At 41.7% G+C, this 125,022-nt stretch overlaps 8 protein-coding genes across 13 annotated transcripts in view; 4 read left to right on the top strand and 4 right to left on the bottom strand.

The window, feature by feature from the left end:
• Window positions 1–3,440: 3,440 nt before the first annotated feature.
• Window positions 3,441–55,341, bottom strand: nt5dc1 (5'-nucleotidase domain containing 1). The gene is made up of 12 exons (XM_076084541.1): window positions 54,986–55,341; window positions 53,642–53,733; window positions 52,145–52,216; window positions 51,920–52,029; window positions 51,701–51,780; window positions 51,532–51,613; window positions 27,629–27,803; window positions 24,339–24,436; window positions 18,250–18,371; window positions 11,219–11,392; window positions 9,880–10,048; window positions 3,441–6,104 (listed from the first exon to the last, which is right to left on the bottom strand). Exons 1-12 carry the CDS (start codon window positions 55,076–55,078, stop codon window positions 5,992–5,994), a joined length of 1,380 nt encoding a protein of 459 aa, XP_075940656.1. The 5' UTR covers window positions 55,079–55,341; the 3' UTR covers window positions 3,441–5,991.
• On the top strand, window positions 45,475–50,935 carry col10a1b (collagen, type X, alpha 1b). The gene is made up of 2 exons (XM_076084540.1): window positions 45,475–45,680; window positions 49,020–50,935. The coding sequence occupies exons 1-2, from the start codon at window positions 45,551–45,553 to the stop codon at window positions 50,873–50,875; spliced, it is 1,986 nt and encodes a 661-aa protein (XP_075940655.1). The 5' UTR covers window positions 45,475–45,550; the 3' UTR covers window positions 50,876–50,935.
• Window positions 55,342–57,153: 1,812 nt separating the features above from the next.
• On the top strand, window positions 57,154–63,045 carry LOC142941939 (poly(A) polymerase type 3-like). The gene is made up of 18 exons (XM_076084066.1): window positions 57,154–57,161; window positions 57,385–57,555; window positions 57,739–57,805; window positions 57,919–58,000; window positions 58,134–58,243; window positions 58,352–58,405; window positions 58,511–58,622; window positions 58,729–58,818; window positions 58,979–59,117; window positions 59,258–59,330; window positions 59,455–59,575; window positions 59,742–59,826; window positions 61,178–61,231; window positions 61,385–61,504; window positions 61,703–61,809; window positions 61,897–62,009; window positions 62,494–62,778; window positions 62,875–63,045. Exons 1-18 carry the CDS (start codon window positions 57,154–57,156, stop codon window positions 63,043–63,045), a joined length of 1,962 nt encoding a protein of 653 aa, XP_075940181.1.
• Window positions 63,046–64,218: 1,173 nt separating this feature from the next.
• Window positions 64,219–80,444, top strand: mpv17 (mitochondrial inner membrane protein MPV17). 6 transcript variants are annotated; one of them, XM_076084225.1, is made up of 10 exons: window positions 64,219–64,294; window positions 64,910–64,990; window positions 66,666–66,781; window positions 67,611–67,703; window positions 68,844–68,939; window positions 72,949–72,981; window positions 73,106–73,158; window positions 73,437–73,502; window positions 76,314–76,405; window positions 76,932–77,069. In XM_076084225.1, the coding sequence occupies exons 2-9, from the start codon at window positions 64,918–64,920 to the stop codon at window positions 76,402–76,404; spliced, it is 621 nt and encodes a 206-aa protein (XP_075940340.1). In that variant the 5' UTR covers window positions 64,219–64,294; window positions 64,910–64,917; the 3' UTR covers window position 76,405; window positions 76,932–77,069. The 6 variants fall into 6 exon arrangements, with proteins under 6 accessions (XP_075940340.1, XP_075940339.1, XP_075940341.1 ...); XM_076084224.1 differs by having other exon boundaries at window positions 76,230–76,405; XM_076084226.1 differs by lacking the exons at window positions 76,314–76,405; window positions 76,932–77,069 and adding an exon at window positions 79,141–80,444.
• Window positions 76,417–78,599, top strand: uts1 (urotensin 1). Its single transcript, XM_076084230.1, has one exon. The coding sequence runs from the start codon at window positions 76,779–76,781 to the stop codon at window positions 77,352–77,354; it is 576 nt and encodes a 191-aa protein (XP_075940345.1). The 5' UTR covers window positions 76,417–76,778; the 3' UTR covers window positions 77,355–78,599.
• Window positions 80,445–81,115: 671 nt separating the features above from the next.
• Window positions 81,116–90,638, bottom strand: trim54 (tripartite motif containing 54). The gene is made up of 8 exons (XM_076084276.1): window positions 90,453–90,638; window positions 89,291–89,469; window positions 87,327–87,519; window positions 85,940–86,035; window positions 85,249–85,482; window positions 83,945–83,967; window positions 81,887–82,011; window positions 81,116–81,192 (listed from the first exon to the last, which is right to left on the bottom strand). The coding sequence occupies exons 1-8, from the start codon at window positions 90,636–90,638 to the stop codon at window positions 81,116–81,118; spliced, it is 1,113 nt and encodes a 370-aa protein (XP_075940391.1).
• A 4,201-nt stretch (window positions 90,639–94,839) lies between these two features.
• Window positions 94,840–108,815, bottom strand: dnajc5ga (DnaJ (Hsp40) homolog, subfamily C, member 5 gamma a). The gene is made up of 7 exons (XM_076084422.1): window positions 108,676–108,815; window positions 101,442–101,569; window positions 100,975–101,188; window positions 99,955–100,111; window positions 98,076–98,278; window positions 97,408–97,447; window positions 94,840–97,245 (listed from the first exon to the last, which is right to left on the bottom strand). The coding sequence occupies exons 2-5, from the start codon at window positions 101,558–101,560 to the stop codon at window positions 98,079–98,081; spliced, it is 690 nt and encodes a 229-aa protein (XP_075940537.1). The 5' UTR covers window positions 101,561–101,569; window positions 108,676–108,815; the 3' UTR covers window positions 94,840–97,245; window positions 97,408–97,447; window positions 98,076–98,078.
• Window positions 108,816–109,786: 971 nt separating this feature from the next.
• Window positions 109,787–125,022, bottom strand: part of cad (carbamoyl-phosphate synthetase 2, aspartate transcarbamylase, and dihydroorotase) — a 25,764-nt gene continuing 10,528 nt past the window's right edge. The window contains exons 19-44 of the mRNA XM_076084055.1: window positions 124,934–125,022; window positions 124,744–124,842; window positions 124,069–124,293; window positions 123,721–123,903; window positions 123,388–123,606; window positions 123,072–123,239; window positions 122,745–122,927; window positions 122,269–122,373; window positions 121,284–121,526; window positions 121,107–121,188; window positions 120,536–120,702; window positions 120,210–120,374; window positions 118,210–118,341; window positions 117,614–117,815; window positions 117,323–117,513; window positions 117,013–117,153; window positions 114,812–114,901; window positions 114,483–114,624; window positions 114,146–114,342; window positions 113,924–113,998; window positions 112,814–113,026; window positions 112,073–112,198; window positions 111,751–111,906; window positions 111,541–111,642; window positions 111,226–111,320; window positions 109,787–110,627 (exon numbers count right to left, since the gene is read on the bottom strand). The exon at window positions 124,934–125,022 is cut by the window's right edge and continues 158 nt beyond it. Of these exons, the coding sequence (XP_075940170.1) occupies window positions 110,528–110,627; window positions 111,226–111,320; window positions 111,541–111,642; window positions 111,751–111,906; window positions 112,073–112,198; window positions 112,814–113,026; window positions 113,924–113,998; window positions 114,146–114,342; window positions 114,483–114,624; window positions 114,812–114,901; window positions 117,013–117,153; window positions 117,323–117,513; window positions 117,614–117,815; window positions 118,210–118,341; window positions 120,210–120,374; window positions 120,536–120,702; window positions 121,107–121,188; window positions 121,284–121,526; window positions 122,269–122,373; window positions 122,745–122,927; window positions 123,072–123,239; window positions 123,388–123,606; window positions 123,721–123,903; window positions 124,069–124,293; window positions 124,744–124,842; window positions 124,934–125,022 (3,890 nt within the window). The 3' untranslated portion in view covers window positions 109,787–110,527. The remainder of the gene's footprint in view (window positions 110,628–111,225; window positions 111,321–111,540; window positions 111,643–111,750; window positions 111,907–112,072; window positions 112,199–112,813; window positions 113,027–113,923; window positions 113,999–114,145; window positions 114,343–114,482; window positions 114,625–114,811; window positions 114,902–117,012; window positions 117,154–117,322; window positions 117,514–117,613; window positions 117,816–118,209; window positions 118,342–120,209; window positions 120,375–120,535; window positions 120,703–121,106; window positions 121,189–121,283; window positions 121,527–122,268; window positions 122,374–122,744; window positions 122,928–123,071; window positions 123,240–123,387; window positions 123,607–123,720; window positions 123,904–124,068; window positions 124,294–124,743; window positions 124,843–124,933) is intronic.

Below are 125,022 nucleotides of genomic sequence, written 5' to 3'. Positions count from 1 at the left end.
CATGTGTCTGAGTATCCAAACGTGTCAAGTATCAAAAGGGAGGATGAGGATTGATATTATCCCAAAGTTCATAATTAATCTATCTTTTCTTTGCCTAAAAGTAATCAAAATTGAAGTATATATATAATACATCTATTACCCAACCAGAATGAGCCAGGAAAATACATGCCTCATATGTTTTTAATTGTAAAAAATTAACTCTCAATAACCCCCCAACATATATACAGTACATGACCTCAGGGTAAGTTTCCGCTGCTCAGTTAGGAACATTACTCATTACACTTGAGTCATTTTTTATGATTAGATAAGTAGCAAAAAGACAATGGAATGCAATTGTGTTGTGTGTTGTCACTGTAAACTTAAAATGAAGATTTGCACCGCGCCTCAGGCCTTCAGATTACTTCAGCCTATCTTAACTTAAAGAAATTAAGTGCTATTCAAATGCAGTGTGTAGTTATGACTGATTAATATCTGTCGCCCACCATTGTTCCACAGTTTGTAGAAGGTAAAGCACAGGTCTCATTGTCAACCATTAGAAGTTGTTATAGGCTATACACATACATATCATTCCTCCCTTCACAGACCTCACATTTACTTTGTCAATCTTTAAGCTAACTTCTCCTTCATTAAGTCTTTCCGTTTTATTAAAGTGTATCATGTGACTGCGGGTGAGTTATCCTGTACTACTCTACTGCTAGAAGTGCTCCCTCCATCAAACCGTGAAGTGATTTGTAAGCCTACAGTAGCACCAATATCATTTATCGATAATCCAAAAACCCCACGCACAAAAGTAGCCTTGTTCACATCGACCACGAAAGGACTTGTAGCGGTGAAGTAGAAAGAAAAAAAAAGAAAAAAGAGAAGCCGTTTACGTTACCTGTCAGAAGCGGTGCTCGCTAATCCGTTTCCCCCTCGTCTCAACAGTCATTTCTTCTTCGTCACAGCGGGGATTTGACGACAAGTTATCAATACGGTTGAAAAGTTAGTTTTTAGGGACGAAACGAAGTTAGAGAGGGGAGGGGAGGGAACGAGTGTGCGAGTGAGTGAGGAGGGAGCGTCATGCTCGCGAGTGAGGAGGGGCGGCAGGGGAGAGGGAGACTTAAAGGCAGGGGTGTCCAAACTTTTTTCAAAGAGGGCCAGATTTGATAATGTGAAAATGCCCAAGGGCCAACAGTCCCTGCTGACATTATTTTAAACAATACAAGTAGCCTATACATACATTGTTATTTAATCATTTTATTTTCAATGACAGCAAATAGCAATGTAACCAAATGTAAGCATTCATGTGTGAACAAATCTCAACAACTATTCTGCCTTTCTTTCACATCTTGAAAGTCAGATAACACAAAGAACAAGCCATCTAAAAGCTAATTACATAGAAACCGATCAATATTCTCACCTCAAGACAATCTTAAATATGACTTAGTGAGGGTAATGAAAAGTTGTCTCACATTTAAGTTCAACACACATGAAACAGGCTAACGAAAAAAATCAAAGTTGTCTCTTAGTATCTGATGATAGCTCTTCAGTGTTACGAGCCAGGCAAACATTAGCAAACTCGGTAGCTTGGTAGCTTACTTTGATGATGTTTTCATGTGAAAAGGACCGCTGCTGTGTGGCCAAGTTATCTTGGAGTTGCTTCACTTTTCTAGCTCGGTCGCTCTGATAGCTTGTTGTAGCATTAGCATGTTTGGTCTCGTAGTGTCTCTTTACATTATATTCCTTAAACAAGGCAACAGTCTCATGACTAATTAGGCAGACACAGTTGTTTCGGTTTTCGGTGAAAAAAATATTGCGATCTCCACCTCTCCTGGGAGCGGCGGCCCTTTTTTTACTTGCCGTAACATGACAGGTCAAGGGTCAGAGCCAATTTCAAACAGCCAGACAGTTACAGAGTGGTGCTGCCACCATGAGGTAAAAAAGAGGAATTGCATGTTGAATTTGTATGATTTATTCATTCCGTTTTGACTGTGCTGGCGGGCCATAAATAATGCATTTTAAGACAGAAGGTGCGGGCCATATAAAATCTGACCTCGGGCCGTGATTGGCCCGCGGGCCGGACTTTGGACATGCCTGCTTAAAGGGGACCTAATGAAACCACTTAGCTGGGTTAACAGGTAGTGAACACAAAGCTGCTAACGCTGACCGGAGATAGTTTAATCTAATCTAATTTAGTTTAAAAAGTACTGCTTTTTACACGACCCCCTGACTTGTGTTTGATAGACTTTGAGACTGCGTCATAAATCCCCCGGTGTTAATATTGGACATTTTGATGTACAGCTAGCTTGAATATTAGCTCTTTGCTAGCTCCAGTTTGAAAGTCATTATAGTTCACATTTCAAGTTTCGTGAGTGTTGTAAGCCGCTCTTTTCCTCAGAAATAAATAGAAATGACACTTTCTAAAATAAGCACTTCACTTCTGTTTTTGAGTTGCACCACAAGAAAAAAAACTAATGCAACATGCGAAATGAAGACTAAATTAGATCCTCATTCTGTTAGGGGTCCTTTTGGATATAAATGCAGTTGCCAGTTTATTAGCTACACCTAGCTAAAGTTAATGCAGTCTTATACAACAGTCTTGCAGTAAATCCTCCATTCATGAAGATGATGTTTGTTTCCCGCTTAAACAGTTTCAGAGTGGTGTCGATTCAACCTTATGGTCATTCTGTAGTGTCTATTAGGCTGTATTATTTTTTAGCTATGTGTAGCTATGGCTAAAATGGCGATGGGATGTACTTCAGGGGGAAAAAATCCTTCTTGAAAGAGCCTCTGAGACACATGACATGATAGCTCTAGTGTGCTGTCCACCTTGTAGCACATCATTGGGAATCTCAAGTAGAGCCATAATCATAAAGAAGGGAGTAAAAATAAATCAGGATGGCCAATTCCAATGTGCTTATCTGAGCGCTGAATCCTTAAAAAACAAGCAAACAAACCTCGTAAATGGAACTTCACTCCACTTTTATGATTAAATAATCCTAAAGGGGGAAATCTGTAGTTTTTGCTTGTTTTTTTTAGCAAATTACAACAACAAAGAAAAGTTATTAATGCTGTTGTCTGACAGGTGTGAAATGTCAATGGGAAAACATGCATGCATATTCATATTCAGAGGGGGAATATGTTTTGCTATGTTATCACAACAGCTGGTAACTACAGCTGAACTCTGGTAGGGGACAGAAGGGAGACATGTTGCTTTTCCTTGAAGAAGTACTGCAGAGGAGTTCAATGTCCTATTTTGCAGAGCTGCTTGAAAAAAAATAAAATAAAAAATACATTGTTACTTTGCATCCCATTTAAACAAATTAGCTGTTGTTGTTAATTGGGTCATGTCTCAAACTTGGCTCTATGTGTTCTGTTCCCATTTAAACCTGTGCAACTGTATGCACGTACAGAACAAGGTCTTTGGTCGCAAACCAAACTCGAAAAGAGAAAACCCTGTGTAAGAAAATTGTAGAACATTTTATTTCTTTGACAGTACACTTCAACACAGAACTGAACTTTCCCTGTGTTTTCAAGAACTTAAGACCACAAATGAATCCAACATAAGGCAAATGTGCACGTCAAATTTTCAAAGTCAGATGAGAAAAGAAGAGTACAATCACCACAGCTGTATGCATAAAACACACACGGCACAAGTAAGAATTCACTTTGGATGACCGACATGACAGCTATATGCTGCTTATTGTCAAAATATTCTCTCCGCCTCCGTGAGATGATGGCCATCTAAAAGGACATTTTTGAAATCCTCTTGTTTGATGAGACGAGAAGATTGAAACCAGTATCGTCTCCATGTGGTTAACATAGAGATTGGTCCGGGATGTTTAGCCCAGCTTAGCACAAAGGCTAAAAAACAAGCCAAGAAGCTAGTCAGGCTCCATCAAAAGTACTTCTAAAAAAACACCAAACTAGTTACATAGACACCGTGTCTTGTTTATGTAGCTGCAATGTGGTCTCATCCCTACTCGTCATATTTTGCCACTTGGGTAGGCCTTTTTGCGTAGTATCTTGATGCAGGTGGTTAGCGCGTGGTTAATATCGTGACCCGGTGGCAGTTAGGTTTAGGCAACAAAACTACTTGGTTAAGGTTAGAAAAACCATCATGGTTTGGCTTAAAATAACTTCACTTCTTATGTAACCTAAGCTACGGGTGTGATGTGACTCAGTGGCTTGGCGTCAAAAAAAGGGTGCCTTGTGCGCCGGTGTCAAGACACAAAGGGCCACTGCCCAAGCGTCGTCTTTGACGCCTTTTTTTATTAATTTAAAATGAGCTCATTTGAGACCAACAACAGCTAGGTGCAGTGATCGTAGGCAGTAGGGCTGAGGCTTTTTATTAAAAAAAGAGAAGGAATAAAAGAGAATTCACAGCGCTGAAGCGCAACAGACCTAACTTTCACTCGAGTGGCGGGTGTTGGTAGAATGCATGGTCACTCTGTTCTATTGCCTGCCCCGTTAGCAAACTAGGCTATTGCTGTTTCCTTTGCTAACGCAGAATTGAGTAAACTAGCTGTGTGCTAAACAGATGACAACAAGTTAAAGCAGTTTGCTGATTTGTTCAGATTATTCAAAAATAATTACTTGTTCGTCATCATTCGTTCAAATTTTGACTTTTAGAAAAAGTGACAGCGCTAGCATGTAGCACCTCAAATGTCCTGTTGCCAGGTTTAAACCAGAATCGTAATGGATCATTTTGGGGCCCAATACAGAACAGAACCATAGCAAACCTGCCCAAACTTGATGTGTAGGAATTAATTTTCACAATAAGAGACCAGACGTGACCGGCGTACGTTCATACTTGATCAGAATAGACCCAATGATGCGACCGCACACAACGAGTTTTGGAGTTGTTGCACGTTGTATTTTCCCACATTGGACTGAGGCTAAAAGCGGTCCAGTCTTAATGCTAAGCTAGGCTAAACACTTCCCGGATGCACAGAGATAAAAAATAAAATCAATCTTGGGTGACACGAGAGAGAAACGAGCAAACTTCCACAGAGTGTTTCTTAAATATTATGGCACAACTTGTCTACGCACACCGACAAAATAACCATTCAGAAGTCGGTAAAGCATATCTCAGTCTGGTACTGCAGATGAATGAAGCACAAAGTAGTCCACGTTTTTTACACAATCACTCAAAGACCACATGTCACCGTTGCACCAAAGAATAATACAGAGAACATCTAGCATAGTCTTCATCATCCACTATTATTGTAATTATTAGTAAGTGTTTCCCAAAGTTGTGTTTTTTGAGACAGCCAACACAAAGGACAGCATTGTGCCAGTTCTTTGGCAACAATGACCTGATTAAGATTAACACCTTCTACGAAACTGACACAGGGGAAACAGTACACCTTAAACCTAATGTTAAGGTTACTAAAATGCATTACAGTAAAACAATGTAAAAAAAGAAAAAGAAAAAGGAAGACCTCACAATAACTACTGACACAATGACTCCAAAGGATTTTCAGGGACAAACACACTGTGACCATCTGGGTCCTGCTTACAGTAGAGAACGCTCTTGAGGTAATCCCTTCAGGGATAAACAGACAGTAAAATGTTCACTTTATTTTGGAAAAATTCAAAGAATTCAGATTTTTAAAACAATCTATCATAGAAAATAATAAGGGCCTCACGCATGAAACAATTAAAAAAGCACTACATTTCCTGTTATTACTGTATGCAGACACACACACACATACACGCACACAGTTACTTTGTCATATTTCCACGTGTACGGTACACTAAACCACGAAACAACGTTGAAATGTAGGCGTTATTACAGAGAGATACTGTGGCTTACATTCACATGGTTTCTCTGAATGGGTGAGGAGTGTATGCTTCCTGTGCTCCACAGATGGCGGCGGGGTCAGGTGGGAAACTACAGGCAAAAAATGGAGGCACATTCCTCTCCTGAGGCAAAGGGGTAAAGGGGGGACTTTTTCTTTTCTTTTTTGACTTTTTCCCTTTTTTTTTCTCTTTCTTTTTTCTCCTTTTTTATGACAGACTCTCACACCTCTTCAGCAAAGAATCCGGGGGCCTGGGGTAGTAGCCGGTGGTGCAGGGCTTGTCGGGAGAAAACCTGGGGAACTTGTAATCCAGAGGGAGATCTAGAAAGAGTCAAATCAAATAAGGGAAAGTCAAAATGCAGACCGCCTGAACGTTTAATGCACATCTGCTGCTGAGAAGCATCAGCAAACGATGGAAAAGCACACTTTGTCCTAAACAGCAGGTAGTAATCACCCAGGCCAGAGAATGTTGGACTCATTCGTGTTTGATGTGTTCTCTCCGAAAAGAGACAACTCTGGCATTAAAACCATCATAAATACCAGGCCTGCAAACTCGGGAGATGATAAAGTCAGAGTAAAAACAATCTGTGGGGGTAATATTTCTAATTTGAACATGTAAATAAAGCAGTCTGGTCACTCCGAGATTAAAAATTAAAAATATGTCGGTAAGTTACTACAACGAACTTTTATTTTGTGTTGATTTTGGCGGTACCTGTGGACAAAAGCGGTAGAGTTTCAGAGCACCATGTATCCCTTTAGAAAACCTCACATTTGTATCTACACATCTACTTCTTTCGCTTTTCTTATGTCCAAACTAGTCAACTTATCCTTGTACCACTGTTTACATCATATCTTACAAAAGATTGTGGTCTGAGTTCAAATAAGTATGTTTGAAATACTTGCTTAGTTAAGGCAAAAAAGCTCTTGGTTAGGTTCGGGAAAAGATTGTGGTTTGGGTTTAAGAGTACCTGATATTGGCATATTGACTTGATAGTACTTAACAAACAATTGTGCATATGTTACATTTCTGTTGACCTTTTTTTTTTAAATCCTACCATCATTTTCATATTGGCAGGCTTGTCGGCCCTTTACTGAGTGTCACTATTCAGAAGAAGATCAGGCTTCTTGTCACTGTCACCAAAGAAATTCAAGATATCAAAATGAGGGTTTCCTGGCAACCGTTGTAAACACCTGCACTTTGCAAGCCGATTGCAACAACAGCACAAAAAGGTGAACCACAGCAGACCAACAGGGTTGTTTTTTTATTTTATTTTCCAAGTTCAGACTCAAACAAATGACCCCAGTGTGAAAAACAGCCCAAAGGTCATCGTTAAATGGGAGACCGGTTTCCCAGAATTGCTCTGCAGATGAGGTGGTTAATTCTAACTTTGGCTCCACATCTGCGTCTGTTAAGCGCTCGTTTTGATTCTTGTGAGTGTGTCTGTGTTGAAATGATGGGGAGAATGTTTGATGTGGGAATAGAGATTTTTAACTGCTGTCTAACAGCAGATTGTTTTTCCCCCCTGATTTCTACACCACAAGTTTAGTTCTCAGTCATGTTTCTGTGCCCCATATGGGTCCATTTACAGGAATACACTGACAAACAAATTCACATTGCTTGGTTGAAGAAAATAAAACATGAGTTTTGATTTCTGTCCAGATGTTTAGGGGCTGAGGAACATCAGTGTGCAGTAAATCCTCCTTTATTCACTGAATGTGATTAAAGATCACAGGATTATGTGAGAGCAACATCTTTATTCCCGATTTGCCGCATTTTATAATAATAAGACACCTTTATGTTTTTATGATCTGGCAAATTATTTTCTTAATTTAAACTCAGACAGATAATCTGATTATTGACCCTGGGCCGTTTCTGAACAGGTACCACCTCCTCCAGGGTTGTTATTTGGCAACATTAAAACATTAGATCGCAACTTTTCTTCACTTTCGAGGCATTTCATGAGCGGACACGGCTACACTGCTGAACTGTTGAGTCCATCTGAGCCTTCACACAATTTGTAGATCCTCAAGCAGTGGCCTCTTTGCCACCCAGGAGTCAAGCTAAGGACCAGGAGGCCGAACCTTTTCTCTCAGGGCCCTGAAACTCAGGAACGACGATCTGAGAAGATATACTTAGCTAAGTCAGTGTCCACTTCTATTATATAGTTTACCTTGATTTAAGTTGATTCTACCGTCTTATATTTTAATTTACAGTTGTGTGAAAAAGTGTTTGCCCCCTTCCTGATTTCTTATTTTTTTGCATGTTTGTCACACTTAAATGTTTCAGATCATCAAACAAATTTAAATATTAGACAAAGATAACACAAGTAAACACAAAATGCAGTTTTTAAATGAAGGTTTTTATTATTAAGGGGGCAAAAAAATCCAAACCTACATGGCCCTGTGTGAAAAAGTGAAATAACCTAATAACTGGTTGGGCCACCCTTAGCAGCAACAACTGCAATCAAGCGTTTGTGATAACTGGCAATGAGTCTTTTACAGCGCTGTAGAGGAATTTTGGCCCACTCATCTTTGCAGAATTGTTGTAATTCAGCCACATTGGAGGGTTTTCGAGCATGAACCGCCTTTTTAAGGTCATGCCACAGCATCTCAATCGGATTCAGGTCGGGACTTTGACTAGGCCACTCCAAAGTCTTCATTTTGTTTTTCTTAAGCCATTCAGAGGTGGACTTGCTGGTGTGTTTTGGGTCATTGTCCTGCTGCAGAACCCAAGTGCGCTTCAGCTTGAGGTCACGAACAGATGGCCGGACATTCTCCTTCAGGATTTTTTGGTAGACAGCAGAATTCATGGTTCCATTTACCACAGCAAGTCTTCCAGGTCCTGAAGCAGCAAAACAGCCCCAGACCATCACACTACCACCACCATATTTTACTGTTGGTATGATGTTCCTTTTCTGAAATGCCGTGTTACTTTTACGCCAGATGTAATGGGACATACACCTTCCAAAAAGTTCAACTTTTGTCTCGTCAGTCCACAGAGTATTTTCCCAAAAGTCTTGGGGATCATCAAGATGTTTTCTGGCAAAACTGAGACGAGCCTTTATGTTCTTTTTGCTCAGCAGTGGTTTTCGTCTTGGAACTCTTGGCCATGCAGGCCATTTTTGCCCAGTCTCTTTCTTATGGTGGAGTCATGAACACTGACCTTAATTGAGGCAAGTGAGGCCTGCAGTTCTTTGGATGTTGTTCTGGGGTCTTTTGTGACCTCTTGGATGAGTCGTCGCTGCGCTCTTGGGATAATTTTGGTCGGCCGGCCACTCCTGGGAAGGTTCACCACTGTTCCATGTTTTCGCCATTTGTGGATAATGGCTCTCACTGTGGTTCGCTGGAGTCCCAAAGCTTTAGAAATGGCTTTGTAACCTTTTCCAGACTGATAGATCTCAATTACTTTGTTTCTCATTTGTTCCTGAATTTCTTTGGATCGCAGCATGATGTCTAGCTTTTGAGGATCTTTTGGTCTACCTCACTTTGTCAGGCAGGTCCTATTTAAGTGATTTCTTGATTGAGAACAGGTGTGGCAGTAATCAGGCCTGGGTGTGGCTAGAGAAATTGAACTTGGAATCTTCCAAAGATGTGATAAACCACAGTTAATTTATGTTTTAACAGGGGGGGGGGGGGCAATCACTTTTTCACACAGGGCCATGTAGGTTTGGATTTTTTTTTCCCCTTAATAATAAAAACCTTAATTTAAAAACTGCATTTTGTGTTTACTTGTGTTATCTTTGTCTAATATTTAAATTTGTTTGATGATCTGAAACATTTAAGTGTGACAAACATGCAAAAAAATAAGAAATCAGGAAGGGGGCAAACACTTTTTCACACAACTGCATATTTTTTTGTAATTATTTAACATTACACTGGCCTGTTTTAATTGTGTACTCTAGTCTTTTTTTCTATTTTTTTATTCTAAAGATCTTTCTAACATGTGTTTAGAGGAATGCGAGAACGAATTATAACTGTTATTATTTGGAGCTTATTTTTATTTGCTTTTCACATCTCCATCAAACCACTTCAGATCTGCAACACTGTCTGTAATTTCCTCCGGCGTTTGTTTTCTGTGTCTCCTGCTGCCACATACCTGCTATGTGCTCGACACTAGGGATGGCCATGGTGCTGTATTTGTGAATGCTGTGGCAGCACCAGGTCAGTTTCTGGCTCTCCTCGTCCCCTCCTCCGCTTCTATGTACGTCGACGAAGTAGGAGCCCCACTGCTTGGACACATCGGAGGGCGACTTCATGCCCTGCTCCTGTCGAGACAGTCCACACACACACAGACTAAACTATGTAAACCGTGCCGAGATACATTTGCAGACATGTGCGGACATGATAAAAAGGAGGTGAGAATTCCACCGTTAAGACTTCAAAACCTACTTTAACCCCAGCAGCTTCGAGGGTTATTCTGACTACTGCATGCATCATTATTTCTGAGAAATCCCCCCCCCCCCCCCCCCGCTCTCTTACTCACTATCACTCATACAACATCAATCTGTCTTACACACAGAAAAAGAGTTGATGTGGTGTTTAAAGATAGGATGTGATAAGACGTAAACCACGCAAACCAAAATGATACATCCGTGTCAGCGAATGTCATCAGGAACTGTTGCGTAACAAATATATATATATATATATTTCTGAATGTGACATTTGAGGAGGAACCAGAAAGCAGAACAAAGACATTTCTGAGGATGGGGAATTTCTCTCAGCATGCTGAAGCAGAAACCTCTGACCTACATGTAATCCAACCCAGATGAGGGGGATCAAGCTCGTCACAAAATACACTGCTTTATGTGACCGCCCCCGCCTCCTTCAAGTGCTCCACTGCAGCATTACAGTAAGTGCATGCAATAAATAACAGGAATTGGAGCACCAGTGGTATCGCCGCGCTCCATCAGAGATCGTGCTGATGAATGAGGAGGCGAAGACAGGAAGAGGAAATCTGTTTCATTTATATCTCATCAACCATCAAGATTTCATCTGGTGCCGGTATCGTTGTTCACTCCGTTTTGGTACATTTCAGTTAGTCGGCAGCTTTCTGTATTTTAGCAAAAAAAAGAAAGTCTGCTACTGAAGATGCGCTGACTCCTCACTTCTTCACAACATCCTGCTGGTTAAAGTCCTTATCTGCTCTGTGAGACGGACGGCAGCGCTGACTGATGTTATATCTTCATTAAAAAAAAAAGGTTAAAAGTCTATGTGCTAGAGACACAGTTATCTTCTTTTTATTTTATTATTTCACACGTTCCTCTTCCCGGTCAAAGCGTGGCACCTACGTTACCCCACAATGCAACTTGAGCACGGACAGTTCAACTGGCGTCTGGGGTGCGTTAGCGGCTAATGTAGCCTGGGGCCTCCAGCAGAGAGGAGGAGCGAGCTGCAGACCTACTGCTAAACGGAAACAGCTGCTTCGGTGAACTCACCTCAAACTTTCCCTTTTTCTCCAGCGGCTCCACTTGGGCCTCGTTGGACATTGCCGCGTCACTCTTCGGGACGCCCTCCCCCTCCATTTCCTCCACGATCATCACCGTCTCCCACTTCCCAAAGCTGCTGGCAGGGAACATGTCCGACCTCATGCTATCTCCAAAATACACGACCTGCAGGGTAAAAAAAAAAAAGACGAAGAGGACAGCTTGTTTACTTAGAACAGCTTTAAGTGCTGAGGTAAAGAAGTCTTCTTCTAGCAGGAGTCAAAGTCAGATGGCATATGTCTTATCCCCCCCTCCCCCCCCACAGGATGAACTAGACCAGACACGAAGAGCCTGCAAAACACATCACAACCTCTTTGACCATCACATCCCTTTTGTCTTGCGCATCTGGAAAGAAAAGCAAGCTGTACTCAAGCTGCAGGCTTTACTGAGACAAATTAGGAAACTGAAGAGCAGGCGCACACACACAACGCTCAAAGCTTAAAATCTCATTTCAACAACCATTTGTTTCTATTTACTACTAATTCACTCGTGAATTAGTAGTAAATAGTAAGTTATATTAAAGTATCATTCTGTGGTTTTCTCAAATTGTACCTCCTTAAAACTGCACCAATCAATATATTTGCATTAACAATGGATCAAATGACTATGTGTAAACTGAGAGTTGCTGCTCATAGTGATGCAACCACAGTGATATATTGATTTTTTTTTCCTGAGTTGTGGGCTAGGAAACCAACCAAATATTAATTTCAGTTCAAATATATTAAATATTGCATGTTCAAAAGTACACCCCATTCTAAAATGAGGCCTTTATGCCTGAATGTTATATTCCGGTTGTAGCTCGAGGCTAAAAGTTGTAATAGTTCCATCTTTCTCCCCCCAAACAAAGCCAATATAAATGTGAAGACCTGAACCTTGCATTGAGGCTCCCTAATGCATGAAAAACCTAGCGGTGTGGGATTACATCCAAATGAAAATCATGTTCTTCATCATCACCTGAAATCTCTGGGAGGAACTTGATAACGCAGAAGAACTAGCTGCAGCATGCAAACCCTTTACCAGCCATCACAAATAGGGAGTACACACATGCCTGTAGAGAGGATGCACGTAAGGCATTCCAGTAGCTGCGTCCCGTCCCTCCCCCTCACGGAGCTGTGCTGCGTCTGAGGCCGGCCCTTCCACATGCAAACAAACAGACGGGCTAATCGGGTCTGCTGCGGGCCGGGGGCCCGTGGGGAAGGGGTGGGTGGGGCCGCAGGAATCACATTTCCATCAGACTATCCCAGAACTGGCCCACAGCTGGTCTTCGTATCCCCCCCCCCCCCCCCAAAAAAAAATCCCTGGATGTCTCGCTGCTCAGCAGTGCTGCTGCCAGAGTCATGGGATCACTACGATAAATATTTACAGAGGCCAAGGGTTCCAGCACGGAGGCAACGCGTTACAGAAGAGATTCATTGTGTATGGGTACAGTTACATTTGCCTGAACCGGTCTGAGCTCCGCATGAGGGAAATGCACCACGGAGTGAGTGAGACTGCAGGACGGTCAGACGCTTCTCTTGCAAACACTTCTGCACAAGATGACTCTGTTCGTTGGTTGTATATGCAGCCTTGAGATGTTGTCTTTAATCCTTACCCCTGATCGGATGCGCCAGGTCTGAACTCAGCATGTGTGTTTACATTTCAATGTAACCTGCCTGATGGGATAGTGATCGGATATATTCCGTGGTCAAAGGAACGACTCTGTTTTAGCTGCTAACAAAGCTCCGCTAATTCAGTGATAAACACATTTTTCTGTACAATCTTCAAAATAATTTACTTAAAGTTTTTGATTTAAGCAGCAAAATCAGGAAATGTTGGGTTTTCCTCAGCAGTAACTCAACAGGAATCAGAAAGTTGGTCCCAGCTGTGCTCCGGCTCCGGTTGTCTTCCTCTCTTAGCCTTTTCTCTCTATGAGGGGAAGATGATGGAGACCTACGTTTGATAAATTGTCCTGATTGTGACCACATGATGTCCACACATCACTGAGATCGGAACTCCATGCGAGCCAGGCCACCTCAGCATGTGGTCCGGCTGATCGGATCCCAATGATCATGGAGCTCACGGACTTGACAGTTAATGCATCCTGGCGTGATCGGATGAGGAAAGTTGTAACTACGGCCTTAGTTTTGTTGTTCTCAAACTTCCCTGAGCAGCCCAAAAGTCCCATGCTCCTAAGGTGTTGACATTTACTGAATGGATTCAAATCAACTCCAATATTCCTCAGATAAACACCGGGGACTTTATTTACCTGAACTGCAGAAGATGACAGGCTTTTATTTGAAGCAGGTTTATATTAGAGGCAGGCCAGGTTATGGTAGCACAGTTAAATATCTGAGAACGGATTCATCTGCAAGCAATGTTCTAAAAACAAGGTGTGGCTGCACTTGCATTTTTTAAATTATCCTCATTTTCCAGCAAATTTTGACTTTTGGACTTTACTCTGGAGTTATTGGAAATGTTTGTATCACACAAGTGGGAAACAGTAAGCAGTTCTATTCAATTCTATAATACTAGTATTATTAGTGCAGCCTAATCTTTATCAGCAACCGCACAGAAATACTGGGTTTAAACACAATGAATATGCAAAAAATGCAAAAAAGAAGAAGCTACGCAGCATTGACATGTTTTCGAATTTGAATGCTAACGTTATGAATGAGGCTCCTGACTATTCGGCACAGCCCTAGAATTGTCTGATATTGATGAGTTTCATATTCTAAATTAAAAACGTAAAAGTTAAACATCATACGGGTCCATACATGGAATGTGACCTCTGCATTTAACCCATCCTAAGCATTAGGATGCAGTGGGCCTAATCTTGTGGCTCCTCCCGCAGCCGCCCTATACCGCTACTACTACCACCGCCGCCAATGAATTGGAGGGCGTTTACCAGCACCCGCTGTCCATTGACAGAGGGTGCTGAATTAATGTTGCCGTGGCATATTGTGAAGGGAGGGAAGGGGCAGGATTGTGGTCCTTGGCCTCAAGATAGCAATGCGCCAACCATGTGCCGGAAAACACCTAATTTTAAGAGGCATGACATTTATTACTTATGCAACTTAGGTACTGGCCGCTAAAATGACAACTGCGTAGGTCGGAAACTAGCTTTGTATCCCATAATAATCACCAAGTAAACAGCACTAATCTGCCAGAAATGTGCGCTTTACATATTTGCTTTGCCAACCTAGTGCGTTGCCGGATGACCACGCGGTGGTCTTGTAGAATAAATTAGGGACTTGCATTTTGTTACGCAGTGCTAATGTCGGTCTGAACACCAACGAGACGCTTAAGACGAGCTGATGTAAACGAGTGGCTGGTGAGGACAGACCAACATCTGGTTTATTATCCAGTAAACAGGTCACAGATAAGGCCTCCAGACGACGTCTCAGTGGTGGTGTAGTTCATCAAGGCTCATTGCCCAGACTGAGTTTTGGAGTCTATTTTTCCGTCCTCCTGCTATCAGAAACGGCCTACTGCAGCTTTAAGATGACCTGCAGTGTGGGCCTGTGGGCCCCGTACCTTATCAGCTCATCACTCAGAGGAGCAGTTAAAGCCAGAGCCAGGCCCAGGTAAACAGAGCTGCAGGCATGCAGAGGGGCCTTAATGAGCCCATTGTGCTGCACACTGTGTGTGTGTGTGGGGGGGGGGGGGCGCACGAGACAGCAGGGCAAAACCCCATTTTGTCATTTAGCCTAATTTTCATATTCGTAAAGGTCGTATTCCTCTTTAGCTGCGAAAGATTCTGCCAAAAGAATGAGATCATTACACATTTCAGACCAGGCAGAAGAAGGCCGATCTACCTGCCAAGTTTTGAGAAAATGGCCAAAAAGTTTACATTTTGTCATAACTTTAAGATCCTTTGACTTGGTATACCAAGTAGGACCAATAGACACGAGATAGGGCATTTTCTTGGCTTGACAGATCAAGTGCCACTTTACAATGTGAGGATAACTAATTTATCTTGACTGTCAAACTATCCTGCAATTAATTATCCGAAAAAATCATCAACCCGTTAAACAGAGCATCAACCACTTTTTCACATTCGGTCCTCAACTGCGACAGCCCTGAATCCGAACTCCCCTGTCACTACTAAAACAGCAGAGACACCTCGGAATGATATCGGGCCTGAATCTCCACCACGACCCCACCGGCTTTGAGCGGCGTGCCGAGAGACGATTGAATGGCTCTCTTCAGCCCACCTGCAATAAGTCCTGTCAGGTGAAAGTGGAGAGAACCGAAAACACAGAGCACCACAGGTCAACCCCGGAGGAGTGTTTAAAGCAGCCATAAGTGCAGGTTGACACTGAATTCCACAGGAGCTTTCTCCACGTGGCCGGGGAACAGAGGGGGCATTGAGCAGAGGGCCGGGGGGGGGGGGGGGGGGGGGGAGCCCGGGATGTGGACGATGACGAGTACCGCTGACTGAACCTGGGCTGGGCTGAAGCAGCTCTGCCTTCGCCTGATCTGTCCCAGCTTTCCTTTACTTTTATTATTTAGTCCAGCGGGATACTACCACAAGCTTCATACTGTTTTCAAATGTCACCATTACCAGGAATGTTACCCACATCAAACCCCTGGCATGGTACTGAATGAGACTTTTAGATGAAGAGTGGTGGGAAATGAATGTGAGACACATGGAAAAATCAGATGCATTATTTTATCAGAAAAATAAATATTCAGGAACTACTAAATGTTGGCGGGACATCGGAGAAACCCAAACCCATTTTAGCCATATCCTCTGACTTAGGGTGCTTTCACAGTCCTTTATAAAGTCATTTGAGATAAAAAAAAAAAACAGCAGGTCAGTGCTGAGTCAAAGTGAAAACACTTCAACAGCAGCATGTAAAAAGTCCTCCATTCCCCGTAAAGACGTGGCAGCTCTCGAGCCAAAAAAGATACATTCACTACTTCTGCACGCGCCTCAGCAAATTTATTACATTTCAAACCAGACTAAATACAAAACAAACAAATTTTCAATTTCACTCTGATTCGGATCCAAGCGGACTATGGCTTGTTAAAGTGCTCCTAAAGTGCTATCGGGAAGATAAGAACAAAGAAATTGAGCCATCGTTCAATTCTTACTCTGCAGTATCCATTATTTTGCACTTCGAGGGAGAAAAGCAGAGAAATTTGGGACAAAAAGGTGGAATTACTGTCAAGTATATTAAGCGACTGATGAATTACCCTCATCCATCACATGTACCGATCATCTGCCAGTATCAAATAGCAGTAAAATTACAGCCCTCTGCATGCACGGTGCATTCTCCCATGACATGTGCAGCCACACTAATGCTGACACTGCCGCACTGTCTGAGCCGAAGGACTAAAAGCTGTCAGGTAAATTGCGATTACATTAATGGAGTGAATAGATCTTTATAATAATATTTCAGTTAACCAACAGATAGCAGCATAAAGCAAAGTACACCGTTTTTAACTAAACCTTCTGCTGGTTTCTGATAGTTAGCGGTTACCATGCTTCAGTTTTGTGGGTATTTTTTTTTTTTGGGCTGTCACATGACACTAATATGTGTGTCATCTAACAGACACGCATGTTCATTTTCATTTCATAGTGAGTAGCTTGGATCAGTGGTTCCTAAACTTTTGGAAACTGACAGCGCTTCATAGTGAATTTTTTCTTTTCACACACATAAGCGTACAGTACAGTGCTCCTCTTCAGCTCACTCTGGACCGCTGCAGAACATTTGATAGATTTTCCCTACAGATGAGGCATTCCAGTGCTGGGACAGCGAGCTGCCCCTCCCCGCATACAGCCATCAGCCAAGGAGCTTTCAGTACACTGTCCAATGTGAGCTTTTGCGGCTGGCTCAAATTCAGACTGCCAAAGGGCTCGGATGATTCAGCATTTTTTTTCCCAAGTGTAATCACTACTGCATTGTTTGTGCTTGTATTTGTACTCTGTGGTGTTGTGTGCCCTGACTTCGCCTGAGTAGTTTATTAAATGTGTCTATAAGCACAACACAGTCTTAGGAGATATTTGTGTGGGGTTTATCTTCGAAATCTTTCAATGACCAACCGACCAATGAGCAACAAGCACATGGGAACTATTATCTCACAAAGCTGCTGTGGCACATTTTAAGTGAGCGTTTTTTAATTTGAACGATTTTGGTTTTGTATCTCTTTGACCTTCTTTTTGTGGCATGTCTCAAAAGGTGAAATTAAAAAACGCATTTAGTTTTTTATTATATGTGAACAGAGCCAGAAAGTAGAGCTGAACAAATCTTGCAGCTCCCTTGGCCCATCCCAAAGGCATCCCAGCATAAACTGGCACCCACTTTTAGGGAATTTCATCAAACTCCTAATTAGTTTAAAACCTCTCTGATGCGTTGCTTTTAGGGAGTGGCGATCGTGATCGTGATACAGGGGTTATGACTTAATATATTGCGACATATTTTTTCGATTTTTTAAATTTAATGTTAGGAATACTGTCGTAGTGCAAAGAACACACCACAATGCATAAAATCCGTGTATATAATCATGCATTTCTCACAGTTCCTGTATAAGTTCAAGCTTACCTGGGTTGTTTTCAGTACTGTATCAGCATATTGCTGTCATGTAAACATAAGGACTGTTACACAGGACTTTCATTAAGCTATGTTCTCTACCTTACCTGAGAGGTAAAGAAAAAGAGCTCTTTGATCTGTGTAGAAACCGTCCCTAAGAATGAACCGCATTGTGCATAAGAGGTATGAGGGGAGTTGGCTGCACTATGTGGCGTGTTTCATCGGTGGGCTCCCAGCGTGCTGGCACACAGCAGCCCCGTCAACAGTCATGCCAAGGGCCACGTTCCTCCTCTCCCTCACACTAGTGTGAATCTGCCTGAGCCTGATTTATCGCGAGGCCCTCATCTTATTCAGCCTCTGCCAAAAAACAAAGTTGGAGTCAACCGCAAAGCGAGCCGGAGACGTTGCTGGACCAAAGGTCGGACCGCTCCGCTCCTGTTATTGTACGGAACAAGGCGGCTGGCCTACCTTGGGCTCCGGCTTGCCAGTCATGGTCTTGACCAGCTCGTGGAGGTGCGGCCAGTTGCCCTGGGAGTACCAGCCGGGTTTGTCCAGCGACGGCAGCCCCTCGCTCTCCTCCACGTCGTTCACTGCGGGAGAGGACAGGGAGTCAGACACACCACAGTTTTTGACCGAACAGCCGGCAGCTACATGACCGCACGGCCTCGAGTCCGCCAGCGCCAAACCTCGACAGCTAAACCTCGCCGCACTCACCAGCAGGCCCACAAGGAGACGAAATAGCAGAGGCAGAGTGTGAATTATGCTCCCAATACTCCCAGTAAAGTGTCGGTGTGCTCTCTACAAGGTAAATCTCAGCGGTTGTGATGATGAACAGGATAGGGGTGCACGACAATAATCGTTTTTTTCTGTACTTTGCTTTTTCTTGTGAATTACAGGATAATTTAACCCATTCAGGCCTATGAAAACTACTTAAATAAATCTGCCCGAAAGCGGCTGTGATATAAATTGTATGCACCCTTTGCACTAATAAGCAGCATCTTGCATTTCAGTATCTCTGTCAGTGATATTAGCTAACGTTACAGCAAGGAAAAAAAGCAACAGATTTAAGGTTTGATGATTGATATGATTTTTATCAGAACTTCCACTGACAACAAAAGAGCTGTACAACCCCTGAAACCATGCAGGTCCTCATTTTTTAGCAAGGACACTCTCAAGAGAAGACTTCACACAAAGATATCCGAGCTGTTGACGCGTACTGTGTTCCAGCAGCCGTCACCACAGCTCGGCAGAGCAGTGGAGACTGGTCCGCTTCAGTCCATTCCCCACTTCACACCACGTGTCAGCCGGGAAACACTTCCAAAAACCTCACAATTACCCTCTGAAAGTGTCGGAGCCGCGCGTTAAGCCGTGCAAAACGCCCAGTCATCCTGAGCTCACGCAGCTCGTGAGTAGTGACTGAGGATTTTCCACTCGATGGCCACAGGTTCTGTGCTTGCTTTGAAGAAAAACGTGGTTTAGTGAAGAGTCCAGAAAGGTCTAGCTGAGAATACAAGTGCAGTTCCTTCTCGTGTTACTGTTGTGCATTTAAATAGCTGCACTGTTGTATTGTACCGCTATACAACAGTGACATAGTATAATAAAACTTGTGCTTTATCATGTTGCAACTTGTTTCCAAATGGACTTATTTGTGACAAAAGGCTACAGGCATGCTAGCGGTTCTGTGAGGCTGTATTAAGGCACAGCAGTTCTTTATGCTACATGCTAATATCAGCATGCTTACTGGGAAAACGTAAACAATAATGCATATGTGTTTGTCTACGTGTCTATACATTCATTTATTTTTGGATATGTCCAAGAAATCAAATCAAATCAAAGCGATAAACACAACGTACAGCTGAGGCTGGTGACCAGAGCCCCGACAAATATCTGTAAAATATTAAATTGTCCCGGTTTTCGCCCCAAATTAAATTAACATCAATAACAATAATATTAATACTCCTATTTTCAGCACTTACATACACTCTTACTCATTATTACCTAACCCAATGCAAAAACAATGCACCACGCATCGGAATTCCACACTGATTTGTCTGCAAGTGTGTCAATCAATCTATGTGTAGTTGTCAACGTTATTGCTATGACGGTTGCAGCTGTTTCAAACATAAGCTGTGGCTACAAGCTGGAAGTAGCACCGTTGCGACATCCTTCCGCGAGACAAAATGCTCTTGACCTACCATCTGGTGAATCACAATGAGCGTTTTAAATGTAATTATATATTAAGCGATTAGAAAATTGTCCCCCATACTGATAAAATTGACTATGGTGCTCCATAGAGAGCTGCCACTAGTGTGGCTAAAAATGTCTGCTGAAAAATGGTCAAACTTGGAATAACTGATTTTTTTTGCGAAAACAAGTTGTGAACCCTCACATCACCTGTCATTACCATCATCAAGTCGATATGGCTAATTGGTTGGCAAACAATTGATTATTTGGAGCATTTATCGAGCAACATTATCATTTATTTGGGGTCACGTTTGTGTCCAACTAGCTAATTTAAGTCCAATATTCATTCTCCTTTTAGCTCGGTTTTTGGTCTCAACCAACCCTTGAGGAAAATATCTGGCTCTTCAGATATTCGGATAGACTCATACAAAATCAATCCTTCTCAATCATCACTTATGACCGACCAGAAGTGTGTGAGTGTGTCTGTATCTGCCTGTACTTTTGTATTTTGCTGTGTTGGAGACGTTTCTGGGCGTCAACCTCTTGCATGACTTCAGGTTGCAAAGTGCCGAACAAGTCACGAGCGCTGCATACTTTCTAAAAGGTGGTGTACATGAAGAGTAGGTGGAAGATTTAGTGTTGGTACTATGATGTCAGTGGTGTGTTGATACTATCATTCATCAAGAGCAAACAGACGCTGCTTTTCGCTGCAGGCTGACTTGCCCTTACAAAAAATAAATAAAAATGTTAGCGATGTTCAATGGCTCAGTCCTTCCAGTGAGCAGACTTGGCATCGCACTCAAAATTAATTAATGCAGCTCTAATCCAGAGTTATACAGTGCAGACTGTATTCACACAACCGCTCCTCTATATGGCCTCCAACTGCTAAAAAGAGCTGTAAACTCTCGGGTTTGAAAATAAATGGTCATTTATTAATCAACCACAACCAGTGAATGCCTGTCTTCGTCTCAGGACAGCATGAAACCTGGCCAATATGAGCTGATATGAAAGAACAAATAAAACTTGATCAATTTAAATAAATTCCTGAAGACCTTTCCCCCTTTTTTTTTTTTTTTAATCGTACATTAGGCGACCAAGCTGACTTGATTTGTTTCCGGTTAGCAACCCCTACTTCTTTTTAAGCTCTGACTAAACTACGCTGTTGCTGAGTTTATAAGCTCCACACCAGTTGATGGAAACGCGTCTAAATCCAGTGAGTCAGACTAATGAGATGATGACGGTCAATATCTTGGGAATCTCAACGAGACAAACCCGGTTAAGTGAAGGCTAAATTAAAAAAAATGAAAAGTTACCTACATAAACACAACCATTTATGATGTATTTGTAATGGCAGCAAGTGCTGTGAAACATCTTTAATTACACTAATAAATAGCCTTTTAAATGTGGTATGCTTTCCTTGGCTGTTACGTAGGGATCAATAGAACATCTTTGTTTGAAGGGGATAGTTGCTCCTCAGGGTCTGCTCCGACTGCTGTTTAAGAGCAACAGCAGCAGGTTTGAAGGCAGATCCTCACTCTCACTGACAAAACCATGGCGCTCTAGGGAGTATGGGCCACCACGGGTTCAAAATGAGGTTAAATATGCTATAAATATTGTGACAGGGGAGAGTGAAAGAACAGGGATGAGCACCTGCACATGTGGGAGTGCACACACACACACACACACACACACACGTAACAGCTGTGAAGACTCTGGACTTTAAGAGAAAGAGGAATGAGAGATATGTGGTCTGGAGCTGAGCAGCAGCTTTTAAGACATACTGTGGCATTAACTGTCAAGTTTGTTCATATTACATATTACACAATTACAACTGTGTGTTGTGTGTTGTGTGGGGGGGGGGGGGGGGGGGTTTGAGGGTTCGTGCTTTCGGATGATGTGAAAGTTTGTCTAGTTTGAACAAGAATTCAACCAGATGCCATCCCAAAATAGTGTTTAAAAACACTTCTTGGAGCTAGCTTACAGCTGATAGCCGCAGTAGTACTTTAAGCCGGCTCAAACTCACTGTAAACTGCTGTGTGGGAACAGACATCTTGTGGGTGCGGGGCATGGCAAAAGGACCATTGTAAAATAACCAGGGTTAACACTAAGTCCTGTGTTCAATATATTGTGAAAAGCCTTGTTTTCACCATTCACGGTGGGCTTCTGGAGTCTAAACCAGGTCTGGCAACGAAAGCCACTTCCCTTCCGTGTCACATGTGTGATATTAAAAGTCATTCTAATGAGGAAAGGTGCCATTTTCAACTTGTCATTTATGACTTTTCCCCAGATAGTCAGTGACCCATTGGTTTGAGGACACTTCCTCACAGATGCATACCGCCCACGCTTAAGTGGAAGTGAAATAAATCACTTTTGAGCTGATGATTAACGGCATGTACTGTGAGTCATTGCTACAAATACTTGGAAAATGTTGAGTCTTAAAATAATAAATTTTCTGTGTCAAAGTCTTCTAAACAGACTTCATTAGCTAATAAATAAAAAGGAACATTTTAAGATTGCATAATAACAAGGGATGTTCCCAAAACAAAAAGAGGAGAAGCCGGTATTTGTGGAGGCCAGAAGAAGAGCAGATGCTGATGGGTTTTTTTTCTGCCAACGTGGCAAAACTCAGAAAGAGCGAGGGAGAGAGAGAGAGAGAGAGAGAGAGAGAGAAACAGAAGAGAATATTTCACTGAGTGGATCATCCTGCCTTCACGCATAATGCATCCCCAGTGTTATTGCTGGCAGGGACACAATCCAGATGAGGGTAGCATTCCAAAGGGCTGCCAGTACACACCTTCAACATAAGCATCCAGGATCAGATGACTGCGCTAATGAGAGAGGGAAGACAGCCCGGGAAGGTAGGAGTCATGTGGAGCGCTGATGACGAGGATCCGAGCCAACGAAATGTTGGCAACGGATATCGATCTCACAAACACAACTAACAGCTGTTTGAAATCTTCTCTGTGGAGATTACAGCTGGACTGATTCCCTACGATGCATTAATGTAACACAAGGGATGTAGGAGTGTCTAAAAAGCACTGCTTTATTTAAGTGTCGGTTTACCCAACTTATGAAAAAACAATGCATTACCTACCTAAAGTGGTGTCCAGCTGTGCAGGTAGATTTGATTTCATGTGGCCAAGATGGAAGATATCTCAAAACAAATGGAGGTGAATGGACTTTTGTTTGTTTTAAAGTCCTTTAAAAACAGCGACCGACCTTCAACTTAAAATGTTTTGGCTTAAAGGAACAGTTCGAAATTTGGGGAAATATCCTTATTCTCTTACTTTTTGAGAGGGAGATCCATATTAATCTCATGTCTGTGAGTGTACAGAAGTACAGAACTGGAGTCAGGATGTGGTTAGCTTAGCTTGGCATAAAGACACCTCTGAAGCTCACTAATTAACACGTACCTCACTTTTTAAAATCTGTACACAAACAGAAATATAAAAAACACAGTGTATGGTTTTAGGGGGCATTATGTGTTAATACTATCTCTTGACAGATTCATCTGCCCAGTACTTCTTTGTAGCGTATTTGGCTACTATGTGGTTCTCCAGATACAGTAAAGGATAACAGGTTTTGGTCTCTGTACAGGCTCAATCGTACCTAACTTGGCAACCTCAGAGTGGGTGAAGCGGCACGGCACGGCACGTAACTCCCCCTAAAACCACGAAATGTAATTTTCAAACCTTTGTTTGTGTACAGCTTCAGCAAAGAAGATGCAGCATGTGGGTCAGTGAGTTTTAGGGGTGCTGATAGGTGTCGTTTCGTTAGTTGGGACAGAGCCAGGCTAGCTGTTTCCTACTGCTTCCAGGCTTTATGCTAAGCTAGGCTAACTTTGTCCTGACTCCATATCTGTACTGGAGCTAAGACATTTTCTGGAAGATGCTAACTGTCACACTGTTTACTAAAGGAAACTAAAAGTTCCAAAATATAAGATTGAAAAAATTCCATAAATATAAACAATGTGCTGTAAACCAGATTTGTGGGGGGGGGGGGGGAGAATGCCGCGAGAAATACACGGCCAATGTCCGACTTACACGCACAGTCTACATCCAGTGAGTCAGACTATGCTGACACTAACTGTTTGACTGGATTTGGATAATGGATTAATGGTTTAAGCCATTTATAGAGCAAATGCACCAAGATCTGCTGTTTCTCTCTTTCTAATATCATTGTAAACTGAATGTCTTTGGGTTTTGGACTGCTGGTTGGACAAAAACAGTGAATTGAAGATGTCTGCTTGGGCTCTGAGAACTTGTGATGGGTTGTTTTGTTTCTACACTATTTGTTAAAATTCCAGAGACTAAATGATTTACCAAAAGCTGATAAAGTGCAGCGGGACATGAGAGCAGCAGGCCAGCACTCACCAAGGGTCCTGAAGGGCCTCTGCTGGGGCACCAAGGAGAAGAAACCGGGCTTCAAGGCGTTCGTGATGATGACGTCAAATAGCTCTTCGTAATCCTTCCTGCAACCGCCAGAGAAACAACATTAACCTCCGTGAAAAGGCGCCTGGCCGCCGTGTGAAGGACAATTCCTGGACGGCATCCAAATACACTTGAGTTACACGAGCGCAAATAGCTCGGGTGAAGCTAAACAGTCTGTACAGATGATGGAAAACGTGGAACAATAAACAGCGTACACTCACAGTGCTGCTGGGAGGAATACTCGATAAAGTAAACACACAGTCATGAAGTGATAGTGCGCATGTTGGGAGCTGGACGGTGTCTCCAAGGACACCTACAGTACTGTATGTGTATGTGCAGTACATGTATATGTAAAGAGAATCCCTATAGAGAAATGTAACAGGAAGTACTTCTTAGTGGGAACTTGAAAACATGTAAACCAATCAGTTTGATGCATGACAGTATGTATGTGCATACTGTGTGGGGAGTGGTTTTAATCACACACATATATATATATATATATATATATATATATGATAAAACAGCTTGCCATACTTTCTCAGTATAGCTTATATAAACTAATATTACAGTTTGTTTATATATTATGACTTTTATGCTACATTACTTTTCTCTTGTCTTCGACCTTGGCTTGTATTTAAACAAAGAGCAATAATTATTACAATTGTCAAATGTTGTTAATAGAGTTATGTATTGAGCAGCTGAATTTGAGTTATTAGTTTTGTGCTCCTCTTGAAAGGAGATTGGATCTATATATATATATATGTATAAACAAATTACAATATCTGTGACATCATTATACAATAGACTAAAACGTATTTTAACCAGTGAAAAAAACAACAACGATTTATTGGTTTCATGTCAATTATATTTTCTAATTCTTCTTTAAAAAGAGAAGCTACATGGTATCAAGCCTGATGTATTTTTTGAATGAAGCACACTTTATGGTCAAATTTAAATAATGTTTTAATATTGATGAACAATAACAATAAGAACAATAAAAGTGGATCGATATTCATACACACCCCTATCTGCACCCAAGTATCATGATAGTACAGAATCCCGTCCCTAATGTGTTTGAGTCTGCAATCGTACTTCATCAGATTGTAAATGCGTTCATGCTGACGCTAATTTCACACAGTGGGAGAAGAAGACACGTGGCTCTGTCTGGACTGTTGTCATTTTACTAAAGCCAGAAAACAAGTTCAACACTTCAGACGACTTAAACAACAGCTGACAAATCAATAAAGTGTGCAGCAATCCTGCAATAAATGCCAAGCAGCAGCATCTCTGGCCAGCTCGATGGGTACCGACCTCCTGTCAGACAGCTCTGGCCTTGCTGTGCTACTTCTGACAGCCCACTGTCACTGGCATTCAGCCGGCTCACCACACTGCAGCGGCCGGAGACCAGTGGCGGTTTTTCTCTAGAAAAAGGAGGTACTGTGTAGTGACGCTAACACTCTCTCAACACGGTGAAGTGAACGAGAAACCAAGAGAGGGAGAAACGTTTTTGGTCCTTTACTTGCCCCGAATTTTAAGAGTTCTTCTGATTTAGGGGCGACAAACACAAGCTGTGCAGGCCGAGCGAACGCGCGAACAAAGCACACTTCTCCACCACCAACAACCTCTGGCAAGATGAAGGGGCGGCCCGACTTCCTCCTCCGGCAAATCGCGACATAAATCTGCATCCCCCTGACCTTGTAAAGCGATGACCTGAACATGATTTCGAGCACACACGCTCATTCACAGCTGGCGCTCTCCTTGGGAGGGCGACACATGGACACATGCCGCGGTGCTGGAGGTCAAAGACACAGAAGGGGAGGAGGGGGGCGGGGGGGGGAGCAAGGGAAAGGGGTGAGGAACAACAGGAGTGACCAGGCTGCTTGCTTGCTGCCTCACAGGAAATGGGGAGAGGGGGGTGGAAGAGTGTGAGGAGGAGGAGGAGGGGAGGTGAGACAAACCTCCAGAGCAAAAGCAAAACGGCTTCACCTCAAACCTGTTTTTTGCCTCGGCCGAGCAGGCGAGTGTAAGATAACACCTTACAAAGAACAAGGGAGGAGCTAGTGTTTGTTTAAAGCACAGCAATAACGTGGACATTGTGTTTGTTTCGAGGCTCTCTTGCTGCTAGATCGAGTGTATAACAGGGCTTAGGCTACGAAAATATGCCTAAAACCGCACACAGTGTGCACTGCACACAGAGGGAGGCCAGTGAAGCACCAAGCCAGTGTTAAACTACAAACAGCTTGCTGGAACAAGAATCCCTTTTGCCGCACACCTATAATTATAAAGTGTTGGGTGTAAGAAATAGCTAACTGTGAGCATACGGAGTCCAGTGATCATAAGCCTTGCTAAATAAGGAAATTAGGTTTTTTTGACTATCAAATTGAGAGTACCAATTGTTGTTGGTTGTACCCTTTAAATTTCAAGTAACTTTTTACAGAACTTTAAAGCGTACAAACTTAAAAGTTGACTTAGCTTAAGAGATTAGCACTTTTTGTACGACTATATTTAGCAGTAAATAGCCCTCTTGTCAATTTTGAAGCTTTTACGCGTCGTAAAAAAAGTGGCTAAATGAGACTACTAAACATCATCAGCCTTTAGCTTAGTGGTGGTTTTGTTTGTTTATTGCCTAACTTTAGCTTTTTACTTTGTATTTAAACTTGTATTTATGCTTCAAATCATAAAAGTTTTGTTCATTTCTGAAGATTTTCTTGCCAAACCTGCAAGTATCAGAATCGTTTGTTTGCCACAGAGCATATTCTTTTGCAATTATCAAAAATCCAATTTAAATATGTATCAAGCTTTTGCAGGTATTTATTTCCTTCCCGGCTTTCAAGCAAGCTAGCTTGAAGAAATGAAAAAATGAAATAATAATAATTTGGCAGAGTGATCGTATCACTAAGTGCGTGCTCGTTTTTTGATTTTCAGTTCAATGCAAACGGAGCAACAAACAGACAGACTTTTTTCTCTTAAGAATTAACAATTGAGTGATAAACAATTCTTGTAGATGAGGAATGCGAACACATTTTTCACATCTGGAAAGTAAAAAGAACAAAAGGTAAGAAGCACAGGAATAGCTCAATGTTCAGAGGGGGCTGCTGAAGACTGCTGGGAGATATGCGAGTGTTGCATATGTGTGCGATGACCTGGATGACTTTTCCAGGTTATAAATCCTGCGGGGGCAGTTATGGTACAGAGGGGGCCAGTCTGCGGCTCCCAGGTGTGGGAAGTCTTACCCCAGGATGTGTTCGCAGATAAGCCTGCAGTAGTCACTGTGGGAGCTGGTGATGAGGAGGAGGACCTTCCCGGCGGTCTTCATGCTGCGCAGCCAGGCCTTGACAGAGTCAGAGCAGGGCTGCAGGTACCGGCCCGGGTCCCTCTTCACACTGGGGAAGTAGGTCCCTGCGTCCTCTGTACACAGACACAGTCACAGTCAGAAAAGTCAGATAGATAAGAAAGAAATGAAGCTACACCAAGCTTTGTAAAGCATTAAGATACATATATATAGAGAGAGAGACGTGCACATTTAGGACCTTAAGATGAGTTTTCAAATGGGTGAAATAAATCAGAATGGATTAGCCTCTTCACAGAATCCAATACAACTTTTTAGGAGACAGACACCAAAGGACACATGCTTCCATTTCTTATAAATACAAACTAAATGTTTACAGATCAAGCCGAGGGTGAATTCTGCTGAATTTTCCACATTCATTTTCACGGAGATAAAGGGTAGCTTGGGGTAGCTTGGGGTCGTCAATGGGCTTTCCCCCAGCTGCCCTTCAGTACATCCTGTCAGCATACTGTACAGAGCTAAATATGGCAGCGCTCTGATCTGTGTTACACAATCCCAGTCCATCGCAGAATATATCTCTTCACCGAATGTTCTCAGCAAAGCCTCATGAATATAAAGTAAAAACCCGTGAATAAAACATAACCTGTAAGCAATAGGGATATGATGCTGATTTGCAACATATAATGGTACGTTCATGTGTGAAGACTAGGTTTAAGAAATGTGCAATTGTTCTTGGTATTGGGAGGGAACTTCTTGGGGGTTTGTAATTACAGGAAATGAGACTGTTTTTTGTGATCCTGATAAGTTACATAGAAAAACACCACCCTTTCCTCTGCTATGCGGTTACCTTTAAATGGCACGATCTCATGACGTAAAGAACATTTGAAATCCAACCTTATCGAAACAGAGAAACGGGGCGAACTGTACATGCTATTTGCTCTCGAGCTGAAGAGGGGGACCAATGAGTGAGAAGCGGCGTTGCTTCTTTCACAAGCAGGAGAAAAGAGGGCTTAGGAACACGGGGCAGGTTGTGGATGAGTGGTGTGTATTCATGAGCTTAGGTGTTTACCCTGGCAGAGAGCGCCGGCCTCTCAGAGTCAGATAGACTCTGTGGCCCTAAGTCTTCTAGTTATGTTTTTTTTGCCTGACACATGACACAGCTCTGATGTTTTCTTATCAGTGTGAACATCGAAAAGCTCCATGGAGTCACATTTTTGTGGCAAATCAAGTATACAGATCTGAAGCTTTGATGTTTTTACCCAATAGAACAACACACCGATAGTATTACTACAGTGTTCTGAGAGTCGATTGTAAAAAAACAAAGTTTTCTGAAGGTGTCGCAAGGCAAAAAAGGTCATTGGGTCACCAAAATAAAATGGGTGTCCTTGGTTTAATTCGTGTCAGTTTAGGAGTCCTAGATGTGACAATGTTTAGGAAGCACTGGAATAGGATGTGGGTTCTGAACACCTATAGATTCCTAACGGGACCTTTAGAGGATAAAAGTTTGCTTTGAAGAAAGGAGATGAACCACTGGGCCCTGACTTCATGTGGGGAAACTTGAACTTGAACCGAGACACTGTGGGTCTTGGGGGGGAGAGGTTGAGCCTTTTCAAATACAGTTCTGTCTGCATTGTCCATTAGAGGGGTTGTATATTATGGCACCTCTGCTTACTAAGCTTTCGGTCTTCGTAGTCACCTCTTGATCGTGAAGTAACCCTGCACAGAGAAACTGAATAGAGGCTGTTTATGTATGTTTCCTCCTTCCTGGAGTTGAGTACAATCACCCCAAATCTTTGGACATCAGAAACTGCTAAATAACAAAACTACTCGGTTCTTGAGCGTGAGCCTAAAATGTGGATGATGGGTTTCAGCAGCTCATGAAAATCCTGCAGTGAGTGTTTGAAAAGCTTGGACATGCTGCTCTCCTGTGGTGGAACACAGGATCTGCTTGAAGGAGGGAAAATGCTCTATAAGGCTTTAAGAGGGCAGTGGAGGTTTCTAACCAGAAGATGACGACAAACACAAACAAGCAACATCTAAGATCCCAATCAGGAGCCCAGAATTCACACGTTTACGTAAACATTTGGTTCTAATTGTCAGCAATGTTTTTCTTTCTCCTTTTTCATTGTATCCACAAATATACCTTCAGTTCAAGAGAAAAAGCAGGTTGCCACATCAACATTAGGCCCTCAGTGGGGCTGTTTCATCCTCTGGGACCCGGCAGTAGAAAGCCTATCCTGCCTCATTACCCACAGCCAGGGAGGTGAGCTGATGCAGGTTAAGAGAGCTCCCCTGCCAGCAAAATCCCATGTTGCACTGATGTGTGTGACAGAATAAACAATTGACCTCGCCACCCTCTTTTGTGTTACATTTGATCAGATGCCACGCTGCAGAGATGCAGAGCAGAAGCTGTTTTATTCCACGGGGACCTTAAAATGGACCACCCAAGTACACAGCTGAAACGAGGTCCCTGGAAAAAGGGTCCGCCCATGTTGTACCGTATCAAACTAGGCTGTGGATTTTGTGTATGATTGCCAAAATACCCAACCAAGGAACAAAGGACAGATAAAGCTTCCATCTTAAAAGTAAAACCATACACTGCGAATTGCAATGCTGTGATGTTTGATGCAGGTGTACATCAGCAAAGCAATGTACTGCTGGCTCAAATGGCTCTAGTAGTACTGTCGTAGTATTAGGGATACTTCTTTTTAGAATATAGATAGCAAACGGCAGGAATAGGCGTAACAAAGATCTATGTATAAACTCTCAATGAGAGATCCGCAGAGTCTAGTGAACAGCAGCAGGACAGGAAGTGATTTTCTGGATCCATCGACTGCTTATGTGGATGCATGTGATTAAACCCTGATCTGTTGACAAGAGAGACCGGCACCTCTGCCTCTTTTATGATCGATTACTTCCTGCATTAATGTCAAACATGTATGGATAGTGAGTCTCACGAACACGTTAACTACGTCTGACTTCTGTTGAAATCCACCTTAAACTTGGTAAAACTGCTTCAGTTTGTTTGGTTGGGGTGCCTCCACCCCTGACACAGCCTCAGTGTAACCTCACAACGACAACTTCCTGTTTGCATAAATGACGTCCGACGTCTGTCTGGCATTAGGTCGACAGCAGAGAGGCCAGGCTAATACCGTGGTGCATTTTGGGACCGAGCAAAGACATGTGATCAATCTACAAGTCCCGCAGAGAAGAGCGTATTTCAAACTCTACTTGGCCTATCACCAGTGCCAGCTCACTACACGCAGCATGTGGGTGCTGCCTGAGTAAAATGTGCGTCTGCAGACTCCGGCTGTGAATGGACTGAAGTGCCCCTGAAGGGCCCGCAGGGCCTGTGGTTAGGCACCGGGCCCGGACGCCTGAAGAGCTGCCCAACGTCAGAGGGAGAACCGCAGCCGACAGTGGCTCAATCTCTCTCACACATCAAAGGGGCCTTGACAGGATGCACAAATCAACAGTTGCCAGTGCAAATTAGGGGTGAGCACGGGAGCGTTTCACAAACAGCCACACCAAAAACGTGCTGAGGGGACAGAATCTAAAAGGCACGTTAGTTTTCTTTACCAAGTTAATGAGCAAGGGAGATGAAGGCTATATATATATACATATACATATATATATATATATATATATGTATATATATATATATATATATATATGTATATATATATACATATACATATATATATATATATATATATATATATATATATGTATATATATATACATATACATATATATATATATATATATATATATATATATATATATATATATATATATATATGTATATATATATATATATATATATATATATATATATGTATAGCAAATGGGGATGATTTCTGAAGGGAAGCTATAATCTCAAGTGTTTTCCAGCACCTGTTGGAACCACGTTGAAAACAGTGGCCGGGGCCATTTCGTCTGTGGACTTTCCGTTTTTAGCAGAACGACCGCAAATTGCTGCATTATGTGCCTCTCGGTGCGCACAGGTTTTTTTCTTTTATGTCTTTGGTCTGTGACAGAGAATCTTAAAATTATAACAAAAATGCATTACAATAAAATAAAAGGCCTGGACAAAGGGCACGTTCTTAACATATACAAAGTATGACGTTGATGTGTAATATGCAGTACACTGTAACAGTACATTGGTAGAATGTGATATTAAAGTACCACATCAAATGTTTAGAGCTAAATTCATACAAATGTTGACATCATCTTAAAGGTAGGTTTTCTGTTTGGGAGCTGTGTTTGGATCGCTACTTAATTTCACATTTACACACGTGCCGTTGCTTTACGTCGGCACACAGGCGCGGCACAGACAGTAACGTTACAGCAACACACACCACATGGGTCGGCCAGTAAAGAAGATATAGAGCTCACAATTATTCTCAACCGCAAGTCAAAAATAAGCCGTGGAGGAACAACATTAAAACATTTGGAACAACTAACTTGATCAGACACTGAGTGTATTTTATTTCATTCCCATGCTTTTCTTCTGCCAACAGCACAAGGTCTCTCACTGACCCAGTCCTGCTCATAACGGATGCTAACAGCTAACGTTGTTGTAAACATTTCCCGTTTAAGTATCAGTTGTTCTGCCAATTTGTTCCTTTATCTTGACCCAGACGAGGACAAAATAACATACCAAAATGAGAAAGCAGGATGTGCTTTGTTTGTGGTTCAACTGACTGGTTTGATTGGTGGAAAGTGACATAAGGGGGCTGAATTTAGACAATAAGAGCCAGAACCTATAAGAACTAATACTTCGGGTTTGTTGTATGTTGCCTTGTGCTCATTAAAACGCTTCCTGCTGGGTTGCAACTCCAATTCCTCTCTTCTCTTCTCGTCCTTTTGCCCCAACAACTTTAACGGAGGTTGCATTGATTTGATTATAGTATACGTTTTAGCTCTACTCAGAAAAAAATCGGGCGAATGTAAATTATAATGCTATCATGTGTTCAAATGTAACCTTGTAGAATTTTGTTTTTGGTGAGAAGCGTGAATAACGTTTTCACAGCAATATAAAATAGATATTAGAGATGTAATTCTGACCTGTTTAACTTCCTAACACCAGCTCTAAGCAGCCTATAATACATCATTAAACCTGCTGATGATTTATTTTTTAATCAAAGCAAATATTTCAATAAAATAAATCGCAATCATGTGTCAATCATTTTAATTTTGTATTTTTATGCCAATAACCACTATAGAAAACAATAACAAAGTAAAAGGATAACATTTAGAATTGTTGGTATTTGGCAGGGCATTGGATGGACCATCTGTCAATCAAACTGTTGCAGAGGCCAGTCGGGAGAAGAGCAAAAACATCTTTGCCATGTAGAAAAGCCCTCAGTGCCATTCTCTGCTCCTCTTTCATTGAACAAATACAAGTTCTGATATAACTGATGCTATTGGAACAATAATTTACATAATGTACATGTAACTGCATCACGACAAGTGCTAGGCAGGAACTGTTCAAGCAATCACGAGAGCAGGAAACCCTTTACTCATTCACACAAATAAGTCACAATCAGACCGATAGCAGATTTCTATGAGCGGTTATAGATTTATTTTTTTGTTGTCTAAATGATTTCTAATTCCAAAGGTTTCCCTCCACGTGAAGAAATGCTGCCGAAGCACAGCAAAAAGGCGACAATAAAGGAAAAAGCCAGCTGAGAAACAAAGAGACGGTGGTTTCTGGACATACGTGTGCAGATCACTGTGGGGGACATTGACGCCAGTCGCACAGTCACTCTCCCCTCGGAGCAAATGTGAAGGAGACTGCAATCTGTCATTACACCAAACCAGAGCTAGGTTCAGCCGGAGCTATCTTAAGAAAACTGTGAAGATTCCTACCTCAAGGTCTGATCTCAGGAAGGATCACATCTTGAATTATGAACCCTCGCAAAACACTATACATTCACTTATGCAGCTTAAAAAACGTGCCGAAGCATCTGAAACACATCGAAATAAATTATTCCAAAATGGCCCAATTAAAGTTAATCAAAGGAGTTAAATTACCCGTTAACGTATATTTAAGTAAGTCTATATTGGCTGAATGGTGCTGACTCACAGAAGAACAATTAAAAAAAAGCATAGAAAGCAAAATGTGGAACATCCTGAGCAAGTCCGACCAGGTTCCTTTTAATCATAGGGGGTTTGTGGCACTTCAGTGATGAATGATCCTCCCATCTCAAGGTGCAATCTCCATAAACAATAGCTCCGGGCCAAAAGCAGCATGTTGGGAGTCATCTCTCTTGGCAGACAACGTTTCTGCATCTCGACAGTCCTGGTTGGTTCTTTTTAGTCAGGTTATGTCAGTTATGTCCCCCACATCTTCCTTCCTTCCTTATTTATTTTTTTACTATTTCTCAGTTTCTAATTTTTAGCTGTGTGAGTCCCAACATATTTTTTGCAGAAATGGCTTTCTGAATTCCTGCACGAAATACCCCAACAAACACATCCATTTCCAGTGCAGATGTGCAGTTTATATATAGTCGTCTCATGGTCACAGCGGCCGTGTGTGTCTCTTCGTGTGACATAGCATACCGCTGCAGACTGGGCAGGACATGTGATGAAGTGGAGGGAGTGCTCTCGCATGCTGCACGTGGAGTTCACTTAAAGAAACTCCAGCTGAGTTCAAACTGTACATTTGATAATCAAACAACTCTGTATCGATACAAAAGGCATCGTCACAGCTTTCTTATAACAGTTTTTTTCTTCCTGTACCAAATTGATTACCCATCACCGACCATATGCATGTAGCACTCCATGTGTGAATATCCTGTCGCTATTATTCTGTTGGATATCATGACATGGATGAACTGGGAGAATGCGACTGAAATTGACGTGACGTGATCATCTGATGTTTTTACTAGAGAAGACTTAGATTGAATCACCCCGGTTTAACTTCATAACTTGTGCGGTTAGGCAGGATTGCAGGAGAGCAGAGCCGAAATGAAAAAAAAAAAAGATAAACTCTCAGTGTCTTACCAAAATCTACGATACAGTCTGGCTAAATACCAACAGTGTGTCAAAGCAGAGAGTGTTTTTCACAATCACAAAACTGTTACTGGCTTATTAAACTGACTGCAACTATTGTTGTCTCAGGATTGAAGCACATTAAATACGGTCTTTGGGGCTTTCATCAGGCCCCAAGTGTTATTGCACACTTCAGTCTTCGACATGATGATGACAATACTCAACAGGGAGAGAGATTATGTTGTTATCTGAAGAAAAGCTAAGGTTTTAGTCAGTCCTCCCATGAGATCAACGTCTCTCTCTTCTTACAACATACCTGTGTTACCACAAAAAAAAGGCAAATTACATTTCCTCCAAGTGCAGTGAGTATAATGTTCCTCAGTCCTGAAGACTGAAATCTACGGATACATATCTAACATCCAATCATAGGATTATTTCGGTTGCATATCAGTCTATCCTTGTGTGTGATGCACCACTAACATCCATATTACACAGGGCAAAGTCGATGTAGTTCATCAGTGTGGAGTGTGTTTGTTTATTTGCTACTATAAAAAAATAAAGTGCTGGAACTGTTATTGTTGCATGCAAAACAGAAATTTAGCTTATCTGAGAGAAAACCCAGGCCAGATCAAAGCGCAAGCGCTGCCATGACGTAATTTAGCGAGTCAGACATAACAGTGTACATCCCCACCCTGGTGTGTGACGTCTTGCTGTGGAACAAATACATCTGTAGCAAAGCTGTAAGGGAACGGCAAAAGGGGACTTGAATAGCAAACAGATCATTTGATACATGGAAATAGATTGACCGTGATCCTAACAAGGGGACAACTGGCATTTAAATCTCACTTGTTGATTGGTGGTGTTTACGTGTAGCCCTGTCCTCGGAGACAGAAGGCAGAGACGGGAGGGGTGAAGGTAAACGTTGCCTTTCCTGAACACACATATTATAAACTGGATAAACACCATCATGTCTCACCATTCATCATACAGATGGATGGTGTGCGAAGAATAAATACAAAAATGTATTTTCTCACTTACCCCTGCTAGTATTTAGTCACGCAGACAGTTTTAGTTTAATTTGTCTAGGACTCTAGGTGTTAAAGATAATCTTTGGTCATTTTCAACCCACATTTTTGTGTCTAAGTGACTAATGGGGACAATCATTTTTGCAATTGATCCAGTATTCAACAAGAACGCTGCAACCGGCAGCCATGAAACGGGCGGCAATGTAATCCATCGGAGCAAATCCTCAACGTCGATGTATGTCCACTAACAGTGCTTGTTTTTGCCAGATTTCTATTAGAAATGTCTGACAACATTATGGAAAAGACCCGACAAAGAAATAACCTTTAGCTGTTTGTTATTGTTTGTAATCAAGTCTCTTTCTGAAATCTCGCCAGAGGTGTCTTGTTAACGGGAGACAATAGTGGTAACCTGAGTGAGAGTCTTAGAGAGGAGTCCCGGCGTTGAGTTTTTTGTGTCGGAGTACAGAAACCGCAGCTTAGTGTTATTAAAAGATTTCCAATGTCGTGGCTGAATATTTAGCTGGTTGCGACAAAGTGGATGTGACACAAGATTTCAGAAGGAGACTTGTCCTTGAACGAGACCATAGTCTGTAAATAAGTGGACGTATTCACCGCAACGTCACCCATTAGTTGTTGGACTATGGTTTTGAAGCCTAGAGTTTGGTATTTTGGCCGTCGCCATCTTGGTTTCTGGCTTCGCCATTTTATCTTTTTGCAACAAAAAGTGACACAAGCGGTTGGAAGCAACTTGAAAGCTGAGACATTAGCAGGCATCTAAAATGTTCCAATAACCTTTCATGAACTGAAAACACAGTGTGAAAAGTGTTAAAGTTGGAAGACAAAGACCAGACAACGCCGTGGTGGCGACCTGTCAATCGCAAGGTAGCCACGCCCTAAATTATACTCTGCTTTATCTGCTATTTTACTCTAAATGGGACCATGTAACTACTGTCTTCTGAAGAAATAGTCCCTATGAACTGTTCACAGTGAGGTCTGTGGATTATCTAATCAGCTGACCGTGAGATCGGGTGACGTGATCGGAATCTCCAGAAGAGTTCCTGGGCGGACCTTAAAATTCGATTATTTCGTCAACTAATTTGTCAGATGAAATTCAGGCACCTTCATTGCATTGGGGTAGAGGCAAAAATCTCTGAGACAGACATTTCAAAAGATGGACAAATACAAACGAAAAAGGTAGCATTTCAGTGAATTTCTCTGGTAAACAGATTTGATGAAAAGAGCTTGGATCATTTTTACTCGGTCACTGTCAGAACAACTGAAATAACAACTATAGCAATGAAAGAGAATGTGAAAAATCAACTGGAAGTTGGCCAAATACTTAACATACGGAGATCGGTTCTATACATGTTCCTCATTAAGAGAAATGTTCCTCTGATTTCAAAGCCATCGGCGTGAGTGCATTAGAAATGCAAACAAAGACATCAAATTAACTCAACTTGCCACTTTCCAGACCACTTTAGGTCTAAGGCTTGTGGCATGGATGACTTCACCGTCTAACTAAAATCTTTATGAAGCCGTAAAAACATGGATACAGTTGCTATGTCAACATACAAGTGGCACTTGTGCGTGCTCCCGTCTTGACAAGTTAATTTAAGACAACCGTGTGCTTCATTTTGAGATAAACATGGACTGTGACAACACCAGAATCACCATGGAAATGCTCGCGTCAAAATAAAAATGTTGCAGGAATGAGTCCCAAAACCTGGAAAGCATTTTTGCACTTTCGGTTCCCTCTTCTCGAAGTCAACGGGTTTTTTGAATGCGGTTTCGGTTAGATACCTGAAATAAGGTCTGTGAAGTTGAGAGGGAGAATCTGTTGATAACTTCCGGGTTGGCCGGATTTTTTTAGGCCAACCCGGAAGTTATCATAAGAGTTATCATATGAAGTTGAAAATAATGGACTGTAAGGTTATGCACACTGCTGGTTGGTAGAAGCAGTTTGCCTACAAGACAGGGTTTTTTTGGGGAGAACGTTGCAAAATTGCAAAGGGATTTTACTGTGCAGGAGGAGAATCAAACAACAAACCACAGCTCTGTAGTTAAAGGGGACTTCACTGTATCCAGACAGCAGCCGTGCTATCAGGCAGGAAGCTCACAACAATTACTCCACATGGAGCTAAACCAATTCACCAGTCAATTTAGCAGTGGATACTGAGGTGAATGAGCGGTCGGAGACGTGGTGGATTTGATGAGAGCATTTCGGTATTTTTGCAGTTTAATACCATGTTTTAAAATGAAACTGCTGACTTTAAAGCTGTTTTATTTTGGATTTGCTGGATTACCATAAAAGCCAATGCACGTGTCCTCTAGTTTACTGAGGACATTAGGCTCGACTTTTCCTCACTTGGTCCACCGATGCTGAGATATTCACTGACGTCAAACAAACAGCTGAATCCCACATGTGCATATAGCGAAAAAATAAATAAATGAAAAGTATAAAAGCACCGCGGACCCGACCCCGACCCCGGATAAGCGGAGGAAAATGGATGGATGGATGGAAAGCATTTTATTAGCAAATAAAATGCTTTTATACTTTTCATTTTTGCTGCAAGAAAAACCAAATCCAGTGGTTTCAAATAAATGTCCAGTATGAAAGACTCCCTGTCATTCCCAGCAGCAGCAACAAGCCTGCATCGCATCAAATGTGTGTTGTCCTGCATATGCAAAGCCAATGGACCAAAGAATTGTTTTGATTTTCTTTCTCAAAAGAGAATGTGGCTTTAATGTCCTCCCAGTAATTACAGTGCAGAGGAGGGGTGGTTGAAGGCACCTAACCAGTGGTCATTACAGTTCTGCTGACAGCCCCCTGTATGATACATGGACTTAAATCCTCCATGGGATTGACCAGCTATTCTTCGAGGAATCATTTTTCATAGGTGGCACTTGAATGACCTTCACATCAACTGAAAAAAGTTTCAAAGGCAACTCTTGTCTAATGGATTGGTCCAGGGGTCGGCAAGCTGTCTGATATGAATTGACGTTTTTTTGAATGTTCTTGTTAATCTGTGTGCCATATGTCCTCACTTTCATAAATTAAACGAATAAATGTTTTCCTTCCAAGGTTTCAATCTAGTCCTGTTCAGGATGACCCTGACTATGACCACGTAAAAATTGAAGTTATTTCGCAGCACAGTTTTGCAAGTCAGCTCAAATTACATCATAACACATTGACGATTTCCTCATATTTAAAAAAATATTTCGGTCAGATCCGGCCACAGCCGCTTATCAATTTTAATCTCATTTTTGGAACAGTTTAACTGGCTGCAGCCAAAAGCAACAGAGGGAATATGGAAGTATTTGAACTATTGCACAAATAATGCTGAAAAAAAATGAATAATTCAGATGCGGATCTAAATCCAGATGTTGTCTTTTCTGTGATGTGCAAACGACCCTAAACTTAAAGAAAAATGCTATTCAGCTAATTCTGCACTATGAATATTTTCTCTGGGAGTACATATTAAATCTATTTAAGCCACTCTAATGGGTATAAAAACTTGCACTACATCCAAATTATTGTCCATTTGTACTATCTATTCATCAGCTGTGGTAAAAATCAAACCAGAGATATTTATACTGCCCGTGAGATAAATGCTATTCGTGACTTGCTCCTTATTCATTTCCACTGAGGGATGCAGGGTTTCTTTAGATTGGAGGGCCAAGGGCTTCTGAACCTCCTTTCACATTCTTCCCACCGTACTAAGAATGGTTCTCAGTTCTCAGTGGTGGTTCCCAGCCCAACACCTAAAATAAAATCTTAACCAACAAAAACAACAACAGACCTGAGCTGGGAAAGCAGCCCGGCAGAGGAAAATCCACACAGATTCCAGTATATTTAGGACACAGGCCACCGGGGCTGATAAGCACTAGGTTCACATCCCAAGACCTCTTAAAACACATTCTTAAACGTCAGGGCCTGAGTTCATTGGTCGGACTTTAATTTAAAACAAACATCCAACAGGTGAGGGTTCGGGTGAGGCTATTTAGGGCAATGAGAAGATTCAGTCTATTATTATTTTTTTTTTAAGATTCATTGCTGCCAAAAATATATGTTAAGTCAATTGTATTTATCAAAAACACAGACTACAGATGACACCCTTAACCTCTAAACCCTCAATTATGACTACATTCCTAATATTGCTTTCATTACTTTAATTTATATAGCAGCCGTGTAATGAAAGCCGCACAGCAGCAGCTGCAGTCAATACAGGATCAATGTATCTATGGGCATAGGACGAAAGAAAATAGACTTGAACCGTAGCGGTACACTTTGGGTTGCAGCAGGTATGCATTTTTTCACTTATGGAAACGGCCTTGGTCTGCGCTCTTCCAATGCCCTTCTAGTTCATAGTTAATTCATTCAGCATTGATAAAAACACATGAGCAAGTGATGTTAATTATCCACATAATGTATTGCATACTGCTGTAATGTCCTTTTGTAGTGTACATGTATTCCATCATGGGATTTTTTTAGGGCACTACGAAGTGGATACATTGACACAAATACTCAAATAAAATAGGGAGTTATTCAACTCAAAACTTCTAACTTGTGTTGGTTAGCTAGTTGGTGTTAGCTTTCACTACTGTTAAAAGAATTTCATTAACTCAGTCAAAATTTGAATTAGTGTGAAGCTTTACTCTTTTTTGATCCAACTGATTAGAGGTTCAAGGAAAAGTAAAGTTGTATTAACATTTGAATTATTTAACTAATTCTATTTTTGACTTATCTGGTAATTTTCGCCTGCCTTTGGGGCCTCCACACTATCCATCCCAGACTAGATTAAATACACATTATGTGCAACATATCACAACGTATCAAAGACCCAGATGTGCGATTGTGTTAGCGCATTAGAGATCTTTTTTGAGATTGCAACACAAGCCCTGTAAAAAAAACTGCCGACTATGAGCTGTTGCGGGTGTACAGTAAAAATGAAAAGTACTGGTCATTATAGCACTTACTCAGCTTTGATTAAGATAACTTGCTCGAACGAAAGCCATTACCTGCACCAAAAATAAATCCTAAAATGAGAGCAAAATCTGATTTGGTAACCAAGAAATTCAGTGTCTCCGGCTCTAATTGCTCTTTCTCATGAGACCGACTTTTCCATAATTTCATAACGACTCGGGCAAGATTTTGCCAACATGGGAAAGAGGAAGGATGCAGTGAGGGCTTTCGGTTTGCTATTCTGACTTACAGCTAGCCTCAGGTTGGTCAAACTTCTAACCATGATTTTCATCTTTGGGTCTCTGTAATTGCAGCCAACACTCAGCCAGGAGGTCCGGCTTCAGTCCTTCCATTCACAAAGCTCTAAGTGCCTCTTAGTGGCATTTGGATATTAAAACGTTAAATCTGAACCACCGTCACTTCCCAGCTAAAACGCTCTATCTTTAGCTCCTTCTTTCCACTCTTCCCTGCTGGCATGGGCACATCAACCTGCAATTACTTTCTCCCTCCCCCCTCAAATCCCTGGGATTAAATGGAGACAACACTGACACGAACAACTGAAAAATACAAAGCGAGGCATAAAAAAAATAGACTACACAGAAGGAGATGTATATTGTATATCGCTGCCAGAAACAAATCGGTGATTTTGAAATTAGTTGGTTTACGGTATCAATTTAGAGATCGAATGGCAATACTTAAAAATCACAATACATATCGAATTGGCATCTAAGTATCCTGATAGTTTGTTTGTTTGTTTATTTATTTATTTTTCAGGGACAATGCACACCAATCAACAGTTGCACTGTAAGTGAGCCAGAGTTAGCCAGAGAGGCTAATTTCCATCTGCTAATTTCCATCTGCTGTGAATCAAGAGTTAAGCATATCGTCCTAACTGTATTATGTCCTGCTCAGTATATACCTTGGTCACTTTTCAATAACAAGGACCTAATTTAAAGTTCAACTCTTTAGTTCCACTCAGCTCTAAAGAGCTTTTTTAGCATCTTTCAGCTACTTGTTTTTGCTTCCGTCCCTGCATTCTCATCAATCTCGTTTCCAGACTCAGCAGGCACCTGCCCAGCAAGAAACAGCAGACAAACTTAGTGGCTTGCTGGTGACTATAGTGGAACAATTTAGCAGTGAAAGAGCAAGATTCAGGAGCTGGACAACATTTTTTAAAAAGGCAAAAGACACACAGACGAGCGCAACTTCATTCTCTGCTCAGGTAAACATTACTCCACTATGTCTTTACGAAGCAAATAATCGTTTGCTACTATATGGTATATGGTGATGAGGGGAGGTATGAAAAAAAGTATTGTTTTGGTACCAGAACTCAGGTACCAAATAATCACTAGTCAAATGATCAAACTACCAGTCCCAGTCAAAGAAGAACAAAATAACCGATGTTACTTACTAACAACAACTTTAACATATATTTTTAAATGCATTTAAGTTCAGAAAAAAAAGAAGAAGTGTAAACCAGAAAATGAAAGGTCACATTTGATCCTCTCTCCATGGACGACAATGGTGCAAAAAATATTTTTTTTATCAGAATTTAGACACAAATGTGACTTAGGTGTATGCATTGTTTTCTGGATAATGTGGAAAACAGAGGCTGTGCATGTGGGGGGACAACCCCTGTCATCAGCAGAGTTAATTAAAGCCACTGAAGGGGCATTAAGTCACGTCTGGCGTGCAGCAGCAGCATGTTAAGATGTTTGGAGGGGCAAAACAATGGTTAGAGCAGACCCTCCCCAGAAATACCACCCACGCTGCTGTCAGGAGGTGTCTTGAAATCACGGGAGGAGAACTCCATATCATGCTCTGTCTGCACTGCTTTCCATACAGTACATTTCCTATCCAAATTACATGTTTATGCAATGTGACTGCCTTTGGACATACACAGCTCAAGCTTACCCATAAACCTAAGAAATCTAAGTAGCCGTTTACATTAAACCTCACAATGGCCAGATTTAGATAGGGAGGCATTAATTCTGACACAGGCAGCCGTGCCTCACTGCGGTCACGGCCACTTTCATGATGAGATGCAGTGGCATTTCTGCAGTTTAGAAAGTTGTTAAAGGCTGACTCCACCCCCCAAACCACTCTGTCATTTAAATCTAAGTGTTTTCCAAAGATGCCCACGGCTCACCGAGCGCCACTGAGACGTTGACAGTTCAAAAGACAGAGAGGCTTTTCCAAACCCAAAGATATATTACACAGTGGCTGGACCAATTATAAATATATTGTAAGGTTGATGAGGATCATCATGTTAATTTATTTTTGCGACCCCAAAAAAAAACACAACATTTCAACTGTTGCTTTATCTCTTTCTTGTGAATTCCTTTTATTTTGAAACAAGCCGATCTGTATTGGAAATTTAGACTATTCTAATTCTAGCTGTAGATATTTTTCATAGTAAAATAAAAACATTTAAAGGTTGTATGTGTAACTTTCAGAAAATCAAAAAAAATCATCAATTTAGATTACGCTACTATCTGTAATGTTCCCTATATCTTATTTGGGCCATTGGCTCCACGAACGATCAGCATCCAACACAACACATAGTCCACATGTGAAATATATTGTGATATTGAGGTTTTAGCAGGCTAATGTAAGCTAACCTTAGCTTGCTTGCTAACGTGAATGAATTGCTAGCTAGTTAATGTAGAAAAATACTGTCTTGACTGGATAACGTCAGCTAATTCATCCAGACTATTAGGGCTGATTTTGGCTCGCTTGAAATTTGCTAGCTTGAAATTTGCTAGCTTGAAATTTGCTAGCTTGCCGTTCGTTTCATGACGTTAGCATACTCCATTTCTAGGCTAACTGTCAGCTAGTGTTGCACACTGTTGGCACTGTAGGGGAGCTGAAGAGAGGCAGGGCACTCTGGTGTGCACATAAACGGATACGATTTTCCTGTAAAAACCTCTTTGTGCTATGCTAAGCTAACCAGCTGCTGGCTACAGCCATGTACCCAATACATTTGCAGTACATACCTACCAAAGATGCTTCTGAGATAGTTTGGAAACGGTATGATTATGATATGATTCTACTGATAGACAGTACATTCTGATATTGATCTCTAAAAGCCACAGAGCAATGTCTATGTCACAGTAAACACATACTGTATGACATTTTACATTACAGCTCAGTGTCTAATAGAAAATACGGATGAGGGTGACAAGTATGCACTCATTCAACTGAGAGGATGAAGCAGGAACCAACTTGGAACAAAAACCTCACTTCTGCCTCCTGGTGTCTTAAAGCTGCACTGTGGATCCCTACAGCAAACCACATACCAGTTTGCAAAAATCACAGAGAGGATATACAGACATAAACCTGCCAGCATCATGATAGGCTTTACGATGTGAAATTTAAAATTGAACACAAATCAAGTCGTTGGCGAGTTCGCTGTACATCAATTTAAACACTGTCTGCTTTCTGTCAAACCCAGAAATTTCATATAACAAAGAAATTTCACAACTTTCCAGCATCCATTAAAAGCTGGAAGTCAAGTTTTTTTACTTCAGTTTTATTATCACTATTAATATTTCTACATGTCTCCATGTAAAGAGGTATTTATTTTTGTACATTTGCCTGTATGGAAATGGGCATTGAAACCTAAGAACTGAACTACTGATCAATGTATGCCATGAAAATTTCAATAAACGAAAAAAAAAAAAGTTGAGCGTCATTTCATCTTGAACCAAAACTGACAGAAAACAGCTGTCTGGTACGTGTTGTCTACCACAGCCTCACCAATATAGAGTCTTCAGACTGGAGGAAAATATTGTGATTATTTACTTTTCCAGAAAAAGACCCTGTTACGAGCCACTTTGTAAATAACATGATGTTTTTAGCCATGAACACCGGTGTTTGTGCAGTTTAAAATGCAAATCCAGGCTAAAAAAGGACACTAAGACACTAAGGTGTTCAACACTTCTGACTCATCTGTCAAAAAGCGCAAACACAGTGAATAATGTGTGACTGAATAAAGGATGTTAACTTCAAGATCTGCACAACCACGTACCACAAATCTAATGTCAACCGAGATAAATCACAAAACTAACTTGTGTTAAAATGTCACCCAAAGCCAATTTCACAGGAATCCCCCTCGCTACTGCTCGGCACAGACAGAGAGAACCAGACGAAGAGAGAGGAGACGGGGGGTGGGGGGGGAGAGAGGGAGGCAGGCCTGTCACTTCAGAGTGACGGTCCCACCTCTCGGGACATGGCACCCGTCATTAAAGATGACATCAGCGCAGGGAGGGCCTTCCACGCGAGGTAGATCCTCCAGGATGCCGGAGACCGGCTTGGTATAAATACCTGGAGCCCGGTGTCCCTGGGAAGAAGCAGCTGCCTCTCAGACAGACAGACTCCACTACTAAGGATATAACAGCGCAGTGCCGGAACAGCAGCTTTCCGACCCACCCCCCCCGCTGTTTCTCTGGAGCGTAGACCTTACCGGTAAGGTGGCTGTTGTTGTTTTTTTCTGATTCCATGGCGTTATAAGTGTAATGAGCCATGTGCTGTGGCTGTGTTTACACTGGGAGAGATCATAGGTGCCTGTGATGAAGTTTTGTTCTGATTAGTGTTAAAAGCGGGTACTTTTCAAAGCAGCTTCTCACTTCAAGAGAGCAAAACTGATGAAAAAAAGCATGCTCTGGTCGATTTAGAAATGAAACATTCTGATATTTACTTGCAACAACCAATTTTGTTGATTAACTGATGCACCAACACAGGTGCAGCAACACAGGTGCCGTGCCACTCTGAGGTTATCTCACGTGGTTATTTAGTTGCAGATTGTCAACGAGTGCAATTGCGCAGTGATGCTTCTTCTAATAAATGGATTCTGTCTTCGCAGGTTTAGCTTCCCAAGATGGACCTGAGGGTAACAAGCCTTCTCCTCGTCCTCCTAGCTTTGGCTGAGGCGACCCCTGACAGGTACTACCGTGTGGCAAAAACGAGCAAGTCTGCCTACCCGGTGAAGAGTCAAAGCCCGGTGAAGAGTCAAGGTGAGTCACGCATGTGTCATTTCTCACCAGGGTTGTCCGTGTGAAAATGTTTTATTTTTTTTTTACTATAAGAATACTCATGGCAATCAAGTGTTAAGGCCATATGCTGAAACCTGCACAAATACAGAAGGCTCAAATTAAACTGGGGGATATAAGCAGGAGTAGCATGTACTTGTGTTTAGAATGAAAATTAAATTCTACCCGAGACCATTGTTCATTTCAAATCACTGCAGGCTGCACAGTTAAACTGCTCACAGGCTGTATCCGCTCCATTAGCCACCCGTCTTTGTTCAACAATTAAAACAAATCGAGACAAATGACCCTGTAAAATAGCACCAGGTGACACTTCAAGCTGCACATACAGACTTCTAATTGAAACTTGTGATGCTGAAAAGCAAGGGAGCAGGAGTCCACCATGTTTAAAAGAAACCCACAAACGAAATATAGAGTTCCAGCCTACGCTTGCACATATAACTGCAGTTCACTTTTTGAAAAAATGAATAAATACAATAAAGTCACAGGTCACTGTAACCCACTGTCAAATCCAGTTATGGATATAACTTATACCACTGATCGAAAAATCATGATAACCTGTGTGAACCCTGAAAATATGGCAGGGGAATTTCTTAATTGCAGATTCAAAAGATTGTGCTAGTCAGCACTCTCATCAGCACTACTCCTGACCTTTCTGTAAGATCGTCTCTCATGCAAACTGTGGGCTCATACACATCAGTAAATGAGGCGGCCCAGTCGCCGCCCTCCTTCATTAACTGTCATCAGGGTGCACACCCAGCAGGTCCAGTGCGGCGTCTCATTGGCTTACAGCAGGAGGCTGTGGTTGAACTGGCTGAACTGCTGTGAACGTCTATAACTGCATACAACTGTGATGTGGAGTATAGCTGTAAAAGAGCACTTGTGCTCTGGATAAATAAAAGGTTAAAGAAGGAAGCAGTTCTGCACGTGTCATAAAAAAACAAAAACAAAGCAGTGGTCATGGTGTAACTGCCAGGATGATGCATAACGCTGTCTTCAAATTCTGCTTTTGACACTTGAGGATTTATTTCTCCAGTTTGGTTTCTGAAGAGGTTCTGATGTGGTTTGACTACATGCCTCAGCATTGAAATAGAACAGAAAGTCGACAATAAGAGCATAAAATCAGACAAATCTTCAAAGCAGATGTTACCACGTTGCGGGCACGCCCTAACAAACTGCTTTGTGGTATAAAATTTGCGCAGCGTAATTGAAAAGAAAAAAACACGACACAGACTGCAGAGAAACGCAGTTCAAACAGTGAATCCAACAAACAAACCACGGCAAGTTTACAGCAGAGCCTCCGACTAAAGGGGGATGTTTATTGAAGGCAATGGATATAGTTTGAGCATAGTAGTGCTTTGCTGTGTTAAGCTACTGTGGCCAGTATCATCACCTCCTGTTTGTGGTGTTTCTGGCTGCCAAAAAAGTCCACTTCTGGCACAAATGTCCTCTGTGGGGTTTCAGGCACCTCCTTATGTGGCTTGAAAATGACAGCCTTGTTGAGGCATTTTGTACTCGAAACATTTCGAAAGAGAGATCAACACTATTGGCTTTGATTCTTTGACATGTCGTACATTTTGGCAATAGCACATCCATAATTATTATAAAAGGAATGCAGTGTGATAGAAATTATTCTCAGAGATTCCTTTTTGAGATTTCCTTCAAAAATAAAATAAATGTATGATGAACAACTTAAGAGAGAAAACAAATGGGCTAAGGCACCAGGAGTTTCCTGGAGGCTGGCCGGGCAACTTTGTTGCAAGCTATTCCTGATCTCTCCGTCCCCTCATTTCGTGTCATCTCTCCACTGTCAAACATCAAAATAAAACAATAAAAAAATAAACAGAAGGGAAAAAACAATGTCTCTACGGCCACATGTTGGTTTTATAAGGTGGGGTTATTCTTTTGTTGACTTTTGTGATAAATATAGATTAGGGAGAAAAATCCAGTAAAATAACAAACTCGTTATACACCAATTTGGCCTTCCCCATAAACTCTACACTATGTGGCAGGAAATGCATCGAGGTGATGTTGACAACTTGCAGACCACTAACTATACATTCAAGGCCATGAGCAGTGCAGAAAATTAAGGGGTACAGTATATTGTGGGTAAATTAAACAAGAATTCACAGGAGCTGGTGTGTTGGCTCTCATGCCTACAGACGTAAGTAAGCTTTGTGAGAACATCACCTCAGACCAGTGGTGCTGTGAAGACTATCCTGGGAAAAAGGAGGGCTGTCCCCAAAACCCGCCCTACAATCATAGGGAGTAGTGTTTTATACCAGGTTGCGATCATATGGAGAAGAATCTTACGTAATGCATTGAAAAGGCCCAAGATAGACATTTCTTGATCATAATATACACCACATTTTTTTATTTCCTTGGGAAATTGTTGTGTGCTTGTATGTGTATTTTATTCTATATTTTCACCTACAACATGGGGAATACTGGGTCGTACCACTTTAAGTAACAGTTCACTTAATCCAGGGGTCTCAAACTCATTTTCACTCCGGGCCACATCAGCATCATGGTCGCCCACAAAGGGCCGGTTGTAAATGTAACTACTCGTAACATATTGTTAAATAACTCTCTGCATTTGATTATTGTTTATTCAAGTGGAAACATATTGTACATGCAGTTATATAAATGTAAAAATATAGTGAAGCACATTTCTGTTATTATAACTTAAATCCTTTTAATTTAGGGTTAAGAAACCCACATTACTCTATCAAAGATCAAACTTTTAAAGAAAATAGCAAAGACAAATATCAAACACAAGTTATTACAATAACTTTGTTCGATGCTTAAAATCCTTTCAAGGGTGCGTTTGCACAATCCCACGTGAAGTATTTCATGTGTTTTAAAGCCACGTTTAAAGTAGTCTTCAATGTAGGCCTACTCACAATACATTTCCATGTCAAATGTACAGTAACCAGCCAAAGAGCTGCTTCTATGACTGTGTGTTTAAGTATCTCATAATTTTGACTTTCTATTTCATAATTTTGACTTTCAATCTCATCATTTTGACTTTCTATCATAGTTATGACTTTCTATCTCATAATTTCGACTCTGGGGATATTTTTATTATCAAGTCTGCTGGCGGATTCGCGGGCCACATAAAATGACGTGGCGGGCCGGATTCGGCCCGCGGGCCGGGAGTTTGAGACCCCTGACTTAATCCATTTATAAACATCAAACTTAACCAAATTGATCAAAGAAAAATACATGAGACACTACGACTTGTGTTGTATATAAAATCGGAGTAATTACATCACGTGTCTGTATTTATGTATTCCCTAGCCGTTACAGGCCACCCAGGTCCTCCAGGTCCTCCAGGTGAGGAAGGACCAATGGGGCCATCTGGACCTCCTGGAACGAGTGGTATGGGACATACTGGACAAGAAGGCCCTGCAGGTCCTCCCGGACCCCCTGGCTACTCTCAAGCTGGTAAACCCGGTTCCCCAGGTGGCCATGGAAAACCAGGTAGCTCTGGCATCCCTGGTCATAAAGGCGAACCTGGCGCAACTGGACCAATGGGTGCCAGAGGTGCACCTGGTCCGTATGGATCACCTGGACCTGCTGGAATTTCTTCAAGTGGAAAACCTGGACCATCTGGCTTCCCTGGGTCAGTAGGACAAAGAGGCGAGGCTGGTTTGAAGGGACATCCTGGTATTCCTGGTCTTCCTGGGACCAAAGGAGAAAGAGGCATTGGAGTTCCTGGGGTTCAAGGACATCAAGGCGCAGTTGGACCAATGGGCCCATCTGGAATGCCTGGCAAATCTGGAGTTGGTATGCCTGGTGCCACTGGCTATCCCGGAGAACCTGGCAAGGGTGGTGTGCCAGGAAGAGATGGCGCTCCTGGGTCAATGGGTACGACAGGACCAAAGGGTCACACTGGGGCTCCAGGTATAGGAGCATCAGGGAAACCAGGCCAGAATGGTAGCCCAGGTATGCCTGGACCTATGGGTTCTAAAGGTCCACATGGTCCAGCTGGTCAGCCAGGCTCCCCTGGCATGCCAGGTGTTGGCAAATCAGGCGAAACTGGAATACCTGGTAGTAGAGGATCCACCGGTACTCCAGGAACCACTGGTCAGAAAGGAGAGCCAGGCCCAACTGGTTTTACTGGTCAGCCAGGTGCTTCTGGTCCTAATGGCCAAGCTGGTCCACAGGGTACAAGAGGATTCCAGGGTGAGGGAGGCCCACAAGGACCCAAAGGCGACACTGGTATGGTAGGCGCGCCAGGCCCAAGGGGAACCAAGGGTGAACAGGGAGCTCAAGGTTTCACTGGAAAACCAGGTTCCCCAGGGGCAGTAAGTGCTCCAGGAGCTCCAGGGCATAATGGTCCTCAAGGTCAAAAGGGTGTACAAGGCCATGCTGGTCCCTCAGGAATCCCAGGTGCAAATGGTGCCCCAGGACTCAAAGGACACACAGGCCACTCAGGAGGACCAGGAAAAAGTGGTGAGAACGGAAGGCCAGGATCTATGGGACCAGTTGGGCCCCCCGGGCCATCAGGTCCCTCTGGACTTAAGGGCCATCCAGGTCTTCCAGGCACACCTGGCCCAGCTGGCTTGACAGCTAAGGGAATTTCTGGTCCTGAGGGTCCACCTGGAACTCCTGGTGCCAGAGGTCAAGATGGTTACCCAGGGCCTGCCGGTCCTCCTGGTCCTCCTGGCCAACCAGGAGAGATGGTCTACCACGATGAGAAGAGCATGCCAATCAAGTCCCACGAGGTTATGATGTCTCATGAGATGGTGAAGGCCCCCATGTCTGCCTTCAGTGCTGTGCTGACCAGAGCCTACCCAGCAGCTGCAACCCCTATTCAGTTCAACCAGGTTCTGTACAATGGGGAGCACCATTATGATGATCACAGTGGTGTGTTTACCTGCCAGATCCCAGGCCTCTACTATTTCAGCTATCACGTGCACGTCAATGGTGCCAATGCACTGGTGGCCCTCTACAAAAACGAGGAGCCAGTTATGTTCACCTATGATGAGTACAACAAAGGCTTCCTGGATCAGATGTCAGGCAGTACTGTTCTTATGTTGGATGGCGGTGACAGAGTCTATGTCCAGGTCCCCGATGAGGAGAGTAATGGCATATTTGCAGCAGATAATGTTCACTGCGCATTCTCTGGGTTCTTGATTGCCTCAACGTGATTTCACAAATTCAAATAAACCTCAAAACCATACGAAACATTGAACTACTACTAAATTCCAAATTTAAATTGTAGATTGAAACAATATATGGTTGTAAGTTTAACAAGTTTAACTGCCATTCAAATCTTTACAATAATAAGTAAACATTTTTAAATATATGGTCCAAATTCCCCCCTTCACCGTGTGTGTCTTTGTAGTTCTAAGAAATATGAAACAATATTGGAAGGAATCTTAAGTGGTGCTTTACAACTGCCTGTAACATTTACAGCACGTCTTTTATTTGTGTTTGATTTTATTAATGTCTGTTGTTTAAGAATTTTTCTGTAATATACAAACACAAAACACACTAAACTGTTATCTCTAATACTCATGCATTATATGTTATTAGAGATCAGTACATTCTCACAAGCACTGTGATCAGCAAAACACAGATTGAGAAATTAAAACTTCATTTTTTTTTTTTTTTAAACAGCTATGTTCCATTGGATGTGTTAAGTTATGTACCACTTGCTGACCAAAACACAGAATAAAACTTCTAGTTTGAAAAAGAAAAATATCCCATGTGTTGTGTGTTGTTTTTATTCACAGTATGGGTCCTTGAAAAGAAGACATAGAAATAAGCAATATACTGTGCTGCTTTGAAGTAAAAGGTGTACCTTTGAATGCAGATGTGTTGTAATTGTGATCGATGGCAGCAACCATGTCTTTCCAAAAGTCGGAATTCACCTCATTTCCTCGCTGTTTTGCAAAAACACAAAAGTTACAATTTAATACGTTTGTCCAATGTCAACTATTAATTTGAAAACAAACCACATAAAATATTACCTTGCGTAACATGTCCACAACTCTTCCACAGAGGAGAGCCCCAGGTAGATCAAAGTAGTTGTCATAGAAATTGTATTTTGCTGCAAAGACCAAAACAAAAGTCAATGAAATCTAGCAACAGCTGATGTGAAGAAATCCCAAACAGACAGACACTTCAGCCTACTTAAGTGCCGACAGCATACAGCTGTTAGGTAATAAAGACCGACATAAACATCATACCAGATCTTGTGAAGGAGGTATTGAGGCTGTTGAAGTGCTTCCACTCCCTCTTTGGACCATAATGTTTGATGATGTCTTCTGTGCTGAGGTCATTGGATCCATGTGTAGCTCTAATCAACCAAGAGATAAAAGGTTTCTATTATCCCTCTTTAAAGATCAGTAAAAGCAACGACGACGAGGACAAAGGAGGCAGATCTGATACGCTTCATGCACCAAAGAGCGTACCGCAAGACAGTTCCATCCTCAGCCAGCTTCACAAGGTTTCCATCCTCCAGATCCACCACCAGTCCTTTAAAACTGGACACAAAACGATGCATGTTAGAAATACAGTATATAAAGACAGCAATCTAGATCATCACTGACACATTTTGACTCAAAGTACTTGCAACAAGTCTAGCGATCCTGAATTATCCAATTTGTTTCTTTTTGTTGTAAATACTAGCTACCTACAGCTCTTTGCCTTTAAAATCCTTCTTTGTTTGAACTTCTCACAACTCCTTTCCCTCACAAAGACCATAACCTGTGGTCCGAGAAGGGTCACGAGATGGCATTGCTTCATTGCAAAGGGTCACGAGCCAAAAAGGTTGGGAACCGATGGACCATAAAGTAGGTCCTGAATGTGTTCAGCCTAGCTTAGCACAAGAGTATGACTGAAGTAAGCACACCGGAACATCGACACTTAACGACAAGCAGAATATTACTAGAAATACACGGACAAGACAAGGCTTGTGTGTGACTTGAATAGATGCCAAATAATGTAATTGTTAATATACTCATAATCATTGATTTATGATAATAATCACTAGCGCTATGCCAATAAATCAGTCAGGCTGATATTTGGGCCAATATTAGCTCATTGCAGATATATCAATATTGATGTATATGTTGCCCAATAAGTAACAAGAAATTGCAGTACAGAACTGCCAAAGTCTGTTTTAGGAACAGTGACTTACATATGACAAGTTGGCAAGAGTCACAAAAAATTGTTTGTTTATGTTATGTGCTTATGTTAACAAAAATGCACAATCTGCTAATATATCATTATCAACTCCCGAATATCTAGATCAGCACTGGCCTCAACAAAACAGTATTTGTCAGATTGAGTCCTTAAGTTACTGTGAGGAACTTTTAACTGGTTATAAAACAGTCTCAATACAATACTGATGCCTCTTTATGACTTCATTCTTAAGTCATTGGTGCCATCGGGTCGGATTTCGCGCGAAAAAAAAAAAAGACGAAATCACGCAGGGTCACCAAACAACTGTTCAGACTGCTCAGACTCTACGAGGCCTCCGGCAGCAACCAGCCCACAACGGACTGCCCCAGATCCGGCTTCGCTGCCGCCTTAGACCTGCAGTCAGAGCTCCGCTGGGAGCCGACACCACGGGGGAACCAGAACACAGTCTGTGCGGGGGCAGACTGTCAGACCCTGCTGCAATACAATCTGACATTTTCTAAAGGGACTCACCAACACCTTTGTCCACAGGGACCGCCCAAAATCAACACAAAATCCAAGTTCCTCGTAGTAGCTTTAAAATGCTGTATGCTTTGTTTTATGTGTGCTTACAATACCTAATCTGCTTGACTTGGATTTGGGTTGGGTAGAAACTAGGAGAGGCCATACGTATTAGCTGAATGCAGTCTTATCACTCCTAAAACATAAACAGGCAGGTCACTATGCTACATATAAAGAAGGAGGAACTGCTACTGTTGCCGACTCACCAGAAATCCCAGGTAGCAGGGGTTAGGTTCAGCAGGTCCTTGTCATAGCCTTTATGCTCCACCAGATACCTGGCAAAGCTCTCATAGATCAGCTGCAAAAAACAAAGAGGAAATAACACCATCACTGGTAAGAACGAGCAGCACAATCACATTGCGAATCACAACAATGGAATGTAACTATCTGCCACTGATTGTCAAGAATAAACAGGTTTTTCCTCCAACTAAACACAGCACGGGGTGATTTATCTGGTTTAAGACGTGACGGACGGTGAAAACTTTCCTTTCAGCTCACTAATAATGTCTTGACACTCAGTATGTTTGTTTATTCATATTATTTTTTTGTACAAGTTGTAAACACACAACCTGGAAACCCTAACGATGAGCTAAAAAGCTCCACAGGGCCGAGAGTAACTACTCAGTAGGCTGTTAATTAACTGTGTCAAGGGGCACCTTTGACATCAATAAGTAATTTAATCCAATAACAAAATTAATGATTATAAAATGTATGGCAGAATTATTGCAGTTTAATCAAGTTATTTAAGTTGTTCATAGGTAATTAATTACTGGATTGTTGGCGTAGAAATATTCATTATGCAATATGCATTGGTCTATAATACACACTGGATTTAAAGAGAAATCTTTTGCATGGCTGTGTCTGTTTCGGGACAGGTTTTTTAAATTAAATCAGCCATTTAGAAAAGATATAAATCCTATCAGTGGTAGTCAATGGAGGACTTCTTTATTGGGCAACCCCTTTAGCGTACCCTATCCTGGGCCACTGCACTGACAGGGGGGACATATACATGTGACATGCATGGGACAAGAGAGCGTAAATGAACTGCAGGCCTGATGGACCAGGCCATAACGATGGGCTGGGAACTCAACAGTCGTTTAGGTTTTGTTGTCACTCGGTGTCACAGAATCCAGCTGCGAGTCTTGCGGTGATTTGACTGCAGCTTCTAACAGCAGCATGCATGCATTGTGATGCGAGAAGATGCTGTTGCCGACGGGCACCGGGGAGGATTTAAAGACATGTATGATGATCACCACCGCCGACGTTCAACCTGTGAGTCACGCAGAGCGACTGCAGCATCACCTCACAACACATCCGTCTCAATTCAACCACAAATAAAACCACACCGAAAGGGCTTCTTTTGTTTCAATACAATGCATTCGTGCAGGGGGAACCCGAATTGGCAAGTGACCGTAGAGCGTATTGACGGCTGCGTGCTATTTTTAATACAGATGTGTTGCGGATCGAAGCGTCACGGCCACCGTATGATTATCGGTGCTAGCTGCACGCGCTACACACACACGCACACGCACACACACACGCACACTCACCCTGGAGGTCTCCTTCAGATGGTAGCGGCAGAGCGTGTGGTCCAGGTCGAAGCCGATAACATCACTGTCCGACAGGCTGAAGTATTCGCTCATGGTAGCAGACGTTGGGGGAACCGCAGGAGAAGCGCTCCGGGAGCCGAACGATACCGCACACACATCAACTTGTGCACAGCAACACAACACCACCAACGTGTCAATGTCACTAGCTGACTGCGGCTCTGCACACGCGCTGCTCAGCCTTCGCTTGCGGTACCGCGAAAAACGAAATGAAACCGAAACCACTTCTGAAAACGCGAATCGATTACCGATGAACAGTTAACGTCAATAAGTTGCCCATATGAAAAACAGAAGTTAAACTCCTGTGCGCCAGAAGAAGGCGGTAGAGAGGCGAGTGCGAGAGTGTGCAGCGCTTCCGTGTGTGGCGCGAACCCGTAACGCACGGTGTATGTGCGCAACATTTATTTTAAAAGCGCATGGAATTACGCACGGCTGGAAAAAAGGAACTGCTCCGAGGCCATGGGGCAAATACAAGTGGCTAGGCCCCCATGAATGTATAAGAGCCATAGTAACATTCATACACACATTTAACATTTGACAAATATTATTATTGTGACGGCATTTGAACTCTGTGGTGGCCCTGCAATGTAAAATATATCAATCTTATAGAAAAAGATTTACCACAAATAAAAATAGTACAAATAAAAAAGCATAAAATGAGCAATGAGGAAATTAAACTCAACCAAAGATGTGCAATGCACATTTTGGAGACTGAAGCCTATTTTTCCTGATCCTGAAGTCAGGACTTTTTCACATATCTAATCATTGACTGTGTATCTGTGACAAAGATTGAGAGTGTGGACTAAAACCATGAAAGGCCAAGTCTACACCATATTCCCAAACATTGCCTCCGTCTGTTTTTGGTAAAGAGACTTTAGTAAAGAAACAGACTTTAAGACATTTTCTCTCAAATCTAAGAAAATCAATGTGATTTTGTGTTTTGTATCTTACAATGGTTTTGAATATAAATGGGGATTGTCACAGCAATAAAAACTAGTGTCAGCATGACTCCTATTCAATATCATCTGGTTTCATATAGCATACACTGATGGCTCAGGGTAAACTACTCTCAAAAGCATATGCTACAGATGTCCAAATTGAATCATTTAAATCCATTTTTGGGGTTTGTGCCAGTGCAAGGTTTGGATATCTGTGATCCCTATAGCAAAGACACAGAAGAAATGAGTGCAGGTCTTATCTTTTTTTTATGTATTTATTTATTTTGTGCATAGCTTTAGTTGAGAGCTGGTTCAGGTAAACAAGTGGTAGAGGTTTAAAATGGAGCTGTATCAAAATGAGCACATGTTTAGCTGAACTGCTGTCTCATTTAGCATTAAGAAAATTGTAAAACAGTATGGAAGCCACCCTTGGCTTAAGAGGTACATGGGCTTAGTGTTCTCATAACAACTAAATTATCTTGTGCAAAAAAAAAAAATGGTTCCGATTTTCCAACTCCACTTTCCGAGCAGCTGCTTGAAAATAAAAGTAAAATTGTTTGGATGCATCTGTATTTTTTTGCTTTGTATTTTACTTTTGTGATATATTTAGATACAGCTTTCGTTAACTGGACACTTGGCTCACCTGTCTACATTACCGATAAAAACAAAGTTGCTTCTATGGACTTATTGTGGTTAGTTAATACAGTGTTGGTATGAAATCCCTCCTTCCGTTTGTCAGATTAACAACTTTTCCTTTTCTAAATATTCATATTTCAATCAAGTCAGACTTTTTTCTTTGAAGAAAGTTCACTCCAGTCCAAAATATTTTACTGTAGACTGAAAATAAACAGTTTTAGTTTTTTTTACAGTAGAATTAAAACCATTTATTTAGACAAAGACATTTCACTGAGTAACAACTCTGGATTTTCTTAGAAGAAAATACAAAAACAAATTGACCGCAGCACTAAAACATACACAGTTCCGGGTCACGTGTTTTTTTTCTTGGTCGGGACGTTTTGAGGTTCGGTTCGAGAACGTGTTCTATTCGCTCGTTCTGAAATCCAGTCAGTGTTCATCCAGCCACTCATAGCGACATACCTACAAAAGTTGAACTGCGATTTACACAAATAAATAATTCATTTCCAAATAAACAAGCGTTTTATTGAAGCGACAATGTCTCGGTAAGTACTTATGTCGTGTTTATTTCTTGTTTTTTCAAAGATTTAACCTAAACTAATGGGTATGTCTTCTGTAATCTGCTGTCTTTTTAGTTTGCTATAAGATTTAGTTAATGTTTTGAGCTGGTATTGATACCGAGCATATGATAATAGTCATGGATACACGTTTTATTATTATTATGGCTGTTGTATGGTAATACACTAATATGCAAATGTCCCGTTTCAGTCCAATTAAGAGCAAAACTGCCCCAATCCCAGCCACCCAGCACTGGTACGGGATGTGCCCTCCCATCAGCGAGGCTCTGCCCGCAGAGGAAGACCTGATCCGGACCAAACAGCTGATCGATATTCTGAAATCATGTGATGTGTTTGCGGACGACCCGGAGCTGCAACACCGGTATGATCCATCTTCTCCGTTACTTTTATATTGTAATTATTCGGCTACAGCTTGTAGGGATTATAGTAATTTGTGCATTTTTGTGACCTTTTTACTGAACTGAATGAAGTGAATTAAAGTGGAAGGGTGTGCTTTTATTCAGAGAAAAGCATTTGAACATGCTGTTTATGTTTTATTTTGCAGAGAGAAAGTTGTGAAACAGCTGGAGTCACTTTTTAGGGAGTGGCTCACGGAAATGTGTGAAGAACTGGTAAGACGTCTATCTTTATCGATATTGTTGTTGAACAAATAATTCCACATATGACACAGGAAACATGTTTTTGCATGGACGATACATTTATAATTTGACTTTTTTGGTTTTAGAACATACCTGATTATGCAACAGAAAAGGTTGGAGGCAAGATCTTCACATTCGGATTCTATCTTCTGGGGGTCGACTCCAAAGGTAATCAGCAGTTTCTGTCCTCAACTGTAGGAGCATGTGAGGACTGTGGCACAAGTTGTACACGGTGAAGTTAACGGCTCAGAGCATTTAGATGTAGACTTTCCTCTCATGTGAATCTGTGCTGTTCTGACAGGCGCTGATATCGACGCCCTCTGTGTTGGACCCGGATTCCTCAAGAGGAACCACTTCTTCACCTCCTTCTTTGAGAAGCTGAGAGCTCAGAAGGAGGTCAAAGACATACGGGTGAGTCCATAATCTGATTTATTGCTGTTGCTATTTATGTATTGATGAATTAAGTCAAAGAGCATTTTCCTCCCTGTTGTTAGTGACTGACGATATTGTTGTCTTTAGGCCGTTGAAGATGCTTTTGTCCCCGTCATCAAAATGTCTTATGATGGAATTGAGGTAAGATAAAAAAAAGTGAAAACTCTACTGTCTGCAGTGTCCCTCTATTCCAGATTTGTTTGCATGTGTTTTAATCATTGTTCTGGCGTTCCTGTTATTTCCTAGATCGACTTACTCTTTGCTCGAGTGCACCGCAAATGTGTCCCCGACGATATTAATCTTCTCAACAGCATCTGGCTGAAGGACGCCGATGTAAAATGCGTCAGGAGTCTCAATAGTGAGCATCGGATCAAAGAACACTACTGCAGCGTTAGCATCTGACGGCTGAACTCGTACTGTGTGTAGCTGTTTCTTTATCTTTTTCCTCATTGTGTTGTTTGTAGGCTACAGAGTTACAGAAGAGATCCTGAGGTCTGTGCCAAATGTCGACAACTTTAAACTGGCTTTGAGAGCCGTCAAGCTGTGGGCCAAACGTGAGTTCAACACACACTCAACTAGTTCAGCTCGCTGGTCACTCGAGCGACTGTTAATACAACCCAATTGGTGTGCGAATTCGAGCAGGCTGTTAACATTAAGTAATATTGTGCACTGGGAATCTTAACTTTTGTTTCTCGTCCTCTTATTTCTCTTCAGGTCGAAACATTTACTCCAACGTGCTGGGCTTCTTGGGAGGTGTGTCATGGGCCATACTGGTAGCCAGAATCTGCCAAGTTTACCCAAACGCTACAGCGTCCACCGTGATCATCAAATTTTTTAAAGTTTACAACATGTGGTGAGTTCTCCAGTTTCTAAATATGAAAACAAAACATGGAATTGGGTTGACTAAAAGTCACTTGGCACTGAGATCCACTGTAGGGTGCGCGTGAATGCTTTGTAAAAGTTGCAGATGAAAATCTTGTCTTTTTGTTTCAGGGTGTGGCCAGTCCCGATAGAGTTGAAGAGTCCGGAGAACTGCTGCTTCGACCTTCCTGTTTGGGATTCCAGGGTAAGGCCTCGGCAGGATTTATATCAGGATTTTTATGCTGTAATTATAGAACCATGTCAGTCAAAACGTTATTGAATTTGCTCAGAAGCACATGAGTAAAAAAAGTGTTCTTCTGCATTTCCAGATTAATCCAAGTGACCGCAGCCACTTGATGCCCATCATCACCCCAACGTACCCGCAGCAGAACACGGCCTTCAACGTGTCTCGCTCCACCTTTGCCGTCATGATGGAGGAGATCCAACGAGGTATGTGGTCACTCAGACGACATCCATCAAATCCTCTCAGTGCACCGACAACACTTTGCTCTAATGCTTATAATACTAATAAAACTTAGACTATGACAATTCTGTGCACAAAGATGTGATTTAGTTTGACTCCGACTTTACCAAGCTTTCCCTTCGTCATTCACAGGCTACGCCATCACTGAGGATATACAGAAGAAGAAAGCTGACTGGTCCAAACTGTTTGAAACGCCAGACCTTTTACAGAAGTACCAGTATGTATTAAGCTGCCCAAAGATGAAAATGTGGATTGTCCTCCACAGAATACATTCAGATATATGGCACTTTATAAAATATGTTTGTAATTGATATTTTTTAATATATATGCATATATTTTGAGCCACCTTAATGTCTTAAAGAGCTGTTTATCTGATGTTTTATTTTTATTTTCTAAATGAAGATATGTCGTAAAAAAACGATAACCCTGTGAAAATTCTCCTGCACTCCCGCACCCTGTTTTGTATCATGCTCAAAAACCAAATGATTGAGTTCACACGTTGCAGTATTTATGTTCTGTACCGCATGTCTTATGTAGACCTGAATCCATTAGTTCTTGTATATAATGCGTGAATTGGTATTTAAATTACTTTTTCTGTGGTCAATAAGCTGCTTCTTTGTACATAACATAATGTAACTGATATGCTTTTGTTGTTGTAACTTAACTTGACTGTTAAATGCCTATTGTGTAATGAATGTGCAAAATGGATGCTTTTATTATTGTCGCTGTTATTTTTATTTGTTATTGTGCCACTGATATGAATTCTTACTTGGTATTAGTTGTCGAATGCCAGTTTCTTAATCAGGGTGCCGGCGGACTTTAGTTGTGTTCTGTTATTAACTGAAAATGTTGACAGAGTTTTGTTCCAGTAGACGTTTGTCTCTGTGTGGATTTATGGATTTTAATTTAACCTTTAAACCCTCAGTAAGCCGTACTTGACTTAGATTTAAGAGTTGAATGCTGATTGTTTTCCCGACGCACAGACCAGGTTTGGCTGTTTGCTGTTATTAATTCAGAATATGGACTGAAACTTGTTCAGTGGATTTAAGAAGCTGTTAATGTCTTCTGTCTGACTTCAATTTGTTGTTCCAGGAGTTTGTGTTATTTGTATTGCATTATTGTATCCTCCTGTTTTAATAAATCAGCCGTGTGTTCTGATCTCTCTTTTTATTTTTACTTTCAACTCTTTATAATCCTTTGTATTACACAATTCTTCAGCGGTAGGAAGGTCAGAACAGACAGTGTCCATGATTTGGCTGATGATGTAGAAACCAGCTTGAGTAAGAAGTTGTGTTGTTTAAATTCTACATGAAATGCACGAAGCAGATTCAGTACAGGAGCCACGGCCCATGAGAGTCGGGAGAGGTTTTGTCTTTTAAAGTTTAGAATGATATGATGAAGATCTTTGTTTAGACATTGTGCTGCAGCTTGATCTGCTTTAAACATTGATCACAGATTCCACTATTGGTAAAACAGGAAATAAGATGAATGTATTAAGATGCCGGCCTGTGTAAAAAGGCTCAATGCTGTGACGTCTGTTGCTATCGTTCTGTCTCTTTTGTTTCTAGGCATTTTGTCCTGTTGCATGCTTCTTCAGCCACAGAGAAGCAGCATCTCGAATGGTGAGTACACGGAGCAAAGAAAATGAGAAGCCAAGTTCAAAGGAAAACTTTGAGCGACGTCGGGATTTTTGTCTGCAAACTCAACGGTTTTAATATTCTATTTCCACCTGCTGTAGTGCTTTCTGAAAATGATGTTTTGTTCACTCTTGTCAGGGTTGGCCTGGTTGAGTCTAACATCCGACTCCTGTTAGGAAATCTGGAAAGAAGCATCCATGTCAACCTGGCTCACATTAACCTCCAGTCCTTCTCTGGACCCAGCAAGCTCAATGCCAAGTAAGGGCACGTGACTTTAGGTTACATTTTAATCATGGCGGGAAGTTTTCTTGAGTATTAGCCCTTAAGAGAATAATGTTACTTTCTCATTTCTATTAACTCATAACTGTTTTGTGTTTTCGTGCTATATATTTACTCTCAGTTTGCAGTATTGGAACAGTTAGTTAGATGTGTTCACTGTATTTCTATCTGTTTCAGAGAGGGAAAGAGCACAAAGTGGCTGATTGGACTGGCCGTTAACACGGAGGAGTATAAAAACCTAAAAAAAGACCTGACCACCCCCCTCATGTGCTTCACTGAGACAGGTATGTTTTTTATTTATCTTAATTCAATAGAAATAAAGCAAACTTTTGTGTTATTCTAAATCACATTTGTATCATTTGCTGTTGCAGTCTACAGTCTGGCAGAGAGCTGTAAGATGTACAAAGAGGGGATGACCGTATCAGCCACATACCTGGCCAAGGACAACCTCTGGTGGCAGATGCCCGGCGGACAGTACAAAAGAGCTTTTGTTCCAAAACCAAAGCCCACAGTGAGCCGTCAAATCCCTGCCACCGCACCAGCTGCTCCCACAGCAGCAGGCCAACCAGCCGCTAAGAGAAAAGGCTGCTGGCAACCGGAGGTGTCAGCCAAGACGTTCAAAGCTGACACGGTACGACAAACTATCCCAGGCTTTATTGACTAGTTTCAGATGTGAACATGTCTATAATTTTAAAGGATTTTAAAAAAAATGTGTTTTTCTTGCATTCTTGCCAAGAGTTAGATGAGAAGAATGTGTGTGGTAAATGTCAAACTATATGGTTATCTTATCTTATCTCATTTGCTAAATCTGTACAAAAACTACATTTGTAAAAATGACAAGTTGTTTAAGTGCTGGACTATTTCTTTAACATGCCTAGTAGTTGTGGTAAAATGTAATTCAAAAAGAATTGCAACAACCAGGCCCATGTTAAAACAAAACAAAGAAACATTTTCCTCATTCTCCACAGGAATCGGCATCTGTGGCTCACTGCTCCGCCGCCCAAGCGTCCACGTCCATCCAACCTGCTGCAACCTCCAGCACTACACGGGACACAAAGAGAGCTCGTTCTCCTCACCCAGAGACTTCATCCAAGAGGTTCAGATCTGGTGAGGAGCCACCCAAAGGCCCCTGCTCTGAGTCCTCAGGTGTCTCACTCAGTGTGAGTCCGTCTCAAAGTGTGAGCCGGCCGAGCACCAAGAGACCCCGCGCTCCTGAGCCCGAGACAACAAGCAAGAGAGTCAAAATTGACCTGGTATGTTAAAACTATCTTCCAAATGTGTCCTGTGACGTTGACATATGAAGCCATATTCATATTTAGTGACTTACCTCACCATCTGTTCCCTCTCAGAATCCGCCCCCTGTCGAGCTGTCGGACCTGCCTCCCGTCCTCACCAGGCCGGCTGCAGCTGTAAAACGGGCCATCAGGATTCAACTCGTCAGGTACGCACACAGACTGAGGAACAGAAACCTTTCCTTAAAGTGTCTAAAGCCTCGTTCTACATCATATAGTCCTCCATGACATATGTACATAAGATCCTAATTCTACATGATACAGTCCTCCATGACATACGTACATAAGATCCTAGTTCTACCAGTGATAGTAGATCACTGGAAACGTTGATAGTTATAAAAGTTCCAAAGTTGACCACTTTATTCGTCAAAGTTATAATGAAATTAAATAGTTAGTGTTGTAGCTTATCTTTACCTACATACAATTTTTATGGCACCCAAGGATGACCTTTTGAGGGAAAAGGGTGTCACATGCTACTCAATGAACGTGTACGTTTTAACAACCTTTTTATCTTCTCATATCTCTTACAGCAAGCGTAACTGAGGCAGCTGCTGATCAAGAGGGACAACTACATCCTCACCCTCCATCAACAACCATTTTTTTGTTGATGTTTGTTTGGGGTCAGATTTCTTGCAGCCCCTCTCTTTAGAAAGAGGGGATGGAGATGATACCAGTGATCCCAGCTTGAACATAATAAAACAGGCTAATCATAGATCTTTTGTTGTTGTAAGCTATGTGGAGAACATTTACACCACAGGAGGTCATTAATGATGCATCTTCAATCACATGCAAAAAAAGAATACTCTGTTCTTCAAACCATCCAAGGTCTTCTACAAGAGTTAATGCTCACTTTTCAGGAGGACAGACATTGGTCACGTGTTTTTTTGGCCCTGTACCGGGGTTTACCAAAGGAGGGCAGCAGATTTCAATATTTCTTGTTTACAGCGGAAGTGACACACACTGCAGCCTTAATGCTGCCTTCTGTGATTGTAGGAAATAATAGCTTTTAGGAGCAAGAGTAGTTAAAAGGTGTACATTTTTTGCATTGAAGCCAAACGAAGTGGCAATAAAACTACCGTTATGTTCTTACTCCATCTTCTGTTAATTCAATGTCCAAAAGACAATTCTAGACTATCTGCTTAGTATGCACTTGTCAAGGATTACACTTTCAACTAAATCAATTAAAATATTGACATTACCTGACCGAGCAGTAACATCTTTGTGCAACAGTTTTTAATTGATTTTAAAGTATCTTAGCAGAAAGTGATTTATATTTAGCTTCAACACAAATCATTTAAGAGCCGCCTAAGTAATTCCTGATATAATTTACAACGAAGTGAATGTGCTTGTCTGCAGTACTTGTGTAACCTAGAACTCACAATTCGGACCCGATGCAGACACGTGAAGGCATCATCAGCAGCTCACCCGGTGGAGCTGGGGCTCACGTGCACACTTGACTTACATTGACTGTAATGTAGTGAGTATTAATACACGTTGAAGTTGTGTTTCGTGCGGTGATAGTTGTGTTTGTGAGCAGTAGCAGCTCTTGAACATTTAAAGAAATGAATACCGTTAGAAGTTATTTTGATTCACTCGTTGTTACAGACTTTAAGCTAGTTAGCAACAACCTGGATAAACGCAGTCAACGTTAATTAAGACGTAACACTGCTAAATGCTGCTAATATTTACTTGTAACGTTACCTCTAGCCAGAACGAGACCGGACGTTACGACGAACCGAGTTTAAATAAGTGACATTAAAGTTGTCTTGGTTGTTTCCGTTGTTGTTTGTATCTATCACAACCTGTTTTATGTTTTAACTTTATTATTTGAAGCCACTCTTCAATTCAGCGTTGACTCCGCTTAATTACAAACTAACTTTATATTACAATGTCTCCGTTTCATCCAGTGGATAGTGTTGGGTAGCAGTTTTTACTACTTGAACTAATCGAGCCGTAATTGACCATATCACGGAGCTTATCAGCGGGGTGGCTTGGTTTTGAGTCACATTGCCTCCCTGACGGTGGGCGGGTTACTGGACAACATCACGTTTTTGCAGCATCCCTTTACATGATTTCTTCTTGTTCTTCCTAGCAGGGAGAATGGCGGGCCTGTGGAGATCCTACCAAGTGTTGATGACCAAATACCCCTGGACAGTACAGTTAGTGACCGCTGGTAGGAATACTACATATATACTGCATAACTTAAAGTACCAAAAGTAAAGCACTCAATATGCACAATGGCTTATTTCAGACTATTAGATATTATAATGCTGGATTATCATTATGGATACAGTCATTGTTGTCGTTTTTATATTTTGTATTAATTATCTAAATCTGCAAAGTTATATTTGCCTCTGAATTGTAGTGGAGTAGAAGTAAAACAGAAAACACTCAAGTAGGCTACAAGTACCTCAAAATAGTACTTAAGTACAGTACTTGAGTAGCCTACATGTTGTATAAATGTATACAAAGATATTGCATGTGTTATATATTCCACATTAAGTTCTCCTAGTCAAAGTGCCGACGTGTTCTCTCGCACACCTGAGCTCACTGTAAGTACAGTAAAGTGTGTTTGGTGAGTGAAACATGGGGCCTAACATTTTAACTGCTGGACCTTTGCTCCAGTTTCAGAATCAACAAAGAGAGGCCTTCGAACTGAGTGACCACCATTTTTTTTTTTTTTTTTTTTTTTCTTTTTTTTTGTGTGTGTGTGTGTGTGTGTGTGTTCTCCTTGTAACGTAACTGTATTTAGAGCTTCATCAGACAAGTTAAGCAAGTATAAAATGCCTATTTTGGCTCTCTTAACTTGTGAGCTTTTGTCAATGGAGTCACTTTACACAAGATGTTTTCTATCAACAAAACAAAACATATGCAATCAGAATAACTTGATGCCATAATCATATAACTTAAGTTTTCACACAAATAATAAAAAGATTCATTGATGATGAAAATAACTGCTTTTCGGTAGAAGCTGCAACAACAGCGTTTTAGGATGTGAGAAGGGAAGCGTATAGCTCAGGCAGTTTTCCCAAACAGCTTGAGGGGAACGCTCTCAGAAATCGGAGCTCTTGACCTTTGACCCTTTTTGTCCAAACATTCCCAGAAATTCCAAAAGTGAGTTTCCTCTAAAAGTCAGCGACATGAAGGGCCACATGCAGAAAAGCACGTCGGACCTGTCGTGTATCTATTAATCTGACCACAGTCGAACATGACATCGCTGCAAAATGTAACACTTCCTGTGTTCCAAACATCTGAGCAGATGTTTAAATGTTCATGTTTGAAGAAAATGGATTTTAGTATTTCATCGCAGTGCTGTTTAATCACCACTAGATGGAGGCAGCGCTCCCCATCTGTCTAAAGCACGTCATCAACCAGAGGCGATAGAGTTTAAATGAAATATGTCAAAACTGTAAGACCTACTATTAGTAGTAGTAGTAGTGGAATGTAACAAAGTACATGTACTCTACTTGAGTACAATTTTTGAGGTACTTTTTTTACAGGAATTATAAAAGAAAAAACTGACTCTCACAATATTGCTGTTTAAAGAATAAGATGAAGAGATTCCTGTCATTTTTGGTCCCATTTTAATAGTTTTAAGTATTTTTGATTTTCAATACAACAGTGTGAATCACAATTATTTTGGTAAGGATAAACGTGCCTTAAGTGAATTTATATTATATAACAGTTTTTGTCACCTGACTGCTTGTATTTATGGTCTAAATAAGACCTGAATACAGATGAACAGATTCTCAAAATATGTGAAAAATATATAAAACACCGTCTCCATTTGTACATTTGTGTCGCCGCCGTGCTCAGACACGGCATCTGTCTCCCTGTTTGTCCTCCAGGATCTCTGATGGGCGTCGGTGATGTCATCGCCCAACAGCTGATTGAGAGAAGAGGATTGGCTCATCACAACGTGCGGCGCACGGCCAAGATGATGAGCATTGGTTTCTTCTTCGTGGTAAGCGTCCCCTGGACTCTCGTCGTTTGTATAAACACATAAATAAATTTTAAAAAGTGTTGGTGTGCCAAGTTTTGTGAGGATTTGATTGATAAACAACATGCATGATTTAACACGCTTGTCCACATGTACACAAAACAAGTAAAGTTAAATGAAGTGCAAAATAGTATAATAACAAGATAAGTGATTTTTTTATTGTGGCTATTTATCGGATATGAGAAAGCAAATCTAAATTAAGCTATTAATGGTAAAAAAACAAAGGTATATTCTTAAACTGTAAAGCGCCCGGGGATTGAACCGTCAACCTTGACCACCCGCACCAGCCCCACAGCCACAGCCGCCCAACATCTAACAGCATCAAAAATCCCTTTTATAGATGACGCGCTAACGTGCTCATCCATGTTGCCCAGTGTTTCTTCGTGCCTTTTGTATGTTTGTGAATTCAAGTTTATTTTTATGTCCATGATCGTCTTATGTTCGGCCAATCGGCTGCCTCGTCCTTATGAATTATGGAGAAGAGACGTACAGACGTTTGTCGCTATAGACGGCTCTTCAATCACGCACAGGATTTGTGTTGCATTAAGACATGTTTTGCTCTTTCATCTGGAAGGTAACGACTGTCTCATAACTCGTACGTCATGGATCAGACTTCCTCACATGAATAATACACGTTTAGTGGCTCAATTCCAATCAATGTGCAGTCTGCATGCAGACACTACAGTTCAGGGAGCGATGCGATGGACAGAAAGCCCCTGAGGTTTCTTTAGTGTGAAGGTTTAGCGCTAGAGAATAAGTTAATCATCATTACTTTTTGTTTTTTACAACTAAGGGTCCAGTAATCGGCAGTTGGTACAAAGTTCTGGACCGGCTGGTGGTTGGAGGAACGAAAAGTGCCGCCATGAAGAAAATGCTGGTTGACCAGGTGAGAACAGCATCCCTCTCTCCTTCTACTGCTACTAACTGTTGCTGTTCATGGTTCACACGGGTCCTTGAAGTTTGAGTTTGAAGGCCTTAAAATAAAATAGAGAAAGTCCTTGAACTTATTTATTTAATTTAGTTCTTTTGATGCTCACTCAATCGATCCTCTCTCTCTCTGTCCTTTTTTAAATGTTGTCTGTGAGCTTCTGTGAAGCCTGCTAGTTCTAATTATAGAACTTGTCATTGTGGTAACAGTAATTAGCCTTGATCCGCGTCTAAACTGAGCCGTGCTGGGTCCTTGACTTCGATGTTTAAGGTGTGGGAGCGCCGGTCCAGAGCATGGCGAATGAACAGAAGTGGTTTCAGCAAGCAAAGAAACAAAGTGGACACTAGCTCAACGATACACCCCATACCACTGTGAGTCTTCAGCTCAGGCGCCGCTCATTGATTGGGCCTAACGGGGCGGATGAGGCCGGACCACAGGGACACAATTTCCTCACATCAGGCTGACGGACGTCTCTTTGTCGGGAAGAAACTGTCAAATTCTGTCACAGAGTGCTGTGCAGTTTCTCCACTCTGCCCTCTGGTGTTTCATTCAATCAAACGGAAGCAGCTAAAAAAACAACCACTGCAGAACAAGACTTTGGAGCTTTCAAATCTCTGGAATTCACAGGAATATTATTCACAAATTCGACAAGTTATCTTTAATAATATTTTGTTTTGACTTTTAAAGATTTACAGTAGATCAATAATTACCATGCACTGTTTTCACAAAGTCCCCCAAAAAGTAAATTCCCCGTTAAAACAAAAGTAAAGCTGTAAGACGCCAACATCAATAACCTGATGCACCAATCAAACAAACTGTTCAACGAGCGTTTTTAGCATCTTACACTCACACATGTTTGCACATCTTCTGAGCTCAACCAGCTTTAACAAATTAGATTTTCTTACATTTAGTATAAACGGCACCGATTGGAAATGACAATTTCTATTAAATGTATATATATATATATATAAACCACCAATTAATAGACTTTAACTCCAGGTGGCAAGTATTTAACCATCACCGAGGTGATGTTTTTATTGGGTTTTTTTCGCTTTCTTTTCTGAAGTTGGCTTCCTCTTCTTATTTCCTGTGTCCTAGTTGTGCTTCGCTCCGTGTTTCCTGGGAGCCTTCCTCGGTATCTCCGGTGCTCTGAACGGGCTGACGGTGGAGGAGAACGTCACCAAGCTCAAGAGGGTGAGTTTAGCTTCATTTCACAGAAGCGTAACTCCCTCCGCCTCGCAGCTTCCTGTCCTCACAGCCACAAGGTGTGTGTGTGTGTGTGTGTGAGTGTGTGAGTTTATTGCAGCAGTTAAAATAGAATATATCTTTATTATCCATCGGGGGGGGAATAAGACACAACAACATAAAAGGCAGACAAAGCGGTTAGTAAAACAAACACAGACAAGGTCGGGTCACTTTGTTGACGGAGGTGAGAACATTGTTGGCTCTTGGGACGAAGGACTCCTTAAATACATTTTGAGTTGCCAGAGGGAGAAGATGGGAGCCATCTGCCAGCGTACTCTTTGCTTCCGTCCTCTCTGTCAAAAGTTGAGTCGAGGGGTTTTTGTTGTCTGCCAAGACAGGAAGGTTAAAAAGTAGAAACACTGTCAGCTCTGTTTTGTAAACTCTTCTTGTATCTCCTAACTGACAACAAGACCGCTACGTTTCCTAGAAGATAAAGTCACAAAGCTCACCTGGGAGTCCGGAATTGGACCACGGTATTTAAAGTTTTCCACTTTCAACATCGGCCATCAAGTGAAACTGGCTCTAAGGACCGGTCACTCTTAATAACTCTTAATAACTCTCAGACCTAAACTCTTAGATGCAGCATGTGTTTTCCTGAAACATGCAGAATATAAAAATAGTCCAATTCCTTTTTTTAATTTTATTTGCTCAGTTGAGCCTTAAACTCTCAAACTGATCTCCACTTGAGGTTAAAAGTTCGGTGTTTGACCTCATCTGTCCTCGGCTCATTTTCCATTCATGAATGTTGCATTCGAGGCTCAACGAGGAGGTGGAGCCTAACCCTAACGGACCTGGCTTGAAAATGTATCGCTGTGAATCAAAACAGAAATATTTTACACTTGAATTAATATCAACAACGTAAGAAAAATACTTTAAACGGGTTTCGTTGAAATTCCAGATGTGACGAACTTTTCCATTCGACTCTCTTTTCTGTTCTTCGAGGTTGTTTTTCAGCTGTAAAATATTCACAAAACACTTTTTTTGGGTTTTTTTAAGCAACAGCAAGATATATATATATTTATTGTTTTGTTGGTTTTGGCCCCCTGTGGTGTTTTCCATGAGCACCGCGGTCGCCTCGTGTCCTCCGGGTCTTGATCTGGTCAGCACATGCATTCATTCTGTTAGCGAGTGAAAGAGAGACGCAGGTTAGTCATGAATAGGTTTAGTGGTCTAGCCTCTCAGCTGTGTACAGCCTGCTGTAGATCGCCTGGTGCATGTTGGTCATCATGCTCGTAATGGCTGTGCAGTGCAGATTCATATCTTGAATCCAGGGCTGGTATGGCCTAAAACTGATATCATTCATACGGCAAATTCATACCGGTGTACTTTCCGTACCTTCTATACCGTCCACCCCTAATTAGCACCAAGACTCACAATGTATTTAATAAATAACATAGACATATTAGCTCCAGTCTAGGAGGAAGGGGGACAAATCACCGACTTTGAAACCTTTCAAATCCATTAAACTGGCTAACGTAACACTCAACGCCAATTTTTGCCCGTCAAAATTTAGATCCTCTTCGGGTCTATAAGACCGGCCCGTCATGAAGCGCAGTCAGTATTAAATAGAGACTGTTTCATAACCGGTTAACACTCCTTGTAGTAGCTTTACGTTGGTACTGGACTCTTGGTCTTCGATCTGATTTGACTTGATTTGTGTTCCGCAATTTCTCCCTGAGACTCGACACCAACTGGCTGGAGATCCTGTGTGAACAGAGCCCAGGTAAATGAGAGTACACAGCATCCGACCTCCAACGCTCACCTCTCATTATTATTATTAGAAACTATTTCCTGTGATGGAGGAAGCGACGAGGGGACTGTGGAAATAGCTGGAGAGTGACTCATACCTTCATATATATATATATATATGTGTGTGTGTGTGTGTGTGTGTGTTTGTATTTGTATGCCAGGTCAGAGATAACTGTCCTTCTGGTGCCAGCTGCTCAAACGTCCGTCGCCGCCTCTTGCTTACCCAGCATGCTGCTGGTCACCATCAATTATTTACAAAAGGAGGCGCGTTGGACCTGAAAGGCCAACCTGGTAAATGTCAGAAAGGACAGACAATAAATGACAAATGTGCTCATTACAAAGAGGAAATGTGAGAGGAGAAATGAATGGAGCCGCTCACTAAAGCAGCCGCTCTGATGGTTAACGTCCAATCACGACTTTGCCTTTAAATAATTAAAAGTTGTTTCCTCCCTTTTAATTGGCAGCAGTCTTCCATAATCACAGTTTGATTGACATGCTGTCACACGTCTTGTATCGTTCTGTTAATTTGAGACACTGAAGTGCATTCATTTCTTGTAAAGTAACTGAAAACAGTTTACAACCCCTGGAGGAGCTGAGGAAGACTCCCGTCTTCTCCAGAGAGTGGGAGGAAAGACTGTGACGTGTCTCTGACGCGGCGATCAGAGGAGGCAGTTTCACCTCAGGTGGCTCAGTTTGGCCGTAAAACCGGTTTTACCCGGCAAGAAAAATAAAATCAACTGGGAAATAAAAGGTCGTGAACTGGAACTTTGGCTCGTTGCTTTTATGTGTCGAGACATGTTGAGGTGACCTTTAGGTAGATGGGTTAGAGAGTTTGTGTGTGTGTGTGTGTGTGGTGTGTGTTGTTAGCACATAAACACGGCTGTCACACACACCTTTTGTATTTACTGTGGAGTCCAAAATTGTTGGGCCCATTGGTGGAAACTTAGTACAAGAAAAGTACAAGTGCTGAGCAGTACAATTTTGAGGTACTTGTACTTTAGTTGATTATTTCCATTTTCTGCTACTAAATACTTATATACTTATAATACTTTTATTGTTATGTGTGGGCTATTCTGCATACTTTCAATTTGTGTTCTTTAGGGACATTTTGATTGTTATACTTTTCTACTTTTACTTATTTACACTTTTACAAGATCGGAGTACTTCTTCTACCACTGGTTGAGTCACATTTATGTCTTTTCTATTCAGGATTTAAAATCCTGTAAGAAACCTGCTTATTGGTTTACAGAAGTAATAAAGTTAAGATCATGTGTTTGATCTCCAGCTGAGAGGGGAGCTACAGGTGTTTGTCTGTCAGTAAATACTGCAGGTTTTAAAGGTTTTAATGGTTTTAATATTTCAGAACCATGGACAGACGGAAGCTGTGTCTGAAATCTCTCCCGAGTTCACTCTTTCACGTTTCCTTTTATTATAGAGACTCCATAGTTTATTCTACAGCGATATTAACAGTAAATTAAGTCAAATCAATAAGTTTAAAGGACACAATATATCAGATTTTTTACAGAATTTGCACACTGAAATAAAATGGCAGACAGTGTACTCTCGTAAATCAGGAGTGATTTCTTATTTGAAAATGAAACATGCATTTATTTGTTTAGCTAATGCTTTCTAGCTGTGTTGAGATATGAAATGAATAAGCTAGCTTCCATTATCTAACAGGCACTGAAGCCTTTTGTTTCTGATTCCATCCTTACTTTTAAATGCAGTAATGTGTCCTCTGCATGACTGGTGAACATTAAAGGAAAATAAAGATTTCCCAAACCACAAGTTGACTAGAATATACTGTGTCCACAGGAGGTTAATAGAGATGTCGATCGTTACCAATTACTCAACAATATCTTGGCCGTCTGCTGGTATTTCTGGCTGCGTGCGGCGTTGTTTTGGAATGAAACTGCTCACCAACCGGAGTTCCAACACATCACCATTTGTCACTTCGCCCCACACCGCCGGTTTCAACTGTTCAGTGATGGAGAATGAGTCTACTGCCTCAGCAGGAGGCCGGAGCTTTTACAGTTTCTTTACAGATGTTTAATATCAAGACAAACAAGTACCAGCAACTCCTGAGCAACTATGTCTTCCAAAAGGTGTTTTACTTCTTCAATGAGTGAGTCACTGATTTAAAAGTGACTCGCTATGATACTGATTTATTAACTTGTTTTATTAACTTATTTTTAAATGTTGTTCACAGGACTACCCAGATGCCCTGATCTCAAATTACTACGTAAGTTGTTGTTTTTCCCCGTATGCATTAGCATTTTATTTAGACATACATTTAAAGTAAATATTTACCAAAATTTCACATGACCTCATATTGTGCGTCTTATTGTTATCTGTTTATGTTTCAGCTTTGGCCTGCAGTCCAGATTGCCAATTTCTACTTCATTCCACTGCACTACCGGTGAGAGTGTGCGGCTTTATTATCATACAGACAGTCACATGTGAAGTTTGTGCGAAGAATGAGAATCTACATTTGTATGCAGTTTAGCATTACTTAAAATGTTGTGTTTTCTTGGTGCGTATTTGTCTGACAGTTGTTAAACACTGCCGTTTTTTTTCTTGTTTTAATTGCTAAAATCTTAATTTTTAATTGTCTGTAAAAGCCCGATATCCCTCTCGATGAAGCGATCAGCTGAGTTACTTCCAAATCAAACGCATGAAACCTCCTCCTGCTTGCAGATTGGCTGTCGTCCAGATTGTTGCTGTTACTTGGAACTCCTACCTGACCTGGAAGGCCAATAAGATGTGAGCAATCATCACAAGGCCGTCTTGTTGTTGTTGATGATGATTTTACACTCATTTGTTGTGTGTGTGTGTGTGTGTGTGTGTGTGTGTGTGTGTGTGTGTGTGTGTGTGTGTGTGTGTGTGTGTGTGTGTGTGTGTGTGTGTGTGTGTGTGTGTGTGTGTGTGTGTGTGTGTGTGTGTGTGTGTGTGTGTGTGTGTGTGTGTGTGTGTGTGTGCGCGCGCGCGCGCACGACGGGCCGTTCTGGTCTAACTTGTGACTGACTCACTTATAAAGGTCGGGAGAAAGTGCTTGTCTACTCTGAATGACAAATTCACACTTGAAAGTCAAACTTGCATTTTGCATAAATGTGTGTGAAAGTTTGATATTTATGGAAATAGGATTTGGCGCGGTGTAGCCACACATACGCAAACACACACACATTAACACCCACTGGTTGCAAAGGAAACTTTTCTTATCCGTTGAAATAATGCTGTTTGTGACAGGTTAATAGTCTTCTAATGAAGGATGTTTTTATCTCGGATTCTCTTCTTCTGTTGATTTTTATCTCATCTGTCTCTTTCATCAGTGATGTTCCACGATTTGTACTAATCTATTATTATTTACATACTTGGTTTACTCATTTTGTCTTCACCTGCCTCATCTGTGTACTTCTACTTAAGTAACTGTTTTTCCTGCATTTCCCAATAAAGCAACCTGTTCTTAGGTTTTCTGTGAAGAATGTACACAAAGTGAGTGATTGCTCTGCACAAGTTGTCTGTGCAAAAGTAGCAATGCATTCTGGCTTGTTTGAGGCTTCTGAGGGTGAAAGAAACATCATGGATGTGTATGATCTGCGATTACTTTGTTAATAATGCAAAAACAATAATGCAAAAACAATATTTCATGCAATAAACAGACATTAAAGTGTACTCGGTTCTGCCTTTCCGCTGCTTTCAGTATACTGCTAGAAGACAACAAAGTGCTTGTTGAATTACAAAAAAATTAAGGGAAATTATTTCCATTTTTTTTTTTTTTTTTTTTTTATTGAGTGTTGAACTGAGCACAAAACGCACCAATGAAGTGATCCGTTTCTCTACTGACATTCTCTTTCAACTAACTGCACATCTGCACCTGATGTTAAAAGAAAAGTGAGACATTTTTGGAAATACACTTGCTCAGAGTAAGATGATACCGCTGTATACGATGAATATGAAGCTACAGCCGGCAGCCAATTAGCTTAGCTTAGCACAATGACTAGAACCTAGGGGGAAACAGCTACCCAGGCTCCGTCCAAGGGTAACAAAATCCATCTACCAGCACCCACTAAGTATATCTTATGTGTTTGCTCTGTATAACAACCAAATTGTAAAACAAGTTGCCGTTTGGCTGGATTTTGTTCGCCCTCGGCAAAGCCAGGCTAGCCGTTTCCTGTCTTCGTGCTAAGCTAATCGGCTGAGGGTTCTAGCTTTGTTTTTACCGTACGGACTTGAGTTTCATTGACCCCATCGTCGAACACGACAGCAAGAAATCGAGCATTTTCCAAAATGTCGAACTATTTTTTATTTTTATTTTTTTAAACAGTCATCGTCATTTAATTATTTTTGTGATAATGTGCACATTTTTGATAACCAAGTCCGTCTGTAGCATCTAAGCTAATAAAGGTTTTTACATGATGGCAATAGTGTGTGTGTGTGACCTCGCTAACGTTTGTGGCTCAGCGTTGGCTGGCTGGAGGCTGCTGAGCTGGGCTGTCAACCAAATTGACTGCACACATTTATTTATTTTCTCTCCACACAAACACACTTGGGCTGTCAGGGGAAAGCAAGCGGCCCGATCTGGTCCTTAAGGGCAACATCTTTCTCCTTGGAAAACTTGGTTTCTTGGAAACTTGGTTTCAAATATAGTATTTCTCTATAACATTAAACGTCCATACTAAATATGAAACAATTTAAATTTGGAAAAAATACTTTGCTGATATGGATTACGACTTTTCAGCATTAGAGAGTCTGGCTTAATGGAGCAAATGACCCCAAAAAGATCGCCAAATTTAAACACACTGTTGGAGGGAAGCACGTGACTGACCACCAGCACCATGGACAGCTCATTCAGATGAGTTCACACTGAGTTTAAAAGGATTTTTCATCTTTTTGTTTAGTGTTTAAAAGAGTTATTTGACACAGATTTATCGTGCTTTTCATCTTATCACTTCGGGTTGAAAGGAACTAGGACACTAATCCTCAATGTGCTTTAATTATACCTAAAACATGTCTGAAGTTGACTGCTAAAAGTTGTCTTTAGATAAACTTGTGTCACAGACTCAAGTTTCATTACGTCCAAGTTGAGATTTGACTCTGTTTGATTTGAGGCAATTTGATGCACATTTGCAAATGCAAATGACACAAACAAGTCGTGCACTTTCATAAAGAAAACAGATAAAAAAATATGTGAATGCTAGAAAAGAGTTGAAATCTCAGGTTTTGTTTGGCACATCCAACACCAAAAAGGAGCATTTAGACAAGTAGCAATATTTTATTGATGATCCCCTCGAGCTGAATCCGCAACATCAGAGACCCCCTCCTGAAGGGCCCCTCTACCCCCCCCCCCCCCCCCCCCCCCCCCCTCTTGTACCCTGGGAGATCCCTCATAGATAGGAAATAAACCTGTATTAAAAAAGCACCCTTTATATCCTGTCATCACAGCATCCCCCAGCTGTCCCTCGGGACTATATTGCCTTGTTGTCTCGATAGTTGTCCAGTTTCCAAACCGGTGTCTGTGCTTGCATTGACGTCAAAGGAGCAGGCTGGATGTATAAAGCCCTCCGTCCTCTCCAGTCCTCGCTCACAGGGACTTATCCGACTCGGCTCTGACCTGAGATCGCACCGTCCGATCACGAAGTTAAGCTGCAGCATCTGGAGAGAATAAAGTGAGTAGAGCGGTTCTCATTTACTCTTTTTTTTCATAGTTAAGTTTTGTTGAATTGGCAGGTTAATAAAAAAGACAAAAGGCACAGGCAGAGCACCTTTAGAGATGCTATTTTTGTATTATCTCGTGCTTAAGTGCATCTTATTAAACTATTAAGCGAATACAACAAAATCTTTTTTTGTCATTTTCAGCTTTTTTTGGTCAAGTTTAATCTTTTAAAAAGTTCAAACACTTTGCTTATTTGCTTTTCTTGCAGGAAAGATAACATCATATAGTTTGAAAAATAGCCAGGTCATCATAATCCAGGGCCTTTATTCAATTTACCAGATTTTTTACAGGCATCCGATTCTTCGCTTAAAGCCATTCATTCTTGCATGACAGAAAAAAAATGGCACAAAGATACATCAGTCGGGAAAACCGCAAAAGTGTGCAACAAACGTAGTGGTGCGATTGGCCGCTACCTTTACCTGGTGAGTCTGTGTGATGAACTGCCCGCATGCCATCTTAATAAATACCTCTGGTTGCAGAACATGAAGCCAGTCCCACTGCTCCTACTCCTCTCCTCGGTCCTCCTCGCGTCGCACCTCCGCCCCGCCGCCGGTAGACCGCGCATCCTCCCCGGCTGGCTGGATGGCAGCGGCCGCCTCCAGGCGCAGCAACTGGACGAAGTGCTCCGGCGCGGTGACGGCGGCGCCTCCTCCGACCTGCTGGGCGACAGCATCCTGCGGTTTCTCCGCGAGAGACACCCGGACCCTCTGCACCTGCTCCCCCGAGAAGAGGACGAGGCGGTGAGGACCGCGGTGCAGCTGTTGAAAAGGAGCGAAGACCCGCCGCTGTCCATCGACCTCACCTTCCACCTGCTGAGGAATATGATCCAGATGGCCAAGACGGAGAGCCAGAGGGAGCGGGCTCTGCTCAACCGCAAAGTCCTCGACGAGGTCGGGAAGTAAAGCTCTATTTCTTTTTTTTTAATTTTAAATGCCTAATTAAAACGGCCAAACCGCTGTTTAAGTATTCAAGACCTCTGACATTCGTTGTTTTTTTTGTGCGCCTGCTTTCCTCTCCACATCATTTTACGCACAGATGGTGCCAATTTACGCATCGCCGCATCAGCGAGTAAAACGTGTAAATTGTTAAGTGTTATTTAAAGACTTTGTTGGAAAATGTGGAAATTAACTTCTCACCCCTCCACCGCCCCCTGGCTTCATCCCCACCCCTCACACACAACACAACAACTTTTGGAAAGAGAACCTGTCGGGTATCGTTTCTCAATTCAACATTTGGACACCATTGGACATTTGATCCGGAAATGAGCAGCGTTGGTCTTTGTCATTGGTGTTTGTGATCGAATGTTTTGATGCTTGAAATGAAAATGACAGAACTGCAGGGCTGACCTAAATATTTACAAATTACAGTTTGATTTAATTCATTCTCAAGATCTTTCTTGTCAGCAAATTGGGTGACCTCGCTGTTAATGGAGGCGATGATTTGCCCCTGCTGCTAAATACGTCTATTGTAGAGTGTATGATTGGTGTTTGGCTTGTAACCACCAGATAACTGAATGGCTGATGTGTAGAACCTTTTTTTTCAGATATTAGAAACATCTTCATACACTATCCAGTAATGATTGTGGTTCAGAGACTTTTCTCCACATTTTCCAACAACATATAGTGGTGAATAAAAAAGAGGGTAATCACTGATCTCCAGTTTATGATGAATAATCACCAAAATACAACGTTTTTCTTTTTCTTAGTGGAACCTTCTTGAGGATGATCCAACAAAGATGCTAAACTATTTTTATTTATTTATTTTCTTTACCTTCCGATACAATATTAAATGGAAAGGATAAGAAAAGGATATCGAACCCTTCTCCGTCTCTTGTTGTTTTAAATCGACTCTGATTGATCAAACTTAATGTAATGGCATGATTGGAAGGAAAGACAAAACACGCTTTATGTTGATTTGTTTCCCATCTACAGCCTCCTCTTTTCTGTCCTTTTAGTTCGAGTGGGAGCACTATCACTGGTACTGTATCACCTGTAGCATGCTAATCTTCAACAACAACAAAAAAGAAGAAAAAATGCCTTGTTTTCCAAAAAACAATTATGTCTGACACTGATCATATTGTTTTCGCAAAATAAGAAAAAGCTTTTTTTGCCATTTATATTTTGTAATAAAAAAGTTTAAAGTAAAAATCGTTTGATTCTGTTATTGTTCTGATTATAAATGTGTATTAATCGGTAATAAAAATACAACTTTATGTGACTGCTGTATGGTTCTTATGGATCGATTTATAAAAAGATCTTTCCCAAAGACAACTGACACTGAAAATTGAAATATTGGAAATATACATATTTTCGCCCAGCTTGTGATCGGGTTAATGGACTTTACCAAGCATTTTTGTAGATCCATTAATGTTGAGGAGCCCATGACACGATGGAAGTTAATGTCCAAGTTGTTGAGACAGATAAAAGTGAGAGAGAGACAAGAAACAAACACAGAAGTTGAAATGGCCTCTGAGTTCTTTGTTTCTCTGACTCAGTTCAAACCGTGGGAGTGTTGGTGATTCTTTGGCCTAATCACCCTCTGTTTGTGTGTGTGTGTGTGTGTGTGTGTGACCATGTGTTGGTTCATCTCCCTCGTTACGCTTTGCAAATGCCATCACATATCATTTTGTAGATGCACAGCAATGACTAACGCTTGTCTCATCATAACTTTAACTTTGTTATTCTGCAGAACTCAGAACTTTTGACTTCAGAAGATGTCACCTGACGTCAAAATCAGGTATCACACGCTGAGATTACTTATCGGTTACACTGCTGTTGCATGAAAACCTTCATCATGGCGTTGGGAGAGATCAGAAAATGTTCATATGAGCCCTTTTTTGGTAATTGTTTTATTTACATAACATCTAAAAATAATTATTAAACTGTAATGTTTACAGAAGCCCTCAGAAAGTATTGTGACGGAAAAAGCTATGTAAGGGCTTTAAATCCTGAAGACACACATGAAGGAAATCTTTTTCCTTTCCCTCCCACCACACAGGATGCAGTGCTAAATCCACCGTATACATTCCTTTGAGCTATACATAGAGAGCTATATTTACACACAATACACTGGATTTCTTGACTGAACAAAAGGCAACAATGTGGGAGGATAAAATCTGGTCAGTCCTCTTGCATCTATGCTGCTGCAGAAAGAAATACAGATGGGTAATGTATAGAACGGTATGATTTCCATCCATCACTTCGGTGTTTTTTTTCCATGTTCTCTTTGTCGTTTCGTGTGGCTAAATTCACTGTTGAGGATTATTGGTAAACCTCCAGTTCACGCCTCTGTTTCACATTTCCTCAGGACTGCAGCGAGGACCTCGAGTGGAGAACAAAAGAGGAATATCATGAGATCAGTGTCATCATCATCCCACGTCTAAACAATCACCAGTGACTCTCCAGCTGCTCGGCCTAGTGTCACACAAATGCAGCACGGAGGAGGAGGAGGATGCTGTTGTTGTTGTCGCCGCCTCTGACTGAGTAAGCACGGATGATGCTGTCGCCTTCCCGAGTGGATGAGGGGAATCCTTCACTCTCTGCAGCTCTCTTTTTACGTAAGTGGTCTTGTTAGAGAGGACTTCACACGTCCCCTCTGTACGACGCACAGTGAGCTGCTGCTGCTGCTACAAATATTACAATTCATCAGCAGAGCAACAAGAACATCTATAAACAGACTCTGACACGCTTGCACTATTTCAGTTTGAGAGCCGTCAGTGCAGCGCTTTCTTTTGCATTTTTAGAAACATGTTTTGTCGGCACCACGTTCACTGAAACACTTTAAATACGTCGCATTTTATGACGTACGAGCCGTTACAAGTAAAGCTATCATGTACTAAGAATTTATATTGTATATATATAGTATGTAGCATCTTATGACACGTCCACTTAACAACCATGGATAACTATTTGAGGCAAAAGTGCAACAAAGTTAAAAATGAACAAGTATTATTGTTATGTAATTATATCAACGCTAATAAAGGAGTGTTATGTATTTATAGTGAATGCAGTCATTTATCTGTTTTATGTATTGTATTTCATATATATATATATATATACATATATATACATATATTACTATATGACATAAAGGGGTCCTTGAAATAAGTTTCCATGTTTCCTGGAGCATCTTCTACAGTAGAAATGATGAAAAGTTAGATTTTATTTTGTTGTGAAACCTCTGTCTATGATCTTTGGTGTGCAATGTGAAGGGCCTCCATCACAAATGAGCAATCTGATGATGGAGAACACGGGATGCACTCGGAATCTCCAGGAAAGTATTATTAGTTACTATTTAGGACTGAATATATAAATAAAAGAATAAAAAGTGTGTCAAACTACATGTTATCAATTAGGCTGTGTTGTCTAATGTGTGTTGCTTACCGTGTATAAAACATACAAAGGTTTGACGAGAGGGGCTTCAGGTACATCCTGTCCAGCTGATGGCAGGAAGCTGAATTACTAATGTGAGGAGTCTAGCACACCACAAAGCCAAACCCTGATCAAACCATCAATGAAAGGGTTGACAGGGAGATTCAAACACCCTGTAAGTTCTGTTAGTCTCTCAGAGAATATCGAATCATTCTGACTCCGATTTTCGACCTTTAGAAAAATTCAACTCTGGCCTCGACTTATTGACAACAACAAATATTTCTGTTTTGGTCTCAAAATCTGAGGCAGAAGTCAAGTTCGGACTCCTCTTCACCTTCTTCAGGATCTTCCTCTCCATCATCTCCCACACCTAAAGACACACACACACACACACACACACACACACACACACACACACACACACACACATTCAATACATCAACGTTTTCTCACTTATAAGGTCAAGTCATAGACTTATATTTAACCCTTCACCAAAAAACGGCTTTAGTTACTTTATAAATTAAGATTTCTACAAAACATATGAAGAACTTATGAAAGTATAAACTACTAAACAGTGTAAACAGGTAAAACTGAAACGATTAATCAATTGATTTGGAAAGTACTTTTAGAAGCATGAAGTCATTTTTAATGCAAAAAACATTTCATGGTTCCTGCGAGGATTTTCTACTTTTATTTACATTTTTTAATTCTTTTAAATAATTAAGTCTTAATAGAGGAATTTGAACCATTGGACAAATAAAGCATTGTGAATATGTCACTTTGGACTTTTCCATAATTGTGATTGCAGAATTTCAACAATCAATCTATTAATCCAGAAAAACAATCAGTAGATAAATCCAGAATGAAAATAAACATTATTGCAACTCTATATAAAAGAGTTTAAAACTAGCTCCACCTCTTCAACAGTAACATTCTGCTTTTACATTGACGCATGTGGATAAATGCTCTAATATGATATTTAACAGTACAACAGTCCCGGGGTAAAGTTTTTCCTGCGTAGAGTACTTCTATGTCAGTAACACATGTTGTACCACGGTGTGCGCCGGATGAGAAGTCGATGCTCCTCAGCATGTCAGCGAGGTCGTCGGTATCGACGACAAAGTGGCTCATATCCTCATAACCGAGCTCTGGACGCTCCATGGTAGAGGCCCTGGCTGTCACCGCCATCCTGCCAGCACAAACACACAAAGGTGTTCAAAGTATCACATTACGTTACTGCTTTAAGTTAAGGTACTGTTGAATGCTGTGATTAACCCTGTGTCAACATGCCTGTTATATGTAATTAGAAAATGATGTTCGCCATAAACTTTGATGTTAAGTAAGACTTGCAGACAGCTGTCAGTTTATTTATACAATATAATAATATGTTGCCACAAACTATGTGCACCTTTTACTGGGATCGAAGCTCTAGTTTGAATTTTACTGAAGCTTATAAAAACAAAAAAGGTGCAAATTCAAATATAAATGAAAACATTCAACTACAATAATGCAAATTATTATTCATAACAAAAAGCTCCCATTCAGACATCACATTCATGTGGCTGTAACATGAGTTAATATGTATTCTGTATTGTGAACATGCCTGGGTAAAACACATTTATTCTCTGTAATTTTGGAACATTTTGAATAAAGTCAGACTCATACATGGTCAGATATTGTAGGGTTCAGATTTAGATCCATTGAAGTGATCAACTGAAAGGGAAAGTTCACTTCAAAATCAGAAATGCATATTTCTTTTCTCTTACCTGTACTGCTATTTATCCATCTAGATTGTTTTGGTGTTGGTTGCCTGTCAATGTCATAATATATTGTGCCATAAACTATTATAAAATGTTATTGTATAATTTGTCATGAATAATGCCATAAAATAATCATAGTATAGTTTGTCATTAAATGTCATAGAAAAGTCAGTTTAGTATTCCTAAAAACTTTTCATGAGTCATGAAATAGTATTTAATAAAAAGTGCTATTATAAAGTATGCCATTACATTTGATAAAAAAAACTATATTTGAGTACAGTATGCCATTAAAATACTAAAAGTCATAGTTCGTATGTCATAAAAAGTCTCAGTATAAGGTCATGAAAATGTCACAGTAGTGTGTCATAACATTTCATAAAAACATATAGTTCAGTATGCGATTGAAATGTTATAAAAGCGTTATAGTAAATTGTTTCACGAAAAAGTCAGACTATAGTATGTCATAAAGGATGTCATGGATAACTCTAAGTATATAGTTTGCCAATAAAACGTCATTAAAAGTCATAACATTTTACAATATTTCATAAAAAGTCACAATAGACTAGTATGCCAGAGAAAAGTCAGAGCATATTACGCCATCAAAATGTCAATTACAATTTATATCCATTTTATAGTTTGCCATTTAAATGTTATAGTTTAGTTTGCCATTAACAATTTCATTAAAACGTCACGTCCTTAAAATTTCATAAAAATCCATAATATATCATAAAAATAAAATGTCATAAAAACGTCATAATATAGTATGTCATAAATGTTGTGATAACTCATAGCATAGTAATTCAAATGTTATAAAAAGTCAAATAATACAGTATGTCATTAACATTTCCAAAACCTTTTTTTAACAATACTATGAATTAATCATGACTTTTTTATGACTTTTTTGTCACACTGTACCATGACTCTTATTTGTCATACTATACTGTGACTATTTTTTTGACATGCGATAGTATGACTTATTTCGACATACTGTACCATGACCTTTTTTTGACTGTTTTCGACCTACTATAATATAACTTTTTAATAACTTCACTGATGATGATTACTCTTTTTTTATTGATAGAGGTATTATGAATGGTGAGAAAGACTAGTATTTTAGAATAGAGTATTTTGAACATAAAATGTTGTGATTTTTTAGACATGGTACTTAAGAAATTCTGAACTATATGATGCGTTGTATTTTAAACTGTTATAGATTTTTACATTTTCTAAATATATTCTACCTCCAACTGTCAAACGTACACTATTGACCTTCAGGACCTTGTATAATGTGTCAACATTCAAATCTGACCACATCCACTAAATGCAGAGTCACAGATTCACCACAAACAGCATTCTACTTACTTTTCCAGTATGACGTTGGCGCTCTGTGAGGGTTTTAAGAAGACAGACAACAAAGAGACGGAGACTAAATGAATCACATTGTGCTTCAGTTGTCTGTGCCAACGACATCAGTCACAGAGATCTGTCAGACACGTCACCGTGTTAAAATAAAAAAAAAACATGATTTTAAGAAATACTGCCGGCTGCCAGAACGGCCTCATGGTGTTTTACTGCCCTGCTGCCACTAACCCTATCTCCTTTAACAGCTGCTCTGGCAGAGGATGTGGCATAAAACAGTGACACCTGAGGCTCATACTTTCTCTCACACAGCAGTGACGCAGACACGTTGCATCAGAAATAAGGATGCAACGTAACAATCTGCTTTAGAGACGAGTGAGTCCGCTGTCAAGATGAACTCACTTTTGAACTTTTGTTTCACCCAACCCTCAAATTACACCAAAAGCTCGTTTTTAATTAACTTATCCAAGGACATGTGTAGTACCAGTCACTATGCCAAAAACGGTGGCATTTCTGAGCAATTTTGTGTCCTGATAATATAAAACGCTTTAATAAATCGCTGCGTAAATACAGCCTTTGAAACAGCTTTTGGTCCATCGGACAATAACACGGGAACCCCAATTAATAATCTGGTCGGTTACTTGCATAAGAAAACAGATGTATCGGGTTTATTTTCTGCTTTTAATCTTATAAATTAAAGAATAATTTCATGTCTTCAGGCTTCTAAAAAGTTCATTCAAAAGTTTGGGAAGTTTGAACTTGACATAATCAATCTGTGATCTTTTCCTGAAAGCTGAATATGCAAACTGCAATCGAATGCATCAAGACAAAAGGTGGATTCTACTGGACAGCTAGTGATGTTCAAGACATGCACCTCTCATGAATATGATTTGGTTAAAAAAATATTGGCTTTCATAACTTTTTTTCTATTCCCTCCTGTCATGCAATTCATGTCCTGAATCCTGATTGGTTAGAATCCAACATATCCCACCGTACGTCAGTCAAATGTATTAATTCAGCTGATTTCACTTAATGGTCAAAATGCTGTTTCATACGAGCTTTCTGCAGAGTAATAAAACTCAATTATGTTTTGGTGTATTGTTCTTGGCCTACAAATAATGTAAGGATAAAGAGTCTTAAAAAACATTGACATTAACCTTTAAAGTACTTATATCTCCTACTTGGATGATTCGGATCAGTGGGTCACTAAAACCCCCCAACATTCTCAGGAAAAACAAGGAAAACAAATGACACTGCCCGACCGATCATAGAACTCAACCCTGCAGCTGATCCGAAGCCTCACCAACCTGTATAAACAAAGACATGTGCGGCTCTTCCATCGACCGAATGGCCGACTCCACCAGCGTCACCGCGGCCTCCAGCTGATCGCTGTGCCGGCCGATGAGAGATCGAACACGTTTGAGTTTATCGTCCTGTTCTCTGGTGATGAGCCCCACCAGCTCCTGCTTCCGCTCGTCCAAGACGGCCACCAGGCTGTCGAGGCGGTCGGCCAGCTGTTCTCTCCGTCGCTGACTGTTCTCCTGAGGAGAGAAAGAAGATTGTGATACAATTATAATACAGTATAAATACACTTTGCTGTCTGCTCGGGTCTGCTTACTTACTAGTTTGAATGTAGGCCCACTTGAAGTGAGCACTGTATGTTTCTATTATAGGATGAAGTTGTATTTATCCAGAGGGAAACTGTGCAGCAGCTTCAATACAATGTGGGAAGAGTGAAAAGATAACAATAACAATACCAATATACTAATATACAAATAAAAATATACGATATCGGCGTATACAATGTCAAAATCAGGTTTACAGTATGGATCATAAAAATATGTAGAGAAATATAAAACTCAGCACTCTTTATTGGCTGATACATGAACAATAGGCTATTACATAACCAAGTGTCTATAGGAAAATAACAGCTCAAGGAGAAGGTAAAAAAGGGTTTTCGTGTGTGTGTGTGTGTGCGTGTGTGTGTGTGCGTCTAACCTCTACAGTGCGGCAGATTTCTTCCATCTGAGTGATGACTGCCTGGACGTGGTCGTTACTGGCGACCAGGATCGCGATGCCGTCGCTCAGCTCCGTCTGCAAACATCCAGAACAGAACTGACATTAATTTAAAGGATTCACATCAACAATAATAATCATATTTTACTCTCACTTTTTAACCATGTGTGTTATCTTGTATACGTTTACTGTTTTGTATATTTTGCTCATTTTGGTATATTTAAATCTGGTATTTTGCTTATTCAGCTTTAATAATTTCCTTGTATCTGCATTGTGCACTGCCTGGGATTTTGACCAAACACCATTTCACAATACGTACTTGTCTGTATACAGTAAGTGACAAATAAAATCTGGATTATTCCAATCACATGTCTGAATAACTTTGCAGCATTCCTCGAAAAACAATACCAGAAAAGATTTCGGTTTTTATCCACCAATGAACACCGCCTTCAACCAATCAGCATTCCTTTGTTTGTCAGTCTATGTTCTTCTATGCAGATCAGGACGCTCCTTTAAAATCCCTGAACATTTTCTGTTGTCAAAAAACACACATTTAGAGGCTCGTGTGCAGTGCTGGCGGAGGAATGCAGAACGCTCTATAAGCCTGTCGCCAACCAACCAAAGCACAACAACATGAGTCACCAGCGTGCATCTGTTTAGAGCGTCACGTGACATCGTGCACATTTGTACAGTTTGCTCCAGCCTCTGTACAGTGTTAGTGGAACAAACATTCCCCTACGTAGGCCGACGATAAATCACAGACTTTTCGTTTGTCCGATTGACCTTTTGCATGAAGATGGAGCATCAACAACTTTCCTCAAAACCTCATCTGAATTTCAGATGAGTGAATCAGCGACAGAGGGAGAGATGGAGAGGCCGGCACGAAAATGTCAACAAAGCCAACTGCTCATTAACGCGCCCGGACTGCTGCACTCCGTCTTCGCGTGTCCACAAATGAGCAAATTAAGTCTTTTTTCCGTGTGATATATTTGATGTAAAACAATATCTGGTGTCACTGTAGCTGACCTTTAGATGTCTGGAAGATAACCAGGCGTGTCCTGGTTTCAGTGGCTACATACAGTATTGATTTGCATTGGGTGGCAGGTCAGTGTGTGACTTAGTTTGCCGAATTGGAAAGAAGTATCTAAGATAAAGGCCACCAAGAGTTGGGACTTTTGTAAACCCTCTTTATTGGTGCTTTGACCTTTTAAACGAGCTTCGGCTTCAGTTGGAAATAAAAACCTTAAGAAGCTGCTTATTTCCAACACACACGAGAGTCATGAGATCCGTCTGAATGAAGAACGAAGGGAAGTGTCGTAGTAGCGTAGAGTGACACCTCGTTGCAACGAATGTAAAGTTGATTCTTCACCTTCTGCCGCATGTAAACGCTGCCGAGCGGTGCGACGTCGCACTCTCTGTGTTTTCCGAACACTTTGCACATGGAGCAGGTCGGGGTCTCACAGGACAGGCAGTAGATGTTGATCTTCTCCTCTTCGTGTTCTTCACACAGCAGCTGCTGCTGCTGCTGCTGCTGCTGCTGCTCCGGCTTTATGCTCACAAGCCTGGAGGGGGACACAGAGTAGAAATGGATCCTCAAACTATATTATTCCCTCAATGCCAGACATTTAACTATCACACAAGCAAAAATAAACAACTAGAACAACACACAAGTTGGCCTTTGAAGCCCTCCCATGGAGGTCACAGTGGTGCAGGTGGGCAGTTAGTAAGCATCGGCACTTTGGAGCATCCTAAAAAGAAAAACCCCCCCGCAATAAAGGGTTCTTTGTACTCTGACGTAGGCGTCTCTGACCGAAATGATGATTAAGTAATGATAAATCTTTCCACACATGAGAAACTACAAGTTACAAAACATTTGTGAACAATCACGTCTATTTGAGCCCACACAGATAACGAGGGGACTCCTGTCCTCCTGTCCTCCTGTCCTCCTGTCTCTAATGAGCGCCAACAGTGACTCACGCTTCAGCTTCTATTTTGGAGTGAGGGCGACTTAAATATCAGCGTAGAGTTGTAGTTAGTGTGCACGCTTACAAAACAAGGGCAGATGGGCGGAAGAGGAGGACGTTTGACTTTAACACCAAGTTGTAAAGTAGCAATAGACTTCAGACAGTAAAATATGCTCGGTAAGCATTATCATTTAGAAGTTCTGAGATCAATTATGTTACATAAAGTTGTCATCTCGTTGTCTATTTTGGTTTTTATCCTGCACTTTAAAATCTCTAACTTAAAAAAACAACAGTGTCTCTGCCTCTGAACAGTGAAAGCATGAATAGTCACAGTTTCAAATGATGTGTATGAACTCATTTGTTCCATATTTTATGCATTTTTTCTTCTTCTTGAGTTTCATTGACAGTCTTTTCCTTCCTAATATGTTTTCCCGTGCACACACACACGTCACATATTGAACTAGTCGTCAACAACACATAAAAAATAAAAATGGTATTTATCACCTGAGGGTTAATCAAGAGGGTGCATATGTTTCAAAACTGGCTAAAAATATTTGAACTGTTGTGCGAGTGAAGCCTGATTTGACATCTGGCTCTATCACATCTTACATTATTGTTGGCTAATTTATTACATTATGTTTTTGTATTATTTCAACAGTCTGGTTTTATTTCCCTCATTGCAGTCCTGAAATGTTTAAATCCTTGTTCAACCACGTAAAGCACTTTGTAACCATGTATTATCATTATTATACTTATTGTGAATAAAAACGAGGGGAAACAATAACCCCCAAGTGTTTTATCATTTAAAAGCAAACAACCATGAATTCAAAGTCTCAGAAATGATCAATTCAGGTTGTTTCCTCACTTTAAAATGACTGCATATATCCTTTAAGCAAGAACCAGTTTGCTTTTATCCGTCTCAAAGTCTCAAACTTTAGTCTGCAATGAAAACCACGGATGTCCATCAGTGTGGATGGATCAACTCTGCACTGCTGGCAAACAAAGGCAACAGTCAGAGAGGGGAGGCCTGGCAGTAACAGAATACAATACTGCTCTCTGTTGGTGGTCACTCATGATTACAATAACATGCCGTCTCACTTCAGATTCTATATAAAGACCTTTCTCTGTGAAACCTGTCTGGAAGATATGACGTAGGCTAAATACAGACAGAAGAAAACAGCTGATTTAAGGGTATTTTAAAGTGATGAAGATTGTAAATAATGATTAAAATGGTTCGGCTAATTGTTGGCAAATACTTTAACTTTATAAAGCGTCCTTAGATCTGCTTACAACTACATTACAGTGTGTTATAACCCATTTATTAAATGTCTATAGTGCTTATGAATGTTAAAAACTCACACACACTCACCTGGAGGACTCCTGCTGTCTGTAGATGTCGAGGATGTTCTCCACCAGCAGGTTCCTCTGCAGACCGTAGACCCCGTGGCGGTCCAGCACCACCTCGTGGCGGCACGATGGACAGCGAAAGCGAGCGCCGCTGGAAGCCATGCTGGAGGAGCCGCGGGACTGCCACAGAGGGTTAGCCGACTGGAGCAAGAGAAGGGAAGAAGTATAAGTAACAATGTCTAGAAAACAGAATGCAAGTATTATTATTCTATACCATGTCTTACTCACATATATCAATATTGTCTTTATCGTCCCATGAGGGGAATCTCCTGCAGGTCTTAGATGTTTTTCTTACAAGAAAAACATGCGAGTACACAAAAAAAAATCCGGTAGACATATGGTCCATCGTGTTTGTTATGGTGTATTTTTTTTGCAATATTTTGACAGAAAATATCAGTTTGGAACACACTGAGCATATGAACGGAGAGCTAGGAAACAGATTATATGGCAGCAGTGGTTTGAGACGTTTCTATGGGACATTTGAATCATTTCATTTGCTGTGAAACTAGTTTCCTGTTGGAGTCCGTACTTGTACTAGCTTGTATGACCAAGGTAAGTTTCCACACGTGCTATGGAGCAAGCTACCACATTGTTAGTTAGGGCTGAGTGAAGTGGTGGAAAGCAACGCATTTACTGTACTACAATTCTGAGGTATTTGTGCTTAAATATTTTCATTTTAGGCTACTTTTTACCTCTACTCCACTACAGTTCTTAGAGAAATATTGTACTTTTTACTCCTCTACATTATCCCACAGCTATAAATACTTAGTACTTTTCAGATTAAGATTTAAGATGATAGTTTAGAGTGTCTTATAAAATACGATGGAGTGATGTATTATTGAATAACCAGTACTGTATAAAGTACCTCAAATGTGCTTCACATTGATGAAGTACAACATAAAGTAATGTCATCAAGTACTATTAGTTAAGTAACATTTTGAATGCAGTACTTGTAGACTATGGTATTTCTACTTCTACATGGGTAAAAGATCTGAATACTTCTTCCACAACTGGGTGAGTGTTAACGAATCAAAACACTCACCTCAATTCGAAATAACGATGGCTGCTCGAAATAAGAACTGTGTTGGGATGAAAAACGAACAACCCTTTAAGGACACACTCACCTGGAAGATGTCGTTGGCACACTTGCGGCAGAGGTTGTGCTGGCAGGGCAGGATGACCACGGGTTTGGAGAACATCTCTAGGCAGACCGGGCAGATCAGCTGCTTCTCCAGGTTCTCCATGGTGGCTCCTCTGCCGGCGCCGGGCCCAGAACTGCCTGCTGATGGAGGCCTGAGAGCAAAGTTCATCACCTCCAGGGAGCGGTGAGTAAAACGTCCAAAAAGACAGAAGAAGGTAACAAGCAGAGGAACAAAAAGGTGAGGGGGATATCCTAGATGTTGGTTTTGTTGGTGTTTTTAGTCATATTGTCCCTCTGTCTTCTTTTCTAGCTCTTACAACGTCTCTTTCCCCCGTTGTCTCTCCCTTTACCCCCCCCTGCCAGCCTGTCTAACCCCCATGTAAAGACCCTCCCACGCCCCCCTGTCTCCGTCCCACAGCAGCTGGACTGGTAGCTATTTTTAGATCCTCGGTTTGTTCTGGCTTGGGTTACTGTCTAAACTGCGTTCCAGCCGGAACCGTTGGAAATTTCGGGCGTGGCAGAAGATCAGGACAGTGGTTGGAACCACCATGGTTCAAATGATGTTTGTATGAAGTCTGATACTTGAGAGGGGATCCCTGTGACATAATGCAACCTCTGGCTTCCATGCTCATTAGCACTTTGGCGTAAACAGCTAGCTCCACTTCTCAACTTAGACTTCTGTTTATCGCCACTGTGGCTGAATGGATTTTTACTATTTAAACTGCGTTTGAAAAGTCCACGTCCCTGCATTCATTTGCAATTTGAACTGCAAAGATAGCCCTTACTTATCTCTTAATACCTTACCTATCAATGTTAGTTTACATCAATAACATAGGACACTGGGAACATATGCAAGGTTAGCTGAACAAAATGTGTAAAAAAAATCCCATTGTTTTTTTGTGAAGGGGACCATTGCCATGCTAATTTAGGGGGCTGGACTAGCAAAATACGTCGTCTCTGCAGCACTCTATAGGCCATTCACAGCAAAATGGTTGTGATTGAGGAATTGCCTCCACATGGCTCTCAACATGGCAACGGCTGAGCCGGCGGATAGCAGCTAACGGTGCTAACGGCATGAACAGCGCAAACAACGGCAACAGTGCTAACAGAGCTAACAGAGGGGAGTATATATATATATATATTGTTATTATATATTATTCTGAAATGGGTCACTATGAATCAGTACTTTTGTACTTTAAGAATTTTTGATGCTTTGATTTTTTTACTTTGAGTAAAACGTACACTTACTGAAGTAAAATGACTTGTAACTTAATATTTCCTCAAGTAAAGTAAGTAAGCTAAGTAAATACTTCTTACACCACTTAATATTTCTAATGCTCTGTTGGTAATCCCGTACATACTTGTGGTGAAACAATAGTCCAGCAAAATAAACAACTTATCAAAGATTGGGGCTTGATTATTGCAATCTATTCGTCTCTTTTCCTAATCTTTAGGACCCAGCGGGACGCGCTATATTTAAAACGTGACGTGCGTTTGATTGAGTCATCAAGCCAGAAGCAGCAGTGTGAAAATAAAACGGAGAAAGTGAGCTCGTTGGTAACTAGATCCTAATCTAAAGCTGAATGGAAACGCATGCCAGGCTGGAGGTCTGGAAACAAACACGGCTCATAGGAAACAGTGTTCAGTTGATAACTTTACAAAATATAAAAAATATTTTAGATTTTAATTTAAAATTGAAATAAATAACATTAATGAATGACCTACAAAGTACTCTAAGGCTGAATAATAGAACAGTTCTGGGTCCTTATAAAGATACTCGATGACAGACCTAATGAATGGTTTAATGAAAGAATGGATTCATTAAATAATGCATTTTTTTGGGGAGTAATAAAATAGAAGTAATGAAATTTAATCTTCTTGAAACAAAAAGTGAGATTAAGGTCAACCTAGACGAATAGGTCAATAACAGTCATTTTGTAATTCATTTGAATTACATCCGTCCCATCCGGATTATTGAAGTAAAACGTCCTCCACAATATAACCCAGAGACCCTTACACCTCCCGTCTCTGCCCTCTGACCTTTGTCAGCTTCCTGAGGAGCGAGTAGATAGCAGCGAGGTCAGTTCCTAGCGGCCAAATCCACAAGGTATTTCCTAATCCACCGAATGGAGTCGGCTAAATAGACTAAGCTATTAATGGGATTACTAGACTATTTATAGGCCCGGGGGTGGAGGGCTGCTGCAGAGTAAACTAGACATACAAACACACATCTATTCATGCATCTCTACTACCAGCTTCTTTTAAATGATTTTCACAGTTTTAGGTAACCCTTGTGCATCAGTGTGCAAAGACTTTATGTTCTATATTTTTCTAATTATCAACAAATCCCATGAAGAGACCGAAAGCATCAATGAAGTATTTTTTCCCTCTTTGTCATCGAGCTCCATTGTTGTCCAAAAACTATTAAAAACACATCAATGAGCCACACTGTTGTACTATGTGATATGTTCCTTCATTACCAGGAACGCGCGCACACGCACACACACACACCTTCCTGCTGCCCCAAAAAGATTTTACATGCAAATGAAAATAAATGACAAACTAAGCGACAAGTTATAAAATCCCTCTTTTTTATTTAGTTGAATTTCATATTAAGTCATTTACAGATGGTCCACACGGAACAACAGTCAGTGCCCCCCCCTCCCCCCCAAAACAAACCCCAACCCGTCATTGATAAAATGTCTTCATGTTCAATTTAATATTTTCTCGTCACTCTGAAGAGAAATACAGTAATTTTGGTAGATTGTCCCACTTGTCAGTCGAGTATTGACAACACAGATCCAAACTATATACACAGAACGTTAGCTCCATGCTAACTGTTTGTAGCATTCACTTGCATCACCAAACACAGAGCGTATGCTATCAGGTTAGCACAAAGCATTGAACCCAGGACTGAAAGTAGACACACCAATTCATTTTAGAGTTGAGCAACAAGTTGACCCCCCCCCCCCCCACCCCCGACACCCCCTTTAGTAATATGACATTTAAGTTATGGTATTACTATGTGACAAATAAAAGATAAAAACTTAAAAATATATGTACACTGTTAGAACAGACAATTCATTAAAGGTATCACAATAAGGAATTTTGTCAGCAAGGTTACGGTTTTACGAGTTATTTACAACAATTACAAAAATAATAAATAATGTCTTCCGTCAGCGCTCCGTGGCCTCATTGATTTGAGAAGATGTGAAGAACTTGAACACTTGGAGCTGCAGCTTTGATGGTTTCATGCGATACAAGACGGAGCCAACATGAAGCGATGGAGGTACAGCATTAGTCCGAGCTGGTTTATGAACATTTTGTCACCAAAATGAAAATGTTCTCGGTTGCTGGTTCTACATTATTGTATTGCAGTTCAGCAGGCAATATTAATATTGAGGAGTTTCAGCAGCTGAGTTTGACACACAGACACACTCTGGCTTTGATTTATTGTGGGAGAAAATCAAAATACTCATAATTTCCCCCTGCCACCGGAAAGAGTGAACATTTAGTTTAAAGATGTACCGACAAGCAAACAGTACTCCGCACGAGACAATTCTCAACAGCACATCAACTTATCGACCAAAGTTAACAATCTCAAAACTTCTGAATGTTATTAATAAAGACAAACATCTCAAACAACTCCTTTCAAAATACCCTAAAATAGGAAGATTGTTTTCTCATCCATTTTTAACTTTAGATATGTTTACATGAGACTGTTTGTGTGACTCGTGGTGCGCTCCAGACAATGAAACAAAGTTAGAAAGGTTGCAGACAGCGATGAGGAATCAAAAATAATATTCCCCATGTTCCAGAAGCAAAGTACGTTCAATTTATCAAAGCACCCGTGTGGTGAGTAAATAAATATAATGCATGTATTAACTAGAGTAAACGTTACGCAACACCATTCACATGATATTGACTGTTAGACATGAACAGTATGGAGGAACACAGCCATGATGATCCGATTAGACTCAATAATATAAACAGGTTTTGGGTTATTAAGACTTAACGCCTCTCTCAGTAGCCCTATGTACAGATCCGTAACAATACAAGTACCGGGCTGCAACAACTTCAATCAGATTAATCATTTGTCAAGTAAAGATATGAAGACGTCACCTCGGGGCTCAGGGAAACCTTGGTGGCCAATTTCCCGACGTTACATAAACAAAGTGATGAATCATGAAAAATGATTGTTGGCTGCAGCTAGGGATGGGATATAGATTTATATCGCAGATCGGAATAAAATAAAATAAAATAAAATACACAAGTTGATCGTGGTGTAGAAGTGAAAATCATGAGCCTGATTATGGAAATATATATATAAGAATTATTAGGTAAGAAAGAACAGACTCACACAATGTTGCTATTATTTGTATCTTTTATTTATCCGTTATTCATGCAGCGGTACCTTATGATTACCAAATCTAAGGTTGGTTTTTTCCTTTCACTAAAAATATTTGCTTCTTGACAAGATCCAAGGTAAAGTGATTCCAGTATGTTTTAGTGTCGTTTTTAAGAGTTTTAAACATATCGGGATGATTATCGGGATAATATTGTGAATCTGGATTTTTTTTTTTTGGCCAGGATAATCTAGACATTAAATCTCCACACCGTCCCACGTCTAGCTGCAGCACCAACGGTGACCATGCAGATGAAACCGCTCTGAAAAAGTCCCCGTGACTGATGAGCGACGCTCCTTTCTAACTAGACCTAAATCCAAGAGGAACATGTCAAATCAAAGTGAGATAAAACACAACGTGTCAAGTGTAAACAAAGAGTTAGTGTAGAAGACTTTACGCAGGATACTCTGTGGTGGCTATTGTCGCCGTGCAGCTGAAACAACACAGATCCAGATTCACTAAAGGTTTGCACAGAGAGGATGAATAAGCAGATGAGACAGCCATGCCTGAAGATTAAAGCTCCTTCTCACGGTCATGTACCTGTGTGTGTACTCGCTATATTTACACATGATTTCCTGCTAAAACAAGACACCAACAGTCATCAAAATGTTGCATCAACAGTCGTCCGTTCAGTCACCGCTGCAGTTATTGTTCAAGGCACATCGCTGTCATCATCGAGTCGGGAAGAACTGTGAGAAGGAAATGTTTGGAGCAAAGATGTACCACTTAATAAATGAGTCCCACGACAATAAGAAGACGTGTTCAAGGGCCACACATTAATCTACAGACCGTTGTGTGAACTCAAGGAACGGATGACAATGCACTGAAATCAGAGGATTGCCCTTGCAGTGCAGTCTTAGTGAATCTGGACCTGAGGTTGCCGTTTATCGAGTGACTTTTAAGAGTTGACGGTTTCTGAAATAAGAGGTCAAATAAAACCCTGGGCCGAGGTTAAAACCGTTTGAAATGGTAGCATAGACCCGAATGCATATCATAAAAACATCTTTGACAACGTGACCTGTGGCTTTACGGAGTTATCGTGGGTTGGCGGGCTACATGGAGCTGTTGGCTTTGGTCGACCAAATAGTTTGGACCGCAACACAAGACGGAGCGCAACGACCCGACTAAACAATCAAACAGTAGAAATGTGTTTCTCCTCCATGGTATGGCGTCTGTCATTGTCCACTTTAGTCAATAGATTAAGCTGGGGGTTGGATTCTTTTTTTTTTAGCCCAGGGTTGCACACGATGACATATGGGCTGGTACAGGGGGGAGGGGGGCATGCATTCAAAAAAATAAATAAAAGAAAAAAGAAAAAAAAATAGAAATGCATGCATGTTTGGGGAGGAAAGCCTCGACCCTGCTCCTGATCCAGGCTCTACATCTTGAGTTCCGGGTTTTGGCTCAGACATTTAACATCAGAGACATCATCTGTCAGTCACTTCTGCTGAGTCACATCTCTTCTGTTCCCCTTCCTCACGTTCGTGCGCTCATGTCAAATGTAGCAGGGTACCGAATTTAAAAAGAAACGTAGCTCCGTTAGTCCTGAACGAAAGAAGAATATGCCGAAACCACCGCACTCGGCATCGGGAGCTTGTTTGAAAGGACGAGCGTTAGAAGGTGTTAATGACATATTTAACTGAGACTGAAGGACGAGCAAACAAAAAAATAAAAATAAAGTCCTCCACACCCACGTCGCTGTGCAGCAGTCACAAGTGGCATCCAAAAATCCTTCTTTTTAACTTGGAGGACAACTCCAAAACAAGTTACAAAAGGGAGGAATGTTAAAAACGGGGTCCTGTTGGACACGGACAAAGTCCAAAAATGGAGGGAGACGCAAGGGAGGTTGGGAGAGAGACAGTTCCAGTCCTAGTCTGGTTAGCAGATTAATAATGAGGACCTCCTTTCCATGGTGCTGGTTGCCCCCTGTATCTCACTGGTTTTGCCATCTTGCAGCCCAGTCCTCACTGGTAGATATGGGATGACTAGAACAGATTAGTGAAGAGTCCGGGCAAAGCCTCGTCCTGGATGACTGAAACTGTTGGCAAGATCACATGTAGCCGAGGCTCGGCTAAAGGTATGTAGCAAGCTGGAGGGAACAAGGGGACTAACATTTACAGTGAGGCTCTTAGCACTTTCAGAGCCCAGCAAGTAGTTTAAATTGCACGAATGCTCCTCCATAACTTGAGTTCAATGGTTAGGGGGCCGAGAGGCTTTAGGCGCCCACCTGACAGGTGTGGTCCAGTGGGTGGATCAGGGGGCTTGAGGGGGCCGGGGTTGAGGTGTGGGCCTGGGCCGGCTGGTGGCTTTGGGCTGGTTGATCTCTGGCAGCAGTCGAATGTGGCTGGATCATAGTAGGGGCTCGAAAGGCTGAAAGAGGGAGACAAGTGGGGAGTCAAACGGGCTGACACTGATTCCTGACGTACAGCTTTACAACGGTGTCTCTCGGTCGTCCACACAAAGATATAACGAGAGCTGTTCTCTCCAGAGCTTCTTCTACCCGTGTGATGCTTCACCCTGCATTAAACCTACCTGCTTCTGCTAGTTGAGGCTCATCCGCACTGTCACTTTCCTGCAATAGGAAAGGAAAACACCCACGTTACCCTCTATATCATACATGTTTAATAACCTGACTAGAAATGATAAACACAGCTGAAGTTTTAAACTGTAACTTGGCAGAAAAAAAGTAGCAAACAGTGAATTAATTCCATTATTAAAGCACACAAAGGCTGTTGTGTTACGTGGTTATGCAGACAGACAACACACTGTTCTGTAATAAACTAGAAGTGGACATGCAGTGCAAAGAATCTTCATTTTTGCATTAAATATCTGACTAATATAAAAAAGGACATAACAGGCATCTTCATGTTCTATCGCTACATGATGCAAGCTTACCATCAGAGTGTGAAAAACAGGAAGTACGTACAAGATGATGCCTTAATATGTACAGTAAAAAAAACTACAGTAATCAATCAATCTATGCTCATCTTCAGGCAGCAATTCAAGCAAACGGTACAGTGACTTAGTGCAACAGTGACAACAAGCGTATGGAAACATGCAGGTACAAGACGACGTGGCGAATGCAGCAGTGCGGTGGTAATGGGACAGCCCGAGCTGAGTGAAGCAGCAGCGATGACCCACGTACAAGCGACACCAAGGACGACATATGTGACGGTTAAATGAGACGAGGCGGCTCTTACGAGTCATTTCGACTCTGGTAGGGTCTCTCCCGGGTTTTCTTCCCCCGCTGGACTGGCCGGGACTGGCGACTGGGGCTCGGGGGGAGGCATGGGCAGCGGCATGGGCAGCGGCATGGGCAGCGGCATGGGGATGGGCTGACTCTGGCCTTCTGCGCTTTCTGGACCCAGATTAGATTTGGGCTGGCCTATGATTACTGTGTAACCTGTTGGATCGGAGCATGAACACACACGGATCCTGCAGCGTGAGAGCATATTCACTGGTGAGGTTACCTTCAACACAGATTGTTCTTACAGACGCTGTTTCAACATTGACAGACATGAGGTTAGGCAATATCCATACGAATACCATTCCGTTTTAAAAACGCAGAACTTTTTATGCGTTTACGTCTAGGATCCACACTACTCCGGCATTTTCGGGGACGTGCATGAAAACGCTGCCGACCTCGTTTTAGTTTGAAAACTCCGAGGTTGCTTATTTTAGGGGTCTGGGTTTTATTAGACACCCACGTTCCGTTCTGATTGAGTTTTATCAGACGTCTGCTTCCCTGACGTTTCTTAATTGTTCCTTTTTAAAACGAAAAAGTAGAAGTGTGGATGCAGCCTTAGTCGAGCTACTGTGACGTTACTGGACTTAAAGCAAGATCATGCGAGTTTTAAAAGAGGAAATAATCTTCTTAACAATATCTGAGACTATGGACAGCAGCCTCCCTGTTAAGCAGCATGTGGAGCTGCTGACACAGGAACCGAAGGATCCCTGATTCTCATGCTGCTCGCTCCACCTTAACAGTTTGTCATTGTGCGTCTTGTTACAGGAGATAAACATCGTCCTCATCACGGTGTACTATATGAAAAGGTTTTTATATCTTTCTCTATAAACGCCTCCTGCAAAAGCTGCCTCAGTATCTCTCTGCGACAGATGTGCACGATGAACCCTGCTTAACATCGTCGACCAAACTGTGACCTAATTTTAATCCAGAGAAAAGCATCGTGTACTTTCTAGCTAGAAACACCAACGTCTCCGGTAAACAAGACCAACAACAACAACAGAGGAATCTAAAGCGATCCAACACTTCACTCTAGACTCAACAAAAAGGTATTAAAGACCACGATTATAGTAGTTTTAATTCCAACAGTCAAAAATGCAACATTTGTCCTTTCTTGACTTGAGCTTTGGAAACATCGCCATGACTGACATGTTTAACGTTCTGTGCATTAAACCCTGATGGAGCGTTGCAGGAACGAGTCCTAAAACTCAGGAATGAGTCAGCATTTTAGCCCTTCCAGTTCCCTCGTCTCAAAGTCAACGGGGTTTTCGGTTAGATGCCTGAAACGAGGTCTGTGTTTTGTTCTACAACATCAAAGACGGTTGCTAACAAGTGGCTACATGAGACGACCCAACTAAACAGGTTGTGAGAATTCATAAATATAATAATACATACAAAGATCTGTTTATGAATTCTCACACAACCTGTTTAGTTTGCTGTTTAGTTTGCTGTTTATTAAACGCGGCCCCCTATTTACTTCAATTCATCAAGACCTTTCTCCGTTGTTTTGATCTGTTTGCCATGGAGGCATGTAAGAAAAACATTAACAATTCAAGGTAGCACGGCCTGAGCAACTGATATACAAATGGTCATTTTGTGGGTGAAGTAATCTTTTAATTGATCGGTATGAGGCGTGTGAAATGCACCATGGTTAAAGGTCGTCACACCCTTGGGGGAGCGTGTACCATCTCCTAGATGTACGGTAGTTAATCACGAAGCTAAAGGATACACAACGGCGTGCAACAATCTATGAATTTTTTTTCTTCTTTAAATACCAGAAATAAAGTATTTTCAACATCAGCGTTGAACCCTAACTATGTTTAGCGCCCTCTCACCTCCGTCCTGCTCTGCTTTGATTTGGGCCTCCAGGTCTTCCGGGTCCACGTACTGGTAGTTGTCATCGTCGTCGGGTGGTTTGCACTTCCCGCAGCAGAAACAGCAGCAGCAGCAACAGCAGCAGCAGGTGAACATTGTGCAGCACAGTACCAGACCCTGCAGGAACCAACAAACAGAACCACATATAAACACCATCAACGAGGAGGCACACAGGAGGACCCAACAGGACTGACCTCTGCACACTTAGGATTCATGTGTGAGAGCTATAGTGAAATAAGGAGAAGGTACTTTATAATCTTAACAGTCATAAAAGTGTGTTACCCAGGAGAAGAGAAAAGATCAATCCTATTTTGAAAGTTTGTGTTCTGATTCTGACACGAGAAATGTTTCACTTCATAATTTACCAGAACTAGCTGTAGAGGGAAAGAACAGAGCCATCCCATAATGAACTATGTAACACTACAAGCTCTGGCTTCATACTAAGGTAACATCTATTGGTGACCACATGTACATTACCGTTCAAAGATATGGAATCAGCTGTTCTACATTGATGTTTTTCTTAGTTCCTTCAATACGAACCTTCTATTGTGAAGCTTGAAGAGCTTCCAGCTTGTTCTAGGCTGCATCATTGTGCACTCGACACTGAAACAGGAGCCCGTTGATATTCAAATCTGCATATATTTTCACGCTAAGCTTCCAGTTTCTTTTCCCAACGACTCGTGATTTATTCTATTGTTATTCAACTGTTGCTCAGAGGGATCTTTGTCTCTTTCTGTCGTCAGTCTGGTTCAACTGTTGAACAGCGTGTTGTACCCCACGTACAAAACAAGCTCTTCATACAAAACAACATTCATCTGTAAGGAACAACAACCTAACAGCATGAAAGACAATTAAACATTTTTGGTCATAATCATGCAGCCCTAAGTGGAATTGATCAATACTACACTGGTTGCATATAAAAAGCCCTTAACTGTAGCAACTTAACCCGTCCCCTTCATGCATAAAGATGGTAAACGAACCTTAAACCACCACTTGGACATGAGGAAGTAATATTTGACGCTCTCCTCTCCGAACTGTTCGGACACGTAAAGGCCCATGGAGCCATACTCGTTGTAGATCTTCCTCTTGGTCTCATCGTTTAGAATAGAGTTGGCGTTGTTGATCTCCTTAAACTTCTCCGCTGCCTCCGGGTTGTCCGGGTTCTTATCCGGGTGGTACTTCAACGCTAGTTTCCTGTTGGGAGAGAAGAGGGGCACACAGGAAATCAGAGGAAAATGTGGAAAAGTGTTTAAGTGGAGGAGGGATCAGGTTTGATTTATTTTAGGAACAGGAACAGGATTACACTCATTTAGGCAACGGGTTGAGGAAACGCCTTAAGGAATAATTACAACGTGGTTAGCCTGCCTACTCTGGAGAAACTAAGCCTTTCAGAGGACACATCTTAACTCGGCAACAATTCAGATTATTACACGTTCAGACGGCTTACCTGTAGGCTTTCTTGATGTCCTCAGCCGTCGCTCCTTTCTCCAGGCCTAGCACCTTGTACACACTCTCCCCAGCGGTGGACATCTTCCTTTGGGGGCGGGAGGGGTTCGGTTCAGCCATGGCTCACCTCTGTTATTAGGAAAAAGAGACCGAGAGAGAGAGGAAGTCAGAAATCATTTGAAGATGATGAAATGTTAGTAAATGTTGCCGAGGGATTAAAAGATAAAGCGTCGCAGCTTATCGGCCACGTTGCAAGATTCAGCTCAGTTGGCCCGTCAACACTTTGTCTCAACTTCCCAGCACTGCTGTTTACCGAGGGAGCAGCTAGTGTACACGTCAGGACAGAAGACTATTGGTGCCTTTCTGCCTGAAGGAGTACATTGACCAGATGTTCTACCGATCTCAGTTTAGAATACAAACAGACCCTCAAAACTAGGCCAGATACAACTATTATTACTACAATTATCGCTTCTTCCCACACGGTGGAGGTCCTTTCAAAATAATCAGGAACAACCACATATAAGTTGCAAAGACATCTTTCGTTTCAATTAAAGGAGTCTGTTATTCTACAGTGTTGTTGTTTGTATTGTTTTTTGATACTGAATCCAAAAAACATTTCCCCAAAGGTTTGCACACGGCCTCTGTGTTTCCGTCGCTCAGTTTAAAGTGTTCGCACACAGCTGAGGTCTTCGGCACTTTGTTTTCACTTCAACGGCCGAGGTGAACTGAAGCGTGGCGTTCACGGCTGTGACTGTGTAATTAAAATGTTTAATTATAGAACGAGGAAATGTTGATGGCCTACATCTAGCAAACAAATAACTAGGAAATAGAAAAAATTAAATATACATAATATACATAATAAAAGTCGAACCGAACGAACAAATATCCGAATAGTCAAATATTCGGGTCCAACTCTACAGAGGAGCATTTACTGTTGTGAGTTTTCCCCCATTTATTTATTAATCATTTAGTCTGTCAAATGTAAAAAAAGAAGAAGCTCAACATCTTCAAATGTCTCATCATTTTAAACTGAATATGTTTAAGAAAACAAAAGGAAAGGAGGAAACATCTGAAGTTTAAATGAGTAAATACGTGTCACTTAAACAATCATTTAATTAACACACTTGTGGGTCAGTTTCACCTCTAAATACACACCGTGTGGCACAACATTTCCCCCTTCTCCTTTCATTCAAAGGTGACGACTGCACTTAGACTTTAGATGAGACGAAGAGGGACATGAAGAGGGCAGGATGCGAGACGATGCTCTCAGTGCGTAAGCAGGTAGGGTTCGCTCATTTGTTTATAGCAAAATCAGATGGCGGTTCTTTGTTTTTTTCCCCCCACAGGTCCATCTTTAAGGCCTCGTGCACAACGCAGGTTTTGCATCATCTTCCTCTCTTGTGCTTTCAGCGTCTACACCTGACACACAGTTCAGTGACACACAGTTCAGTCTCGGGGTGCACATGCGTGAGGTATAACGCTCCTGGGTTTAGGCGTACAAATCAAAAACAACTGCAATATTATATCCATAGTCACTATTGTTCCGTAACTGGAGTGAAAGAATGACAGTGATGTTAAATAGCTTGGAATTGGTGTTTCACAATGACAATATACAAAAGAGCTTACTATCAAAGTATGGCTACTGTACACACACATACACACACCGACTCTTACTAAGCCACGTAAATAATGCTGTCAGGGTTGTTGACTAAAGAAGATTACATTTTGCTGATTTGACAGATTACATGTCAGAGAAGGCCAATGATCCGGTCAGCCTGTGGCTACCACACGGCCCTGCACGTACGCTTTACATTACTGCGTTTGTCATGAGGCATTTCCATTGCAGCCTCCATTAGAGGGTGAAAGTAAAGACACCCATAAAGGGATTAAAACAATACGACTATGCGGATGTCTGTTCACGCAGGACTAGTAGTGTCAGACGTGATCTCTGGCATATGGAAGGCAATTTGCGTCAGATTTTTTTTGTACTTTAGATATTACAAAGTGGGCAGATTAACAGAGGATTAAAACCCCAGTTGACCTTATGCAGTTATTACAAATCCCCAGCTAATGGTAGAGCTGTGTGAACTGAGGGCTTTTGTTATTTCAGCGAACCATTATGAAGTCGTCTGCTCTCTTTGTGAAGACCTGAACTCAGATATTTAGGTTATTAAAAGGAATACTTCACCCACAAAAATGACCATTTCTATATCAATGACTCATTGCGTGTTACCTTGTATTCTTGAAATGATTGAAAAACTTGATGAATGGAAGTGAACGGGGCTTTGCATTAAACAACGGCATAATCCACATCTCACTTATCCGGTTGTGAACCCATAAAAATCGTACAATTTTAAACATTTCAACCTCGTGCGGACTTGAACAATCAAGTAGCAAGCTTGCGCAAGTGTGAGTGTTTTGCTGTTGTTGACACCTTTAAGGGGTAATCGTTGGGTATATTCTCCCAAACATACCCAACGATTACTCTTTTTTTTTTTTAAGATAATGTTCATAGGAGCAGACTGCAGTTGGATTGGAAGAGGATGAAATTGGATTAGATTAATTGGTTTGTTAGATACATTTTAAATCGATTAGTCTACAAAATGGCAAGAAAAATGTGAAAAACGGTCCCAATAGCCAAGAGCGGTGCTGCAACGTCTTCAAATAGCGTGTTTTGGACTTTTCTTGGACACATATTCAATTTCCAATTCAACAAAAAGACACATTTTAGAATCAGTCATTTAAGTTATTCATCAATTGTATAAAATAATAACGTATTTTCAGTCTATAAATGAATTAACCAACTTGGGTTCAGCAGCGCATGGGTTACACTTATTAATAGAGCTGCAACGATTAGTCGGCTAATCAGTCAATCACAGAACCTTTTTTTTAATATATTGCTCTTATATCATATTAAACTGAATATCTTTGGGTTTTTAGACGGACAAAACAAGACATTTAAAGACATCAACGTGTACTTTTCTGACAATAAAGACCAAACGATTAATCTAGAAAATAAATCGGCGGATGAATCGATAATGAAAATAATCGTAGACCTACTTCTAACATCATCAGTTTCATGAAGCCACTAACATCAGTTATAAAGGTGTGAGACCCGATAGTGATATCGTTAACTTAAGGGGTTATTAGGGTCTAAGGGCGTACAGCAAGGATGAAGGAAAGGTCACAGCAACCACAGGAAGCACACGTATCCATGATGGGGTCAACAGTAGCACTTTCAGCATGAACTTGGTACATCCTGTTTATCAGATTTTAGTTTCAGTGAGTTATAGGCTGTCTTGTGCGTTTACGTGCAAGCGAAGTAACAACTCACATTATCCGTTGTGTTCTCAGCAATCGCACACAAAAAGTACTTAACTTTGCTCACATCCAAACTATTAACATCCCCGTCCTGAGGGCATCTGTTGGAAGAAACCAACATCCACTGGTGGTCAGACAGCTGATAACCATCCTCCCTGACTCACATTTCGGCTTCAACTTCATTTCTGTTTTTGATGAGAAAGATCTGGAGCGCTGCAGGAGAAAGCAGCTTCGCTTTTACCGTCTCTCATCCATTTAAGTAAAAATCCTCCTGTTATTTAAGCTTCACACTACCTTCACACATTAGTCATTTTAAAAGATGGTACTAGTTACAAAAACTAGAACGTGTTGCAAAATGGCAGCTACAATTTCCCACAAATTCTTCTGTCAATAAGAATCTATTCTGATAAGCACGTAGTCATTTTTCACAAACGTTTATGGTTTCCATGCTTCTCAAACGTTAGGATTAGTGGGCTCTTGATTTGAAAGATGAGAGATCAAAAAGGCCAATACTTTTCTCAGCGACGGACACGCTGCAGGACCAGATGGCTCGCCTGCTGAAGCCAAGAAAGCTGATGTAAACACTCCAAATTCTCCCAACATGCTGCACAAACCGTGGGCAGTCTGTGAGGAGAGAGCAGTTCAGTGGAAGAGGCCTTCGCTTTGTACATAAACCTGCAAGACCTCCAGGCAAGAGCAGTCTGACCAATCCATCACCACCGGACCGGAGCGTTCGATGGAGTGTCACTGAGCCAAGTCTATTAGGTTAATTAGCAAACTGCAGTCGTTATGGTGCAGATAAAAAAAATAAATAAATAAACTGCTCTGTATGTACGCAAATGGTGCTCCTTTATCACGGTAACAGGACCTATGGTATGTAAATGACACAGCACAGCCACTAAAACTAGAGACACACTGGAGTGTTTGGTCTTTCTTTCAAAATATTTAGACTGGGGCTCTTTTGTACTCCAAGTTTCATAAAGTGCAGATATTCATCTCACTGTAACAGCGATTCAGCAGGATTTGTTTTTGTGGCTGAAAGGCTGTCAGCTGAGAGACCGAAGCAGAAAATTAGTGAGGCAAAGCACGTGTGTGTGTGTGTGTGTGCGTGTGTGTGTGTGCGTGTGTGTATGAAAAACACACACAGAGAGTGACTTCATTCTCTGCTCAGGTAGACATTATTCATGTATATCTTCACAGAGCAAAATGGCTGTTTGCCATATAGAGAACCTTTAAAAAGCTACTTGTTCAAAAAAAACTCTGGTCTTACACATGAATAATATGACTGAGAACAAGTACTGCTTAGCAGAAATATTTAGACAGTTTATCCCTCTACTTGCAATAGTATGACTGTAGATAAAATATATTTCAAACCAATGTAAACCTGCAGATCAACAAATGTGTGGGCAAAGACACAAAGCAAGCTATTCTACTACTCCGGTCCATATTTAGAAGTACTTAACATTTTTAAAAGCCTATTATTAGAACATCAAAAGACACCAAAGTCCTGTTTGGTGCCAGTTCAACAAAAGACATGTTGTATTGCTCGAGACAAGGACGCTTTTCAAAAATCCACAAATTAGGAAAAAAAAACACGCGAGGACTGAGGGCAACATTGAGAAGATTCTCTCTCAGTGAAGACAGCAACTCTTAAGATAGACTGGAACACTTTTACTCTTAAAATAGCTCTCTTTATTGTTCAGAAATAGCTTCCTAAGGTGTGTCACATGGTAAAACTATGTAATAACAGCCAAAGCCCCCAGAGAAAAATCAATAAAACATACCTCTGCCAGACAATTATTTGATACTCGTATCTGATAACTTCGCCCTCAGTCCGTGTGTACATATCCTGCCTCCATCCCTAACCGACTCCACCCCCCGCCCACACACACAACCATGACTCTAACACGCTGCATCTGTTTATGATCAAAGGTGGTAAGCCGAAAGTAAGAAACCCTCCTGATCTCTTCACAATATGTGGGGATAACAGCTGTCTGCAGTAAAGGCCTCCGGTTGATTAGGACGCCAGTTTAAACAAATCCCACGTCAGTGTAGCGGCATTCTGATTACCGTTAAAACACGCCATGCTGAAAACAAAAAGATTCACTTCACTTTATACGGGTCAGGCTCGTTCATTTGAAGTCAGGGAACATACCAAATCTCCTACAAGGGAGGAGCGAGTTATCAGATAGTTTCTGATGAGAAACAGGATGTCCCAACTTCTGGCTTCGAGCAGGGCAACAGCTCGCCATTTAAGAGCTAAACGATCTGGATGACAGAACTTGGAGGTAACACAGGCTGCGAGAAAGAGCGCCAAGAAAGAGTTGACTCCATATAATTGGGTCATTAGATCTAGCTTCTTGAATGACCACATAGAGGAGCCCGATTCTGCACATGTGGTCACAGGTTGTGGTTTTTCTCAAGTTTGACAAGTTTAGATGCAGAGGTGGAAGAAGTATTCATGTGTTTTTTTTAAACTCTGTTACAAGTGAAATTCCAGAATTTTAAGTTTTGCTTGAGTAAAAAGCGCAAAAGTATTACCATCAAAATGTACCAAATGTACTAATTTTACAGAGAAACCCTTCTCAGGATAAATTATATTATTTGATTATATATATTTGGTACATCACAGCTGGTACTAAAGCTGCCTAATTATATATTTTAATAATTATATTTATATATAACATTATTTTAAATTCAATTTAATCTGCAAAGTAATTTAAGCTATCAAATAAAGGCAGTAGAGTGAAAAGTACAATATTTACCTTTGAATTGTAGTAGTATAGAGTAGCATAAAATGTAAATACTCAAGTAAAGTACAAATACCTCAACAAATGTACTCAAGTACAGTATTCGAGTAAATGCACTTAGTGACTTCCCACCACTGTTTAGATGCAGCATCACACCTTGCAACCTCTTTTTCCCCCATGCTAGCTAAACAAAAGCACACCTTGACAGACAGATGACTTGATGAAGTAATTACGGTCTGGTGTGTGTGTGTTTTGGGGGATAACATGTTCCGGTGTGACGGAAGAAGGAACGCCGCGTGATTGTCGTCTGTTTGTCCTTGTGGAGCCCTAATCCTCCGCTAATCTCCCTGCACATGGAGAACTACTTTCTATGTTACACCCACCCAGTCATTCACACGTAAACGTAAACAGAACACATTCGTACAATTTAACTTAACACGTATATTCCTCTTTGTTCCGTCATGAAATACTTCCGTCTGGTTTACTTAATCAGCAGAATAAAGTGACATGTCGGCCCCGGTGCTGACAGGTTGTTTAGCTGTTTGCTAAACTAAATGTTAGACGGTACACGAGACACCTCACCACTAAAAGTAGTGCATCTATGGCATGACTTCATGAATAAATGCATTAAAATCTGGTACTCGCGGTCCATTATATTGGGCTACCTGCTAGCCAGAAGTAGCCCCGACATTGCTTTAGACAACGCTGCACTAAACTGCACATACATTTTAATGTATCCTCGTGTGTAAATGTGCAACATGAGCATTGTCAAATGTGGCTACAGGGGGTCTTTATGCATTAGCTACGTTTCAGCGCACGCATGCAGCGTTTTCATCCTCAGAAGCGCAAATCCTCATTAGCAGTCGTTCACAACTGTCTCCGCTGCCACCGCCCTCCCGTTTAGAAGTATAACACTTAAAGAAATACATGTTATGTGGTGTTTCGATAAAACATCCGAACGGAAAGTGCACCCTAAGGGTTTGTGAGATGCTCGGTATCATTTTATACGTTCACGTCACCCACGCTACGCTGCCTTTGTTGAGAATCAACTCAGCCTTAAAACGCCGGATTTTTGCATAGAGTTTGGCCTACGCGACCGTGACAGCTATCCACGGTTAGCTAACCTCACCGCTAGCTGATTAAAGTGCTGCCGAGATGCCTTACCTTGTGCAAACTGAACACTGAATATCTCGCTGTAAGGTTAGCTGGATCATAGAGAAGTCCGGTTTAGTGTCTCAGCTCTCTAGTGAAGGCTCATTTTTGGACCGGTGGCTGAGAGGAGGTAACCTGCTGTGGCCGCCGGCTTCGCCTCTTCGTGTACGCTTCTCTTTGCAAGAGGGCACACGCGCTGTGATTGGCCGGTTCCTCCTGCCAGGGAAGGCGATGTTGCTTTCAAGGTTTCCTCCAGAATTCACTTTTCGAGCACATGAAGCTAATCATGAAATCCTGATTTTGCAAATTAATCGTCTCGGAGCCGAAGAAAACAAATAAATAGAGGGAGCATCCAGACTGTTGTAATAACTGCTTTAAATTAGTTATTCACCAAAAGCTGCATATTGCCGCACTTGAGGAAATTAGCCTGTGCCTCTGCAAATACACAATAAAGAATGAAAACAGAAACACGCACGCTTTCCTGAGGATATCAAACATGAAAGAGCAGAGAATTAAGGTTTATTCTTAAACATTTCAGCAGCTCCAGCATCTTACAGGAACCACATTTGATTCAATTATTTGTTCTTGTAATCTAATTTCGTCTCAATATTTAAAACGTTGCTGAGTCATACATGCACCCTTGTGAATTAGAATTAATAAAAAAATGTTCCAACAGTTCCTGAATGCAGCATTTATTGTAAAGCCACTTTTAATCATCGCTTGATTTGACTATTTCTCTTCCATCCTTACCGTCTATGCAAATTTGCATTCAAACAGTCTCATTAGGTTTGTATTGCTCAGTATGAAATATTTTTTATTAGTTATACAAAAAAGGTCCAACAATTAACAGCTTTATGGAGGCAATGATGCGGCTCCATCAACATCCTTTTTATTAATTCTGTTTTTGATTAAATAAGCTTAAACTCAACGACCATTAAGTAAATAATTAACTTACTACAACAGGAGAAAGGTAATGTTACACAACCCATTGGGTTTTTGCATTACACCTGAACAACCAGGACTTAAAACCTTAAAAGTCATTGCAGTTACAACATCTGTGACAGCTCTGTGCCACATTTGATGTTGTGCTGCTTCATGTGATGGATATTAATGACGTCAAATGCAAAAGAGAAAATTCATTTTATTAATATTTATTTCTCCACATAATACAAAGTCCTTCATCCACGCTTAAATGACACTTGTTCCCAGAGGATAAAAGATTACATTTAATTAAACTGCAGCAGTACTCCTAAATCATCAAAGACCAAGTTTGGAGAGAATATTTGTGTTCATCAATTTTCAGTAGATGCCGCAAATGTAACTGGCAGCATAACTTGTCAGAACAGAGCACTCCCTTTTAATATTGTAATTTAGTTTACCCGGCTACCAAAACATTTAATGAATCAATACCACACATCATAGTACCATCGACGTTATGATTTGAATGTCTTTTCTTCCCCTTTTCCTCAAGCTCACTATTGCCGACTACTGCACAAATACTGATCCGTTAACCGTCATGAGCAAATAAAACTAAATAAATTATCCGTATTCCAAATACAGCATCCAGTATTTCTGGTTAAGAGGCAGTTTTACGGGAAAATATAAATTGTGTTTTAGGACATTGAAAAAATCCAGTTGTTGAAAACCAAGCAATGGTCAGTCCCACTGAAGAAATGCAGTAGCAGCATGAAACTTAACGACTCAGTTAAAGTCTTGTTGCTGTTTTTAATTCTACTCAACACCCCTCCAGGAACTGGAAACAAGAAATCCACAGATTACAGGAAAGAAGATGCCGGTGTCGTGTCTAAAACTGATTACTCTAAAAACGCTCACAATTGGTGCGACAAACAGACACCACATGGATCTATCTGCCCAGTACGGTGGCCAGCAGGGCCATTCGGATGTACATGCCGTTCTCTGCTTGACGGAAATACGCTGCCCTTGGGTCCGTGTCCACCTCCACACTGAGAGACAAATACAAAGGGAGACACAAGAGGATAAGTTTTACTGCTGTAGGAGAGCAGTCAATTATTTAAGTGCATTTCAGATGGATTTCCTCTGAGATCAGCCCATTGCCTACTGATGTAATTCCTTGCATTTGCAGTATTATGAACTGGGTTTGTGGCGACGTACCCGGGAAAAAAACCACCATCAGCGCACAGTTAGGAAGTGGTATGCAAAAAAAAAAAAAAGACACCTGCAACTACTGCTTATCGCCATAGATGCAGCCAAAGAAAACTAAACGGTGAAGTTAGAGATGAGAAATCCCCTAGTTTCAGCTTCTCAGATGTGAAAATTCTTTGCTTTGTTTTATGTCTTTGTAAACAGAATGTCTTTGGGCTTTGGATTGGTGGTCGGACAAACAATTTGAAGACGTCACCATGCTCCGAGAGCTTCTGGAGGGCATGTTTCACCATTTTATAGATAAAACAACCGATCGAGAAATTAACTAGCTGCCGTAATGAAAATGGTTAGTTGCAGCCTGACATAAGATCGCCTTTCTCTTATTTCAGGGGAAAGGTTATTGTATGAGAATGCATAATGGTGCTGATTGGGTCTTACCTGATTTCGTTGACTCTTGGCAGCGGATGCATCACCACCATCTTCTTCTTGGCTACAGTCATGATGTGAGGGGTGAGGATGAACTGGCCAAAACACTGAGAAACAAAAGGACACGGACACGTAAGCTGACTTGGTGAAAGAGTGAAAAGTCTCCTGCTTCGACATTCAGAAAACATGGAACAACTTCTCATCCGAGCAATGATAATTTAAGATAAAATGACAAAGGTTGAAATGTACATTTGTTTAAAAAGGCATTGCTTTCTACCTTAATCTGAAGAGCCAAAGTACAAGCAGCTGATGGAAAGAAACACTTACGGCGTTGTACTCCTTTTCAGAGGCAAACCTCTCCTTCTGGATCCTCGTCATGTAGAGGACGTCGGTCTCTGGCAGAGCTTCCTCGATACTTCCAAACTCCTCCTGCAAACAGGTAAACACACATTATCTCTGTATGCTTTCTTTTGTCAAACTCATACATCGTCACAAATGTGGCTTGTAATACTGTGTCAGCACAGTTTAGTCCCCCACCTGTCTGATGCCCTTTGAGGCCACGTAGCTGATGATCTCTGCTGGCATGTGGAGGTCCCTGGGGGCCACGTAGCGCAGGGTGATGCGGTACTGGGTAAGCAGTTTGGCGAGGGAATGAACCGTGCGGCCATGTTTCAGATCCCCAACCATAGTTATCTGATAGAGGGGGGGTATATGGGTTCAAAGTGCTGGTTGGTCTACAGACAACAATCAAACTAAAAACTAAAAGTTGGATAACTATGGATTACAAAAAAAAAATATCTAAGGACAGTTTCTTTTGTTTATTTGGGGGTGGGTCCAAAATTGTGGGCCAATTCCTCACCGTCATGCCGTTGACCGTCCCCAGCTCCTCTCTGATGGTGAAGACGTCCAGCAGCGCCTGGGTTGGATGCTCCCCGACGCCGTCTCCAGCGTTGATCACAGGTTTACGGCAATGACGAGCTGCACTCTGGAGACGAGTTACATAAAGTCAAAACAATTAAAATGGAGTTGGAGCTACGTGATAATAGAAAACATAGTATAATAGTACATATAAAGTAGTTGTAAATGCAGTATAGAAATGCCAATGATGTATCCTTTTTTGTATTAGTTTCTTTATTAGTTTGTCCACCAGAGAGCACTGACAAGTTGGGTTTGGAACTGCAACATGTTCCACTCAGTATATCCTCATCTCAATTATTTAGAAACAATGAAAAATGTTATTAAAAAAAATAAATAACATTGGCTGATACCTTGTTCATTTTTTAAACCCTTGAAAATCGGAATGCATACACATACTGTAACAACAAAATTATTCTTATATTAAAGTTTCATATTAAAGTAACCATATCTACATTTTTTAAACTAGCACTAGGGGACCAAAGTTTTTTTTTACAAATTCTGAACAAAGTTTTAACAATTACACAAAATTTTAAATTTATGAGGGAACGAAAAAAAAAAGATTTTGAAATATCCAGGACCTGTTGAATGTCATAATACTTGTTCTACACACAGCAGAAAGTGGCAAACGCACAATAAATGGTGCTCGACTTTACAAAAAGGTTGAGTGAAAGCTGAAACCCACCTCCACGGCTCCAGGTGTTGGGTGTCGGAGCACCAGGACGTCAGCGTAGCAGCTCATGGTCTGGACCGAGTCGGCCAGAGATTCTCCCTTTTGTGTGGACGAGGTGGACTCACTGAAGTGGACGACCGAGCCGCCGAGACGCTGCATGGCCGCCGCGAAGGAGCTACTGGTGCGAGTGCTGACCTCGTAGAACATGCACGCCATCACTTTACCCTGCACAGTAAAGAGAGAGGAGCTAGGCTTGGTGCTGGAGACGGACAAATACTAAACTACTTACAGGTACAAGAACTGTGGTAGCAGATATTCCCAAATCCCTAATGCTTGATTTGTTTAAAGTGTTTTCAGTCTGCTTAGTCGTTTACACCAAGACGTTGCTGGTCATTTTATTCCTGGGACTACTTTGCATCCAACCTGCATAGTATTTATTGATGCAGGATTTAATGAATCAAATGCAGAAGAGGAAAATGAAACAAAGAGCATCTGTCTCCACAGTAAAGCATCTGTTCAGTGTTTGAAGTTTGTTTATTTGTGCTTAATAATGAAACCGCCTGAAACTTTCAGAAAATAACTTGTTTTTCTCTCATTCACAGCACCGCCGTGCTGCCTGTTCTACCGCTCGCCCTCTCAGCTTGTTAGGGCGATCTCTCTCTTTTCTCCCTTAGGCTTTGCTGTGGCTCTCCGATTCATATATTCATATATTCAATACTACATCCTCATTTAATAAATGAAGCAGTACACTGTGTGTTTGACCGATCAGCAACATCCCTGCAAACCCCACACAGACAGTTCCTGTTCTTTCAGAAAGTACTACACCCAACCAGGGCTTTTTGGAGAGTAAAATGTCGTCTCCTGATCTTGATTTAAAACAGAGTCCCTGCGGTCAAACACAATGAAATCCAGAAAAGGTTCCTCTTCACTGGGGAAAGTTCCTGCGGTCAAAAGCAGGGCTGTAGTGTGTCTGCAGTCTCTCTCACACACACACACTACCAGGAATGAACCGACTTAACACTTCTTAATAAACACAGATGCTGTCGGTATTAATGTGCATTACTCCCTCATTTGTCATTTGATATGAGCAATAAGATGAACATGTGTGTGAAGAGGACCTACCTTCAGGAGGTCCAGGCTTCGCTCCTTCTGAACCATCATGCGCAAAGTGTGGGCAACATTAAAAAGGTGTGACATCTGAAACAAACAAAATATACACAAATTGTGAAAAACAAACTAATTGGCATAAAAAAAAAAGGTTGCACGAGTCTCAAATGTTATGCAATGTCTTTCTTCCCCCCCCCCCCCCCAGAAAGTGTGTGTGTGTGTGTGTGTGTGGTGTACCTGGTCTTTGCTGAACTGTCTGACGGACAGGATGTGCTGGCCCACCAGCGGGTGCAGCAGAGGAGAGGTCGGGAAGTGGGAGAACGGTCCAACAGGTAGCTGTCCTGGTCCTGACTGAGGGGACAGCAGCCTGGACAGAGGAGGAGGGTGGCTGTAACTGTCACCGGCGCCGGCTGCTGGTAGCGCAACCATCATCTCTGCAGAGAGCACAATGCACCAATCAGTTAAATACACGAGGAAAGCATAATGCCGCATATAGAAGGCAAATATTTTACACCACAAGCTTTGTTTTCTCGCTAGACGGTTTGTACGCCCGGCATTATGGGAGTTGTAGTACCTGGCGGTAGTCCAGGATCGGAGGCGCGGTGGAGGCGAGGAGGCAGCAGGTAGCGGCTCTCTCCTATTGATCGGCGGGGGCTGGGTGCTCGGGTCCGGACCAGGCCTTCCCGGGGAGGAGTGGGACGTGAGTGCTCTGGAGTCTAAAACCAAAGGAAATACACAATCTCTGAAGAAATGCAAACACTATACACCCGTGAGACAGTGATGATGATGAAGAAGAGATATAATCACGATGTCCTCCAGATTAGCATACACCTATCATTGGCTTTAGATTCTTCAGTTTATATAACTATTTTAATGTATTATTATATCATCCACTTTAAATACCATCGGACTCTCTTTGACAGGTTCAACAGGTTGAATCAAAGCAGCGGGCCACGCCTTCACGTCTTCACCATAACCTGGAGGCACCAACACCTGAGAGGGAGAGAGGGGGAGAGGGAGAGCCACGGCTTTAAAAACATCAAAGACCGACCAACCAATCAAACTACAGAGAAATACTAAAATGTGACATCATGTTTTATTTCATCGGAAGCATTAGCTCATTACACCTACCCATCTTACATTAATTATTTTGTACAATTCTTAATTAATGTATACACTGAAAATAAAATGGAGAAAAATTAAATATATATTATATGTACCCCCCCCCCCCCCCCCCCCAATAAATGCTAATTCACACTAATGCTAGGTTTATATTTTTAAAAACTATTCCATAAATTAACTCCTTTGACCGTTATACATCTTTGTTTTGCATTTGTTCTAATCTTTGATTTTCAAAACATGCAAATTGCTTATTTTGCTACCTCAACTGTTATTGGGGTAAGTTACATAGATATCCATCACCACCTGAGATATGTCCAGGACACTTATTAACCTGCAGCTTATTCAACCTCATACACTTCAAACAACAACCCTGCTATTCATACTATATATACACACTAAAGGGAACACTTAAGCAACACATCCTAGATCTGAATGAATGAAATAGTCTTATTAAATACTTTGTTCTTTACATAGTTGAATGTGCTGACATCAAAATCACACAAAAATGATCAATGAAAATGAAATTTATTAACCCATGGAGGTCTGGATTTGGAGTCACACTCAAAATTGAAGTGGAAAAACACACTACAGGCTGATCCAACTTTGATGTAATGTCCTTAAAACAAGTCCAAATGAGGCTCAGTAGTGTGTGTGGCCTCCACGTGCCTCTATGACCTCCCTACAACGCCTGGGCATGCTCCTGATGAGGTGGCGGATGGTCTCCTGAGGGATCTCCTCCCAGACCTGGACTAAAGCATCCGCCAACTCCTGGACAGTCTGTGGTGCAACGTGGCGTTGGTGGATGGAGCGAGACATGATGTCCCAGATGTGCTCAATTGGATTCAGGTCTGGGGAACGGGCGGGCCAGTCCATAGCATCAATGCCTTCGTCTTGCAGGAGCTGCTGACACACTCCAGCCACATGAGGTCTAGCATTGTCTTGCATTAGGAGGAACCCAGGGCCAACCGCACCGGCATATGGTCTCACAAGGGGTCTGAGGATCTCATCTCGGTACCTAATGGCAGTCAGGCTACCTCTGGCGAGCACATGGAGGGCTGTGCGGCCCTCCAAAGAAATGCCACCCCACACCATTACTGACCCACCGCCAAACCGGTCATGCTGGAGGATGTTGCAGGCAGCAGAACGTTCTCCACGGCGTCTCCAGACTCTGTCAGTCTGTCACATGTGCTCAGTGTGAACCTGCTTTCATCTGTGAAGAGCACAGGGCGCCAGTGGCGAAGTTGCCAATCTTGGTGTTCTCTGGCAAATGCCAAACGTCCTGCCCGGTGTTGGGCTGTAAGCACAACCCCCACCTGTGGACGTCGGGCCCTCATACCACCCTCATGGAGTCTGTTTATGACCGTTTGAGCAGACACATGCACATTTGTGGCCTGCTGGAGGTCATTTTGCAGGGCTCTGGCAGTGCTCCTGCTGTTCCTCCTTGCACAAAGGTGGAGGTAGCGGTCCTGCTGCTGGGTTGTTGCCCTCCTACGGCCTCCTCCACGTCTCCTGATGTACTGGCCTGTCTCCTGGTAGCGCCTCCATGCTCTGGACACTACGCTGACAGACACCGCAAACCTTCTTGCCACAGCTCGCATTGATGTGCCATCCTGGATGAGCTGCACTACCTGAGCCACTTGTGTGGGTTGTAGACTCCGTCCCATGCTACCACTAGAGTGAAAGCACCGCCAGCATTCAAAAGTGACCAAAACTTCAGCCAGAAAGCATAGTGTGAGCAGTGTATTATTAAATAAGACATTCTGCACCCATTATTAATATTTTCCAATTTCATAGCTTCTGTGTTCTCAATGTTTGCTGAACTCCAGTAAACCCGGGCTCTATAATGAGCCACAAAAACCAAAAGTCCCAAATCCACTCAATAGAGAGCGAAATCCAGAGAAAAAGAACTGCCCTAGCTCTTATCTGTTCATGTATTACAATACGGCTACAACAAATGGATATGTATGTGTGTGATTGCTAACCTGGCCGTCGATGTAGGCCACCTCTCCTCGCAGAACAACGCGGCGGACTTTACCCTTCACCTTCAGACCCTGGAAGGGTGTCCACTTTGACTTAGTGAACTGCATGGCCTGAGGAATAACCCACTCCTGCTCCAAGTCCACCTGAGAGACCCAGACAAGTGATTAAGTAATTAATAAAACAGAACTGTGAGCATTAATGCCAGATTACGTATGAAGCACAGATCCCTGTGTCCGTTTTTGCCTCCAATGCAGAGCAAAACACAAGAATCATAAAAGCACAAAAAGTAACATGCTCTCTCAATGCGTGTACCTCCACATAGGTGTTTTCCTGCACGGGGAGGTTGAAGATCCTGCGTGGATTGTCGTAAAGACGCCTGATGATGTCATCCAGAGTAAGACGGCCGTCGCTGACGGCGGTCAGCAGCAGCGGCAGCATCGTCTCCAGGCCGGGGTAACCCGGAGGAGGACGATCCCCGCTCTTCTCCTCAACAGTGTGGGGAGCTAACAACACCAATCAGGTTCACGAGTAAAACATGAGCTCTCTTCTTACGGTGTAAATAAACGATTTGACTGTCGGACTGGCTTGTGTGTGGTCACTGACCGTGGTCCGTGGCAAAGCAGTCGATGATGTCCAGGTTCTCCCAGAGAGCCTCCATGTCCTCGCGCGTTCCCAGCATGGGCCGGACCTGCGCTCGCCCGTCTCCGATCGTCACCACGTTTTCCTCGCAGAGGAAGAGGTGATGAGGTGCCACCTCACACGTGACCTGGATGCCCTTCTGCTTCGCCGCTCGGATGATCAGGATCTGAAAAAGAGGTGAGGAGCTTAATAATACACCGTGAGGACATCGGGCCTATGGAGCAGAAAAATGTCCTATTATAGGTGTTAAATACTGCTACCAAGAAGCTAAAATGTACATCATTTAAGGTACAGACAGAACCATAAATAAAGCTTACATTTTGGTAAATGCACCAACGCTAGAAGTTTGATTATTTCTCAAATGTTTGACGCTTATTCTCAACATTTCCACTTTATTCTCAAAAAACAGAAAAAAAGATCTTTCTTGCATAATTTCCTCCTCTGCCTGGCACTGCTACTCAAAGTTCAACCATATTCGTGACATTTCAACTTCTCGAAATGCAAAATAAAAAAAATTTAAAAAAAGAGTTATACATTATGAAATGGAGAACAGTATTTACCTCTTCCTTGGCGGCCACGTGGCAGATGTGGACTGGCCGCTGGTAGAGCTGGGCCACCATGAGGATTGCGGCCACCGTCTGCTTCTCAGCGTGAGCGACGATGGGCATCTGCTTGGGCCACTTCTCAAAGTGCTTCATAGAGAACCAGACACATAGTTTACTGTCAAATTTTAATGGGGACTTATGGCTCCCAAAATCAGTCAGTCTACCAAAGTAAAAACTTTGCCCCAGTGGCAAATTTATTAATTTGAACAGAACTGAAAATGACAAAAAACCTGCCCATGAGATTGAAGAAATATACACACTGCTCAAAAAAATAAAGGGAAAACTTAAGCAACACATCCTAGATCTGAATGAATGAAATAGTCTTATTAAATACTTTGTTCTTTACATAGTTGAATGTGCTCACAACAAAATCACACAAAAATGATCAATGAAAATGAAATTTATTAACCCATGGAGGTCTGGATTTGGAGTCACACTCAAAATTGAAGTGGAAAAACACACTACAGGCTGATTCAACTTTGATGTAATGTCCTTAAAACAAGTCCAAATGAGGCTCAGTAGTGTGTGTGGCCTCCACGTGCCTGTATGACCTCCTTACAACGCCTGGGCATGCTCCTGATGAGGTGGCGGATGGTCTCCTGAGGGATCTCCTCCCAGACCTGGACTAAAGCATCCGCCAACTCCTGGACAGTCTGTGGTGCAACGTGGCGTTGGTGGATGGAGCGAGACATGATGTCCCAGATGTGCTCAATTGGATTCAGGTCTGGGGAACGGGCGGGCCAGTCCATAGCATCAATGCCTTCGTCTTGCAGGAGCTGCTGACACACTCTAGCCACATGAGGTCTAGCATTGTCTTGCATTAGGAGGAACCCAGGGCCAACCGCACCGGCATATGGTCTCACAAGAGGTCTGAGGATCTCATCTCGGTACCTAATGGCAGTCAGGCTACCTCTGGCGAGCACATGGAGGGCTGTGCGGCCCTCCAAAGAAATGCCACCCCACACCATTACTGACCCACCGCCAAACCGGTCATGCTGGAGGATGTTGCAGGCAGCAGAACGTTCTCCACGGCGTCTCCAGACTCTGTCAGTCTGTCACATGTGCTCAGTGTGAACCTGCTTTCATCTGTGAAGAGCACAGGGCGCCAGTGGCGAAGTTGCCAATCTTGGTGTTCTCTGGCAAATGCCAAACGTCCTGCCCGGTGTTGGGCTGTAAGCACAACCCCCACCTGTGGACGTCGGGCCCTCATACCACCCTCATGGAGTCTGTTTATGACCGTTTGAGCAGACACATGCACATTTGTGGCCTGCTGGAGGTCATTTTGCAGGGCTCTGGCAGTGCTCCTGCTGTTCCTCCTTGCACAAAGGTGGAGGTAGCGGTCCTGCTGCTGGGTTGTTGCCCTCCTACGGCCTCCTCCACGTCTCCTGATGTACTGGCCTGTCTCCTGGTAGCGCCTCCATGCTCTGGACACTACGCTGACAGACACCGCAAACCTTCTTGCCACAGCTCGCATTGATGTGCCATCCTGGATGAGCTCCACTACCTGAGCCACTTGTGTGGCTCAGGTAGTGCATGCTACCACCGTCTCATGTTACCACTAGAGTGAAAGCACCGCCAGCATTCAAAAGTGACCAAAACTTCAGCCAGAAAGCATAGGAACTGAGAAGTGGTCTGTGGTCACCACCTGCAGAACCACTCCTTTATTGGGGGTGTCTGTCTTGCTAATTGCCTATAATTTCCACCTGTTGTCGATTTCACAGAAGTGTGATTGACTTGGAGTTACATTGTGTTTAAGTGTTCCCTTTATTTTTTTGAGCAATGTATTTTATGGTAAACAATATAACAACAAAACACATAATAAATACCTAAATATAACAAGGCAAGCTAAAATCTTGACACTGTGTCTCCAACGGCATATCCCACATCATACAATAAACAAGGCCTACATTTTGAAAACGGTACATTCATGTAAACGTAGTTGAGTTTAGACCTACCTCCATCCAGAGAGATACATTGTCCATCTTGAGGGTGGAGTACGTGTCGTTCAGGTACATCTTCAGGGCGACAGCCTGGCTAGCGATGGACGGCAGGACGGTGGCATTGTCTGAAGCGGCGCCCAAATACAGGGCGTAGTCACACCTGCAGCCCGCTTTGGCCAGCTGATGATATAATGTTACACAGGATTTATTTCTCTCATTTTACGTCTGTTTCTGACATTGGATCCACACTCGACTCCACACATCGTCTCACAGTTTAGACAAAACGAATGAGTCGTGATTTAACGGACAGGAGCAAACAAGAAAGAAACATCTGGACGTACCTTCTGCACCAGGGCCAGGGTGCTGGCGTCAGTGATGGAGGGGGAAGTGTTGGGCATCACACACACCATGGTCACGCCTCCGGCCAGAGCAGCTGCTGTCCCAGAAGAGAAGTCCTCCTTGTGTGTGGCACCAGGCTCCCGCAGGTGAACATGCACATCGATCAGACCTAAGAATCAATCACAAAAGAGCATATTTCTTAACAAACACATGTTCAATAGCATGTAGACAAATATTCTAATCCATCTAATATTCTTTTCTTTGTAGTTAGTATTATAAAATATGAACATTTGTTGATCTAATACTGTTACTACTAGGCTACTATTGTTTATGGTTCAAAACAATATTAACATAAGCTCATTATTGCCCTTTGAAGCTTCACAATTTTGTACATCTCTATATTAAAAGACTTCTACGTGAAAGGTTTTCTTTTTTATAGTTTTCTGGAAGACAATAAAAAAGAAAAATGTGTGCTCTGCATTTTGCGGCTGTAGACAAATGATAAGACCTTCTCAAAGCACCCACAGTCAGAATAGAGCAACACAACAACCAACCAACCAAAGGTTGACTCACCAGGCAGACGGACCAGCGTCTGTGATGTCATGCTGTCGATGTGCGTTTTCACCGGTGGAGTCCGACCGATCTGATGAAGAGCCTGAAAACACATCAACACTTATGTTGCCATCCAGCGAAAAGCTTCACATTATTGTTAAAGAACAACAAGAACAACAAAAGAACAATATATTTGACCTGGACAAAGAGCTTGGTGCACTTGATGTCGATGATGAGCGGGACAGAGTAGTCGATGGCCATGCGTCTCGTCCTGTAGCCCTTGGTGACGAAGGAGGAGAGCCGGCGCCCTCCGCTGTTCCTCATGGAGAGATTGATGACAAGATCAAAGTGGTTTTCCTCCAAGTAGTTCATGATGCTGCGCTGCTTCTCTTTGTTCGGATCCTCGCTGTCCTCCTCAAACGGCCAGTCCACTGCCTTCACCTGAAACAGGAAACCAAGAGGATCTTGTTGATGCTTTGGGATAATTCCCCCTTATTTTCTCGTTTCATTTTATGACTGGTCGGGATGTAACTGCTCAGCTTATGGGTAACATCAGCATATGTATACATCGGGTAAGGGATGGCCTTTGTTTTAAATTTTTTTACCCCTGGTATGATGCATTGTTTGACTTCTTACCGACTTAAACTCTTTGAAGCACACATGACGAGATACTTGTTTTTACATTTACAGACAATTACAAGTATAAAGTTAGTAGAAATTAGCAACATAATCAGCTTTGTAAGGAGCCATTTCTTTCGTCTGCCGAGTGACCTCAATCCATGAAAGATTATTATTAGCTTGCTAGCTGTCCTGCTAACGCTAGCTACCTAAAACATCAAGTAAATTATGCTTTTAGTAGCTAAAGTCTGATGGTTTTAATCCAATCTTTTAGACACCGCAGGCAAACAGCGATGACTACAGTATATGTCTTTAGAAGAACCAAATCTGGAAGGTTGCTTTAAGCCTTAAGTCATAAAAGCTTCCAAAAACCTGGCGCACATTGCAAGACAAAGCTGTAAAGACAGAGATTAATAGTTTCATTCCACAGCGAGTCAATTTAGTAGCACTAAATTATTATACATCTGTCGATCCAATGACTCTAGATTACCTGACTGAACAGAATATTTTTCTGCAATTAAGTGATGAAATAAATCTAAATATGAAACGTCTCAGTTGAGTTCACCTTGACTCCATGCTCTGTGTAGAAGTCTGCAGTACCCAGACTGGCGTACAGGTCATAACCCATCGACTCCAGAGCCTGCACGGTGGGCAGCAGCTCACTCTTGTTCTGTAAACACACAAAACATAGTAAACACTTCTTAAAACGTCAACCGTCTATTAGACTTTAAATGAAACTTTTCTGGTCAAAGACAAAGCCTGAAAGTATTTTTTATCAAGCACACACAATCATGTGATAGAAAACAAAAAAAGCTAGTTTATTTCTTAGTGGCTACATGGCCTTAAGCACTGTTAATTGCAATTCAAGACTTCTTCTACTAAGATGCATAATTTCAACTGCCAAGTGGTTCAGCTGAACACAAAAATGCACATCTGACTCGCTGCTCAGGGCACCCGCGCCCATGGTGTATGCGCTCTAACCACACAGCTTTCAGGCCGCTTGAAAATCACCGCTATTTAGTTTAACGTTGATGCCAGTACCTTATAGCTGCCGATGGAGAGCAGGATGTTCTTTTTGGGGATCTTGAAGCCCGTGGAGAGCATTGCTTTGAGGTAAGCCTCGTATCGGTTCTCCCCAAAACAGGCCACCTCGCCAGTGCTGGTCATCTCCACCCCGAGCACCACGTCGGCTCCGGCCAGGCGAGAGAATGAAAACTGGGGAACCTGGAGGATATGCGACGTATGGTTAGGAGGAAACACGTGACACACAGCAAGGTGAAATGATAACTGATGGGTGCTTCCTCAGATTTAAGTAAAACGGTCTCTATAGAAGCGGATACGCAGCCCTAACAAAGTGACTTGGTTTACCTTCACTCCTACAACCCCTTTCCCTCTCATGAGGCCCAAAGGCACCACTTCCTCCCCCATAATGGCTTGTGTTGCCAGGGCAACAAGGTCCACGCCCAGTGTCTTGGATATGAAGGGGAAGGAGCGGGAGACTCGGACGTTGCACTCGATCACCTTCAGTTGGTCATCCTGGGGAAGAAAGGCACAGCCTAAGTACGTTGTTGTTCACAGTGAAAACAAAATAACTTGTTCTGACGTTTGCATCTCTGCACAAATCAAAAGAAGCTCAGGCGTCTGCTTCATTTCAACGTGGCAGAACTTCCAGCAGGATTCTCACCTTGGCGATCAGCTGCAAGTTGAACGGTCCAGTGACCTGCAGCTCCAGGCCAATAGCATGGACGATCATCTTGATCCTCTCCATCGTCTTCTGATTGAGATCCTGCGGCGGTGTCACTAGTGTGGCGTCGCCAGAGTGAACGCCGGCGTTCTCCACGTGTTCAGACACCGCGATGGCCATCACGACCCCGTCGCAGGCGACGGCGTCTACGTCTATCTCCTGGACATTGCGGAAAGGACACAGCCCGTAAAGACTTGATTTTGTGACGTTCATATTCCGACAGATAATCTCAGAGCTCAACTTCAACTACTTCTTAATCTTTTGTTGTCTAACCTTGGCCTCCTGTATGAATTTGGAGATCACAACAGGGTATTCCTTGGACACAGCCACAGCGTCAGTCAGGTATTTCTCGAGGTCGCTGCCAGCGTAGGCGACGTTCATGGCCGCTCCGCTGAGAACGTAGGAAGGACGGACCAAACAGGGATAACCCACGGTCTCACAAAACTTCATAGCACACTGAAGAAAAAAACAAACGGGGAAATAGATGAGGACTTTGAGCATTTTCTTTCTTGTCTTCCTAAATTTATATATACGGTATGCAGAAACATACCCTTAACAATACACACTTTCCTCCAAAAGTCAATTTAAAACATGCTCTAGTATGAACCCGGTCCGTTGTACCGTAGTGTCGGAGAGCTCCTTCCACAGCGGCTGGCTGATCCCGATGGTGTCCAGCATTCGGGAGAACTTGAACCTGTTCTCGGCACAGTCAATGAACTCGGGTGAGGTTCCCAAGATGCGGCACTGCTGACGGTGCAGCGACATGGCGATGTTGTTGGGCAGCTGGCCTCCCATAGAGAGGATCACTCCCTCCGGGTTTTCCCTCTCATAGATATCCATCACCACCTGAGATATGTCCAGGACACTTATTAACCTGCAGCTTATTCAACCTCATACACTTCAAACAACAACCCTGCTATTCATACTATATATACACCATGGAGGCTCCAAATGAGGCTCAGTAGTGTGTGGCCTCCACGTGCCTGTATGACCTCCTTACAACGCCTGGGCATGCTCAGGTCAAAGTTGGATCAGCCTGTAGTGTGTTTTTCCACTTCAATTTTGAGTGCGACTCCAAATCCAGACCTCCATGGGTTAATAAATTTCATTTTCATTGATCATTTTTGTGTGATTTTGTTGTCGGCACATTCAACTATGTAAAGAACAAAGTATTTAATAAGACTATTTCATTCATTCAGATCTAGGATGTGTTGCTTAAGTGTTCCCTTTATTTTTTTGAGCAGTGTATATATAGTAATAACTGTCATTAGTTATTAATTAGGGGGAAAATCTTACCTCAAAGGAGATCTCATCAAAGTAGAGGCGGTCACACATGTCATAGTCTGTACTGACCGTCTCTGGGTTGTAGTTCACCATGATGGTCTTGTAACCCATCTGCAATAAAAGGGACAACCAAATGTTATTAAAACCGTATTCATTCATGTTAACTGGCTGCAAGCCACATAAAATGGTGAAGAGGACTCACCTTCCTGAGCTCTGTGATGCACCCGACGGCGCACCAGTCAAACTCCACGCTGCTGCCGATGCGGTACACGCCGGAGCCGATCACCATGA

The sequence above is a fragment of the Anarhichas minor genome, unplaced genomic scaffold (assembly GCF_050575085.1).
Source record: "Anarhichas minor isolate MPS153535 unplaced genomic scaffold, ASM5057508v1 ptg000136l, whole genome shotgun sequence".
Classification (NCBI taxonomy): Eukaryota; Metazoa; Chordata; class Actinopteri; order Perciformes; family Anarhichadidae; genus Anarhichas; species Anarhichas minor.
Note: the sequence above shows the minus strand (reverse complement) of the source record. Positions and strands in the feature narration are given on the sequence as shown.

Excerpts from the sequence above, each read along its gene's own strand:
- col10a1b (XM_076084540.1), top strand. The coding sequence starts at position 45,551 with ATGGACCTGAGGGTAACAAGCCTTCTCCTCGTCCTCCTAGCTTTGGCT. Across the intron at positions 45,681-49,019 it reads GAGTCAAAGCCCGGTGAAGA|CCGTTACAGGCCACCCAGGT; the intron begins GTCAAGGTGAGT and ends TGTATTCCCTAG.
- nt5dc1 (XM_076084541.1), bottom strand. The coding sequence starts at position 55,078 with ATGAGCGAATACTTCAGCCTGTCGGACAGTGATGTTATCGGCTTCGAC. Across the intron at positions 18,372-24,338 it reads GAGGCCCTTCAGGACCCTTG|TGAACGACGTGGAGGAGAGC; the intron begins GTGAGTGCTGGC and ends CCTCTCCCGCAG. Across the intron at positions 10,049-11,218 it reads AGAAAAAGGGAAAGTTTGAG|GAGCAGGGCATGAAGTCGCC; the intron begins GTGAGTTCACCG and ends CTGTCTCGACAG.
- LOC142941939 (XM_076084066.1), top strand. Across the intron at positions 57,806-57,918 it reads CGGAAATGTGTGAAGAACTG|AACATACCTGATTATGCAAC; the intron begins GTAAGACGTCTA and ends TTTTGGTTTTAG. Across the intron at positions 58,406-58,510 it reads TGTCTTATGATGGAATTGAG|ATCGACTTACTCTTTGCTCG; the intron begins GTAAGATAAAAA and ends GTTATTTCCTAG.
- mpv17 (XM_076084224.1), top strand. The coding sequence starts at position 64,918 with ATGGCGGGCCTGTGGAGATCCTACCAAGTGTTGATGACCAAATACCCC. Across the intron at positions 66,782-67,610 it reads GCATTGGTTTCTTCTTCGTG|GGTCCAGTAATCGGCAGTTG; the intron begins GTAAGCGTCCCC and ends TTTACAACTAAG. Across the intron at positions 72,982-73,105 it reads CCCTGATCTCAAATTACTAC|CTTTGGCCTGCAGTCCAGAT; the intron begins GTAAGTTGTTGT and ends TTTATGTTTCAG.
- uts1 (XM_076084230.1), top strand. The coding sequence starts at position 76,779 with ATGACAGAAAAAAAATGGCACAAAGATACATCAGTCGGGAAAACCGCA.
- trim54 (XM_076084276.1), bottom strand. The coding sequence starts at position 90,638 with ATGAACTTTGCTCTCAGGCCTCCATCAGCAGGCAGTTCTGGGCCCGGC. Across the intron at positions 86,036-87,326 it reads GCGTTTACATGCGGCAGAAG|ACGGAGCTGAGCGACGGCAT; the intron begins GTGAAGAATCAA and ends GGATGTTTGCAG. Across the intron at positions 83,968-85,248 it reads ACATGTCTTTGTTTATACAG|AGCGCCAACGTCATACTGGA; the intron begins GTTGGTGAGGCT and ends AAACCCTCACAG.
- dnajc5ga (XM_076084422.1), bottom strand. The coding sequence starts at position 101,560 with ATGGCTGAACCGAACCCCTCCCGCCCCCAAAGGAAGATGTCCACCGCT. Across the intron at positions 100,112-100,974 it reads TGTCCAAGTGGTGGTTTAAG|GGTCTGGTACTGTGCTGCAC; the intron begins GTTCGTTTACCA and ends TGGTTCCTGCAG. Across the intron at positions 98,279-99,954 it reads CAAAGCAGAGCAGGACGGAG|GTTACACAGTAATCATAGGC; the intron begins GTGAGAGGGCGC and ends CCGATCCAACAG.